Source organism: Phascolarctos cinereus, unplaced genomic scaffold, assembly GCF_003287225.1.
Source record: "Phascolarctos cinereus isolate Bilbo 61053 unplaced genomic scaffold, phaCin_HiC Scaffold_9;HRSCAF=440, whole genome shotgun sequence".
In the NCBI taxonomy this organism is placed as follows: Eukaryota; Metazoa; Chordata; class Mammalia; order Diprotodontia; family Phascolarctidae; genus Phascolarctos; species Phascolarctos cinereus.
The window spans coordinates 251847997-251992175 of NW_027556402.1; the positions used below are offsets into that span (position 1 = coordinate 251847997).

General features: G+C 39.5%; 2 protein-coding genes across 2 annotated transcripts; both read left to right on the forward strand.

The window, feature by feature from the left end:
* The first annotated feature begins 6739 nt into the window (after positions 1 to 6739).
* LOC110200737 (vomeronasal type-2 receptor 26-like) lies at positions 6740 to 77227 on the forward strand. Its single transcript, XM_020976151.2, is given in 8 exon segments — positions 6740 to 6984; positions 13316 to 13376; positions 34250 to 34512; positions 41985 to 42276; positions 59368 to 60168; positions 70768 to 70968; positions 72085 to 72208; positions 76168 to 77227. Coding segments are annotated over 8 exon segments (2901 nt in total). The 3' UTR covers positions 77082 to 77227.
* Positions 77228 to 112635: 35408 nt separating this feature from the next.
* LOC110200709 (membrane-spanning 4-domains subfamily A member 14-like) lies at positions 112636 to 127791 on the forward strand. The gene is made up of 6 exons (XM_020976122.2): positions 112636 to 112926; positions 115390 to 115524; positions 116488 to 116541; positions 122408 to 122560; positions 125350 to 125451; positions 126453 to 127791. The coding sequence occupies exons 1-6, from the start codon at positions 112783 to 112785 to the stop codon at positions 126594 to 126596; spliced, it is 732 nt and encodes a 243-aa protein (XP_020831781.1). The 5' UTR covers positions 112636 to 112782; the 3' UTR covers positions 126597 to 127791.
* Positions 127792 to 144179: the final 16388 nt, after the last annotated feature.

Below are 144179 nucleotides of genomic sequence, written 5' to 3' on the forward strand. Positions count from 1 at the left end.
TCCCTCTCCACATCCCACCATGAATATCTTTTCCCTGGCCCTTTCCCCCTTTTTCTGTATAAAAGTATCATTCTCACTACCATTAAAGTCAGATTCTTAGAATCTCACCCACATAATCAGCGTTATAATAAAACCTTGCCACTCTGAAAGAAGGCTTGAGTAGTCGAATTCTTTTGAGGCAGACCTGCCCTATCCTCTTACATTTTAGGGTTCCTAGAACCCTTAGACTGCATCAAGTGTGGAGGGAGGGAGAAAATTTGGAACTGAGAATGAAAGAAAATTTAATAATATAATAATTAAAAAAGAAAGGTTTAGTGACTTATCCAGAGTTTGTCTGAAGTGGGATGAGAACCTAAGTCTTCTGGCTCTGACTACTCTATACACTATACCATCTCTACTGAAAAAATGAAAATGTATTTTATCATATGTTACATAAGATAAAAATGTGTCAATGCAATTTTTAAAAATAAATGAGAAATGTTCTGGATTAGTGTTAAATTTATTTTAAAATGCTTTTGGCAGACTGGTGCTTCAAATAAAAAATAAGGGATTTCTGCTTTTCATTGACAATGGATTAACAGTGAAGGTAAGATAAGTCCGCTAATATATTAGCAAGAAGAAAGAGAAAGAGAGGGTTGTCAGACAGGAAGAATTGAGACTGGGGGAAGAAAAAAGGATCTCCACCAATTGAAGGGAGAGGGTCTCAATGAAGAACACTCATGAGGTAAATGTCTGGCTGGAGATCTAAAGATTGATTTAATCCAGAAGGAATACAAGAAGCCTCCAGGGATACAACTGCTTCAGGAAAAGGGAAATAAGAGCTCCTGGGGTGGGGGGAATGGCATCCAGAACTGTGGGAGGACCTAAACCCTGAGAGGAGTCTAGCAATCACATGGCAAATGAGAATAACCAAGGGGTACAATTAGCACAATCTGGGACACAGTGATTTTTATCATGGAGGCAATGCTTCGAAGCTCATCAGTTCCCTCATGAATTGATATTTCCAAAAGTGAAACACCACAGGAAGAAAAAGAGAGAGGGGGGGGAGGGAGAGAGAGGCAGAGAGAGAGAGGCAGAGAGAGAGAGAGAGAGAGAGGAGAGAGAGAGAGAGAGAGAGAGAGAGAAGAGAGAGATTGGGCAAGGGAACTCACATTGGACATTTTAGAAGCTGTAACTACAAGGAATATGAAAACATTAAAGAAGGAATAATAAAGTATAAAGGTCATAAATCATAAAATAAAAATCAAGAATAGACAGAAAGGAAAAAATTAATAAAGGGGGCTGTGATGGGAAGTACAGAAATCTTTCTTAGAAAAAAGCCTGGGGTACAGGGAGGAATACTAATTGATTTTTTAAAGTTGGAGGGGACAAATAGAGAGGATTTTTAACTAACTGAGAGGGGGAGAAAGGGAAAGAACTAGACAAGTAAAGAAAAGAAAGAAAGAAAAATAAATAATGTAAGTAAAACCACAAAACTAGGGAAGCCATTTGGAAATGGGAAAGGAAGGGCAATGAGGAAAGTGAGACTGCAGTAATGAGGGTTGCATCAAAGTAGATTAAGTAAAACTAGTGGGGAGTAGCAGGGGGAGTACCGATTGAAAAGAGAAAAGAGAACCAAAAAAAATCCTTTAAGAAATACACCAAAGCAATGCAGATGTAACTCATAATTTTAAATGAGAATGCATTGAACCATCAATAAAATGAAGGAGAATAGCAGAACAGATAAGAAAACAACCCTCCATGATGTTTCTCCATTTTTAATATCTGGGAGGAAAACCATTGTCAAATATCAAAGGTGTTATATCCAAGATAAAAAAAAAATAAGAGAACTATATGAAGGCAACTAGGTGGTCCAGTGCATAGGGCACTGGGCTTGGCAGCAGTAAGACTCATGATACTGAGTTCACATTCAGCCTCAGACATTTACTAAATTGTGTGATCTTAGACCAGTCACTTAAACTCTGTTTGCCGGTTTCCTCCTCTTTTGTGGAAATGGAATGGCTAACGACTTTACTAACCACCTTAATTTGCTTGAGCTCCTTTCATATCCAGAGAGGTCAGACTGACCTGGGAATCAGAATTAGCCAATCAGGAGGCAAACTGAACATCTCCTAAGCTTGAAATAACAGAAAGCACTTTGTACACTTTTAAGAGCTAACCAATGCTGGCTCTTATTGTCCCCCCTCCAGAGGTGCTTTGCAATGGTCCCTTGCTGAACCTGGAACTCCTGGTTCACACCAGACCTAAAGGACAGAATTAGCACAAGCATCATAGTCCCAGGGCCTGGGAGACTTTTCACTCTGACCCTCTTACTCCTTCCAAGTACCCTGGAGTGCTTTGTGACTTCTATGAAACAACCCCTTCCATGGAATATCAAACCCCCAGTACCTGATTGGGCCAGGACGCGGCCCAATCTCTTCCTCCTCTCACCATTCTTATTCTAAGTGGCAGCAGGTTGCCATAGAAATCACAAGGGCATCAGAAGCAGGAGCCCTCCGGTCAAATTGGAGCTTCAGTATTTAATAGCTTAGTGACCATGGGAAAATCATTTCAAGTTTAGGCTGCCATACTGCTTGGTGACTGTCCTCCAAGTCTCTGTGTTCATTCCCAACTTGGCTCCTATGGGCAATCAATTGACAAGTATTTATTTTATTTTATTTTATTTATTTTTAAATTTTCAATTATTTTGAATTATCCACAGTCACTTTGGAAAAACACAACTTCTGGGAGCCAAGATGTAGGAGTAAAAAGTAAGTTGCTTTCACTCTCCCCTATGAACCTCTGAAAGCCTAGAAAATATTGCCCAAGGAAAAACCATAGAACAGCTGATACTGGAAGAAAGATAGGGTGCAGCAGTCCAGTAGCCCAGGCAGCTTAAGGGATTGACATGAAAGGCCCCTCTTGCCCTGAGGGAAGGGGAGCCATACTGAACAGGAAGAGTCCCAGCAAGCTAGCAGAAAGCCCAACCTCAGCATACCAGGGGGAGATCCTAAAACCCAGGTGGTGGAGCAGGCAAACAGCAGTGAGGGTGATGGAACCGATGGAAACCAGCTCAGAAAACCAGCTCAGAAAACCACCGGGTGCCTTGGTATTCTACAGCAGTCTCCCAATACCTCACCAAAAATCTGTGAAGTGCTCCAAGGGGCCCCAGGTGGATAAATATCTTGCAACATCCATCTGAAAGAGGCTGAAGAAAGTGAAAGTAAAGGAAAAGCAGGCAACCTCCAAGGGGACTGCTCTCACCCCTACCCCTAGAGCTGCAATGTTGCTGATTTCCAGCCCAACACCAGGTAAGCTGCCAGAACCCTACAGCCTCCAACTGCCAGCATCAGAGGCCCCCGTACATAAAGCCAGTGATCAGGCCCTAGTCTCCCAACACAAGAAGCTTGGATAAGTGCCCTTTACTCCCCAGCAGGAGAGCTCAATATCTTTAAAGGCCAGAAAATGAGAGACATATAAAGGTAAACAGGACAAAAAGATACAACATGTTGTTAATAAGGGCAAATTGTTTACATACCTACAAAGAAAGATGACACTTGTAACTCTTGAGAACTGTGTTGTTATTACACCATGTTAAAGCGGTATGCATAAAGGGGGTGGATATAAGTTGACTTTGATGTAATGATTAAAAAAAAATCTAAGCAAGTGGGTTAAATGGATCCAATAAGTGTATTTAATCTGATCTAAGAAAATGTACTGAGAGAAAAAGGAAAGGAGGAGGCAGACAAGGATAAATTACATCTTTTTCTACTTATAATTACATGTAATTACATTACAGGAAAAGACACAAAAACCTATTACAGCACAGGGAAAGAAGGGAGAGACATGAGCATTGTTTGAATCTTATTCTCATCAGATTTTGCTCAAGAAGGGAATAACATAATCACTTAGGTATAGAAATCTAACCTGCCTTATAGGCAGAAGGAGGGAAAAGGGGAAAGAAAAGGGAGGGGGGATAGAAGGGAGGGAAGAAGCAGTAAGGGTAAATGGGAAGAAAAGGGAAGGGTCTAATAGAAGGGAGGTGATGGTCGAAAGTAAAACACTGGGGAAAAGTAGAAAGGAGAAAGAAAAGCATAAGGGGGGGAAGGATGGAGAGAAAGACAAAGATAGTAATCATAAATGGAATGGGAATGGGATGAACTCTCTCATAAAATGGAAGCAGATAGCAGAATGGATTAAAAATCATAATCCTACAATATGTTGTTTGCAAGAAACACGTATGAAAAAGAGCAACACACAGTGTAAAAGTAAAAGGCTGGAGCAGAATATATTTTGCTTCAGCTGAGGTAAAAAAAAAAAAGCAGGGGTAGCAGTCCTGATCTCAGGCAAAGCAAAAACAAAAATAGATATTATTAAAAGAGATAAGGAAGGAAACTACATCCTGCTAAAAGGCCATCTTAGACAACAAAGTAACATCATTACTAAACATATATGTAACAAATGGTATAACATCCAAATTCTTAGAGGAGAAGTTCAGAGAGTTACAGGAAGAAATAGAAAATAATACTATGCTAGTGGGGGACCTCAACCTCCACCTCTCTGAACTAGATAAATCTAACCACAAAATAAACAAGAAAGAAGTTAAGGAGGTGAATAGAATATTAGAAAAGCTAGATATGATAGACCTCTGGGGAAAAAAAATGAACAGGGATAGAAAGGAATATACTTTTTTTTTTCTTCTCAGAGGTACATGGCAGATACACAAAAACTGACCATGTACTAGGGCATAAAAACATCACAGTCCAATGCAGAAAGGCAGAAATATTAAATGCATTCTTTTCAAATCATGATGTAATAAAAATTATATGTAATAAAGAGCCATGGAAAGATAGACTAAAAAGTAATTGGAAACTAAATAATCTAATCCTAAAAAATGATTGGATCAAACAACAAATCATAGAAACAATCAATAACTTCATTCAAGAGAATGACGATAATGAGACAACACACAAAACTTATGGGAATCAGTGAAAGCAGATCTTAGGGGAAGCTTTATATCTCTAAATGCTTACATAAATAAAATAGAAAAAGAGGAGATCAATGAATTGGGCATACAACTAAAAAAAAAACTAGAAAAAGAACAAATTAAAAATCCTGAATTAAACACCAAATTAGAAATATTGAAAACCAAAGGAAAAATTAAGAAAATTGAAATTAAGAAAATTATTGAACTAGTAAATAAAACTAAGAGCTGGTTTTATGAAAAAAAAATAGATAAACCTTTGGTTAATTTAATTTAAAAAAGAAAGAAGAAAACCAAATTACCAGTATCAAGAATAAAAAGAGTGAATCTACCACCAAAGAAAGGGAAAATAGACTTCTGCTTCTGGGAGCCAAGATGGTGGAGTAAAAAGGTAGTAGCTCTCAGCCTCCCCTATCCACCTCTGAAAGCCCAGAAAATATCATTCCAGAAAAAACCCTGGAACAGCGGAACCAGAAGAAAGATGGGGAGCAGCAGTGCAGTAGCCCAGGTAAGCTGCCAGAACCCTACAGCCTCCAACTGCCAACCGGGAGGAGATCCTGAAGACCGGTGGTGATCTTGAAACCCAGGTGGTGATTTTGAAGCCCAGGTGGTAGAGCAGGCAAACACCAACACCTGGATCTCGGAGTGCCTCAGTGAAGGCAGAGGAACCTGTGGAAACCAGCTCAGAAAACCACCAGGAGCCTCGGCATTCTGCAGCAAAGGAGTCTCCCAGTGCCTCAGCAAAACTAAGGGAGGCTGCACTGCAAGGGGCCCCAGGCAAATAAATGTCCACAGCACCCAGCTAAAAGGAGCTTAAGAAAGCTAAAGGAAAGGAAAAGCAGGCAACCTAGAATTGCCCAAAAGTTCTGGCCTTGCTGGAATAAACTAATTACTCAGAAACTCTGTCTCTCCAGCTCTTCATTCATCTCACTTTCTACAATCCTTCTCAATTGGCTGTGGGAGGTAATTGCCCTACTGAGCTCATGGTTTCCACTAGTGAGATAACAGGCAGCCTTATGAGGAATGTGATTTATCAACCTAAAAACATTGTTGAGAATTCTATTTTTTATTATGATTATTCATTCATTCAGCAGTGGTTTAGGGTGTGCTTCCAAAGCACTGTGGTTAATATTATCAAGGCAAGACAAATATAAAATTCATCTCATTCTGGAAAATTGTGGGCCTGGGCCTCATCACTATCATTCACAATTTCTGCCCTTGTCAGGTCACACTGTCCTCTGACTGGTAATTTTGAGTCACTGAAGAGATTTGGCTTGGGGAGAATGGAAGCAGTATTCTGGAAGGCCCAAGAAACCTAGCTTGAGAGAGATCAGAGAACATATTTTTTATGCTTAAGTTTTTTAAGTTTCCAAGATGAAGGAAGCAGGTGCAGAGTTTCTGGGCAGGTCAGTCCCAAGAGACCCTCACTCTCAGACTCTGGTCTGCATGTTTGTTTAACTTGAACTCAAGAGGCATGAAACTGGTCCTCCTTTCCTAATTCATCCACAGGGAACACAAAGAATAATGTCCAGGAGGCAAAACTGCCCCATAAACATGCCCTGCTCTTACTAGTTTTTGCCTTTGTCTTAAACACAGGCCTACTGTATGTCTCACATTCTGTATTTCCAAGGGAGAAGGACTGTTCAAAGTTTGAATATCCATTAGGAAAGAAAAATCTTTAGCAACAGAGAATGTGCCTATAGTTGCATGAACAATGATCCCTAGTCATCTTACAGTGCCTACTCCCTGGCTCTTTAGAGATCTGGGATATTGACCATGGGCTTGGGGAAACTGGGACTCTTGTTCTCAAGGTTGTTTGTGATCCTGCTTTTGCAGTTTTCTCGTTTTGAGTACCGCATGCAGAAGAGTCCTTGTCACATAGAAAGAGCTTACAGTCCCACCTATAGAAAAGAAGGGGACTTAGTCATAGGGGGCTTCTTCTCCTTGTATCTAAAGTTTGTGCAACTAAATGACAAGGCTTTCTTCCAAAGTCCTCACCTCTGGACTGCTCCAGGCCAATAGTAAGTGGTTATTTTTATTTTTCTGATTGATGAAATAGTCATCCATATTTCTGACTGAGTGGTTTGTTGTTTTTTGGTTGTGTTTTCTTTACCCTCACAGCATTTTTAAAGCAAATACCTGGGTTGGACAATGTTTAGAAGCCTGGTCCTCAGGATGCTGATAAATTAAAGGTTTCATTAGTGTTCAGTGCACCAAGCAGAGAAATAGGGACTATCCATACACACCCTCTACAGCATTTTAAACAGTCAGAAATTCATCTGACAGATGAAAAATCTCACCCACCACAAGGATGAGAGAGACACATCAGGGAGGAAATACACTCAAAGTTGGGGTTCAGGTGGCAAAATTCACTTTCCTAAGAATGGACTGGTTGACAACCGGTTATTGGTACCAAATATGGGAGCAAATATTCCCTATTGGACCCATATGTGAGGAGGAAGCTCTGAAGGTCACTTATGACTGCTAGGCTTGGGTAGAGGGAGTTTCTGCATCTTTATGCCACAAACTGGAGGAAGGATTTAGCGTTAACTATCTCAGGCACCAGAAAAGAGAATGAATTCAAAATACTCAGGTCAGTTCACAGTTTCATCCAATCCTAAACATCAAACTTCATTTGCCTGACAGAGAGTTACCAGGGTAAAAGCAAAATGCTTATCTTTGCTTATAAACTTTGATGGGCTTCAGGACCACATGATCTAAGTGACTCTATATTGGAGTTCTATCAGCATAAGTATAAAATTAAAATATATCTAAAACATTGAATAATATAAAGTTTACAATGACCATGAGTGTCATAATGATCAGACAATTGATAAGTTTCTTTAATTGCACTGAGTTTTCAATCCTATGTCTATGTAATATAAACTATAGGGCAATTTCTCTCAAAGATGCAAGCAGAACACCATGTACAGTCCACGAGCCACAGAATTAATGAATTAAAAATGACCCTGGCATCAAGAATTACTTTATCTCCTATCATTGCAACATTGCCTATATTTGAGATAATGATTTGTGCAAATAATTCCTCCACTGAGTAATGAGACTGTTCCTTTTGAATGTTTAGAGTCTGGGATTCAATACAATCCTTTCAATAGTCATTATTATTCCAAATACTTTTGCTTCACTTTCTTTCCTTTCCTTTCCTACTATTTCTTAAATATGGTTTTGAAATTTTAGAGGGGTATGTAGCGATTGGACCTGGACTGGAGTGGGGCTTAGGAGGGCATTACAATGAGGTCAATGATAGTGGCAGTGGACTCTCTTTTAGGATAACTCCTAAATGAGGTGTGTGAAGGGCACACTATTTCTAGTTCCTTCTGTGTGTCTCATGTACCCAGTAGGTGGAGTTTTGCTAAGACCTGGGCATTGGAAATCTCTGATAACTATTTCCCTTACTCTCATTTAATTCTTTTCCATTTTGCATGCCAGTTTATTCTTCCCTCAAAGTTTTCCTTCTCAGTCCTTCCTCTAATAAATACTCTGGGTTATTTCCTTCTTTTCTGCCAGAATTTCTTCATCTTGTCTTTATTTTGATCATACATCTACTCTGTGAATGGAGAAGATACTGCAGCAATCACATGAGGAAAGTTTACCTTAAAAATATTAATTGTTGTGATTTTCCTTTTTCAAAAGCCAAAAAAAAGTTTGTTACTGGTCAATTTTCTGTATATACTGGGAAAAACCCAAGTCACTGACTCAAGGATTATGGACTTGGTGAAGGACAAGAGCGGAGTTTAGCAAATTTACAGATGACACAAGTGTGGGAGGGTTTGATAAAATATGGCGAAATTCAGGACACCACACAAGCTTAGAAGGCTCAAACATGGCACTGAGCCCAGTCAAGAGAATCTTAATAATGAAAAGTGCACTCTTCATTCCGCCTTCAAAATCAAGAACATAAGAATACCAGTCCTGAGGTGTGGTTACTATCACAAAAATAGTTTGAGGATTGTAGTGGACTATGAAGGGATAAAATCGTCATTTTTCTGGTGCTCGATTCATTAACAATTGTTTGATACCTGGGTCATCCCTTTTCGCTGGCCATTAGAGACCTAAACATCTGCTCTCGTTACTTGCTCGTTGTGAGTTCTAAAGCTGACTGGTGCTCTTCACACACAGAGGCAGACTGAGAATGACAGAGAGAGAAAGAAAAGGAAAGACAGAGAGAGAGAGAGGGACAGAGAAAAAGACAGACTGACAGAAGGATAGACAGAGAGACAGGCAGCCTTATATTGAAGGGCCATTCTCCCTTGGCAATAGCTTTGGATATATGGGAAGAGGGATAGAAAAGAACATAGTATCCCTCTAAGTTTGGGAGCCTGAGGGCATTGGAGAACAATCTTACAGTCTACAGTAATAGGGAGAGAGTTTAGGGGCAAAAAGACAATGTTTCTATATTGGATATACTGAATTTAAGATGTCCACTAGACATGTAATTCAAGATATCTGATAAGCAGTTGGTGATATGTGATGTGAGTTTGGGCCAGGATAGGAAAATCTGAGAACCATCAGCATAAAGGAGCTGATAAGATAACCAAGTGAAGAGTGGATTCGAGATGGATCCCTGAGGGACACTTACAGTCAGTGTGATCTGAAGAGGATCCAGCAAAGGAGACTGAGAAGGAGCAATAAGAAAAGGAGGAGCAGAACAGGAGAAAATTGTTCTCTAAAACCTAGAGAGAAGAGAGTACCAAGGAGTGATCAACAGTGTCAAAGGATGCAGAGATGACAAGGAGAATGAGGAAGAGAAGTTACATAAATGCTCAAGAATGGCACTCACAATGAGCAGAAACTGAAATGATTAACAAGTGATTTCAATCAGCCTACAAGCATTTATGAGGCCTCTGCTAGAGTTCAGGCATTCACAAGTAGGTTTAGAGACAAAAATTAAAAAAAAATACCTGTTTTCAAAGAGGTTACATTCTAGTCAGCAGAAAAAATACGTCCACATAGTAAGCACTACATTAAGTTAGAGAGAAAGGTGATAAAATATTGTTTCTGGGAAGGCACTAACAGCTCACGGAGAGCAAAAAAGGCGTCATGTCAAATGACTTGAAATTGAAATGAAAAGTAGTCTGTTCTCATGCAGCATGAGTAAGTCAATAAACAGTTATCAAAAAGGTCTAGGCACTATTCTGACAACAGGAAATATGAAAAAGGAGTGGGGGGAACAGTCGGTTCAATCAGGGAACACACTGTCCTCTAGATGAGCTGTTCTATAATGGTTCAACTTTGTTGGTTTTGAACGAAGTAAAAATCTCCCCGACTAAGGATCGCTACTAGTTCATCTTTTATGTTTGAATAGAACTCTGAAGACTTCAGATGGAAGAAAGATTTCTCATTTCTTCATCTCAGAAAATTTCCAGGGAAAGGGCTCTGTTCCTCTTCATTTACAAATTGATTCGTGTATTTTCCCTAAAAGGATGAACCTCTAGTCCCTTCCTTTAGCAGTCTAGGCAAACATGAATCATCCAAATCTGTGTTTAGAGTGGTCTTCCAATTTGGGCTGAGGACTGGCTTCTTTCCTGAATCTGGGCCTGATTTGCCAAATATATGATGTATTTCTTCAGATCAGCAATACTTTATATTTTGAATTTAAGTTATTTCTAAGAAATAATTTTTATCAAGTGAATATAAATAGCATTTTTTACTGTTTTGGCCAGAAACTCTGAGAGTCTTCCCCTCCTAGATCTATTTATTTTTTCTAGGTAAAGAGACCGTTTTCTGCCTCATTTCTTACTTAGCCTTAATCACTGAATGGGTATTTCCTTATCAAACTGAGACCTTATCTTAAAAAAGGCCAAGGTTCCCCACTGCATCTCTAGTGGTCTTGATCTATATCTCTCCACTGGACCCAGATGGCTCTGGAAAAGAAAATGAAGCTGGTAACTACACCATCCTCCCTCACTTAAATCCGATTCACTTGCATGCCATGGCAACATCTCCCTGATGTCATGGTCCTCTTCAATAAGGAAGGACAAACAACAACAACAGTGCAGTGGTACCCACTGAGCATGCAGATATATTTGCTACAAGTGCAATTCCTGACCTCAAAAGGCTTATGTCCTATAATGGGGGGATAACATATCAAAGAAGGCTTCAATGTGGGGATGTGGCATAAAATGTAAGTACTTGTGTGGGGAATGGTGAAGAAGAATTCCAGAAAGTTAGATTGTAAGAGGCTCTAGGAGGAACTGAGCAATTAATCAGTGGAAGTGATTACAGAGCAAGACTGACCTTCCAGGATGAGAAGGCTCTTTAGTTATAGTGGGAAGTCCCTTGTGTAGGTAGGTCCACAGGGTATCAAGCTGGCAGGATAAAGAAGACAGATCTTATAAGTTCACTAGTGTTCTTCCCAACATGCCAGGACTGGCTGAGAGGGAAATATTGGTTCCTGGTATGAAACACTTCCTAGGAAGTTCTGAATCATCAAGGCCTAAAGTTCTTCCAAAGTTTATTAGTTTGAAATGTTGGCAGGCAGAGAAAGTCTCCTCGTGCTTGATGGGCCTGGTCCTATTGGCCATTCCCCTTCACTCTCCATGAAACTCAGACATGCAATGAAACCACTTCTCAGAACACAGACGCGGAACGAAATCACTTCTTGAAATTGTTGTGCTCTAATATGAGAACAAGAAGCATGTCTTGAACTTAGTTCTCAATCCTTCACATACCTAAACATATTGTGCTTCTTTCTTTGGATTTTCTTCCCTTTCTTTAGCATTTGTCAATAAGTATCTAGACGTAGAATACAATAATTTTTGAACTTTTAAGTACTGGAAGGTTGAATGTTTCATCATTGTTCCCTTTGCCACCTTGAGTTTGTAGCACAGACAATAGTGGTAACCAAACGACGTCATGGACCTAATCCAATTTTAGTTTGACCTGTTAACCAAGAAGATACCTACTTCCAAGAGTTAGCTGATCTAAGTAAAGGAATTGTCAGTCCAAAAGTGTTTCATATCCAAAAATATTCTTTTTCTCATCTCTTTAGAAGATTTTCTCACCTTAAAGTTGCCTTTTTTATCCTGAAATTTCCTACAACCCTTAGAGTTCTCTTGGCCATTTGAGTGTTCCTGACAGACCCTCACTTTGAGAAAGGTCTCCAGGTCTTCCGAATCTCTGGATTTCCACATTATGTCCAACACTCAAAAGGACCTTCTCCATTCTCCTCTCCTCATTTTTAGGGGGTTGTCTTCCTCCATTATATGATAAGCTACTTAAAGGCATTGATTCTATTTTTCTGTTTCTTGTACTTGTGTCCCAAGCTCTTGGCACATTAGCAGGCACAAAATGAGCATTTAACAAATATCTCTTGACTTTTTTAACAAATGTACAGATTAAAATCTGGTTGTTTGAAGGAGAAATTGTAGTTCTTTATGTGAGTCCCATTTCTTATGCTCTCATACAACAAGATGGCTTAATGCTACACACACCAAAAAAAAAAATGTTACAGTTGCCTTTATGTAGTGTGATATTGTGGGGAAAGGGCTGTTCATACACTGCTTGACTTCTAATAATCCAACACTTGGAACTCTGGGAATGGACAGGGTGATTTATTCATTCTTCCAAAGGAAGGACTGAGGAGACAGAAGTAATTATGCAAACAGAAGGTTTGGTATGGAATCACTCCCTGTCTCATCTGGGCTGGCTCTTTGCAGGAGTTGGTGTTTAGATCCGTGGGTCAATTTTCTGCTTATTTGTATCAAGTGACTTTCTGCTTCTCTAAATTCTGTAAAGTCTTGAATCTTTTTGTTTTTTCCATAGTGGAACCAGGTAGTCTCCCTTGTTCCTCACTTTAACTCCTATCTTCAAGCTTTCATTTGTAGCCAGAGCATCAATATCAGTGTCATTGAGGTTTTCATTATGTCAATCATCCCAATTTGGAAAAAAATGGTCTTGAAGAAGTGGTGTCACATTTTATTGTTTCACAACATAGGACTCATTCTGGATTCCAAATAACTATGCCTGTACCCACCTCTTGCACTCACCATAGTCTTTTTGCCTAAGGCCATAATGGCCCATCTCCACTCCTTTTTTCCCTTTCTACTCTCTCAACAATCATAGTCTTTACTCAGTGTTGGCTGTCCCTTGGAACTCATGTTCCAAGGTATGTAGCTGATGCTGTCTTTGTTGATGGAGCTGTACCTCAGAGAAAAGGACTTCTGCTGCAGTAAACTCAAGGTCACATCCTTGGCTCTCACTGCAGTTACACAATCCTCCTCCATAATTATGCTCTTTATCAACCTCTCCCATTTCCAACTCCAATGGGCTTTGCTGTTTGGTATCCTGGTTCTAGTATGTCTTCTCTAGTAATTTTGTCTTCTTATGTAGCAACCCTCTTGCCAAGAGATTACAGGACTTACCATCCTGCTACTCCATAGTCACGTTCCTGGTAACACTGTATGTCCCCCTTTTCTCTGTCTTCCATTTCCATTCTTCTTATACGTGAAATTTCTCACTCTGCTTTTCTATGTCACAAAATAGTTTTCCTTTTCCTTTCACATCCTTTCTGGTTTAGGTAACAGCTCAATGTTTGTGCAATAAATGGAATTTGATAGTGTCCCTTTATTGCCTATTTTCCCAAATATTTTCTTTTTATAAGTATTAGAAATAATTGTCCTTCAAATAGTAGAATTAACTTATGAATCAATTTTGCCCTGGAATTTTTTTTTCTTAGAGAGTTCATTAATGTCTTATTTGATATAGATAGATAGATAGATAGATAGATAGATAGATATAGATATATAGATATATGCACAATTATAAAGGTACAGTTATTTAAATATTCTATTTCCTCTTTTTTAATTGGAAAATTTTACATTTTTGTAAGTATTTATCTATGTCAGCCAGCTTGTCATATTTTTTGGCACATATTTTGGCCAAATTAGTTTCTAATAATTGCTTTAATTTTCACTTATTTTGTGTTGGTTTCACTCTCTTCATTTTTGATGCCAGTAATTTGGTTTCCTTTTTTTAAAAATCAAATCAACCAAATACTCATGTATTTTATTGGGTTTTTTTACACAAATTACTTCCCTTTTTATTTATTAATTTAATAATTTTATTATTCTCCCTTTATTTTTCAGGATGTCCAATTTGGTGTTTAATTGGTCATTTTCAATTTGTTGTTTTTTCTATTTTCTTTTTAGTTGCATGCCCAATTCATTGATCTGCTCTTTCTATATCATATTGATGAAATTATTTAGAGAGAAAAATTTTCCTCTAAGTGCTCTTTTGGTGCTCTCCCATAACTTTTGGGTTATTTTATCATAATTATCATTCTTTTTAATCAAATTATTGATTGTTTCTATGATTTGTTCTTTCACCCACTTATTCATCCATATTAAGTAATTTAGTTTCCAATTATTTTTTAATCTATCTTTATATGGCTCTTTATTGAATGTATTTTTTATTGCATTATGATCTGAAAAGGTTGCATTTATTATTTCTACTTTCCTGCTTTTGATTGTGAGGTTTTTATCCTCTAATACATGGTCAATTTTTTTGTAGGTGGCACTGAGAAAAATGCATGTATTTTTTTCTCTATTGGCACTTAGTTTCCCCAGACATCCATCACGTTCATTGTCTCATTAATTCTTAATCAAGCAGGGTTGATTTTCAACTGGTAAGAAAGCCAAATCTTTCAAGAATATACAAGAATTGAGAGGATTCCATGAGTTTTCTTTGGTTTATAAGAGAAAGGCAAGAGACCATCATTGTATTAATTATCTTTTAGACATAATTACTAAAATTGATTATTAATTAGCCAGAAATTATGTCTCTTGGACTATTCCTATATTACAACTGCCATTTCCTTGACCTGGCAGCTCTGGAATTTTGCTATAATATTCCCGGGGGTTTTCACTTTGGGATCCCTTTTAGGAAGTTACTATTGGATTCTTTGAATTTCTATTTTATCCTTTGTTTCTAGGATTCAGGGTAGTTTTCTTTGATAATTTCTTGAAATATTATGTCTAAGCTCTCTTTTTTTCATGACTTTCAGGTAGTCCAGTAACTCTTAAATTATCACTCCTGGATCTATTTCACAGGTCAATTATTTTTAAATTGAGATATTTTTCATTTTCTTCTATTTTTATATATTTTTGAACGTGTTTTATTGTTCCTTGATGTCTCATGACCTTATTCTAATTATTAATTAATTATTTTCTTCAGTGAGCTTTTATACCTCCTTTTCCATTTTGACAATTGTAATTTTTAAAGGAGTTTTCTATGTTGAATTTTGTAAATTATTTTCCATTTTTTGTGCTCTTTTCCCCCAACTTTCCTCTTTGTTCATGAATCTCTTGCCTCAATCTGATTTCTTTTTTCTACATTTTTTTCCCTTTCTCTCTTATTTGATTTTTAAAAGCCTTTTTGAGTTCTTCAAGGAATTCTTTTTGGGCCTGAAACCAATTCATTTTCTTTGAAGCTTCAAATCTAGCTGTTTTGATATTATTTGCGTTTTTGTTTCAATCTTCTCTGTCACCATCGAAACTATCTATAGTCAGCTTCTCTTTTTTTAGTTATGGTTTGTATTAATTTTTCATCCTACTTTCTTTTACCTTTATGTTAAAGTCAGATACTGTTTTGGGGGTGGAAGGTCATTGTCCCAAGCTTCTTGTGCTAGGGCTATAAGGGATTTGGGCCTTGCTGCTCTCTTGCTGGTGTACAAACTGCTACTGGCATGCCTGTAAACCACCTAGGCTTGTGTATAATTCACCTTTACCTTCATAACACAGATGTTTCTTGCTGACTTTCTAAGTTGTCTTTGGCTGGAAAATTATTTGACCTTATCTTATTGTTGTTTTTGTCACCCACAATTTCATTTTGAGATATTATTTCAGAGTTTCTCTTAGGAGAATTTGGGAGACATTAGTTCTTGCCTTACTCTGTCACCTTAGCTCTATTTTGCAACAATAAAAAAAAAAACCTTAAAGTGTCAATCATGACCAAGATTTATTTCTCATCTTGAATTTAAACTACTTTTGTCTCTAATTTTACTGTCATTTTATTTTTGTTATTAGTTGATTTCAAAGAAACATTAAGCCCAATTATGGTTGACTTTGAGGCGAATACCAGACACAACATTTCATACCATGGGAGAATACTCACATGAGGTTAGGGAAACCATGTCAGTTTGAAATACATTTATACAGCATAATCTGGAGAAAGTAACAAAGGTAGCTTCAACTTTTATTGAAACATTTTAAAGAAAAATGACATAAAACCTCCAAATGCATTGTAGAAGTGAAAGAGACCTTAGTATTCCTAGGCTGAGGAATACAAGAGCAGTTTCAGGGGGAAAAAAAGTGGGCCATGACAGGAGGTCAGTAGAATCTCAAGAAACATTGACGATTACCTCATCAGTGATTCATAGCAGCAGTGGACAATGTGGATTTGCAATGAGTCCAAGTGACTCAGCAAATGTTTCAGCAAACAATTTTCCAGCTCAAGACAACTTGGATGGTGTAAAAGGTCATTCTCATTAAAATGGTCAGGGTGGAGCACAGTACAGACTGCTTAGGTGCCAGTAGCAGGCTTTGTAGGCAGCTGCATCCTTGGCTGTAGCAGCATTATGAGCTTCAGCCCACAGATTGTTGGGAGATCATTGACAGAAAACTGATTGGAAGGAGATTCCAGAGTACCCTTTGTAGGCGCTGGGTTCAGGACATGGTTGCATTGCCCCTTAACATTTCCCAGTCTTAGGCTTAAAAGGGGAAAAAAACATGCTTTTGCTGGCTAGCAGGGGTTGTGTTCCAAGTTCAAGCATGGAGAGGAATGCTTGTGGTCAGTCATGTTAGAGTATGGTCCCTGGCCTCAATTTCAAGATGTAGAGGATAACTGGCACTTATAGGTACAAGACAGCAGGGGCCAGTTCACAGTCCAAGGGCCAGGAGGAGTGCTAGCATCGGCAGGTAAAGGGGAACAAGGACCTCAATCTTCCTTTCTCAGAACTAGATAGACCTAGTCATAAAATAGAAAAGAAAGAAATTAAGGAGATAAGTAGAATTTTAGGAAAGTTGAATATGATTGTTGTTTGGGGAAAATTTATTGAGAATGAAAAGTAGTATACCTCTTCTCATGTGTACATGGCATCATCATAAAAATTAACTATGTATTAGGGCATAACAACTATAAGTCCAAATGCAGAAAACCAAATTATTAAGTGCATCCTTTTTATAACATAAACCAGTAAAATTATATTTAATAAAGGTCTGTTGGAAAATGGATTATAGTTAGTAGGAAATTACATAATTTGATCAAACTAGAAGGAGAAAAAATAAGAAATGTCCAACTAAGCACCAAAGAAGAGATTAATACAATTGAATATAACCATTTAACTTAGATATTAGACTGAATTGGTTTTATGAAAAAAAAAGCTATGAACAAGATGAACCATAGGTCCATTCGATTAAAAAATAAAAAAGAGGAAAACCAAATTACCAGTATCAAATGTAAAAAGGCAAACTCAGCTTAAATGAAGATGAAATTGAAGCAATTATTAGGAGCTGCTTGGATCAATTATATTTTAATAAATTTGAAATCTAGGTAAAATGTCTGATCTAACCATTCTACAGAGTAACTCAGAACTATATCACAATGGGTATACAACTGTTCCTAGCCTTTGACCCAGCAATACTCCTACAAGTCTATCTCCCAAAGACATCAAGAAGCACCTGTATGTGCAAAAATATGTATAGTAGCTCTTCTAAGATTGGCATAGAATTGGAAATTTAAGGGATGCCCTTCAATTAAGCAATAATCAAACAAGTTGTGTTATATGATTGTGATGAAATATTATTTTGCTGTAAGAGGAATGATCAGGTGGATGCTTTCAGAAAAACCTGGGAAGATACACATGAACTGAGGAAAAGTGAAATGAGCAATATCAGGAGAACATTTTATACAGTAACAGCCACAATGCACAATGATTCACTGTGAATGACATAGCTACTCTTAGCAATGTTATGACAGAAGATAATTCTGAAAGACTTTTGATGAATGCTATCAATCTCCAGTAAGTGAAGTAATAGTGTCTAAATGCAGATTGAAACATACTTTCCCCCCCTACTTTATTATTCTTGGGATTTGTTTTGTTTTGTTTTGTTTTTGGCCTGAATTTTCTTTTGAAATGTGGCTAATACGAAAATGTTTTGCATGACTGCCCATGTGTATAATCCATATGAAATTTCTTTTGATCTCAAGGCAGAAAGCAGGGAGTCAGATAATTTGGGAAAAATACTAAAAAGTAAATGTTAACAAGTTTTATATATACACACACACACACACATATATATGTATATATGTATGTATATATATGTATACATGTATGTATATATATATATATGTATATATGTATGTATATGTGTGTGTGTGTGTGTGTATATATACATATATATATGTATATAAAATCTAGAAAAATGAAATAAAAATTAAATGCAACTCCCAGACCCCCAAAACAAACCAAGATGAATTGAATTAATCCAGTGGAAATACCACTTCAGGATAATGCTTCAGATATAGAAATTCTTTATGGATAGATAATTCCCTCAGAACACAGAGGGATGACTACCCAGCAAGGTCTCTTACCAGGGCAGATTTAGATCTTAAAGAGTATCTTTGTGAGGAGCATTAAGATAATTCTATATCGTTGTCTAGCTCAGGTATAGGGACACAAAAAATCTGCATGTCACAGGAAGGTTAGAATTTTCTGCCCAGTTTTTAGTCTAACTTATGATGTACAAGGTAATGTGTGCTTTTTGTATAACTGAATAAATTAATAAACCATACATATTGAAAGAATCTTTAATTTTAATGCTGTATTTGCTTTTTATTGGCATTATACCTGTTTTGTAGTACCTTTTCTAAATCCTGCTTATTTTGTTATATGTCCTATTATGTGGTTTAGTAGGTTTTCCATAGTTGTTATTTCTATCCTTATTTGCTTTTATTTAGTGTATTTTCACGTGCCACTGAGAAATGTGCATGTGGTACATGCTGTCAGTTTTTTGGATTCTAAGTCATTGACACAATCTATTAAGAGTGGCTTGGTTTTGCATTATTTTTGTTGAAAGATTTGTTTTGATCTATTGTCTTTCTTGAACACACATTTCCTTCATTTAATATTATTTCTCATAAACATCTGATGCTTTTCCTGTCTTCTATTGTATGGTGTTCCCTTGTTTGTAGTATAGGTTATCAGATCATTTCAGGAACCCACACAGGAGAGGACATATTTTATTTTTTTCAAAAACTTAATGATTTATTTGTTACATATTGAGTTCCAAGTAGTATCTCACTCTTCCGCCCTGGTCTTCATTCCAGAAGGCCAACATTCAAGATAGATTTAAATCTGGAACAATACAATAAATGCTTCCATATATCAGTTCTTTTTCTGAAGATGGATAGCATTTTCCCTCATAAGTCTTTCTCTTTTTTTAAGATTCATTAATTTATTTTTTGATTTCAACATTCACTTCCACAAGATTTTGAGTTTCAAATTTTCTCCCCCTCTCATCCCTCCCCAACCACAAGACAATATTCATTCTGAATACTCTTTCCCCTAATCTGCCCCCCCTTTTATCCCCCCCACCTTCTCTTACCCCTTCCTCTTGTATTTTCCTGTAGGGCAGGATAGATTTCTATAGCCCATTGCCTGTCTTATTTCACAGTTGCATGGGAAAACAATTTTTTAACATTTGTTTTTAAAGCTTTGGGTTCTAAATTTTCTCCCTTCCTCCCTCCCCACCCAACTTCATTGAGAAGGCAAGCAACTTAATACAGGTTATACATGTGTAGTCACGCAAAATACTCCAATGGTAGTCATGCTGTGGGAAAATAACCATATTTCTCTTCATCCTATCTTGCCCCCCATTTATTCTATTCTCTCTTTTGACCCTGTCCCTTCTCAGAAGTGTTTGCTTCTGATTAACACCTCCCCCAACCTACCCACCCCTCTATCATCCTCCTGCTTTCTTGTCCACTTCTCCAACTTTCCTGTAGGGTAAGAGAGATTTCCATACCCAATTGAGTGTGTATGTTGTTCCCTCCTTAAGTAAAATCCTATGAGAATAAGATTCAGTCATTTCCTCTCACCTTCCCCCACTTCCCCTCTACTGTAAAAGCCTTTTCTTGTCTGTTTTATGTGAGATAATTTACCCCATTCTACCTCTTCCTTTCTCCTTCTCCCAGTATAATCATCTCTCACCCCTTAATTTTATTCTCAAGGTATCACCCATTCATCTTCAACTCACCCTGTGCTCTCTATCTATCAATATATCTATACATATAATTTCCCCCCCCCCCAACTACCTTAATACTGACAAAGGTCTCATGACTTACAAAAATCATCTTTCCATGTAGGAATGTAAACAGTTCAACCTTAATAAGTCCCTTATGATTTCTCTTTCCTGTTTGCCTCTTTATGCTTCTCTTGAGTCATGTATTTGAAAGTCAAATTTGCTATTCAGCTCTGGTCTTTTCATCAAGAATGCTTGAAAGTCCCCTATTTCACTGAATGTCTTTTTTTTTTCCACTGAAGGATTATACTCAGTTTTTCTGGGTAAGTGATTCTTGGCTGTAATCCTATCTCTTTTCAACACTTGAATATTATATTCCAAGCCCTATGGTCCCTTAATGTAGGAGTTGCTAAATCCTGTGTTATCCTGATTGTGTTTCCACAATACTTGAATTATTTCTTTCTTGCTGCTTGCAATATTTTCTCCTTGACCTGGGAACTCTGGAATTTGGCTATAATATTCCTAGGAATTTTCCATTGTGGATATCTTTCAGGAGATGATTGGTGAATTCTTTCAATTTCTATTTTGCCCTCTGGTTCTAAAATATCAGGGCAGTTTTCCTTGATAATTTCTTGAAAGATGATGTCTAGGCTCTTTTTTTGATCATGGCTTTTCAGATAGTCCAATAATTTTTAAATTATTTCTCCTGGATCTATTTTCCAGGTTACTTGTTTTTTCTAATATTTCACATTGTTTTCTATTTTTTCATTCTTTTGATTTTGTTTTACAGTGTCTTGATTTGTCATAAAGTCACTAGCTTCCAATTGCTCCATTCTAATTTTTAAGGAAGTATTTTCTTCAGTGATCTTTTGGACTTCCTTTTCCATCTGACAAATTTTGCTTTTTAACGCATTCTTCTCCTCATTGGCTTTTTGGACCTCTTTTGCCATTTGGGTTAGGCTATTTTTTAAGGTATTATTTTCATCAGTATTTTGGGGGACTCTGTTTTAACAAGCTGTTGACTTGTTTTTCATGATTTTCTTGCATCACTCTCATTTCTCTTCCCAGTTTTTCCTCTACTTCTATTATTTGCCTTTCAAAATCCTTTTTGAGCTCTTCCATGGCCTGTGACTGATTCATATTTTTCTTGGAGGCTTTGGATGTTGGAGCTTTAACTTTGTTGTCTTATTGTGTTTGTATATTTTGATCATCTTTGTCACCAAAGAAGGGTTCTATGGTCTGACTTTTTTTTTGCACTGTTTGCTGATGATCCTGGCCAGTTACTTGAGTTTTAAACTCTTTGTTAAGGTAGGGGTCTTATTCCAGTGTGGAGAATGTACTTTTGCAAGCTTCAGGGGTTTTGTGCAGCTGTTTTCAAAGATACTTCTAGGGACCTTTAAGTTTTCAGTTCTTCCAAGGTGATATGATTAAGGGTGAGATCTTTACTCCTTTCCTGGCCTGTGCTCTGGTCTATGATTGACCACAAGCACTCTTTTCTGCCTTGGAGCTGTCAGGAGGATTCTCTCTGTACCACAACTGCAAGCTCCACCATGCCAGTGCTCCTCCTCACCCCAGGATCACTACCTAGAACTAAGCCCCAGATTCAAGCACAGGCAAAGCAAGAGAATCCTGCCTCAGCTCCAGCAAAGAGATCCCTGCAATGCCCCTCTGATCAGCTACTCAATTCCCCCTCAGTTGGTGGGCCAGAAGCTCTGGAAACAGCTGCCACCCTGGGATTTAGCCAGGACTATGGCTTGGACTGAACTTCTCTCTCACCACAGCACAAATTTTTCCTACTGACCTTCTAAGCTGTCTTTGGCATTTATGGGTTAAGAAGTCTGGAAAGTGGCACAGCTGCCTTGGATTCAGTCCTCTGAGGCCTGATCCAGGTTCACTGAGGCCTGGTCTTTGCCTACTCATGCACCCATGCTGAACTGCATTTCTCTCCCAGGCTGGAGTGATGGACCTTTCTAATCAACCATCCAGGTTTTCTTGGGCTGGAAATTTGCTTCACTGTCTTTTGCGGGTTCTGCTGCTCTAGAATTTGTTTAGAGCCATTTTTTACAGGTATTTTTAAGGGGTTTGGGGGAGAGCTTAAGCAAGTCACTGCTTTTACTCCACCATCTTGGCTCCTCCCCTCTCCATCATAAGTCTTTCATAATAGATTTCAATGTTTATAGTACTCAGAACATCTTAGTCATTCAGAGATAGTATTTGAATCATATCCCTGGTATTGTGTTCAGTGTTCTCTTGGTTTTGTTCATTTCACAATACATGATTTTATGTGAATTTTCCATGCTTTTCTACAATCAACCTGTTTTTCACTTCTTATACCACAATAGTATTCCATTACAATTGTATATCACAAATTATTTAGCCATTCCTCAGTTGATGGACATCCACTCAATTTCAACTCTTTGCAATCCCTAAAAGAGCTGCTATAAATATTTAAGAAAAGATTTGTTTCTTTTTCCTCTGAGTACTTGGCAACTAGACCTAATAGTGGTATTGGGGTCAAATAGTACAGATATGTTTATAGCCCTTTGAGTGTAATTCTGAATTACTCTTCAAAATGGTTGGAGTAGTTCACAATTCCACCAAAAATATAATAATATTCCAATTTTTCCACACCCACTTTCACATTTGTCCTTTCCTCATTTTCTTTTTTCAGTCAATTTGATTTATATGGGGTAGTATCTTATAGTTCTTTTAAATTGTATTTACCTAATCAATAAATGAGGGGGTACTTTTTTTTTAGCATATGACAGTAGAATAGCACCCAACTCCTTGAAAAATATATTTGCTGTCTAACAAGGGGTATAAGAGTGAGCTACTTCATAATTACTCTTCTGAGGGCAAAATTCCCATGACTGTGAGCCATATTTTATACATTTTTTTTTGCCATATACCCAAGCCTAAGAATAAATAGACTTCATTCCATGTCATGATATGGGAAAGCACAATTGTTCTAGGTTCTTGCCTTCCCTCTTAAAGGGATGAAAGACTTGAGAATGATAGTATATACTTCCAAACACCTGGTCATAGCATGTTTAGCTCACAAAGAGATGAGTTTGTGAATCTGGATCAGGATATTTTTGTTATTGGGTTACGGGGGACCTGATTAAAATTAGTGTTTAGGACTAGTTCTTTTATCTCATTCTCAGAAAATTGGGGATGCAGGATACAACAAAGACACTCTGCATATGAAAATTTCTCTTACCTCCAGGACAAACCTGATGCCTGAAAGGCTTATATTAGTGGATTATTTTGTTAGATATCAGGCATCTGGGTGCTCAAATGTTATTGAGAAGTGAATTATTATTTATCTCATGGACTTCTTTCTAATAAAGAAGGTGTGCAATGCCCACCTTGGCAGTAGGTTTCAGTGTGAGGAGGTCTCCATGTCTTGTCTCTCATTGGGTTGGGGCTAGAGACCTCTTCTTTTTGAATAAGCTCTAGGGTATAATTTTTGGTATCAGGGACACGCCGTTCTCCCTGGGATAAATAAAGGAGTATTATGCATGACCCAGAATGGCCTGGGAAAGGAATTGTTAATATTTGTGTTGTTGAAGAAATGAGAAGAATGAGAGAGGACATGTAACTATGTTCAAATATTTAAATAACAGGTTCATGCAGGAGACACTAAAAATATTCTACTTGAATCAACATGAGATAGGACCAATGAATCAATGCTTCAAAGAGTCTGATTTATTGACAAAGTTAAGAAAAATGGTTCTAAAAGTTGTCTAAAAGCAGAATGATCTTTTTGGAGGAAACTGAATTTTCCCTCATTGGAAAGTTTCATGCAAAGACTTGGTTATTGCTCGATGGAGACAGTGGAGAAATGATTCCTGACCAGGTGAATTTCTAGAATTTCCTTCACACAGTTACATTCTATAGGAGTGTAATTTTGTGACCTGAAACTATAATTTTTTTTAATTTTAATTTATTTATTTTTGTTTTCAATATTCACTTCCATAAGATTTTGAGTTTTAAATTTTCTCCCCCTCCCAATTCTCCCCTTCCCCTTGAGAAGGCACACAATCTCATTTTACATATACATTTCATGTTAAGCATATTTTCTTATTAGTCATGCTGTAAAGAACAAATGGAACTAATGGAAGGAACCATGACAATGAAGCAATAAAAGAAAACAACAAAGGAAAAGGAGAACAGATAGCATGCTTCCATCTGTATTCAGACTTCATATTTCTTTCTCTGGGTGTGGATAACAATTTCTATCATTAACTTATTAGAATCACCTTAAATTCTAGTGTTGCTGTGAAAAACCAAGTCTGTCAAAGACAGTCATCCCATAGCGTGGCTTTTACTGTGTACAATGTTCTCCTGGTTCTATTCATTTCATTATGCATCAGTTCATATATGTCTTTCCAAGTTTTTTTGAAGTTTGCCTAATCAACATTTCTTATAGCACAACAGTATTCCATTATGTGCATATACCACAAATTGTTCAGCCATTCCCCAACTGATGGGCTTCCCCTCAGTTTCCAATTCTTTGCCACCACAAAAAGAGTTGCTATAAATATTTTTGTACATGTGGGTTCTTTTCCCATTTTTATGATTTATTTGGGATACAGACCTAGAAGTGGTATTGCTAGGCCAAAGGGTATGCACAACTTTATAACCCTTTGGGGATAGTTCCACATTGCTCTCCACAATGGTTGGATCATTTCACAACTCCAACATCAATGTATTAGTGTTCCATTTTTCCCACATCTCCAACATTTGTCATTGTCCTATTTTGTGATGTTAGCCAATATGATAGGCCTGATGTGGTACCTCAGAGTCGTTTTGATTTGTATTTCTCTAATTATTAGTGATTTAGAAATTTTTTCATATGACTATAAATAGCTTTAATTTCTTCCTCTGAGAACTGCTCGTTCATATCCTTCGACCATTTATCAATTGGGGAATGAGTTGCATTCTCATAAATTTGACTCAGTTTTCTATATATTTTAGAAATGAGGCCTTTATTAGAGACACTGCTTGTAAAAATTGTTTCCCAGCTTTCTACTTCCCTTCCAATCTTGGCTGCATTGGCTTTGTTTGTGAAAAAAGTTTTAAATTTAATGTGATCAAAATTGTCCATTTTGCATTTCATAATGTTCCCTATCTCTTGTTTGGTCATAAATTCTTCCCTTCTCCATAGATCTGAAAGGTAAACCTCTCCTAGTTTGCTTGTAATATCAGTTTTTTTTACCTAACTCGTGTATCCATTTTGACTTTATCTTCGTATAGGGAGTGAGATGTTCATCTATGCCCAGTTTCTGCCACACATTTTTCCAGTTTTCCCAGTAGTTTTTGCTGAATAGTGATTTCTTATCCCAGAAGCTGTAATCTTTGGAATAGTAGATTATTATAATCACTGACCATTGTGTCCTGCATACCTAACCCATTCCACTGATCCACCACTCTATTTCTTAGCCAGTACCAAGTAGTTTTGATGACTGCTGCTTTAAAATGCAGTTTGCAATCAGGTACTGCTAGATCACCTTAGTTTTCATTTCTTTTCATTAGTTCCTTTGATATTCTGAACCATTTGTTCTTCCAGATGAATTATGTTATTTTTTTAGCTCTATAAATTAATTTTGGTAGTTTGATTGGCATCGCATTGAATAAGTAATTTAATTATATCCTGCAACTTTGCTAAATTTGTTTATTATTTCAAGTATTTTTTTTTACTTGATTCTCTAGGATTCTCTAAGTATACCATCATATCATCTGCAAAGAGTGATATCTTTGTTTCTTCTTTGCCTATTTTAATTCCTTCATTTTTTTTTCTTCTCTCATTGCTACACCCAACATTTCTGGCACAATATTGAATAACAGTGGTGATAATGGACATCCTTGTTTCACCCCCAATCTTATTGCAAATCCCCAATTCACCCCAATTGCATATAATGCTTGCTGATGGTTTTTGATAGATGCTATCTACCATTTTAAATTAGGCTCCATTTATTCCTATGCTTTTTAGTGTTTTTAATAGGAATGGGTGTTGTATTTTGTCAAATGCTTTTTCCGCATCTATTGAAATAATCATATGATTTCGATTACTTTTGTTGTTGATATGGTCAATTATGCTGACAGCTTTTCTAACACTGAACTAGCCTTGCATTTCTAGTGTAATTCCTACCTGGTCATAGTGTACTATCCCCGAGATAAATTGTTGCAATCTCTTTGCTAATATTTTATTTAAAATTTTCGCATCCATATTCATTAGGGAAATTGGTCTATAATTTTCTTTCTCTGTTTGGCTCTTCCTGGTTTAGGTATCAGCACCATATTTGTATCATAAAAAGAAGTTGGTAGGACTCATCCTTCACCTATTTTTCCAAATAGTTTATATTGTATTGAAATTAATTGTTCTTTAAGCGTTTGATAGAATTCACTTATATGTCCATCTGGCTGTGGTTTGTTTAAGTATATTATTTCCTCTTCCATTAATCTGGGCAATTTGCAGTTCTCAAGGAGCTCACAGTCTAATGGGGAGACAACTCTGTACAAACAAGCTCCATAAGGGATAAATAGGAAGTACAAGAGGAGAGCACTGGAATGGAGAGGGGGGCTGGGAAAGGCTTCCTGGAGGAGCTGGGACTTGAAGGAAACCAGGAGGTGGAGATGAGGAGAGAGGGTGCTCTAGGCATGGAGGCAGTCAGAGAAGATGCCCAGGGGGAGAGATGGAGGGTCTTGTTCATGAAACAACAGCCTGGAGCTTGGTGATGGGAATAAGGTGTAGGAAGACTGCAAAGGGACAAGGAGACAGGCATGAAGGCTTTGAAGGCCAAACAGCATTTTGTATCCGATCCTGCAGGCCATTGGGAGCCACCAGAGTTTATCTGAGTAGCAGGGGTGACTGGGTCTGAGCAGCACTTCAGGAATGTCTCTTCTTAGGGTACGTGATTGTTCTCCATAATTTTGAAATATTCATTTTCAATTGAGACAAAGTCTACCCCAGCACAAGCAAAGCTTAATATTGCAAAATCCTAAGGAACAAATATGAGAGAGACGTGAAAATATGCCTCTGTTCACTTTCTCTGAAGAGGTTGGCACCCATAGGTGGGGAATATTGCATATGATACCATATAACATTGGTTGGTTTTGCTGACTTTTTTCTCTTCCTTTTCTATTTTTTTTTCAATAAAGCATAGCTCATTTGGAGGAGATAGGGAAGAAATCAGGGAAATCTAGTGAATATAAAAGCGAAAGCTAACAGTAAAAATTAATTAAAAAAAAAAAGTCCTAACCTTGCTTTCCAAATTGGCTGGCTTGCAAGCAGCTCTACTTAGTAGGTCAGGAAAAGGGGCTACATTTGGAATCAGAGGACCTGGGTTCCAATTCTGACGGCAGTTTCCTCACCTGTAAAATGAAAGTGTTAGACTGGATGGATTCCTGGGTCTCTTCTGACTCTCACACTATGATCCTATGAGATCCGTCATCCCATGACCATAATTCAGGAATAGTGGCAAAGACCATGTGATAGTGAGCTTGGAGGAGAGGCTTTAGGAGAAGGTTGAGGGAGAGAGTCAGGGTCTGGGGAGGTTGGTGAGAACAGCTCCAAATCTTCTCTAAGCCCCACTGAGACTGAGAATTCCAGAAAGCCTTACTCTGACACTTGTAAGTCTGAGAATACAAGCACCTGGGGGGGCAGGAATTGATTCATTTATTTTGTCTTTGTTTCAAAGTGTCTAGTACATATTCACCATGCAATGAATGTTTGTGAAATTTATTTGAAATAAATTGGCCCCAATTTAATGAGACTGGCCTTTGGGGCTGGGGAAGGTCAGATGATCCTGGGAGGGTCCTACCTTCCCTTATCCCGAGCAGATATTTCCCCCCTCTCCCCAACATTCTTCCCCTGCTTAATCTGATAGAGCTCTGGGATCATTAGATTTAGAGGCAGAAGAGACCTTCGAGGTCACGTGATTCAACACCATCATTTTAGAAAGTAAGGTACCGAGCAACAGAAGTTAAGTGACTGCTCCAGGGTCATGTGGGATACTAAATGGTAGAACCAGTCTCATGCTTTCTTCAGCTTTCATGGCTGTTTGGTGTTCAAAGCCCTCCCTAACCCAGCCCCTCCTGCCCTTCCAGTCTTTTCACTCCTTCCTCCCAGGATGTACTCTAATCCAGTGACACTGGCCTCCCTGCTGTTCCACCTAAAAGATACTCCACCTCTTGGCTCCAGGCATTCTCTCTGGCTGTCCTCGTGCCTGGAATGCTCTCTCTCCTCTGCTCCAACTACTGACATAACAACTACTGGCTTCCTCTAAGTTCCAACTAAAATACCACCTTCCACAGGAAGCTGTTCCCACCCCCTCTTAATTTCAGTGCCTTCCCTCTGTTAATTATTTCTTATTTATCCTGTATATAGCTTGCCTTCTACATATATATATATATATATATATATATATATATATATATATATATATATATATATATATATATATATATATATATATATATATGTATATGTATGTATATTGTATATATGTTTGCACATTTTCTGCCTTATTAGAAGGTAAGCTCCTTGAGGGCAAGATTGTAAACTCCATGTCTTTTGCCTCTTTTTGTAACCCCAGTGTTTAGCACAGGGCCTGGCACCTAGTAGGAGCTTAACAAATGTTTACTGAAGTGAATTAAAAATTACACTGCTGTCTCAGTCCATAAGCATTTATTAACTCCATCAGTTTGTTGGACTTTGGTTGAAATACAGGCTCTGCCTATTACCCTGTGGTGGACCTCGGGCAACGGTCAATCAAGAAGGGAGTACAAGACATGATCAAAGGTGAGAAGGATTTTTTAAGGAAAGATTACGTGCCAGGCGCTGTGCTAAACAGCAGGGCTCAAATAAAGACAAGCAGAGAAAACTAGCTCCTGCTCTTAAGGAAATCCTGGTCTGGCTGGTGAGAAACTAAGCTCATTGCCAGTCAAACGGACTCATTGCAGCTGAATACATTTCCCGATTACACAGAAAATCATGTATCTCATCAACACTGGCACTGTATACCGATCACATCTAAAAACTCACATGAAGTTATCAAATATGAAGCAGTTACATCTAATTAAAGAAATAATAACAACAGTTAATGCATTAATATAGAATTTTCCCTATGCCAAGCACTGGGCTAAGCACTGTACAAGTGTGATCCCCAAGAAGACCCGAGGATGTGTTATTGTTATCCTGTTACAGAATAGCAAACTGCAGTAAACAGACATAAGGCATCTTGCTTGGGGTCAGAGAGCTAATAAATTTCTTAGTACCTAATAGCAAATATCTTTTATATTAGGTTCTGATTTACCATAATTATCCTGATAGGAGAAGACAGAGACCACATTCTGATTCCCTTTAACAGATTTTGACTTAAATGAAATCTGAATTTATAATCGCTGATTGTGACATTTAGACCTCCAAAGCCCCAGCTACTGTTAACTCAAAAGAAAAAATATTGTCATCCATAAATCCACATATATGTGAATATAGGTACATATATATGTACATTTATATATGTATGTGTATGTGTGTGTGTGTAAAGATATGTGGTGACATTTCCCAGCTCCATCTAATTGTTTCCTCTACTTTTTTGAAGAGCTAGATCAATTCTCAATTTTCTGCCTCCTTTACCTATCTTTTAGACTTCTCCAGTTAAGAAGCTGGCCTAGCTATTTACCTTCATTTCTCAATATAGACATATACTTAGAAATATACATATACATATATATGTGTGTGTGTGTGTGTGTGTGTGTATGTGTGTATATAAATACATATATATAAATATATATATATATATACACATATATATACATATATATGTATGTATATATATACATATATACATATATAAAGTTTTACAAACAATTTGAATTTCCATGTGTTATCAGTAGGCTAAGTGTTTTTAAGGAGTTCTAATGATTTTAAAAATTGAATGACAGTGATCATGGGGGAAATGCAGAAATAAATGTGAACTACAGAAAAAGTTGTTAGAGAATTTTCAGCTCAGAATAAGAAGTACAAAACTTTAGTCAACTGAGAAAAAAATTTTTCAAAAATACAATACAAAGAAAAAATTACTTCCATGAGACAAGAAGATATGCAGTCCAAACAGGAATTACTTTACACATTAACAACAGCTTAAAAAATTCTATAAAAATTTCAGCTTATGCTATTGATGTTCATTTTAACCTGCTGCAGCTGTAACAATATGGCATAGTGGATATAGGTATACAATTTTTATTTTTTAAAAATGTCGCATAACACATTTACATGTTGGTACAAAAAAAATATAAAGCAAGTAATGTAACTTCTACAGTTTTGACTGTAAATTGAGGCAATCAGGTGAAAAAATGGTATGAAGATGTTTATTTAAAAAATTAAACTATGTTACTGATTTCGCATGAGTTAGGTCATTCAGTACTCAGGTTTGGGCAAAGCAAGGAATTTCTGTTTCAGAAAGGAGGAATACATATGTGCAATATTTTAAACTGATCATTGTTCTCCTGGCCAAAGCTCTGAATTGGGTTTGGGTCTGAAAAGCAAACTTGTGGCCTTGCCCCAAGCTGGAGTTCCAGTAGATTGCTGTTGGATTCAGACTGTGTACAGAAGCTTAATTTTATCCCTTAATTTTATTCTCCAGATATGACCCCTTAATCTTCAACTCACCCTGTGCCCTCTATCATCTATCTATCTATCTATCTATCTATCTATCTATCTATCTATCTATCTATCTATCTATCTATCTATTTATCTATCTATCTATCTATCTATCTATCTATCTATCTATCTATCTATCTATCTATAATTTTTCCCCCTCCAACTATCCTAATACTGACAAAGGTCTCATGAGTTCTAAATATCATCTTTACGTACAGGAATGTAAACATTTCAACCTCAATAACTCTCTTATGGTTTCTCTTTCCTGTTTATTTCTTCATGTTTCACTTGAGTCCTGTATTTGAAAGTCAAATTTTCTATTCAGCTCTGGTCTTTTCATCAAGAATGTTTGAAAGTCCTCTATTTCACTGAATGATCATTCTTCCCCTGAGGGATTATACTCAGTTTTGCTGGGTAGGTGATTCTTGGTTGTAATGCTATCTTCTTTACCCTCTGGAATATTACATTCCATGCTCTGTGGTCCTTTAATACAGAAGCTGCTAAATCTTGTGTTATCCTGATTGTGTTTCCACAATACTTGAATTGTTTCTTTCTGGAAGCTTGTAATATTGTCTCCTTGACCTGGGAGCTCTGGAATTTGGCTACAATATTCCTAGGAGTTTTCCTTTGGGGATCTCTTTCAGGAGGAGATTGGTGTATTCTTTCAATTTCTATTTTGCCCTCTGGTTCTAAAATATCAGGGCAGTTTTCCTTGATAGTTTCTTGAAAGATGATGTCTAGGCTCTTTTTTTGATCATGGCTTTCAGACAGTCCAATAATTTTTAAATTCTCTCTCCTGGATCTACTTTCCAGGTCAGTTGTTTTTCCAATGAGATATTTCACATTGTCTTCTTTTTTTTCATTCTTTTGGGTTTGTTTTACAGTGTCTTGATTTCTTATAAAGTCATTAGCTTCCAATTGCTCTATTCTAATTTTTAAGGAAGTATTTTCTTCAGTAAGCTTTTGGACTTCCTTTTCCATTTGGTCAATTTTTCTTTTTAGGGAATTCTTCTCCTCATTGGCTTTTTGGACCTCTTTTTAATAGATTTCTTAATTCCAGACAGTAAATGTCTTTTATATTAGGTTCTGATTTACCATAATCATCCTAATAGGAGAAGACACAGACCACATTCTGATTTCCTTCAGGACAGATTTTGATATAAATCAAATCTGGATTTATAATCTGAATTTATAATCCCTAACTATAATACTTAAACCTCCAAGGCCCTAGCTACTATTAACAAGTCAAAAGAAAAAAGATTACCTTCTATAAATCCATCTATAGGTATAGTTGTGTATTTTTGCATGTGTATATATGGGCATGTGAGGGTTGTCACGACACTCTACGTAGGGAAAGTCTGCAATGAGGAGACCATTTACTGAAGTGGTGTCAGCCTAGTCTTTAGTGCCAGCATAATGCTTGGCGCAGTATCAGGACATGATGAATGCTTATTACAGATAAATTACCTAACCCTGATGTTGGTTTAGTGAGGATGAGAGTGAAGAGTCTGACTTGACCCCAATTCAGGCATGACAGCTGCGGTATGAGAAAAGTGATTACTTCTCTATTATATTAATTGTTTGGTTGCTTGTTGTCGTTAGTTCTTAAAGAAGACTAAAATATCCACCATATGCTAGGGTTCAGTTTCACTGTGGCTGATTGTGGTTGATCAGACCAATATGAGCTCACGAAATCCTACCACAGGTCTGACACAAATAGTCCTTGTGAACATTTGGGGTGGATTCTCCAAATTTGCACATTTTGCACTTATTCTGAACTATTTCAGTTCTACTTTGCTCATAGAGCACAGCACCTTCTCTCCTGTGGGCCTGCCATACTGATGGTTATTATATTGTTAACCAACTATTAACTTTAGGATCCAGTTTTTTCTTTTTTTTTTAATTGCTTTATTCATGACCCACATCACTTCCCTGTCTACTGTTTATAAGGTTGCCCCAAATCTTCCCCACCCATGAAGAAGACCTCATTTCTGTTTAGAGTGGAAACAGAATTTAATTAAAAAGAATTTCAGTCATAAAGCAGAAGGCTTATGCTTTTGGAATCTCCCCATTGGAGTTAAGGGCAACTCAGCTCATGAAGGAGAATCTACATAGAGTGTTCTGGGCAGGGATGGATTCCATTGTCCAGATTGCTCGAGGTGGCTGAGCCTCATGATCAAACCACATCCTCAGCAGGAGGGGATGAGAGTTTTTAGCTCACCTCCTCATTTGAAAAAGTCTCCCCCTCATTGACTGTTAACCAATCGGGGTTGATTTTCAACTGTCAGGGGCACCACCTTTTCCAAAGATATATAAGCATTCAGTGATCTCCATGGTTTTATCTTTGGTCTGAGAAAGACTATTGATCTTCAATTTATAGATTGATTGCTAGGCTAATTAATAAATTGGTTATTAATTACTCAGAAACGCTGTCTCTCTGGGTTTTCATTCATCTCAGGAATGACACACTTTCAACTTCTATAATCTTTCTCAATTGCCTCTGGGAGGTAACTTCCCTACTGAGCCCATGGTTCCCACTACTGAAGTAACAGGCAGACTTGTGAAAAATGTGATTTATCAATCTAAAAACATTATTGACAATTCTATTATTATTATGATTTTTCGTTCATTCAGCAATGATGTAATGTTTACTTCCAATGGCCAAAGCACTGACGTCAGTGTTATCAAGGCAAGACAAATGTAAAATTCTTCTCAGTCTGGGAACTTTTGGACCTAGGCCTTGTCACTATCATTCACACTTTCTGCCCTTGTCATGTCACACTGTCCTCTGACTGGTGCAATAACAAGAGATTTGGCTTAGGGAGAATGGAAGTAGTTCTCTGGAAAGCCCAAGAAACTTAGCTTGAGAGAGATCAGAGCATCTCAGAACCCATGGAAGCTGTGATGGCTCCAGGGACTGAAGACAGTTAAGGAGATTCACAAACACCATTTTTTTTTATGCTTAAGTTTTTAAAGTTTTCAAGATGAAGGAAGCAGGTGCAGAGTTTCTGGGCAGGATGGTCCTGAGAGACTTTCACTCTCAGACTCTGGTCAACATATTTGCTTGACTTGGACCCAAGAGGCATGAAGACAGTCCTTTCCTAATCCATCCACAGGGAACACAGAGAATAATATCCAGGAGGCAAAAGTGCCCCATGAATATGCCCTGCTCTTTCTCGCTTTTGCCTTTGTTATAAACAGAGGCCTGCTCCATGTCTCACGTTCTTCCATTCCAAATGAGAGGGACTGTTCCAAGCTTGAGCATCTTCAGAAAAGAAAAATTTTAGCAACAGAGAAGGACCCTATAAATGCATGAACAACAACTCCTAGTCACTTTACAGTGTCTTGGCTCTCTAGAGATCTGGGATGTTGGCCACTGGCCTCGGAAAACTAGGGCTCTTGTTCTCAAGGTTATTTGTGGTCTTGTTTTTGCAGTTTTCTCTTTTTGAATTGCATATGGAGAAGAGTCCTTGTCACATAGAAAGAGCTTACAGTCCCACATATAGAAAAGAAGGGGACTTAGTCATAGGGGGCTTCTTCTCCTTGTTTCCAAAAAGAGAGTATCACATCAATAGCTTTTTCTTCAGAGATCCTCCCATCTGGCTTCCTGCAGAGTCAAGGTAAGTGGTTATTTTTTTCTGATTGATGAAATACTTATCCCTATGTCTGACTTACTGGTTTGTTGGTGGAGTTGTCTTTTATTTATCCTCACAGCTTTGTTTGAAACAAAGCCTTGGGTTTGAAAATTTCTAGAAACCTGGTATCAGGAAGCTGATAAATTAAAGGTTTTATTAATGTGCAGTGCAGCAAGCAGGGAAATGGAAACTATCCATACCCACCCTGCATGGCATTATAAACAGTCAGAGATTGCTGCCCACAGATGAAAAAACTCACCCAGTACAGGCATGAGGGAGACACATCAGGGAGGAAATACATTCCACATTTAGGTTCAGGGGGCAAAACAATATTCTCTCATATTGGGCTTGATTGACAACCAGTTATTGGTGCCAAATATGCGAGGAAATATTCCTTATTGGACCCATACATGACAAAGAAGTTCTTGAGGTCACTTGTCAGTGGTAGGCTTGGGTGAGGTGTGGGTAGGGTCTCTGCATCTTTATATAACAAACTAGCAGAAGGGTGTAATATTAACTATCTTAGGCACTAGAAAAGAGAATAAATACAGAATACTCCAGTCAGTCCAGGGTTTCATTCAATACAAAGCTTCAAGCCTTATCTGCCTGACCCCAGTGGAAAAGACAAAACCTTTTCTTATAAATGGTGATGAGCTTCAGGACAACTTGATCTATTTCACTCCAAATTGGAGTTCTGTCATTATATGTATAACATTCAAATACATCTAAAACACCAAATAATATAAAGTTTACAATGACCACAAGTGCCCTATATGTCAGACCATCCGCAAGGTTCATTAATTGCACTGAGTTTTCAATCCTTTTTATGTCTAAGAAATATAACCTGCAGGGCAATTTCTCTCAAATATATAATCAGAACTCCATGTGCATGCCATTAATAAATGAAAAATGATCCTGGCATTAAGAATTTTTCTATTTACTATCATTCCAATGTTGCCTATATTTGAGATGATCATTTGTGCAAATAATTCCTCCTCTGAGTAATGAGACTGCTCCTTTTGAAGGTTTAGAGCCCTGGATTCAATACAATCCTTTCAGTCTTCATTATTATGCCCAGTCCTTTTACTTTGCTTTCTTTCCTTTCCTTTCCTACTATTTCTTAAGCCTCTGATGGTTGTGAAATCTTAGGAGGGGACATAGTGATTGGACCTGGTTTGGGAATTGTCCTTAAGAAGTCATTATAATGAGGTCACTGATAACAGCATAGGGCTCTCTTCTAGGACATCTCCTAAATGAGGTGTGTGAAATGCACAATATTTCTACTTCCTTCTGTGTGTCTTATGTACCCAACAGGTGGAGTTTTGCTAAGCCATGACAACTATTTCCCTAACTCTCATTCAATTCTTTTCCATTTTGCATGTCAAATTATTCTTCCCTCAAAGTTTGCCTCCTCAATCCTTTGTCTAATTACATGTCCATGGTCAATTTCTTCATTTCTGCCAGAATTTCTCCATTTTGTCATTATTCTGATCATACATCTACTCTGCAAATGGAGAAGTTACTGCAGCAATCGCATGAGTAAAGTACATCTTGAAAGTGTTAACTGTTAGGATTTTCCTTTTTTAAAATCCAAAAATGTTTGTTACTGATGAATTTTCTGCATACACTGGGAAGAACTTCAGTTATTTTAAGTGAAATGACTCGAGCATTATCTTTTCCAAGAACTTGGTGAAAGAGAAGACAGCAGTTTATCAAATTTGCAGATGACATAGATCTAAGCCATAACACCATCAGTACACTACACAATCTTGGAAGGCTCAAGGATTGAAATCAAATTACGAAAAACTTAATAGTGCTGAATGCACTCTTCATTCTGCCTTCACAATCACCAACATAAGAATACTGAGGTGTGGTCATGATCAGAAGAATTATTTCAGGCTTGTGATAAACTATTGAGTGATTCATTTTTTTAACTTAATAGTATTTTTTTCAATTACATGGAAAGATAGCTTTCAACATTCGTTTTTGTAAGATTTTGAGTTCCAAATTTTTCTCCCTCCCTCCCTTTCCTCTACCCTCCCCAAGACAGCATACAATCTTATATAGTGATACATGTACAATCATGTTAAACATTTCCACATTAGTCATGTTATGAATAAGGAATCAGAAAAAAAGGAAAAAACCATGAGAAAGAAAAAACAACTTGAAATAGTACGCTTCAATCAGCAGTCAGAAAGGGCAAAACCATGAGAAAGAAAAAACACATTGAAATAGTACACTTCAATCAGCATTCAGACTCCATAGCTCTTTCTCTGGATGTGGATAGCATTTTCCACCATGAGTGTTCTGGAACTGTCTTAGATCATTGCATAGCTGAGAACAGCTAAGTCTATTAAAGTTAGCCATCATACAATGTGGCTGTTACTGTGTACAATGTTCTCCTGGTTCTGCTCATGTCACTCACCATCAATATATACAAGTCATTCCAGGTATTTCTGAAGTCATCCTGCTCATCATTTCTTATACCATAATAGTATGCCATTACATTTATAAACCACTGTTTGTTCAGCCATTCCCCAATTGATGGGCATCTCCTCAATTTCCAATTCTTAGATACCACAGAAAAAGCCACTATAAATATTTTTGTACATGTGGGTCTTTTTCCCATTTGTATGATCTCTTTGGGATACAGACCTAGAAGTACTACAGAAGAAGTCAAAGGGTATGCACATTTTTGTAGCCCTTTGGGCATAGTTCCAAACTGCTCTCCAAAATGGTTGGATCAGTGCACAACTCCACTAACAATGCATTAGTGTTACAATTTTCCCACATTTTCTCCAACATTTATCATTTTCCTGTTTTGTCTTGTTAGCCAATCTGTTAGGTACGATGTGGTACCTCATAGTCATTTTGATTTCCATTTCTCTAATCAATAGTGATTTAGAGCATTTTTTCATATGACTATAGATAGCTTTACTTTCTTCCTCTGAAAACTGCCTGTTCATATCCTTTGACCATTTTTCAACTGGGGAATGATATGTATTCTTACGAATTTGACTCAGTTCTCTATATACTTTAGAAATGAGGCCTTTATCAGAAACCTAGTTGTAAAACTTCTTTCTGAATATTCTGCTTCCCTCCTAATATTGGTTGCAATGGTTTTGTTTCTGCAAAAACTTTTCAACTTAATGTAATCAAAATTATCCATTTTGCGTCTCATAATGTTCCCTGTCTCTTGTTTGTTCATAAATTCTTTGGTGCTCCATAAATCTGACAGGTAAGCTATTCCTTGCTCTCTCAATTTCCTTATAGTATCAGTCTTCATATCTAAAACATATAACTCTTTTTACTTTATCTTAGTATACAGTGTACGATGTTGCTATGCCTAGTTTCTGCCATACTCTATTCCAGTTTTCCCAGGAGTTTTTGTCAAAGATTTATGTCTTATCCCAGAAGCTGGGAGTCTTTGGATTTATCAAACAGCAGATTACTATAGTCATTGACTACTGTGTTTTGTTTATCTATCTTATTCCACTGATCCACCATTCTATTTCTTACCCAGTACCAAGTAGTTTTGATGATTGCTGCTCTATAATACAATATAAGATTTAGTATGGCTAGGCTGCCTTCCCTAGCATTTCTTTTCATTAGTTCCCTTGATATTCTGGAACTTTTGTTCTTCCAGATGAATTTTGTTATCATTTTTTGTACTCTACAAAATATTTTTGGTAGTTTGATTGGTATAGTATTGAATAAGTAAATTAATTTAGGTATAATTGTCATTTTTATTATATTAATTCAGATTTCTAATGAGCAACTGATGTTTTTTCCAATTATTTAGATCTGACTTTTTTTTTGTGAAAAGTGTTTTGTAATTATGCTTATAAACATCCTGGGTTTGTTTTGCCAGGTAGATTCCCAAATATTTTATAATATGTGCAATAACTTTAACTTGAATTTATCTTCCTATATCTTGACGTTGGGCTTTGTTAGTAATATATAGAAATGTTGATGACTTATGGGGATGTATTTTGTATCCTGTAATTTTGCTTAAGTTGTTTATTATTTCAAGTAGTTTTCTACTTGATTCTCTAGGATTCTCTAAGAATATCATCATATTATCTGCAAAGTGTGATGACTTTTTTCTTCTTTGCCTGTTCTAATATCTTCAATTTCTTTTGCTTCTCTTATTGCTAAAGCTAACATTTCCAATACCAGATCTTATTGGAGAAGGTTCTAGATTATCCCCATTACATATCATGCTTCCTGAAGGTTTTAGGTAGATGCTACTTGTCATTTTCAGGAAGACTCCATTTATTTCTATGCTCTCTCATGGTTTTAATAGGAATGGGTGTTGTACTTTGGAAAAAGCTTTTTCTGCATCTTTTGAAACAATCATGTGTTTTCTGATTGTTTTGTTGTTGATTTGATTAATTATGCTGATAATTTTGCTAATATTGAACCAGCCCTGCATTCCTGGTATAAAATCCTATCTAGTCATAGTGTATTATTCTCATAATAAGTTGCAGTACTCTTTTTGCTAATATTTTACTTAAAATTTTTGCATCTATATTCATTACAGAAATTGGCCTATAACTTTCTTTCTCTGTTTTGGTTTTTCTCAGTTTAGGTATCAGCATCATATCTGTATCATAAAAAGAATTTGGTAAGCCTCCTTCTTTGCCTCTTTTCCCAAATAGTTTTTATACTACTGGAATTAATTACTGTGTAAATGTTTAACAGAATTCACCTGTAAATTCATCTGGCCTTGGAGATTTTTTCCTAGGGAGTTCATTAATGGCTTGCTCAAACTCTTTTTTCCGAAATGGGATTATTTAAGTATTTTACCTCCTCTTCTGCCTCTTCTGGGAAATTTATATTTTTGTAAATATTCACCCATTTCACTAAGATTGTCAAACTTACTGGTATACAGTTAAGCAAAACAGGTCCTAATTATTGTTTGGATTTCCTCTTCATTGGGGTTGAATTCACCTTTTTCAGTTTTGGTACTGGTTATTTGATTTTCTTCCTTTTTTAATTAAATTAACCAAAGGTTTATCTATTTTATTGGGGTTTTCATAAAATCACCTCTTATTTATTAATTCAATAGTTTTCTTAATTTCAATATAATTACTTTCTCCTTTGTTTTTCAGTATTTCTAATTTGGTGTTTAATTGGGGATTTTTAATTTGTTCTTTTTCTAGTTGTTTTACTTGCATGCCCAATTCATTGATCTCTTCTTTCTCTATTTTATTCATTAAGCATTTAGAGATATAAAACTTCTCCTAAGAACCTCTTTCCTGCATCCCACGTGTTTTGATATAGTGTCTCATTATTGTCATTCTCTTGTATGAAGTTACTGTTTCTATGATTTGTTATTTGACCCTTTTGTTTTTTAGGGTTTGATTATTTAGTTTCCAATTAATTTTTAGTCTATCTTTCCATGGCCCTTTATTAGAGGTAGTTTTTATTGCATCATGATCTGAAAAGGATGCATTTAATAATTTCTGCCTTTCTGCATTGGACTGTGAGGTTTTGATGCCCTAGTGTACATGGTCAATTTTTTAAGGCAATTGGGTTTAAGAGACTTGCCGAGGGTCACATAGCTAGTAAGTGTTAAGTGTTTGGCTTGAGACTGGATTTGAACTCAGGTCCTCCTGACTTCAGGGCCAGTGCTCTATCCACTGTGTCACCTAGCTGCCCCTCATGGTCAATTTTTGTGTAGGTGCCATATACCACTGAGAAAAAGGTATATTCCTTTCTATCCCCATTCAATTTTCTCCACAGGTCTACCATACCTAACTTTTCTAATATTCTATTTACCTCCTTAAACTTCCTTCTTGTTTATTTTGTGGTTAGCTTTACCTAGTTAGGAGAGGGTGAGGTTCAAAGGCCCCCACTAGTATGGTTTTCTATCTATTTCTTCCTATAACTCCCTGATCTTCTCTTCTAAGAATTTGGATGCTATACCACTTGCATATATGTTTAATAATGATGTTGCTTCATCATCTGTACTGCCTTTTAGCAAGATGTATTTTCCTTCCTTATCTCTTTTAATAAGATCTTGTTTTGCTTTTTCTTTGTCTGAGATCAGAATTGCTGTGTCTGCTTTTTTTTTACATCAACTGCAGCATAATATATTCTACTCCAGCCTTTTACCTTTACTCTGTGTGTATCCCTGCTTCAAATATTTCTTGTTAACAACATATTATCAGATTATGGTTTTTAATAGATTCGCCTATCCACTTCTGTTTTATGGGAGACACCAAATGCCTTTTAGGTAAAAGACCAGTGAACAGCTTAACTCTTTTGACCCTAAAATCTCACCCTCTTACTTTCCCTATCACTGTCATGGGCAAAACCATCCTCTTATGCCCTCTGGCTGCCAGCTTTGGAGGGAGTCTATATTCTTCTGTATCCTTCTCCCCACATATCCAAGCTGTTCCCAAGAGCTGCCAATTTCAGCTTGGCATTGTCCCTTAAATATATAGCTCCCTACCTCTCTGTATGTTTGTCTGTTCCTTTCCCTTTCTCTCTCTGTCGCTGTCTTACTTTATATTTCTCTGTCTATCTCTTTCTATCTCTCTCTGCCTTTCTATTTGCATGCTTTCTTTCCCATTAAGATGTGATCTCCTTAAAGACAGGAATTTTTTGTTGTTTTTTGCATCCTTACTATTTAACACAGTACCTAGAACATAGTAGGTGGTTTAGTAAGTATTGATTTATTGATTCCCTGGTTCTCTGTCATACAGCTTCTAAGAGAGCAATATTGTCACCTTACTTGAATAGGACAGGAGGAGGAACTGCAGTGCCAATAAATATGCCTTGAAATTCTAAATTTTGAGAATATGCCTGCTTTACCTCAGGTAGTTATTTCAGCAAGGATGAGATCAATACTTTTTGAATCTTTCAATGTTACCCATTACATTTTCATGAAAATCCTACCTTTGAAATACAGGTATTCCATTTTCACCCCAACATAGAATCTTAAAAATCTTTACAACATATCTAGAATCTATTTTCCCAATATATTTCTCTATTCCTAGATAATATATTTTGAATGGCCAAGGGGGCCATTAACTATATCTCCAAATTGCAAGTTCAGAATTAGAAGCTCGTCTTTCTACATTTGCATAAGATAGAAAATCAGATTGTGGGGTTTGTTCAGTTCCATCTCAAGAATACACACATTCCAATGTCTAAAACACATCATTATTTCTTTGTGTGTGTGCGTGTTGTGTGTGTGTGTGTGTGTGTGTGTGTGTGTGTGTGTTCTTGAAAGGATTTTGGAAGATATTTAGTTAAAATCTCTAATTTTGCAGATGTGGATATTGACATTCATGTATGTGATATAATTTGCCCAGGGCCACACTGTTAAGGGCAAGACTTAACACAGGAGTTCCTGACTCCATGTCCAACAGTCCATCTGCTATGACATCTTCTTCTTTCTGCACACTAGAGTTTACCTTGCTCTTTATATTTTTCTCTCACTTTAGAACATTGCGCAAATATTACCAACATATCCTCGCTTTCCAGTTTGCTGTGGATGAAATCATCAAGAACCCTGATTTGCTGCCAAACATAACCTTGGGATACCAGTTGCTCAATAACTTCCATCTAAATAGTCTAGCTGTGGAGAGCTCCTTGATATGGCTGTCAGGGAGGGGTCCAACTGTCCCTAACTATAGCTGTGGCAGGTAGCCCAATTCAGTGGCTGTCATTGGAGGGATGTCATCCACATTGTCCATGGCCATGGCCACCATTCTCAAACTTTATAAAGTTCCACAGGTAAGGGAGCCCAGTGCTGTCACTCATTTTCATGCAATATGTTCTTTGTATCTAAACAGCAAATCCTTTCTAATCTCTTCTGGTGCAGTGTCAGTGAGTCAATGAACAAGTATCAAGAAGTTCTAATGCACTGTTGCAACCAAAGACGACGCGAAAAAAGACAAAACAGTCCCTTCTACCAAAGAACTCAGTCTGTCCTGTAGGTGAGATGGCAATGTATTGGTTTAATTCTGATGGTTTTGAACCAAGTAAAAACCTGCCCAACTGATGGTCACTATACCCCCTACTAGGAGTTTATACTTGTATGGAACTCAGAAAATTTTAGAGGGAAGGAAAATTTCTCTTTTCCTCACCTCAGAAAATTCCCAGTGAAAGACCTGACTTTAAAAAGATTAATCTCTAGTCCTTTCCTTTAGCAGTCAGTGTTAACAAGCATCATCTAATTCTGTGTTTAGAGTAATCTTCCATTTTGGGCTGATAATTTGCCACCTGCCTGCATCTGTGTCTGATTTGCAAAATATATGATATATCCCTTCAGAACAGAAATAAATTATATGTTCAATTGAAGTTATTGCTGAGAAATAATTTTTTATCAAGTGAATGTAAATAGCAATTATTTCTATTTTGGCCAGAAACCCTCATGGTCTTCCCCTCCTAGATCTATTTTTATTTTTAACTAGGTAAAGAGGCCATTCTCTGCCTCATTTGTTACTAGGCTTTAAGAACAGGCATTGCCCCAGGAAAACTGAAACCTATTATGTATCCTAGCTTTAAAAGGCTAAGGTCCCTCACTGCATCCAGGGCAGATCTAGTCTTCCTGATCTACATCTCACCACTGCACCCAGATAGCTATAGAGGAGAAAGTGAGACTGGTTACTATGCACAGCTGCAATAACTTAAATCCAATTCACTTCCATGTCAGGGAATCACCTCCCTGATATCATGGTCCTCTTTGAAAATGAATAAACCAATAATAGCAGCACTGTGGTGCACACTGGGCATATGGATATATTTACTGTAACTGCAGTTCTTGACCTCACAAACCTTATGCTCCGGTTATCCCAGAGACAACACATCAAAGAAGGCTTAAATGCAGGGTTTTAACATATAGGTACTTGTGAGGAGAATGATGGAGAAGAATTCTGGAAAGTTATGTGTTAGAGGTTCTAGGAGGAACTGACCCATCAGTGGAAGTGGTGACAGAGGCAAACTGACCTTCCAGAATGAGGTGTCTCTTTAGTAGGAGGTCTCCTGTTTAGGTCCACAGAGTATTCAGTTGGAGGAAAAAGAGGACAGCTACTATGAGTTCAGTAGGGTTCTTGCCAAAATGCCAGGAAAGGCTGAGAGAAATAATGGTCCTTGGTATGAATCACTTCTTTGAAGTTCTGAATCACCCAGCCCAAAGTGTCTTCCAAAGTTTCACAGGCTGAAATGGTAGAGGGCAGAAAAAGTCTCCTCATGCTTGATGGACCTAGTTTCATTGGCCACTCCCCTTCACCTTCCGTTAAATTCAGGCATACAATGAAATCAATTCTTGAACTTCTTGTGTTCTCAAAGGAGAAGAAGGAAGCCTGTCTTCTACTTAGTTCACAGTTCTTCATGTACTTAAACATATTTCTTCTTTCTTTTGTTTTTCTTTCTTTAACATTTGTGAATAAGTATCTAGATAGAGCATAGAATAGTTTTGAAGTTTTAAGTATTGAAAAGTTAAAAGTTTCATCATTGGTCCCTTTATCCCCTACAGTTGGTATTAGAGACAATAGCAGTAGCCAAGCCACATCTTGGAGCTAATCCAGCAGTGCTTTAATCTGTTAACCAAGAAGACACCCACTTCAAAGAGTTAGCTGATCTAAGTAAGGGAGTCATCAGTCCAAAAGTGTTTTGTACCCAAAAATATTCTTTCTCCTCATTCCTTTAGATGATTGCTTCTCACCACAAAGTGGCCTTTGTAGCCTGGAACTTCATACAATCCTTAGAGTCCTGTTGGCCTTTGGAGAGTTCCTGCCAGATTCTCATTTTGAGAAAGGTCTCCAGGTCAACCATCCTTCATTACCTCAGCCCTGCTTCTGAATCTCTGGATTTGCACATTATGCCCAGCACCCAGGAGGACCTTTTCTCTGCTCCTCTCCTCACTTTTCTGTGCTTTTGTAGGGGTTATCTATTCCCCATTATAAGATCAGCTACCTAAGGGCATTGACTCTTTTTCTTTCTTTCTTTTTTTTTTTTTTTGTAGTTGTCCCAAATTCTTGGCACAGTGCCAGGCAAAAAGCAAGCCTTTTAACAAATGTGGGTTGACTTTTTAGCAAGTCTACAGGTTGATATCTGATTGTTTCCACCAGGAATTTTAGTTCTTCATCTAAGTTCCCTTTCTTATGCTCTCATGCAGCAAGATGACAAATGCTAGGCAAAAGTCCATTGTAGTTGCCTTTATATAATGTGATGTTGTGGGGAGAGGGCTGTTCAGACACGGTCTGCCTTCTTACAATCCAACACTTGGAACTATGGAAATAAACATGGTGATTTTTTTTACTCTCCTAAAGGAAAGACTGAGGAGATGGAAGTGATACTGTAAACAGAAGGTTTGTCAAGGAGTCACTCCCTGGCTCCAGGAGTTGGTGTTCTGATTCATGGGTCAATTTTCTGTTTATTTGGTTCAGGCAGTTTGCTGGCCTCATGTTCTTGAGCTATGTCAGAATCAGCTACTTTGGCTCTGGACTTTGGTGTTCTCTTTCATAGACTGTATTCCCACAGGACCTCTAAGGATTTGTCTAATTATTTGAATCTCATCATGTTGTAAGTTGTTCAATTACATTTCTACATCCTCATTCACTGAAGATCAGAGTAACTTCAGGTACCATATGCTCAGAGACACATGGCAGTATACGGGGTGAGGCAGGGGAGAACAGTCACTTCTTCTTCCTCATGCCTTTGGTCTCTCAGCACTTCTTTCCTAAATCAGTATCTGGGATGGAAAAAAAAATCCAAATGGTCAATATAAGGGTGCTATGCATCTTATTGTTTAATCTTATTATGTAATACCTGCCTTTGACTCCTATCATCAAGCTTCCATTTACATTCAGAACGTCAGTATCAATGCTATAGAGGTTTTCATTGAGTCAAGCATTATGATTTAAAAAGAAAATCCTGAGGAAAAAACAAATGTTGCATTTTACTATGCCACATGATAGGAATCAACCTGGGTCTCAAATAATGATGCCTGTCCCGACCTCTTGTATTCACCATAAATAATCTTTTTCCCTGAGGCCACATTGGCCCATCTCTAGTCCTTTTTTCCTTCTCTACTATCTCAATACCCATAGTTGTTACTCAGTACTGGCTATCCCTTGGAATTCACATATTCCTTTACCAGGTATGTCGCAGATATTGTCTGTTGATGGAACTGTACCTCAGAGAAAGGGACACTGCTGCATTAAACCCCTGGTCACATCCTTGGCTCTCACGGCAGCTGCCCAATCCTCCTCCATGATTATGTTCTTTGTCAACTTCTCTCATGTCCAGATCTGATTGACTTTGCTCTCTGGTGTCCTGATTCTCGTATTTCTTCTTCAGTGATTCTACCTTCTTCTGAAGCCACTCTCTTGACAAGAAATTATAGCAGTTATCATCCTCTTCCTGGTAAGAGTATCTCCCACTTTTCTCTGTCTTCCATCTGCATTCTCCTTATACATAAAACCTGTCACTCTGCTATTTTCTATCACAAATTAGTTTTCCTTTTCTCTTTGAACTCTTTTTGGTTTAGGTATCAGCACAATATTTGTGCAATAAATAGAATTTGATAGTCCCCTCTGCCTATTTTTCCAAACATTTTATAACATATTGGAATTAATTGTTTTTCAGATAATTGATAGTAACTCACTTATGAATCCCTCTTGCCCTGGCAATTTGTTCTTAGGAAGTTCATTGATCCTTATTCCATATATTTTTAAATATTTGGCTATTTAAGTATTCTGTTTCCCCTTTTTTAATCAGGGAATTCATATTTCGTAATTAGTCATCCATTTTACCTAGATTGCCAGATTTTTTTGGCAAATGTTTTGGGAAAATTAGCTTTGAAAATTGGTCTAATTTTCAGTTATTTGCTGTTGAATTCACACTTTTAATTTTTGATACAGATAATTTGCTTTTCTTTTTTTAATCAGATTAACCAATGGTTAATGTATTTTACTGTTTCTTCTAATAAAACTAGTCTTTTGTTTTATATATTAATTTAATGGTTTTCTTAATTTCAGTTTTATTAATATATCCTTTCACAGGATTTCCAATTTGGTACTTCATTGGTCATTTTGAATTTGTTGTTTTTCTTGGGTTTTTGTTGTTGTTGTTGTTGTTGTTTTAGCTTCATGTCCAGGTCATTGATCTGCTCTTTCTCTGTTATATTAATGAAAGTATTTAGAGACAAAACATTTCCTCTAAGTACTGATTTGACTGCATCCCATAAATTTTGGTTTGTTTTCTCATTATTGTCATTATTTTTAATCAAATTATTTATTGTTTCTATGATTTGCTTTTTGAGCCACTCATTCTTTAGTATTAGATAAATTAGCTTCCAATTAATTTTTAACCTATCTTTTTATGGCCCTTTGTTGAATGTGATTTTTATTTCATTATGATCTGAAAAGGACACTCTCAATATTTCTGCTTTTCTCCATTTGATTAGGAGTTGTTTTATGTTTTTTTTCACATGGTCACTTTTTGTGTAGCTTCTACTGAGAAAAAACGTATTTTCCTGTCTACTGACATTCAGTTTTCTCCAGACAGCTATCATGTTTAATTTTTTGCTAAAATTCTATTCACCTTCTTTCATGTTTATTTTGTGGTTAGATTTATCTAATTTTGAAAGCAGAAAGTTGGGGGCTCCCACCAGTATAGTTTTATTGTCTTTGTACTCCTGAAACTCATATAAGATTTTCTTTAAATATTTGGATGCTATATCATTTGGTGCATATATGTTTAGAATTCATATTACTTCTTTATCTATGCTACCTTTTAGCAAGATGTATTTTCCTTCCATATGTCCTTTAATTGGATTTATTTTTGCTTTTGCTTTGTCTAAAATCATGATTTCTCCCCCTGCTTATTTTTTTTCTTCATGCTGAAGCATGAAAGATTCTGCTTCATCTATTTACCTTTACTCTTTGTCTGTCTCTCTGCTTCAGATGAGTTTCTTGTAATCAATATATTGTAGGATTCTGTTTTTTAATCCTTTCTGCTTTCCATTTCTCTTTTATGAGTTCATCTCATTTACATTCCCAGTTATGATTATTGTGTCTTTCCCTACATTCTATTTTCCCCTGTTGATACTTTTCCCTCTTTTTTGGCTATGTCCCTCTTCAAAAGTCTGTTTTGCTTCTGACTACTGCCTCTCTTAAAATGCCCTCCCTTCTTTCACCCCTCTCTTTTTCTCTTATCCACTTCCCATCCTATTTCCTCACAGAGTAGGTTAGATTTCTATACCAAGTTGAGTGTTTATGGCATTCCCTCTTTGAGCCAACTGAAAAGAGAATACATTTCAAGTGTTTTCTGATCCTGCTATCCATTTTCCCTCCACTGTAATAGGTCTTTTGCACCTCTTACTATGAGGGAATTTACCCTATTCTACATTTCCCTTCCTTCTATTTCCAGTTTAATCCTCTTGGTCATAGATATATATATATGTGTGTGTGTGTGTGTGTGTGTGTGTGTGTATATATATATATATATATATATATATATATATATAGTATGTATTATGCATGTATGCATTTTGTATATATATTATGTGTATATATATATGTATATTATATATAATATACGTATATATATTTGAATATAATCCCATCATCTTCTGCTTTCTATGTATACTTCTTTTGACTTCCTTAGTAGAGATGAAGTTCTTAAGAGTACAAGCAACATGTTCACACTTGGGAACGTGCACAGCTTAACCTTACTGAATCCTTGTGTTTTCTGTTTCCTGTTTGCCTTTTTTGCTTCTTTTAATTCTTTCATTTGAAAATCAATTGTTCCATTGAGCTCTGGTCTTTTTATCAGCATTGTATGAAAGCCCTCTATTTCACTGAATCCATTTTTCCCCCGAATGATTGTATTTAGTTTCATCTATTACATGATTTTTGTTTATATTCATAGATCTTTTGTCTTTCAGAATATCCTGTTCAAAGCCTTTGATCCTTTCAGGTCAAAGCTTCTTAATCCTGGGTAATCCTGCCTAGAGCTCCACAATATTCAAATTGTTTTCTTTCTGACTGCTTACAGTCAGAGAAATGGTTATTTCTCTCCTATACTAATAACCAATTAATATATGGCCGAGTGGGAGAGATGCAGGTTTTTTTCTTTTCGATTCCCTTATTCAAAGCCAAATCTTTCCAAGGCATTTCTGACTCTGCTCAAAAAATTCACCGTACTGATACCATCTCACCCAGGTGGAATTTTTACCCCACATTTTTCATTGTTTATTGACTAGGTAGATACTTTTGTATAGCTTGCCCAAGGCAGGAGTGGTGTAGCTCAAGATGACATGAGACACACGATCAAGTTCATGTCTCCAGTTCCTCTCAGTATAATATTCAAGCCCACCTCTCAGTATAATATTCACTCTCTCATTTTTTTTTGGGGGGGGAGCTAGGCAATCGGGTTTAAGTGACTTGCCTAGGGTCACATAACTAGTAAGTGTCAAGTGTCTGAGGCCAGATTTGAACTCAGGTCCTCCTGACTTACAGGCCAGAGCTCTATCCACTGTGCCACCTAGCTGCCCCTTTATCACTAATTCTTAATCAACTATAGCTTATTTCCACCTGATGGGAACATCCACTCTTTCATGGCCATATAAGCATTGAGAGGCTTCGATGAGTTGTCTTAGGTTTACAACAGAAAGCCAAGTGATAATCAAATTAATTATGATTTATCAACTATTTGATTATAATTATTTGATTATTAACATAATTAAAAATTGATTATTAATTATCCAACAATTAGGTCTCTTGCACTTTTCCTATGTTACAGCAGCCTTCTGCTTTATCTGGGAAGTCTGGAATTGTGCTGTAATATGCCTAGGGATTTTCACTTTGGGATCTCTTTTAGGAAATAATTCTTGGATTCTTTCAGTTACTATTTTATGCTCTGTTTCTAGAATTCATGGCAGTTTTCCTTGATAATTTCTTGGAATATTATTTCCATGTTATTTTTTTATCATGGCTTTCACATTGCCTAATAATTTTTAAATTATCATTCCTGGCTCTGTTTTGTAGCCCACTTTTTTTACAGTGAGCTATCTTTCATTTTCTTCTTTTTTTTTGTTTTGAATTTGTTTTATTGTTTCTTGAAGTCTCATGAAGTCATTAGCTTTCACCTGAACAATTCTAATTATTAAGGAATTATTTTCTTAAGTGAGCTTCTGTACTTCCTTTTCCATTTTGCCAGCACTACTCTTTAAGGAACTGTTTTCTTTGATGAATTTTTGTAAATCTTTTTCCATTTCTTGTGCTCCTTTTGCCTACTGTCTCAAGCTTCTTATACTAGGGCTGTAGGATGTCACTGTAGGCCTGTCCTGGGGTTTGGGCCTTCCTGCTTTCTTGCTTCTGTGCAGGCTTCTGCTGGCTTGCCTGGATGAGACAGACCTTTCTTGCAGACTTTCTAAGTTGGCAAGGCTGGAAAATTATTTGACCCCATCCCATTGTTGGTTCTGCAACTCCTGAGTTCATTTTGAGGCATTATTCTTTAGTTTCTTTTGGAAGAATTTGGGAGACTAAAGGCAAGCTATTGTCTTACTCTGTCATCTTAGCTCTATTTTACAATATTTTAAAAGAACTTAAATTATCAAAACTTACCAGGGTTTATTTCTCATCTTGATTTTAAAATAATTTTGTCTCTAACTTTAATATCATTCTATTTGTGTTATTCTTTGATTTTAAAGAAATATTAAACCCAATCATGGTTGGCTTTGAGGAGAATACCAGGCGAAACATTGCACACCTTGGGAAAATACTCAAATGAGGTGAGGGAGACCATAACAGTTTGAAATACACACACACACACACACACACATATATATATATATATATATATATATATATATATATATATATATCATCATCATCATCATCTAGAGAAGGTAGAAAAGGTAGATTTGACTTGTATTAAAAGTATTGAAAGAAGGAAGATACAAAAATTCTAAATGCACTCTAGAAGTGAAAGTGACCTTGGCATTTCATAGGATGAGGACTACAAGAGCAGTTTCAAGGAAAAAACAGTGAGGCCAAGAAAGGAGGTCACTAGAATCTGAATAAATATTGACAATTGCCTCATCAGTGATTCATAGCAGTAGTCAACATGGTGGATTGAAAGGACTTCATATATAAGTGACTAAAAAGTGACAATATGGATTTCATTTCTGTCCTGGATTGTGTTCCTTTGTCCAAGTGACCGTGATGATCCACTCGTTATATTGGATATATTTGAAGAAAATATCCATATAGACTGTTGTAGGTTTTGGCTTTAAAGTACTATGTGACAAACATTCTTTATATTTAGGGTACATTGTTGTGAGCTTAGAATTGCTTCAATATTTTGCTGCTGCAAATGAAGTAATAGACATTTAGATCCCTTTTTATACTTAGCCTTTATATGTCAATAGAATCTCAACTCTAATTGGAGTCAAAATGAGCCTGGTAGAATATTGCTTTCAAAAATACGGAATTCAATATCTGCATGTTTGATCACTTCTGCAACTTGGAACGAGAATTACGCCAGCACAGATTTAAGTAGTGAGTGTGATGCTTTTAAGAGCCTGCTTCACTTCAACCAATTTATTATCCCCTGATATATTTTGTTTTAGGATATCTAACTGGCTAGGTGATGAGAAAGAGAAGTCTAGGCAGAATCTCAGGAAGAAGACTGATATGTCCTTACAGCCACGATGGTGATATGGCATGTGTGCAAAGAGAAGTCCATACAATCCAGCTTTGTGAATCATGGCCAATATGTTGCTCAGGTTGAGGGAGAAGTTGAAAAAAAAAACTTAGTATCTGACTTCATCATCATACAAGAAAAATAAGAAAAGAAATTAATGTTATTCTAATTTTCTTTCCTGTCAATATGTTTCACAAGGTGACAGAGTCATGAAAACAAATCTAGATGATTATTGAATAGGGGAGTTAGCAGATCAACGGGAAACTACTTTGCACCTAGATGTAGACTAACACGGCATCATGTTCCAGGCAGGTAAAGATTTTATCATTCAGACAAAAGTCTATGAACACATATATCATATGAAGAAGATGCTAGTTACTATGTGCCAACAACCAATTAAAACAACGGGAGTTAGTGTCAACATAGTACAATAAACAAGCGCTCAGCTACGCTCACCCAACTTCCCCTCCAGTCAACTCTAAAATGACACTTGAAATCAAATTCTAGAGTGGCAGAACCAACAAATGTTTCAACAAACAATTTTCCAGCTCAGAACAATTTAGGAGGTCTGTAAGAAAGGTCATTTTAACAAGTCAGTAGCAAATTGATAAATGGTCAAATGATATGAACAGGCAGTTGTCAGATGAAGAAATTAAAGCTATCTATAGTCAAATGAATAAATGCTTGAAATCATCATTGATTACAACATCCCTAAAGTATCATATCACACATGTCAAATTGGCTAACATAACATAATAGGAATATGCTAAATGTTGGAGAAGATGTGGGAAAATTGGAAAACTAGTGCATTGTTTGTGGAGTTATAAACTGATCCAACCATTCTGGAGAGTAATTTGGAGCTATGCCAAAAGGGCAACCAAAATGTGCATACCCTTTGATCCAGAAATACCACTACTAGGTCAGCATCCCAAAGAAATCATTAAAAAAAAAAAAAGGAAAATGACTCATACGTACAAAAATATTTGTACCAGCTTTTTTTGTAGTGGCAAAGAATTGGAAATTGAGGGGATGTCCATAACTTGGGGAATGCCTGAACAAGTTGTGGCTATAAATGTAATGGAATACTATTGTTCTATAAGAAATGATGAGGCGGAGGTGAGGGGGCCAGCTAGGTGGTGCAGTAGGGACAGCTAGGTGGCACAGTGAATAAAGCTCTGGCCTTGGAGTCATGAGGATTTGAGTTCAAATCCAGCCTCAGACACTTTCTAACTGTGTGATCCTGGGCAAGTTACTTAACCCCACTGCCTCACAAAAAAAAAAAAAAATAGAAAGGGAAGTACTTTACAAAATCATGTAAGCATTAAATAAACATTGAAAAAAATGATGAGGCTGAGTCAGAATAGCAAAGTAAAAGCAAAGATTCGCTTGAGCTCAACCCCAAACCCTTCCAAATACCTTTTAAAAATTTCTAAACAAATTCTAGAGCAGCAGAACACACAAAAAGGGATAGTGACACAAATTTCCATCCTAAGACAACCCTGATAGTAGGGGGAAAGGTCTGTTATGCCATGCCAGGAGAGGAGCACAGTTCAGTGTGGTTCACCTCGAGAATGACAGGACCCACCATGCCCAGAGTAGGTCTCAGGACTAAATTATGGGGAGCAGTGGCAGTTTCCCGATGTTACTACCCACAAACACCAAACATAACTTAGAAGGTCATTTGGATAATTTTGTCAGACCTGGGTTAGAGAGGAGTGCACTGCAGCCCTGGTGTGGCAGCTACAGCAGCAGCACCTGCTTTCAGAGTCCTCAGCCTACAGACAGGCAGGGTATCGAACAACTGATCAGAAAGAGATTACAGGGCTCTCTTTACTGGCACTGAGGGAAGATTCTGTTGCCTTGTCCATACTTGGATGAGGGTTGCAGTCCTGGGTGGCAGTCGGGGTGATGAGGAGCACTGGCATAGAAGAGCTTGTGGCAGTAGTGAAGAGAGAACCCTCCTCACAGTTCCAGGGCAGAAAAGAGTGCTTGTGGTCACTCACAGACCAGAGCACAGGCCACGAGAAGAGTAAACACCTCTCCTTTGAGCACATCACCTTGGAAGACCTGAAAACTTGCAGGTCCTCAGAAGTATCTCTGAAAGAGTTGCATAAAACCCCTGAAGGTTGGGACAGTACACCTTCCATATTGGAAGCACACCTTGCTTAACAAAGACTTAAAAAGTCAAGTACTTCTCTGGGAAGATTACCAAACAGTAAAAAAAAAACAACCTGAAACTTTGGTGACAAGGAAGTTCAAAATATACAATCAGAAGACAACAAAGTCAAAGATCCTACATCCAAAGGCTCCAAGAAAAAATATGAATTGGTCGCAGATGATGGAAGAGCTCAAAAAGGATTTTGAGAATCAACTAAGAGAAGTAGAGGAAAAATTGGGAAGAGAAATTAGAGTGATGCAAGAAAATCAAGAAAAACGAGTCAATAGCCTGATAAAGGAGACCCCCCAAAAAACTGAAGTAAATAACATCTTAAAAAACAGACTACACCAAAAGCCAGAAGAGGTCCAAAAGCAGAATCAGAGAAATAGAAAAGGAAGCCAAAGCTCACTGATGAAAACAACTCCTTAGAAATTAGAGTGGAGCAAATGGAAGCTAATGACTTTATGAGAAATCAAGAAATTATAAAACAAAACCAAAAGAATGAAAAAATAGAAGTCAATGTCAAATATCTCATTGGAAAAACAACAGCATGAATATAGATTCAGGAGAGATAAACTAAAAATTGTTGGACTATCTGAAAGCCATGATAAAAAAAAAAAAGAACCTAGACATCATTTTTCAAGAAATTATAAAGGAAAACTGCCTTAATATTCTAGAACCAGAGGGTAAAATAGAAATGGAAAGAATACACTAATCACCTCCTGAAAGAAATTCCCAAAAGAAAACTCCTAGGAATATTATAGCCAAATTTCAGATTTCACAGGTCAATGAGAAAATATTGCAAGCAAGCAAAAAGAAACAATTCAAGTACTGTGGAAACACAATCAGGACACAAAAAGATTTAACAGCTTCTCCATTTAGAGACCAGAGGGTTTGGAATATGATATTCTAGAGGTCAAATGAGCTAGGATTAAAGCCAAGAATCCCCCACTCAGCAAAACAGAGTGTAATCAATGAGGGAGAAAAATTGACATTCAATGACATAGAGGAAATTAATGCATTCTGGAAAAGCCAGAGCTAAATAAAAATTTTGATTTTCAAATACAAGCCTCATGAGAATCATGAAAAGTTAAGCAGTAAAGATAAATCATAACAGACTTATTAAAGATGAGTTGTTTACATTCCTACATGGAAAGATGATATTTCTAACTCATGAGACCTTTCTCATTGCGAGGGTAGAAAGAGGGAGTATATACAGATATAGAGATATAGATACAGAAATAGACAAAGGGCACAGGGTGAGTGGAATATGAAGAGATGATGTCTAAAAAATAAAATTAAGGGGTGACAGAGGAATAGACTAGAAGACGGAGAAAGGGAGAGATAGAATGCAGTAAATTATCTCACATAAAAGAGGCAAGAAAAAGTTTTAACAGTGGAGGGGAAGAGGGGGAAGGTGAGAGGCAAAGATTGAATTTTACTGTCATTGGATTTGACTTAAGGAGAGAATAGTATACACACTCAATCGGGTATGGAAATCTATCTTACCCTACAAGAAAGTAGGGGAAGGGGGATAAAAGACAGAGGGGCAAGGAAGAGAATAGGATAAATAGAGGGCGGGATAAAGATGGAGGGAAATATATTTATTCTTTCACAACATGACTATTATGGATGTGTTTTGCATGACTACACATGTACAACCTATATCGAATTGCTTGCCTTCTTAATGAGGGTGGGTGGGAAGGAAGGAAGGGAGAGAATTTAGAACTTAAAATTTTAAAAATGAATGTTAAAAATTTTGTCTCCCATGTCATACAATCAATTCCAAAGTTCTTAAGAGAGACATTGAGCATGACCTCATATCACTTCTTCTCACCTTCATGTGAATGTTTGCCCTGTGTGAGTTCTCCATAAAATAATCTTTTTGGCAAGCAGATACTTGGCATTCAAACCATGTGGCCAGCACATCACAGTTGTACTCACTACAGTAGAGTTTGAGTGCTTGGCAGTTTAGTTTGAGAAAGGACTTCAGTGTCTGGTATCTTATCCTGCCAGGTGATCTTCAGAATCTTTCTAAGACAATTCAAATAAAAGTGATTCAGTTGGCTGGCATGGAGTGGGTATACTGTCCAGATTTCACAGGCATACAACAATGAGGTCAACACATCAGCTTTGCAGATCTTCAGTTTGGTAGTCAGTCTAATAATTCTTCTCTCCCACACTTTCATTCAGAGCCTCCCAAACATTGAGGTAGCTCTGGTAATGCGTTTGTCAACCTCATCATCAATATGTGCGTCCCTAAAATGTATACTGCCAAGTTAAGTGAACTTATCCAAAGCATTCAAGTCTTCTCTATTTGCTCTAACTGATGGTTCCATGTATGGATGCTGTGGTGCTGGCTCATGGAGCACCTGTGTTTTCTTGGTGTTAATTGTCCAAAATTAGCATAAGCAACAGAGAACAGATCCATACTTGGCTGCATTTCATCTCCAGAGGCCGCATTAAGTGCACAATCATCTCAGAACAAAACATCACGCACCAACACTGTGACTACAACTCCCGGTGTGTCTGCACCTGCTGCTTCATCATTTGCCTGTCACCACAGGGCTTTGAGATAGGAAAAATGGTAAAATGGCATGGGTGATGTCCTTTGATTCATATGTAAATTGCATTTAAGTGACAGAGCTGCATGAATTTGTCACTTCTCTTCCTCACTGTTGCTTCCAGAGACATCACAGTCCAGTGGCAGGGCAGAGTCAAGACAACTGGTGATGGATTGAGATGAGTGGATGACCTTGGCATCTTCAATGTCTAACCAAGCTCTAAGCACTCCACAATGATTACTTCAGCTGCCTTCATGGCTGTTGGAATAAATCATTCTCATCTGTCCATTCCATCAGGGGAAGTCTTCATAAACTTGGGGGAGACAACCCCCTAATTCATTGATGGGTTTGAAGAAATTTGTCATTTTTTGCAGCACAGTAGCATTACATTACAAATATATACCACAACTTATTCAGCCATTCCCCTACCAATGGAGATGCACTCAGTTTCAATTCTTTGCCAACCCTAAGAAAGCTGATATAAATATTTTAGAAAATATACATTTGTTTCCTTTTCCCTGATTACCCTGGGAAATAGACATAATGGTGGTCAAATTGTGCAGGTAGTTTTGTAGCTCTTTGAGTGAAATTCCAAACTTTTTCCAAAATGGTTGAATCACTCCACAATTACACCAACAATATATTAGTATCCCAATATTTCCATACCCCCTCCTACATTTTTCCTTTCCACCTTCTCTTCTTTCTGCCAATTTCAAAGATTCTTTTCATTTGCATTGCCCTAATCAATAAGAAAGAGGATACTTTATTAGCATATGGCAGGTAGAACAGCTCCTAACTCACTGAAAAAGGGATCTGGTTTCTAACTGGGGGTATAAGAGACAGCCATTTCATAATTACTCTTTTTCTTTTGTTACTCCTTTTTAGATTTTTTTTATTTTATTAATTTATTTTGATTTATCAACAATCACTTCCATATTCTTTTGAGTTGAAAATATTTCTCCCCCCTTCTCCCCCTCCCCCTCCCCAAGACTAGCACAATCTGATATAGGCTTTACATTTACATTCCTATTAAATATATTTTCACATTAGTGAAGTTAAAAGTAAAAATTAAAATCAACAGAAGGAACCATCAGAAAAATGAAACAAAACTCAACAGAAGGTAAAAATAAGTGATAGCGATTCGACTTCCATAGTTCTTTCTTTGGATGTTGGCAGCATTTTCCATCACGAGGCCTCTGGAGATGTTTTACATCCTTGTAATGCTGAAAAGGGTTCAGTTTAACAACATTAATCATTGCATGACGTGGCTGTAGTTGTGTACAAAGTCCTCTTGGTTCTGCTCACTTTACTCAGCATCAGACCATATAAGTCTTTCCAGGTTTTTCTGAAGTCAGCCTGCTCATCATTTCTTATAGCACAATAGTATTCCATTACATTCATATACCACAACTTGCTCAGTCATTCCCCCATTGAGGGGCATCCTCTCAATGTCCAATTCTTTGCCACCCCAAAAAGAGATCCTATGAATATTTGTATACATGTGGGTCCTTTTCCCATTAGTTTGATCTCTTTGGGATATAGCCCTAGAACTGCTATTGCTGGATCAAAGGGTATGCACACTTTTGTAGCCCTTTGGGCATAGTTTCAAATTGTTCTCCAAAATGGTTGGATCATTTCACAACTCCACCAACAATGTATTAGTGTTCCAATTTTCCCACATCTTCTCCAACATTTATCATTTTCCTGTTTTGCCATGTGGGCCAATCTGATAGATGCGATGTGGTACCTCAGAGTTGTTTTGATTTGCATTTCTCTAATCAGTAACGATTTAGAGCATTTTTTCATATAGATGGCTTTAATTTCTTCATCTGAGAACCGTCTGTTCATATCCTTTGACCATTTATCAATTGGGGAATGGCTTGTATTCTTATAAATTTGTCTTAATTCTCTATATATTTTAGAAATGAGGCCTTTATCAGAGAGACTGGTTGTAAAAATTCTTTCCCAATTTTCTACCTTCCATCTAATCTTAGTTGCATTGGCTTTGTTTGTGCAAAAACTTTTCAATTTAATGTAATCAGAATTATCCATTTTGCTTTTCATAATGTTCTCTATCTCCTGTTTGGTCATGAATTCTTCTGTTCTCCATAGATCTGATAGGTAAACTATTCCTTGTTCTCCCAGTTTACTTATAGTATCAGCCTTTATATTTTTATATCTAGCCGTTTCATAATTACTCTTCTGAGGGCAAAAGTCTCATGATTGTGGGCCATATTGTATACATTTTTACCATAAATCTGAGCCTAAGAATAACCTGATGTTAATACTTGTCACTGCATAGAACAGTCCAAATGTCCTGGGTTCTTGTCTTTCAATTAATGAGAAGACAGATATTAGAATGAGACTATATTCTCCCAAACAATTGGCCATAGGGAGTTCAGCTCACATAGATATCAGTTTGGGAATCTGACACAGGATATCCTTGCTGACTGGATTACCTAGATCTGATTTAAATCAGAATTCAGTACTAATTAATTTATCTCATTCTTAGAAAATTCAGGACAAATATACCACAACGTCAATCTGCATATGAAACTTTCTCTTGCCTTCAGGACAAACCTGATGACTGAAGGTCTGATGTTCATGGATTTTTTCTCTAGAGATTAGGCATTTGAGTGCTCAAAGTATATGAAGAAGACAATCATTGCTTCTCTCGCAGAGTTCTTACTAATAGGGTATGGCTAATGTGCAATGCCAACATTGTCAGTCAATTTCCGTGTAAAGAGGTCTCCATTTCTCATCTCAGATTGGGTTTGGAGTACAGAACTTTTCCTCCTAGAACAAGCCCTGAGGCACAATTCTTGGCATAAAAGAAATACCATTCTCCCTGGAATCATGAAAGGAGTATGATGCATGCCATAGAAAAGCTTGGTAAAAGAATTGTTGATGTTTGGGTTGAAGAAGAGGTGAGATGAATTAGAGAGGACATGTAACTATGCTCGAATTTTTAAATAACAACTTCATGCAGGAAACACTAAGAATGTTCTACTTAAATCAACATGAAAGAAGTAGGACCAGTGAATCAATGTTCCAAAGAGGCTGACTCAGTTACAAAGTTAAGATAAAAGATTTAATTGGTTTATTTGTCTAAAAGAGGAATGGTCTTTTGGGAGGGACCTGAGTTGTCCCTCCTTGGAAATTTTCAAGCAGAGACTTAGTAATTGCTTTATAGAGATATTGGAGAAAAGATTCTTGATCAGCTTCAGTTTTAGAATTTCATTCACATTTGTTACATTCCATAATGAGGAATTTTGTGACCTAAAATTTTACATTGAAATAATAAGCATTTATCATTTATTATTTATTTATTAAACCTGCTTTGTGTAAGCCATTTATAGTTGCTTCATATATAAATATATTGGAGGATAAATTCCTAGTCTGAAGGAACTTGAATCACCATTTCAGTGTTCTTTCTTTTTCATTTAGATCACCTATGGCCTATTTGATGTTTTCCTGACTGATAAGATTCAGTATCCATACATCTACCAGATGGGCAGCAGAGAATCCTCTCTTTACCTTGCATTCATCAAACTGGTGCTCCATTTTGGCTGGACTTGGGTGGGACTGGTTCTTTCGGATAATGAGAGAGGTGAAAATTTCTTCAGTGTTCTGAAAGAGGAGATGGTCAGGAATGGTCTGTGTGTAGCCTTTAAGGAAAGAGTATCCCCAAAACTTGCATATGATGAGCATTATAATATCGCTTCTAGGATCATTGCATCATCATCAAATGTGATTTTCATCTATGGAGATACAGACTCCCTTCAAGAACTTGTTTTTGTATTTGTTAGTTATGTACCTTATGGGAAGATGTTGGTCGCCACCACTTCTTGGGATTTTTCTTTTGATTCTAATATTGAAACTCTTACCCATTTTCATGGTATACTACTGTTTTCTCATTCCCAGTCAAAGATTCCTGGTTTCACAGATTTTATAAGAAGCCTGAAAACCAGTCAGAACTTGGAGGACATTTTCCTAAAGGCCTTCTTAGAGTCAGCCTTTAAGTGCAGATTTTCAGACAAAAGTCATATAGAAATGTTGCAGTCTATTTGCCCAGAAAGTGTTTCCTTGACAGATTTACATGATATGAAATTTGACACAATCATTATGGAACTGAGTTCTCATGTTTACAATGCAGTACATTTAGTGGCCTATGCTCTCCATCAAATGCTCCAGACAGAGGCAAAAGATACATCAGAACTTCAAAGTAACCCAGAACCTTCTTAGAAGGTAACATTTCTCCTCCATTCTTGGGCTTAGCACAGGGTACTTATAATATTCATTCATTAGTTATCTGTTCATAGATGATGCAGCAATGAGCTGAGTCAACAGTACTACCTCATATTCCCCAACATTTTCTCCTGTCTTTTTTTCATTTGCCTTACATTGAATTTTGGGTGAAAACAATGAAATTACCTCACATGACAGGCATTTATTTCACCTCTGCTATAGCAGCCTTGGTGAAGGTGTTGGTGTTCTTCCTTCTACACATCTCTCTGGGTATGAGTCTATGGGGCAAGAGAGTTTCACTAAATCAGTTCCAATTTCATACCTTTACAGTGATCTGGGTCATGACATTGCAAATGCCAAGGTGTTTTGTGGGATTTCTGATTGATCAATTTTAACTTCTATCAATAGCTATGGCTGAGCAGCATAACTACTATTTGTACTTGGGTATACTTGCTTCAATGATGCATTCATTTTTAAATGTAAAGGAATCTTACTGGCAACTATATCCTAAACATGATTCTTACTGCCTCAAGGAAGTGGTTCCTATAGCACAAATGTTGGGAAACTGGGCACATAGGTAGTAAACATAGCATAGTAGAGTTTATAATATGAGTGGACATCTGGATACAGAATGAACAGCAGTCTAGATTTGGAGAGAGCATATTTGAAACATCTCAGTGAGAAAATATCTGTGGTCTGAAGTTCTATGACATGAGTCATCTCAGGATAAATAGGAAGTTCTAAGACAGTAATTCAGTAGTCAAAAGAGAAATAATTTCAACAAGGCAGAAAAAGAGGCTTTGTTTGTATACAGCAACAATGAGGTGCCAAAAGTTCAACTACCAATTCAGATGTATACATCACATATACAGGAGAAGGAAGAATGGGCATGTAACCGATTATTGAAACAAACATGAAATAGTCCTGTAAGGATAGTTCTAAGGAAACCAGAGATCAAAATTATATGAGTGTGCTGAAAAATGAGGTTAATAGGAAAAATGATTATTTTTACTTCTTGCAGATTTTAGATTGTTTGAAGAAAGAGTAATTGAAAAATAGATGAGAACATAGCTCTGGGTGGTTGGAAACACAATCAATGACAATAGGAAAATGGCTGCTCAATTATTATTTCCTCATTTTATGTTGGAATCAGAATGAGTTTCATAATAGAATAAAAAAGTAAAACACTTGATAGGAAATTGTTTGGTCTGTGTATGAATAAGATAATGAGATCCCTGTAGCCAATATCTCAGCAAAATGAGCTAAATAAATGGACCAGTGGAAGATAGTCAGAACAGGGCAAATATTGATGTAGCCCTAGACCAAGAATTGGATCAATTAAATACAGCTTCTGAGGGCATTTTAAGCTTTGGATCTGTACTCATAAATCAAAGCAAGCCACTTGAGCCTTTTGTGAACTAGCTGTTTTATTGTTTTAATGAAGTTTCTTGTTTGTTTTTCACTTTTTAGAACCAGACAACTCTGATAATTGACATAGTGATGGGTCTAGAGTCAAGAAGACCTCAATTAAAATTCGGCCTCACATATTTAATACCTGTGTGATCTTAGGCAAGACAATTACCCTCTATTTGTAAAAAAAAAAAACCCAGTAATTATTCATATCATAATTATCATCTATAAAATAATTACTAACGGCATAATGTCATGTTATTGTATAACATCTGTAATGTAAAATACATCATAAAATGTACAATTATATAATAATACAAATAGTACTTTCTACTACTTCTATTTCTACTGTTACTTCTACTATTATTACTAGTAGTAGTAGTAATAATATTACCACCACTACTACCACTATTACTACTATAACCATCAAGGCAATTACTACAAGTACTACCATGAAAGCTACAACCAATATTAACCGTAAGATAGCACACTTCCCTTTGAATTCTGGCACAGTTCTAGAATAGATTCTTTTATTTTTTTCTAGAAATCAAAGCTTGATGTATTTTGTTGATCATCGACAAAGAAATAAGATTGTGTAGAGACAAAGTGATGGTTTAAAAAAAGGTAATAATGCAGATTAATCATAGGACAGTGTCATGAGTATTGACTTTTTGGGAAGAGCTACTGGCTTGTGCAGGGATAGCTTTTCTGCACTGCCCTCCACTCCCGATCCAGTGAGACAGACATTTCCTGCAAATCTTTTAAATTGTCTTGGGCTGGAAAATTGTTTCACTCCCTCTTTTTGTTGGTTCTGCCACTCCAGAATTTGTTTTGAGGCATTATTTTTGTTGGGTATTTTAGGGGAATTTGGGAGAGGTCATAAAATCCTATGCTTTATTCTCTCCTCTTGGTTCTGCTCCTCATTCTATTTTTTGAGGTGATATTTCCTTTATTATATTTTGTGTCTCTTTTATTAAGTTGTTTTTCTTGTATCACACTCATTTTTAGCCAAGTTTTTACCTACCACTCACCTCTTCTTCAATTTTTTCAGGAATTCTTGTTATGATTGTGTCTAATTTGAATTTTCATTTATGGTTTTGCTTGTCACTGTTTTAACTCTATTCTCTTCTTTTGATTTGGGGTCTTGATCTTTTTTGCCACCAGAGGAGCATTTTTATAGTCAGATTCTTTTTTGTCATTTGCTCATTTTCCCAGACTATTTCTTGATTTTGAACCTTAACTTAAAGTTGGGCTGTGGGCTTAGGGTGGGTGTGGTGGGCACTGTCTTAAGTGTTAGGCCTTTTTATGCAGTTCTATTAAGAGCTACTTGTGCTGGTCTACATATTATTGGTGCTTCTGAGGTGTTGTTCTCCAGGGAGAAGTGTAGTGACTACATTCTTTGGGATCTGGTCTTTACTGAGGAAGCAAGTCTGTTCGTCTGTAATTGCAAGTAGAAACACTACCCTCTGGCTTTCAACTGTGACCAGGTCTGCTGCTCCCCTACAGCCTTAAGGCCTCATGCCCCTCTCTGCCATGGAAAGTCTCTGGGCTGAGTTCCTTAAGCTGTTGCAGCTGCTGTTACAGCTACCTCCAATGCCCACTGCTATTATTTCTAAAGTGTCTCATCCGGTTTAGGCCCCAATGAGATGTCACAGACCTCTCCTTCCAACCTTGTAAGTTGTTTTGGGCTGAGAAAATGCCTCATCATGACCTTTTATTGGCTATGCTGCTCCAGAATTTGATATGATGTGTGTTTGGAGGGGAATGTTGAGAGAATTCAGCTGGGTTGCTGCCTCTAGTCTGCCCTCCTGGCTCTGCCTCATAAGTAATTTTTAATGAGCTAATTTAAATGACCTTCTTTTATTTAGACAGGAGAATTAAAGATCATTTACTCTCCCTCTTCCCCCATTTTCTTCATTATCTTGAACTTTATGTGAGACACTCATTATAGGACACACTAAATATTCCCAGCCATGCTTCCTTCATTCCTGTCCAAAGTTCTTTTTATTCCTTCCTGTCAGATATACTGATCAATTCTCTGTTGTTGTCTCTTTATATGTCTCTGGTACCTTAAAGGGAACATAATAATTTCCCCCCTATGACTGACTTTTTAATTCTTTGATTATCCACCTTCAAGAAATTTACTAAGGACACTTTGTCTTAGAAATGCCCAAGTTTTTGGAAGCTTTGCCCCATTTCTGGAATTTCTGGAATTCTCAAGGTTTATATACTTACATATATATGTATACACACAAACATAAACACAAAAGTGTACACAAATACAATTACATATAATAGTTTGACTAGATAGAGAATTTGGTACTGAAAGCTTAGTTTATCTGATTTTTTTCTGTATTATATTTTGTTTGCTTTTCTTATTTATAGTTCTGGATTAGAGAATTTGTATGACATAAGTTTGCTTTCTTACATGTATTCCTTCTTGATTTTGTACCACAATTCCAAACTTGCCTGTTATACTAATTCTCTTTTGATTTCCTACTTTAGTCTTCCTATCACCTATGATGAATGTCACATCTTTGTGTGTGTGCCTGTGTGTGTCTGTGTGTGTCTGTGTGTTATTTGTAGATGTTGCAGGTCTTCATAGAACTGATTAACTTTCACCTCTTTGGCAACATTGTTATGTTGAGCCGTTTGCCTTGGATTCCAATAGATATCATTTCATCATATTTGAGATGATATCCTAATATTATTTTTCTCATCCTTTTATTTACTACAAGGGCCACTCCATTTCCTCTAAGGGATTGTTACCCACAGTAGTATATGTGAAGATTACTTGAATTAAACTTTGTTAACAAAGGTCTGTGTAGTCAAAGCTATGGTTTTAGATAGATGCTACCTATCATTTTAAGGAAGATTCCATTTATTCCTCTGCTCTCTAGTATTTTATAGGAATTGGTGTTGTATTTTGTCAAAAGCATTTTCTGCATCTATTGAGATAATCACATGATTTCTGTTCTTTTAGTTATTGATATGGTCAACTATACTGATAGTCTTCCTAATATTGAACCAGCTATGCATTCCTGGTATAAATTCTACCTGGTCCTAGCGTATTATCCTTGAGATAAGTTGCTGTGATCTCTTTTCTAATATTTTATTTAAATTTTTTGCATCAATATTCATTAGGGAAATTTATCTATAATTTTCTTTCTCCCTTTTGGCTCTTCCCAGTTTACATATCAGCACCATATCTGTATAACAAAAAGAATTTTGTAGAACTCCATCTATTCTTCCAAATAGTTTATATAGCATTGAAATTACTTATTTTTAGAATAGTTGATAGAATTCACTTGTAAATCCATCTGGCCCTGTAGATTTTTTCTTAGGCAGTTCATTGATGGCCTGTTTAATTCCTTTTTCTGAAATTGGGTTATTTAAGTATTTTATTTCCTCTTATGCTGATCTGGCCAATTTATATATTTGTAAATATTCATCTATTTCAGTAAGATTGTCACATTTATTGACATACATTTGGGCAAAATAGCTCCTAATTTTTGTTTAGATTTCCTCTTCATTGCTAGTGAATTCATCCTTCTCATTTTTTGATACTGGCAATTTGGTTTTCTTCTTTCTTTTTTAAATCAAATTAACCAAAGGTTTATGTATTTTATTGTTTTCTTCATAAAACCAGCCTTTAATTTTATTTATTAGTTCAATAGCTTTCTTAATTTCAATTTTATTAATCTCTCCTTTGATTTTCAGAATTTCTAATATGGTATTTAATTGGTGATTTTTAATTTGTTCTTTTTCTTGCTTTTTTATTGCATGCCCAATTCATTGATCCCCTCTTTCTCTATTTTATTCATGTGAGCATTGAGACATATAAAACTTCCCTGAAGAACTGCTTTCACTGCATCCCATAAGTTTTAGTATGTTGTCTTCTTATTGTCATTCTCTTCTATGAAGTTATTGATTGTTTCTATGATTTCTTGTTTGACCCAGTCATTCTTTACTATTAGATCATTTAGTTTCCAATGATTTTTTACTCTGCCTTTCCATGGCCCTGTGTTACAGGTAATTTTTATTACATCATGATCTGAAAAAGATGCATTTAATATTTCTGCCTTTTTGCATTGGATTGTGAGGTTTTTATTCCATAATAGATGGTCAGTTTGTGTGTAGGTGCCATGTACTGCCATGAAAAAGGTGCATTCCTTTCTATCCTAATTCAATGTTCTCTATATGTCAACCATATTTCTAACTTCTTTAAAATTCTATTCATCTCCTTAACTTTTTTTGTTTATTTTGTGGTTGGATTAATCTAGGTCTGAAAGGGGGAGGTTGAGGTCCCCTACTAGTATATGTTCTGTTACCTATTTCTTTCTGTAACTCCCTGAACTTCTCCTGTAAGAATTTGGATGCTATACTACTTGGTGCATATTCAGTAATGATATTACTTCATTTTCTATGGCACAATTTAGCAAGATGTAGTTTCTTTCCTTATCTCTTTTAATTAGATCAGTTTTTGCTTCTTCCTGGTCTCACATCAGGATTGCTATCATTTCTTCTTCATCTTTTTTTTTTTTTGCTTCAGCTGGCACATAATATATTCTCCTCCAGCCTTTTACCTTTACTCTGTGTGCATCCCTATGCTTCCAATGTGTTTCTTCGGGGGTGGTGGGGGGAACATATTTTAGGATTATTGTTTTTCATCCACTTTGCTATCCACTTCTCTATGATGGAAGAGTTGATCCAATTCACATTCACACTTATGATTACTATCAGTGTCTTTCTCTCCCTATTCCCCCTCCCCCATTTATGCTTTTCTCTCTCCTTTCTCCCTTTATCTGCTCACTAGAGTTTTGCTTTTGATCACTGCCTCCCTCAGTCTGCCTTCCCTTCTATCAGGCCCCTCTCTTTTCTTCCCCCTTTACCCTTAGTGCTTCTTCCTTCCCGTCTATCTACTCCTTCTCTTTCCTTTCCCTTTTCCCCTACCACTTCCTATAGGGTAAGTCAGATTCCTATACCTAACTGATTATGTTATCACCTCTTTGAGCCAAATTTAGTGAGAGTAAGGTTCAAATAATGTTCATCTCCCTCCCTCCTTTATCTCTACTGCAATAGGTTTTTCTGTCTTTTCATGTGATACAATTTACCCTGGTCTGCCTCCTCCTTTCCTTTCTCTCTGTACAATCACTTTTCACCACTTATTAGATTTTTATCATCACATCAAAGTCAAATTATACCCATGCCCTCTGTCTATGTATACTCCTCATAATAGCATAATGACAATACCATTCTCAAGAGTTACGAGTGTCATCTTCCCTTGTAGAGACATAAACATTTTGACCTTATTAATTAATTAATGTTGTTGTTGTTTTCTTTCCTGTTCACCTTTTTATGTCTCTCCTGGGTCTTCAATTTGAAAATCAAATTTTCTCTTGAGCTCTGGTCTTTTCATCAGGAAGGTTTGAAAGTTCCCTATTTGGTTGAATGTCCATCTCCTCCCTGAAAGATTATGCTCAGTTTTGCTGGGTAGTTGATCCTTGGTTCTAATCCAAGCTCCTTTGCCTTATGGAATACTGTATTCCATGCCCTCTGATCTTTTAATGTTAAAGCTGAAAGGTCCTGCATAATCCTGACTATGCTTCCATGATATGTAAATTGTTTCTTTCTTGCTGCTTGCAATATTTTCTCTTTGACTTCATAATTTTGGAATTTGGCTACAATATTCCTTGGAGTTTTCAATTTGGGGTCTCCTTCAGGAGGTGATTGGTGGATTCTTTCAATGACTATTTTACCTTCTGGTTCTAGGACCTCAGGGCAGTTTTCCTTGATGATTTGCTGAAAGATACTGTTCAGGCTCTTTTTGTTTTCATCATGATTTTCATGTAGACCAATAATTTTTAAATTGTCTCTCCTGAATCTATTTTCCAGGTCAGTTGTTTTGCAAATGAGATATTTTATATTTTCTTCTACTTTTTCATTCTTTTCTTTCTGTTTGACTGATTCTTGATCTCTCACAGAGACAGTACTTTCCACTTGCCCAATTCTAATTTTTAATACATTATTTTCTTCTATTACATTTTGTGCCTTCTTTTCCACTTTACCCATTTTACTTTGAAAAGAGTTCTTTTCAGTGATTTTTTGTGCCTCCTTTTCCATTTGGCCAGTTCTACTTTTCAAGGACTTTCTTTCCACAGTCAATTTTTGTCCTGCCTTTTCCAAGCCATTGAGTGTCTCTCACATACTTCTCATTTCTTTTCCTAATTTTTCTTTTACCTCTCTTATTTGATATTTAAAATCCTTCTTAAGCTATTCCAAGAAGACTTTTTGGGTTTGAAACCAGTTCATATTCTCCTTTCAGGTTCAGATGTGAATATAATGACAATGTTGTCCTCTTATGAATTTGTGCCTTGATCTTCCCTGTTCCCATAATAAGAATCTGTGGTCATTGTCCATTTGTGCTTTTTGCTCATGGTGTTTGCCTAAGTCCTGGCTTTTAGAGTTGATCTCTCTTGCTGGAGCACTGTGGGAAAGACCCAAGCTTCTTGTGCTAGGAGTCTGGGACCTGGACACTGGCTTTGTGTGATGCAGCCTCAGGCTCTGGCAGCTGGAAGATGTAGGGGTCTGGTAGCTTACCTGGTGCTGAGCTAGGGTCAGCAACACTGGAGCTCTCAGGATAGGGGTGAGGAGTCTGGGTCCTGGGAGATGTCTGCTCACTTCGGCCTTACACTCAAATGTTTAGCTGCTGGAGGATGTCTGCCAGCCTGGAACTGTGCCTCCTGGAGTTGTGCTTCCTGGAGTTGTACTGAAGCACTGGGAGATTTGGCTGGTGGAGAATGATGGAACATGTGGTGATTTTCCCAGCTTCTGTCCATCCTTTACCCTGCCTCTACTGAGGCACTCAGGGGTTCCTCATGTTGGTGCTTGCCTGCTCCACAACTGTGGGGTTCAAGATCTCCCCTTGGTTTGCTGAGGTGGGGCTTGCTGCTGGCTTGCTGGGACGCCTACCGTCCTATACTACTCCCCCTCCACCAGAGCTGGATGGACCTTTCTCGTTAATCCCCCAAGCTTCCTGAGATAGAAAACTGCTGCACTCCATCCTTTTGCTTTCTCAGCTATTTCAGGGTTTTTCCTGAGGCACTATTTTCTGGGCTTTCAGAGGTCAGTAGCGGAAGGTCAGAGTAACTTACTTTTTCACACTACCATCTTGGCTCCTGGATGTACTCCCATTTTCATTTGGCCAATTCTACCTATAAAGGGCTTGTTTTCTTCAGTGGATTTTCCCCAATTTGGCCAATTCTATTTTTAAGTATTTGTTTCTGTCAGTCAATCGTTGTACTTCCTTTTCCAAGCTGTTGACTCTTTTTTCATAATTCTTCTGCATAACTCTCATTTCTTTTCCAAAATTTTCTTCCATCATTCTTACTTGATTTTTAAGATCCTTTTTGAACTCTTCCAAGCAGACTTTTTGGTCTTGAGACCAATTCATATTCCCCTTTCAGGATTCATATGTAGGCCTTTTCACATTGTTGTACTCTTATGAGTTAATGTTTTGATCTTCCCTGTCACCATAGAGGTTTTCTATGGCTCGGGCTCTTTTTGGCTTCTTACTCATTTTTCAACCTATTTTTTGACTTTTAAAGTTGAGTTCTGCTCCTGCGGCACACAGGACACTATCCTAAACTTCTTATGCTGGAGGCCAGGGCCCTGATGACTGGCTTTCTGCTACAGGGCCACAGGTGTTGGTAGCCTGCCCACTGCACTGGAGTGGAGGCCTCACTGATCTGTGCTGTGACTAAGAGCATTTAGCTGGCTTGCCCAGACACTATCTGTTCTGGCCTGGACTCCTCTTTTACCCAAGTGAGACAGACCTTTCCCGAATTCCTTCTAAGGTATCTTAAGTTAGAAATTCTTTCACTCTGCGTTTTTGAGGATTCTGTCACTCCAGAATATTTAGAGGCTTGATTTAACATTGTTTCTAAGAGAAACTGAAGACAGCTCAGGCAATTTCCTGGCTTATTTCTGCCATCTTGGCTCCTCCAAATATTTTCCATTGAACCATGACAATCCAAAAGGATTTTTTAGCTTTTATTGAAACCTCTGCTTGTCAAAGCTTTCTCAGATTATATTGTTTCATTTTCTTACAGTTCATCATTATGCAATTTCTTTCATAATTTCATTTGAAATTATTCTCCTTTCTACTTATTTTGTATCACTGAACTTTCAAAATTAGTCTCTTAATCATTTTTAATTGCTATTGTTTCTTTACCTTGAATTACATCTCTATTAACGTCAAATTGTCCTTTATTCCTAAGTTTACCTTATTTTTTTGAGGCAATTGTGATAAGTGACTTGCCCAGTAAGTGTCAAGTACCTGGTCTGAGACTGGATTTGAACTTAGGTCCTCCTGACTCCAGGACTGGTGTTCTAGCCACTGCATCACCTTGCTGCTACCCTAAGTTTTCCTTAACAACTGCTATAGAGACTTCCACTGGACTTTTTTTTTTAATTAAGGAGACTTTTGTAGAAGATGTAAGATTACCCCTAAAAATCACGCCATGAGTAAACATTTTTTTTTCCTTTTAGGCAATTGGGGTTAAGTGACTTGCCCAGGGTCACACAGCTAGTAAGTGTCAAGTGTTTTGTCTGAGGCCGGATTTGAACTCAGGTCCTCCTGATTTCAGGGCCGGTGCTCTATCCACTGCGCCACCTAGCTGCCCCCTGAGTACACATTTCTTAAGCACCCACTATGTACTAAGTTCAGGGAATCAAATAAAGGTAAAGAAAGTCCCTGTTTTTGAGGACCTCAACATCAAATGAGGAGGAAATGGTCAGATTCCATTCATGGAAGGTACTGAGTTCTCTGTGACCACAGGTTTTAGAAAAGAACTTGTAATGAATGACATCAGAGATATTTGGGAGAAATTCCTAATTTGGTGAAAGGCTTTTGAAGATGAAATGGTGTTTGAAGTCAGTTCAATATCTATAACATGTAATTGTTTACTGGATTTATTATTCTTCCATCGTCCATGGTTTGCTGTGGAAAAGGAGAAAAGAATGCAAAGCTCTAAGAGGAGCACAAGAAGAAGAATTTCAAGAAAAGAGAGAATGACACCTTTGGAAGCTCCAAATTCAGAGCCTATTTTGTGTTGATGGTCAAGTCTGGGGCATGGGCATGAGTCCTTCTTTCCCCATGGAGTAATAAATTCTTGTCCTTGCCTTCAGCTCCATCACTTCCTGAAGTGCACTAGTGCCAGTGATGAGTCATGTGGAGATGGAGCCAAGACTGAGACATGTGATATCCTGAATTTTGACTACTTCCCTGGTCAGATGGCGACACTGGTGAAAGTGGGTGAAGTGACCCCTCATGATCAGGGATTCAGCATTAATGAAGAATACATAGAATGGCCAGAAGATTTCCTTCAGGTATGGGGCCAAGGAATGAGGTGAGCTTTATCACTTTGCCTGTTTAGAGTCCTGGACACTGTTGTTCCTTCGATAGGACAATGAATTTCCCCAAAGACACTGGAAATGACTATGGCAGGGCTCTAGCATCCACTTACTATTCTTTCTTGCTCTGAGTGAGACAGAGCTCTGATTTCCTTTTTTTTTTAAATCTTACTTTCAAATTCTTTCCAGCTAAGTTACATAATGATATGAATTGCTCATACTAAGAGAAACTTGAAATATCCCAAATCAAGTAGTCAAGTTTCAAGAATAACAGGGTAGAGAGTGGAGAAAACTTTTTTCCCCAGAGGGACCTACAGCATCAAAGACTATCCAATATGTACAATCCAATAGCTATATAAACAATTTCTCCTCAGTTTGTGTCCCCATGAAGGACAATGGCTTTTAGAGATTCTTAATTTAAATCTTATGGTTACATCAGTCATGTATATGTATCTATGCAGTTTAATTTGTTTTGGGGGCTTGATAAATTCCACCCCACCCTTCTCAGTGGTCCCCAGAGAAGGCTTCAATGTCAGCCCAAGAATCCAGATCAGTCAATCAAATCCTTTCATTCTTACATAGATTCAATGAAGAAGAACTCTTAAATTAGTTCCTTATGGTATATACTCTCTAAAATTATGATTCCCTGAAATATTCAGGATACTTTATGAAAATACAGAAGATAGGTCTTTGATGGAAGATATTAAATAAATTATTTCCACCTATGTGGTTGATAAATTATTTCAGCATTACCTATTCAAATATGGAGTACAGTTTAGAGATATATTAATACTTTGGGGGAAAAAATGTGCCACCAAGATATTATAGTTTAAAAAAATTAAGTAACTTGTTTATTCCTACTGAAGAATCAGTATAGGTTCATTCGGGAAAAGATGATCTGCAGTGGAAGATGGAAATACAGGAAGAAAGTCTTCATTGAGAATTAGATATCCTTGCCCTGTAGAATTCCAAACACTTTATTCTAAATGCCTTCCATAGTAGACGTCTGAAATCATCATCACCTCAGTGCATCTATCTTTCATCAGTCATTCTTACAATGACATTTTCTCCCTTTCTATGGCGGAAACACAGACTCCAACCTCCACGTGCAGTCTGAGCTGTGGCCCTGGATTCAAGAAGACAGTCTGTGAAGGCCAGCCCATCTGCTGCTTTGATTGCACCCTATGCCCTGAAGGGCAGATTTCCAACCAGACAGGTGGGTTCCTAAGGATGAACAGTCCTTCTCCCAAAGTAATAGAAATTGTAGTTTGTGGAGTCTTAACCTGCAGGGACGTTTACCTACCAAAATAATATTTTCTAAATTAAAATATACTGCACTTATTCAATATCTTTCATCAATATGATTTTTGGTCATTGTGGTGACTATCAGAAGCAGACTTTGGTTCATGATACCAAGGAGAATCCAACAGTATTTTACTACTACTGGAATCCTAAATGCTTCCCCACCCTTAATACTTAATTGTAAAGTTTCTCATTTCTGTGGGAAAATTTAATCTAAAACATAATCTTTAAGTTCCTATTCTTTTGGGAAATTTTAACATCCAGAACATAAAATCTAAACATTGCCTAAGTATATAGATGAATTCAGATTGAGAATAAGTGTCTAGCCTCTGAAAGTAATCTGCATGAAAACATGCCTTGGTGTTAACCAAGATTAACCAGAGTACTCCAGGGAGTTTGTTTTTTTTTTTTTGAAAGGCCATTTTCCTAGGGGTTGGAGTCTTACTCAACCAAATTTGGCTCACAAAATACTGTATAAAGATCTGATATTGACACACCTCAAGTGTATTTGAGGTCTAGCACCAAAGCTGAGAAAGTCTGCTTCTGATTTGCTATGTAATTGGCATGCATTGCTCAGTAAATCATTATGTTCCAAAGCTTGAAACTGTTTTCTCAGTAACTTCATTATCCACTGAACACAATGTCCTGTTTCTTCTTGTTAGTGGTCCTCCATTCTTGTATTGCAAATACTCCTTACTTCTTCCTCTTGGAATCCCTAGACTTTTATTTTCACTTTTATTATATTGTTATGGTCAAGCCATGACTATAGACTATTTCTTGTTATTTTAGTTATTTATTTCTCTAAGGACCTCTCATAACTGAATATAAGGATTTTTAATAGTTCCATAGATATTCTGATATTTTATGTACTTTGCAGTTATTTGGAGCAGGCTCTTATAACCTCTTGAATTTTCCATTATGTAAAAATGTAGAGTTTTACAGGGTTTATTATGTAGTTTACTTGATGATTCTATTAATTTTCCCAGCTAATATCTTCACTGATTCCCTAGGATTCTCTAGGTAAACCATCATGTCATTCAAAAACAGGGATAGTTTTACCTTTTCTTTTCCTACCTTTATGCTTTAATTTCCCTCACCTTAATATTCTTAATAATATTTCTGGTAGTATTCCAATGAATAAGGAGGAGATTTCTCATCACTTTATTCTTCTACTTATTGAATAAAATACTAGTACAGATCTGCACACATTTTTGCTGTTTAAAGATGCATTATTATGATATAAAAGTCTCTCTTTAAATTTTTCTTTCTGTAGTGTTTTCAAAATAAGTATTTATTTTACTTTGTTAAAGGATTTTTCAGCATGTGACAGAATGTTTTTTTGCTTTTGAATACATTACATTTAACATAATTTTTTCTAATGTACTATTCTTGCATCTTTAATATAAGTTTAACTTGCACAGAAGTAATTACATCTTGGAGGAATCACTGGTGACTACTTGACAGGAATTCATTTAAAATTTTTGAATAAAATTTTAATATTAATCATAGTAAAATACAGATCCTGTGTTTTTACACTTCTCCAGTTTCGGTATTGGGCTTTATTTGCCTAATAAAATTTATTAGGTATACCCTGTGTAAATTCTTGAGAATAATGATTATAGTTTCATACTAATTTTTTTGAGAGTTTATATAATTCCACTGTTTTGTTTTGTTTGTTTTTTTTCCTTAGGCAGTTGGGGTTAAGTGACTTGCCCAAGGTCACGCAGCTAGTAAGTGTCAAGTGTTTGGTCTGAGGCTGGATTTGAACTTAGGTCCTCTTGACTTCAGGGCCAGCGCTTTATCCACTACACCACCTAGCTGCTCCCATATAATTCTGCTGTTAAACCATTAGAAGCAAGAGTTATCCTCTCCTTGATGGTTCCTTTACAATTAGTTCATTCTCTTCATCTGATATTGGATTCTTTAAGATATTTATTTGGTCTTCTGGTAGTCTCCTGATGAAGACATTCACTTCACATTTCACAAGTTCTATGTAACTGTGTAACTCCTGGCTATGGCTACAATCTTCCTTCTGTCTTAGACTCTATAATAGACCAAATTGCTCTCAATTCATCAAATCCATTAAATCTTTTAATATAAAAAATAAACTTTTGGGATATCTTCCCATTTAGTTTCATATTTCCTTTTTTCATGTTTCAAAAATCAAGAATTTCTATATTTATATCATTCAGGTCTTCCTGCAGTATATGAACTTATTGGACACAAGATCAGGTTTTCACATTAGGAATACAGAGAGAATCAAAAATTACTCAGTATCTACAACTGATATATAAACCATTTGGTTCACAGAAACCTATATCCCTCTTCCACAATTCTGCTATTTATGAAGCATGTTTTGATTTTAACTTGAAAAGGCCAAGGATCCCCACTAAATCTTGGGCCACCTCCAGATCTCTATTTAACCACTGGACCCAGATGGCTCCAGAGGTGAAACTGAGGCTGGGGACTCTGCAAAGCCCTCCCTCACTTATATCCAATTCAACTGCATGTCACGACATGAACTTCCTCATGTCATGGTCCCTTTCGAGAACAAAGGATAAACAGCAACCTCTAAGTAGAGTATAGAGGATTCAATACTGTATTTGAAGGTGCTTGCTTTTCATAGGTTTTTTCTTCATTCAGTGCCACAGTTGAATAAAATATTCAGGGACTTACGTGATGAAAATCCAGGGCTGCCTTCATTCTCTGGTGGGATCATAGGAGTATGATTACATAAAATTTTATGGTGCTAACATACAAATGAAATGAGGATAGGGAGTGGACTATCACAGGGAAAGACTGTGTGAATTGACTGGTCACCCTTCTTTCTACCTTCTACTGATTAATTTTACTCATATATTCTTATCCCAACATCTGTTGGAAGGTATTTTTCTCCTAATATTTCTACTTTTATAATTAAATTTGTTGACTAATGAATAATCTCTAAGCTATCTTACTATTTGATTAATTGCTATTATTTAAATGACTCAGAGAAACATCAATTTCCATATGCTTTCATTTGTATCTCTCTATGTTTCTCTCCTTGGTCCAATTTCATACATATAATAACCTAAAAGTTAATAATTATATAATTTATTAAAAGTTCACCAAACAACAAAAGAAATATATGTGTATGAATACTATGTAAGAGATAGGCCCTGTCACAGTAGCTGTCCCTCAGGATGGAGTAATGTATACATATCCAACAAAATTATAACACCGATGAATAGAAAATATGTGGTGACAGGTATAAAATCCTCATTTATTAAACTGTAGAAACTAGGGAATTATTGTTATAGGTGCACAATATATTTTCTGATTTTAAAAAATCAAAAGTTTCATAGAAATTACTTTATTTGAAGAATGTTTCATTTGCAATAAGCAGAATCATGTGCTATAAGTACACAGATGATTTGGAATTATGACTTTTCATTAAAAGAAACACATTAAAAAAGTTATTTTTCTTCTAAACTAACCTGTGGCCTTTGTCTATGAAAAAATGACAGAAGAAATGGTTTCAATATCTCATTTCTATTATGAAAATATAGGATTATCCATAAAGTGACAACGTAGGGCCCATTGTAGGTGTTTTAATATTGGAATGGATTATACACTGCTTAAATTTTTACTTCACAGACCTATGATAGGGAATCAATAATTCCAGCACATTATTCTATCCATATATGGATATATGAAGATACTGAAATATGTGTTTATCTGACTCAGCCTCTAGAATTTTTGTCCTTTTGACTTAGAAGGAGGAATACAAAATGAGCCTCATCTCAGTGTGGAATGACTCAAATTGTGCTTTATTGGAGACACAAAACGATGATCTACGTGGTCTATACTGAGCTTCTTTTTGTTGGTTACCAGATGCAGAGCAGTGTCTGCAGTGCCCTGAAGATGAGTACCCAAGTAGCGAGAGAGATCGATGCCTCCCCAAGGCTCTGACCTTCCTGGCCTATGAAGAACCTCTTGGAATGACCCTGGCCGGTGCAGCTCTCTGCTTCTCCCTCCTCACTGCTCTGGTCCTTGCAGTCTTTGTAAAACACAGAGACACCCCCATAGTCAAAGCCAATAACCGCAGTCTCAGCTACACTGTTCTGGTCTCCCTCAGCCTCTGCTTCCTCTGCTCCTTGCTCTTCATTGGCTGTCCTAACACAGCCACTTGTCTCCTGAGACAAACCACATTTGCTGTTGTGTTTACACTGGCCATTGCCTCCATTTTAGCTAAAACTATCACTGTGGTTCTGGCCTTCAAGGCCACAAAGCCAGGCAGCCAGCTCAGGAAGTGGCTGGGCTCCATAGCATCTTATTCTCTCATTTTGATCTGTACTGTAATACAGATGTGTCTCTGTGGCATCTGGCTTGGGACCTATCCCCCATTCCTGGAGATGGACGTACATACTGAGCCTGGCTTCACTGTCATTCAGTGCAATGAGGGCTCCATCCTTACCTTCTACTGTGTCCTGGGCTACATGGCCTTGCTGGCCTTGGGCAGCTTCATGGTGGCTTTCTTGGCCAGGAATCTGCCAGACACTTTCAATGAAGCCAAGTTCCTGACGTTCAGCATGCTTGTATTCTGCAGTGTCTGGGTAGCCTTCCTGCCCACATATCAGAGCACCAAGGGCAAGGCCATGGTGGCCGTGGAGGTCTTCTCCATCTTGACCTCTAGTGCTGGGATTCTCACTTGCATCTTTGCTCCCAAATGCTATGTGATCCTTCTGAGGTCAGACAGAAATACCCTGGAGATACTGAAAAACAAAGCCAATCCCTGGGCAGCTTAGTCTTTTGAAGCTCTTCCTTACCAATCATAGGGAGGTAGCTCCTGGGCTCCTATAATCCTAATGTCTGAAAGGGATTTAGATCATGTGTCTTCTATTTTCTGTTATAATCATCTCTTTGTTGTTAGTTGCATCTAACAGCTTTTTGACTGGAGCCATATTGCCTGACTTCTGAATAAATGTAGAATCAAACCAGTTGTTATGCTGAAGTATCTTACATACGGCAAGCATTTATCATATGAATGATGATTTAAAATCATAGTGGAAAAAATCTATGAATTTAAAGATATGAGTGCATGATTTCCAATTTCAACCGTACAGCCTCCAAAGGCCAGCATCTGAAGACCCAGGGCACAAAGCCAGTGACCAGGTCCTGGACACCCAGCACAAGAAGCTTGAGTCAGTGCCCTCTGCTCCCCATCAGAAGAGTTCACTTTTTTTTTTAATGCCAGTAAGTAAGCAAACACCACCAGCAAAAAAGAAATATACCACAGATTCTTTTCATGGGCACAGTGAAGATCAAGGCAGAAATTCTGAAGAGGACAACATTGTCAACACACCCACATCTGAAACTCAAAAGGGAATATGAAATGGTCTGTAGCCCAAAAGGCCTTGCTGGAAGAGCTCAGTAAGGATGTTGAAAGTCAAATAAGAAAAGCAGAAGAAAAATTGGGAAAAGAAATGAGAGATATACAAGAGAGAGTCAATAGCTTAGAAAAGGAAGGACAAAAATTAATTGCAGAAAACAAGTCCTGAAAAAATGCAAGAAGGAGAGTACAAAATGAGCCTGAGCTCAGTGTGGAATGACTGAAACTGTGCTCTACTGGAAGACAGAAAAGGATGATCTACATGGTCTATAGTGAGCTTCTTTTTATTGGTTCACAGAAGCAGAGCAGTGTCTGCAGTGCCCTGAAGATCAGTACCTAAGCAGGGAGAGATCAATGCCACTGAAGGTCATGACCTTCCTAGCCTATGAAGAACCTCTTGGAATGACTCTGGCCTTTGCAGCTCTCTGCTTCTCCCTCCTCACTGCTCTGGTCTTTGCAGTCTTTGTGAAGCACAGAGATACCCCCATAGTCAAAGCCAATAAACGCAGTCTCTGCTATACTCTCCTGGGCTCCCTCAGCCTCTGCTTCCTCTGCTCCTTGCTCTTCGTTGGCTGTCCTAACACAGCCACTTGTCTGCTGTGACAAACCACATCTGCTGTTGTGTTTACAGTGGCCATTACCTCCATTTTAGCTAAACCATCACTGTGGTTCTGGCCTTCAAGGCCACAAAGCCAGGGAGCAAGCTCAGGAGGTGACTGGGCTCCACAGCATCTTTATTCTCTCATTTTCATCTGTACTCTAATCCAAATGTGTCTCTGTGGCATCTGGCTTGGGACCTATTCCCCATTCCTGCAGATAGACATACATGCTGAGACTGGCTTCACTGTCATTCAGTGCAATGAGGGCTCCATCGTTACCTTCTACTGTGTCCTGAGCTACATGGCCTTGCTGGCCTTGGGCAGCTTCACCATGGCTTTCTTGGCCAGGAATATGCCACATACTTTCAATGAAGCCAAGTTCCTAACATTCAGCATGCTTGTATTCTGCAGTGTCTGGAGATCCTTCCTGCCCACATATTAGAGCAACAAGGGCAAGGCCATGGTGGCCGTGGAGGTCTTCTCCATCTTGACCCTTAGTGCTGGGAATCTCATTGCATCTTTGCTTCCAAGTGCTATGTGATCCTTCTGAGGTCAGACAGAAATACCCTGGAGATAATGAAAATTAAAGCTAATCTTTGAAGAGCCAGGACTTTTCAAACTATTCATTACCAATCACAGTGAGGTAGCTCCTGGTCTCCTATAGTCTTAATAAAATATCTTAAATGGATCTAGCAAATGTGCCTTCAGTTTTTGTTAACATCATCTCTTTGTTGAATTTGAGTCTAACAGCATTTTAACTGGAGTCATATTGCCTGATTTCTGAATAGATGTAGAATTAGATTAGTTGTGTTGAAGGATCTTACATATGGTAGGCATTTAGTATATAAATGAGGATTTAAAATAATAGTGCGAAAAAAACTATGAATTTAAAGATATGAGTGCCTGGTGTCCAATTCTAAGCTTTGATAAGTCCCTCCAGCCTTCTGAATCAGTGATTTCTTCTTTACCAAATTCAAACTATCATCTTTCCCCAGTTTGTGTATCTCAGTTATATCAGTTATTATATTTATCAAATATTATTGGATGAACTGGACATTACTTTGAGAGACTTGTTGGAACATAGAAAAGGCCCAATCAATTTGCTAAGATGATTTGTCACCAATGAATATGTGCCAAGAGTTATTATGTCTTTCATTCCTTTCCAAAAATGATGCAACTGTAAATTCATGGTCTGTAGAAGAAAACTTTTGTCAAAACCTCATTGTTCTCTTCTACTACTTTTCAGAATGATACTGTGTAAATATCAATAGTTGATTATCATAAGACATAAAAAAAATAAGAAAGTAGTCCTGTATCAGTAGATATTTTCTGTTTTTTCTTTTAGGAATCTACTTCCTTTGCGATATTTTTGTGCTGTTATTATTTATTCATCCAATCCCATTCTCCTTGTTGGGCAGCATCCTACCATCTGCTTGTTTTTGTGACGTTTTTGGATATTTCTCTGGGCTCATATACTTTGATTTCTGATTCATATAATTCTGAGACCTCCTCTAAGGAATAAACAGGGTACTGGAAGTTTTTTTTTTTTTTGAGGATGCCTAATGTCTTTGCAAGAAATAAGAGAACAAAAATAACCCAGCCCATGTGTCTGATGTTTTTTTTTTCAAGACTTTCAGACTTGAGACAACAAGTAGAGGACAGTAGCAATGCTTTAAGGACAGCTCTCTTCTAGAACAACTAATATAAAGGTTAGGTAAAAAAACCAAATACAAGAAAGACAAAAATTCAAGAAGTGGCCACTAGGTAATTCTTAGATATAATGTATCTGAAGCTAATGTCACCAACCTGTCACTCCAGACATTCTCACAAATACTGATTTCCCCCTGCTCTCACAGTGCATCCACACATATGCCAGGAGCCTGCAACTCTTTGGCTTCTACAAATTTAGAAACCTTGGAGCTCAGTTCTTTGCAATTTCTTTGGCAGAGTCTGAGTGTGTGGCGACAAAATCAAAACTATCCAGGGAATTAATGGAAAAAAATTGAGAGGAGGAGGTTTTGCCACAGCAGATTGGAACCTGTATGACAAAGTGGTATGGGCTAAAATATAAAGTAGTGGGAAGCCAAGATGGCGAAGTAAGAAGTAATTCACTCTCACCCTCCCTTATTAACCTCTGAAAGCCCAGAAAATATTGCCCCAGAAAAAAAACTGGAACAGCTGAACCAGCTTAAAGGTCAGGCTGCAGCAGTCCTGTAGACTAGGATGATTGAGCGATTTACAGGAAAGGCCCCTCTTGCCCTGGGGGAGGGGGAGCAGTAAAGAACAGGAGATGTCTCAACACGGAAGTGGAAAGACCCACCACAGCATACCAGGAGGAGACCCTGAGCCACAGGTGGTGGAGCAGGCAAGCACCAACACCAGGACCAACACCTCAGTACAGGCAGGGGAACCAGCAGAAATCAACTCAGAAAACCACCACATGCCACAGTGTTTGCTGGGAGGCAAGTCTCCCCGTGCCTCAGCAACACTCTGGAAAGCACAGCTCCAAGAGGGAAAGCTCCAGTTGGAGAAACATCCTGCAGCAGGGAAACATCTGTCTGCAAGAAGCCAAAGAAAGTGAATGGCCTGTGTAAGCAGGTAACCTTCCAGAGCCAGACCACCCACCCCTACCCCTACAGCTCCACTGTTGCTGATTCCAGCCTGACACCAGGTAAGCTGCCAGAACCCTACAGCCTCCAACTGCCAGCATCTGAGGCCCTAGCACACAAAGCCAGTGACCAGGTCCTGGACTCCCAGCACAAGAAGCTTGGATCAGTGCCCTCTGCTCCCTAGCAGGAGAGTTCAATCTCTTTAAAGGCCAGGAAATAAGTAAACACCATGAGCAAAAAGAAACTTACAATAGATTCTTATTATGGGAACAGTAAAGATCAAGGCAGAAATTCTGAAGAGGCAACACTGCAAACAAACCCACATCTGGAACCTTAAAAGGGAATATGAACTTGTCTGAAGCCCAAAAAGCCTTCTTAAAGAGATCAAGAAGGGTTTTAAAAGTCAAATGACAGAGGCAGGAGAAAAAATGGGAAGATAAATGAGAGGTATGCAATAGAGAGTCAATAACTTGGAAAAGGAAGGACAAAAATTAATTGTAGAAAACAAGTCCTTAAAAAATACAATTGGCCAAATGGAAAAAAGTACAATGAAGAAAATCAGTCCCAAAAATAAAAAACTGGCCAACTGGAAAAAAGTCACAATAAAGAAAACTCCTTAAAAAGTAGAATTGACCAAATAGAAAAGGAGACACAAAAATTCACTGAGAAGAACTCCTTAAAAAATAAAATAGGCCAAATGAGGGGGAGGTACAAAATCTAATAGAAGAAAACAGTTCATGAAAAATTAGAATTGGGCAAGTGGAAGCTAATGACTCTACGAGATATCAAATATTAGTCAAGCAGAAACAAAAGAATGGAAAAAACACAGGAAAATGTAAAACAACTCATTGGTAAAACAACTGACCTGGAAAGCAGATCCAGGAAAGACAATTAAAAAATTACTGGTCTACCCTAAAATCATGATGAAAAAAAGGCCTGGACAGCATTTTTTAAGAAATCATCAAGGAAAATTGCCCTAAGGTCCTAGAACCAGACAGTGAAATAGCCATAGAAAGAATCCACCCATCATCTGAAAGAGATCTCAAATTGAAAAGTACAAGGAACGTAGCAGCCAAATGTCATAAATAAGGTAGTTCTTCAGTGGAATTAAGTACACAGTACACAGTGAGTGATAGATGACAACAATCCAGGTTTGATAAACCCAGAAACCCCAGCTGTTTGGGGTAAGAACTCACCATTTGACAAAACTGTTGGCAAAACAGCAAAGGAGTTTGGCAGAAATGAGGCATAGATCAACGTCGCACATTGACTACTAAGATAAAGTGAAAAAAGGTAAATAATTTACACGTTAAGGGTGATATCATACATAAGTTGGAGGAGCACGGGAAAATGGACGTTATCGAATCTATGGATAAAGGAAAAGTTCATGACCAACAAGAGATAGGAAGGATCAGAGGAAGTAAAATGAATAACTTTGCATGAAATAAAAAAATGTTTGGGCTAAACAAAATTAATGGGACCAAAACTGGAAGGAAAGCAGGAAATTTTTTTTTCCTTGTTACAACAAATGTCGTTGATAAACATCTCACTTCACAAATACATGGGGAACTGAGCCAAATTTAGAAAAATACAAGCTATTCCACAATTTATAAATTGTCTAAGGCTATGAACAGCAATTTTCTGAAGAAATTACAGTCATCAACAGTCACCTGAAAAAAATGCTCTAATCACCATGGATTTGAGAATTATATATTAAGAGAACTCTGAGATACGCCTCACAGCTATCAGATTGGCTAATGACAGAAAAGGAAAATGACAAACACTTGATGGGATGTGAAAAATTCCGGAAATGAACACAGTGATCATTGGGCAGCCAGTTGGCACAGTGTATAGATTGCTGAGCCCCGATTAAGGAAAAATCATCTTTGTGAGGGCAAACACCATCTCACATATACCAAAGAAGGGGACCTAGTCCTATGGGGCTTCTTCTCCTTGTTTCTGATGGTAGAACCACAAACTGACGAGGCATCCTTCAAACACTGTCCTATCTAGAGTGGTGCAGAACCAACAAAATGCCCCCAGCACAAGGATGACAGAGACATATCCGGGAGGAAATCCACTCAAACTTGGGGTTCAGGTGGCAACACTATGTTCCCTAATTAAGAACGCTACTAGGCTTGGGAGAGATTTGGACAGAGGGAGTTTCTGCATTTTTCTAAATAAGTTCACTGCAGGCTCATAAAGAATTTAACAGGCACTCAAGACACTGGGCTGCATTTGGTTGTTTTGTGTGTTTGTGTTCCAAAGTCAATTGAAACTACAATTCAAACACTCACATCATTCTTTATATATTCATTGGCTAAACACCAAAATTCTTCCTATTAGAACCCTGTTAAAACCCTTCATGTAGAAGCTGCTAAATCTCATGTTATCCTGATTGTGTTTCCACAACACTTGAATTGTTTCTTTCTCAATAATTCCAATATTGTCTCCTTGACCTGAGAACTCTGGAATTTGGCTACAATATTCCTAGGAGTTTTCCTCTGGGGATCTCTTTCAGGTGGTGATCAGTGTGGATTCTTTCCATTTCTATTTTACCCTCTGCTTCTAGAATGTCAGGGCAGCTTTCCTTCATAATTTCTCCTACAGTAAGGGACCAGAGGGCTTGGAATATAATATTCTGGAGAGCAAAGGAGATAGGATTCAACCAAGAATTACCTACCTGCAAAACTGAGTGTACTCCTTCAGGGGGAAAAATAGTCATTCAGTGAAATAGGGGACGTTCCAGCATTCTTGATGAAAAGACTAGAGCTGAAGAGAAAATCTGACTTTCAAATACAAGACTCAAGAGAAACATGAAAAGGTAAACAGGAAAGAGAAATCATAAGGGACTTATTAAGATTGAACTGTTTACATTCCTGCACGGAAAGATATTTGTAACTCATGAGAACTTTGTCAATATTAGGGTAGATGGAATGGAAAAAACTTATATGGATGTGTGTAGGTAGATAGATACGTAGATAGACAGAGGGCACAGGGTGAGTTGAACATCAAGGAGTGATATCCCGAGAATAAAATTAAGGGGTGAGAGGATTATTCTGGGAGGAGAAAGGAAGAGGTAGAATGGGGTAAATTATCTCACATAAAACAGACAAGAAAACACTTTTACAATGGAGGGGAAACAGGGGAAGGTGAGAGGGAATGAGTGAATCTTCTTCTCATCGGATTTGGCTTAAGGAGGGAAGAGCATACCCACTTATTTGGGTATGGAAATCTGTCTTACCCTACAGGAAAATAGAAGGAGAGTGGACAAGAGAGCAGGGAGACTACAGAGGGGAGGACAGCTTGGGGGAGGGGTAATCAGAAGCAAACACTTCTAAGGAAGGACAGGGGCAAAAGAGAGAATAGAATAAATGGAGGGTGGGATAGGATGAAGGGAAATATACCTAGTTTTTCACAACATAACTCCTATGGAAGTGTTTTACATGACCACCTATGTATAACCTGCATTGAGTTGCTTGCCTTTTCAATGAGGGTGGGAAGGGAGAGAGGAAAGGAGAAAATTTGGAACCCAAAGTTTTAAAAATAAATGTCAAAAAAAATTTGTTTTCACAGGCATCTGGGAAATAAGATATTCAGGAAATGAGGTATAGAAATCCATCCTGCCCTACAGGAAAATTGAAGGAGATAATAGAAGGGGAGTGAGGATAGAAGGGATAGCTGATGAGGGGAAGGAGAATTCAGAATACACACCATCTTGGGGTAGGGGAGGGGTGAAATGGGGAGAAAATTTGGAACTCAAAATCTTGTGGAAGTGAATGTTGAAAACTAAAAATAAATATATTAATTTTAAAAAAGGCACACGAATATTAGATCCCTCAATCAGTGCATCAGATAGGGGGCTCCACTTCAAAGACATGAATGTTTTAGTGTCTTCAGGCTGAATGCGTCAAAGAACAGGGAGGGGAGGGGCCCCCAGAGGATGGCGCCAGGCCTTGGGCGCAGAACACTGCGGCGCCCCCCAGAGGATGGGGGCAGACAGGCTGCAGCTGCAGCCGGCAGGAAGCTGATCATCCGGACTTCAGACACATGTCCCCGGGGATGCACGTGGTGTGCACTGAGCCGTGCTTCCAGGCCCACGGCGGAAGGCCCGCGTGTGGTCTGGGGGCCGTGGAAGCACCGGACACGCCGAGGTATCCCCCGGCTCCCCGAGTTCTGCAGAACCGCTTCGTGCCTACTAAGCACCCCCCGTGGCCAGGGAACACAAGGGAGGAGCCGAGGCCTGGAGCCTGGGGCCTGTCGGCTGCCGGAGCGAGGACGGAGCGGGGCACGGGCCGGGCCCTCGGAGGAAGGAAGCTCAGCCAGAGGGTCAGGCCGGGCCCGGGAAGGCCGCTGGGGGCCCCCGCCCGAGAGTGACCCTCCTGGGCCCCAACCGGGTCCGGCCGAAGGAAAGCCTGGGGCCGTGAGCGGGCGGCGTTTGTCCCAGGGAGGGAACTGTAGCCGCTGTCCCTCCATGGCCACCTTAGGAAGTCCCCCTCCCCCGAGTCTCCCCCCCTACCCTACCCCCCCCCCCCGCTGCGCTTCTCCGCCTCTGCGTCCCTCCCCCACCCCCAGCCTCCAGTGCCTGGGGAAGGGTCTGACTTTCCCTTCCTGGGGCCCAGTTGTAGCCTCCTTTAAGGAGGGGGAGGAAGGTACAAATAAAGGGAAAAGGGCACTCAGAGAAGGAAGGAAACCTACAAGGAGGCAAAGAAAAGCTGGGCCGCTTTGAAGTCAATATCCGCTGTGATTATATAGGTTTCCTTGAAATGGACACTTACTGTTTTATAACGAATGCTCTATTAGGTTCTGCTGTGTACATAGCAATTTTTTCCCTCATTTTGTATTTAAGCTTAAAATAAATTATTATAAAAAATTTAAAACCCCACAAATTGTGTATTTGCATTTGCCAGCTTCCAATATCACCTCATTCTCCACATCCTGAGCAGAGGATATTCCTTTAAAATATAGTGATAAAACAGAAGCCATCAGTTTCATCAGCTCCTTCTCTTTGCTCTATATTCAATGTACTTTCACAATAGTCCATTCTCTTTTCATTTAATCCATTGCCTGATAAAGATATGTATCCAATCCTTTGTACACTCACGGTGCCTACCAACCCACAATCTTTTAGACTTGTAGCCCTTTTTCCCCTCGATGACTTCCTTTAAAGAACTGGTCACCTCTTCTTTGGAGCACTGAAATGGCCCCTAGTGGCTCCCTTGTCACACATCTCTTCTGACTTTTGCTGGTCTCCCCACAGCTGTCCAATGGATTTTCATGAAGTAGAACACTTGGCATGACACTTCCCTAGGTACTAAATTTGAATGACCTTCTTGAACCTCTCCGGTCAAATGTAAATTTCACAAGCACTTCAGCTCTTCATACCTTGGTCCCCACCTAAATATCTGCATTCATTATCCTTCACCACCTTTCATGACCTTTTTAATATAAGCCAAGGAGACTGCACCATTCTTAGTGCTCCACATTCCATCTCTCATTTTCATGCTTTTCTGAATGCTGTTTCCCATTACAGGAATGCAATATCTCCTCACTTCCAGGTCTCAGACTTCTTACTTTCATTTAAATTTCAACTCATTTAAATTTAACATGAAGCCTTTTCTGCTCTCCAGAGGTGCTAGGAACTTCCTCCAAATCATATTTTGTCACCTTTCTCTCTAAATATACTACAATATACACATGTTGTCTATTCTAGATTGTAAGCTCTTGGAGGGCAGGATTTTTAAAAATGTTATCTCTACATCTCCATGATTTGCCAATGCCTGAACTCCAGTAGGGGCCTCATACATGCTTGTAAGCTAATTGAAATCACTTGTTAATCATTTCAGTCTATGCTCATTGGAAACTCCTGTTTCTGACTTTTCAGTTTACTGCACTGTGACTTTGAGAGCATCTATTTAACTCTCTTCCTTAATCTCCTTGTCCTCTGTGCAGCCTTTGACACTGTTGATCACTCTGTCCTCCTGGGTGTTCTCTTCTCTTTGGATTTAGGGACTCAGTTTCCCTGTTCTACTTTTCTTACTGTTCCTTCTGTCTCTTTTGCTGAAACTTCTTCAGATCACACTGTCTGCAGCAGGTGTCCCTCATAGATCTGTCTCTAACCTGTCATACTACTTTACTTGGTTATCTTCTCAGTTCCCATGATGTACATAGCATTTCTATCCTGATGATTCTCAGAATTACCTGTCCTGGCCCAAACTCTCTGCTGACTTCAAATCTCATATTACCAACTGCCCTTCAGAGATCTTGAACCAAAAGTCCAGAGGACAGCTTAAGTTCTGTATATCCAAAATGGAAATCATTATCTTTTGTCTCTAAACTCTCGCTCCTCCTACTTTCTCTATTACTGTGGAGGGCAGTACCATGCTCTGACGCCCTCTGGCTCCCGACCTTGGAGTGATCCTAAACTCTTCTCTGTCTCTCACCACACCTATCCAAGCTCTTATCAAGGCCTTTCAATTTCACTTTGGCAATGTCTCTTCAATACATCCCTTCACTCCTCTGACACTGCTATCACCATAGTGAGGGACTTCATCACCTCATTCCTTCATCCTACGTGTCCTCCATTCAATGTCTTGGTGAGTGAGTCTTCTTGCCTTCAATCTCTGCCCACTTGAATCCATCCTCTATTCAGTCACTAAGGTGATTTTCCTAAACACAGCTCTCACCATGTCCTTTCCCTATTCAATAAACCCTAGTGGCTTCCTGTTGCATCCAGCATCACATGCAAATCCTCTGTTTCCCATACAACATCCTTCCTCACCTAGCCCCTCCTAAATTTCCAGTCTCAGTAAATGTTACTTTGTCTACTACCATTTATTCTTTGATACAGTGTCCCAGTCCTTCTGGAGGTTTCATGAACCAGAACCTCCATCTCTAGGATGTGGGCATTTGCTCTGACTTTGTTCCTCCTTCCTGGAATTCCTTCCCTCTTCTGTGAGAGCTATTGACCCCACTGCTTCTTTGAAGTCCCAGCTAAAATCTCACTTTTCACAAAGCGCTCCCCAGTCCTTTGTCTCTGCATGCTGTCTTTCCCACAGAAGTGAAATCTTCCTGAGAACAGTACTTTCTTTTGTTGCTTTTTGTATCCTTATTGCTTAGCGCAGTACGGGCCACGTAAGAGGTACATGGTGAATGAGATAGATGAAGTTTCCTCTGTACTAAAACTCATAAATTCCCTTTGTACCCCCAAAAGCAGTCAAACATTTGCTGTGCATTAAGCAAGAGCTAACCTGTGCTGCAATTCCTCTAGCAAGGTAAAAATTGCAAAAGACTGCTAGCTTAACTGCCAGGGGCTTCCTGCTTATCTATCTCTAGGCAAAACTTCTAAACCATTATTGAAAGTCTTCCTGATCCTTTGTCATGGATAAAGACAGGGATAGTAATCAAACTGTGAATTTGAAAGGGATGAACTCTCCTATAAAACAGAAGCCGACAGCAAACCATAATCCTACAGTATGTTGTTTACAAGAAACGCATTTGGGGGCAGCTAGGTGTCACAGTGGATGGAGCATCTGCCCTGGATATAGAAGGACCTGAGTTCAAATCCAGCCTCAGACATATAACACTTACTAGCTGTACGTTATAAAAAAAAAACACAAGGACCCTGGGCAAGTCACTTAGCCCCATTGCCCCTCCCCACAAAAAAGAAACACATTTGAAGCAGAGGGATACACACAGAGAAAAGGTAAAAGGCTAGGCAGAATATATTATACTGAAGTAAAGAAAAAGCAGGGGTAGCAATCCTGATTTCAGACAAAGCAAAATTAAAAATAGATCTCATTTAAAGAGGTAAGGAAATAAACTACAGCATCCTAAAAGGCACCCTAGACAATTAAGCAATATCATTACTAAACATATATGTGCCAAGTAGTATAGCATTCAGATTCTTAGAGGAGAAGTTAAGGGAGTTACAGGAAGAAATAGACAACAAAACTATACTAGGGGGGACTTCAATCTGCTCCTCTCTGAACAAGATAAATCTAACCACAAAATAAACAAGAAAGAAGTTAAGGAAGTAGAATTTTAGAAAATTAATATGACTGACTTCTGGGGAAAACTGAATGGAGACAGAAAGGAACATACCTTTTGCTAGGTGGTACATGGCACCTACACAAAAATTGACAATGCATGAGGGCATACAACCTCACAATCGAATTCAGAAAGGCAGAACTATTACATGCATCCTTTTCAGATCATGATGCAATAAAAATTACATATAATGAAGGGCCATGGAAAGATAGATTAAAAGTTAATTGGAAACTAATCTAACCCTAAAGAATTAGTGGGTCAAACAACATACAGATATAACCAATAACTTCATCCAAGAGAATGACAATAATTAGATAACATACCAAAACGTATGGGATGCAGTGAAAGTTGTTTTTAACTGAAGTTTTTTTTTTGGTAGTTCTAAAAGCTTACATGAATAAAATAGAGAAAGAAGAGATCAATGAATTGAGCATGCAACTAAACAAGCTAGAAAAAAAATCCCCAATTAAATCCCAAATTAGAAATTCTGAAAACTGAAGGAGAGATTAATAAAATTGAAATTAAGAAAACTATTGAACTAATAAATAAAATTCAGACCTGGTTTTATGAAAAAACTAATAAGAGAGATAACTTTTGGCTATTTGATTTTAAAAAAAAGAAAACCAAACAACAGTGTCAAAAATGAAAAGGGTGAATTCACTACCAAGGAAGAGGAAATCAAAACAATATTTAGGAGCTATTTGCCCAACTGTATGCCAATAAATTTGACAATCTTAGTAAAATGGATGAATATTTACAAAAATATAAATTGTCCAGATTAACAAAAAGGAAATAAAATACTTAAATAAACCCATTTCAGAAAAAGAAATTGAACAAGCCATCAATGAACTCCCTAAGACAAAAATCTACAAGGTCAGCTGGATTTGGAAGTGAATTCTATCAAACATTTAAAGAATAATTAATTCCAATATTATATAGAGTATTTGGGAAATAGGCAATGAAGGGGTCCTACAAAATTCTTTTTATGATACAAATATGTTGCTGATATCTAAACCAGGAAGAACCAAAACAAATAAAGAAAATTATAGACCAATTTCCCTAATGAATATAGATACAAAAATTTAAATAAAATATTAGCAATGAGATTAAAGAAACTTATCTTGAAGATAATACACCATGACCAAGTAGGATTTATACCAGGAATGCAGGACTGGTTCAATATTAGGAACACTATGGGCATCATTTACCATATTAACAATAAAACTAACAGCAATCATATGATTATCTCAATAGAGGCAGAAAAAGCATTTGACAAAATAAAACATCCATAACTTTAAAAAAAACACAAGAGAGCATAGAAATTAACATGATAAGGATTAACACCCTTAAAATGATAGGTAGCAGCTATCTAAAACCATCAGCAAGCATTATGTGTAATGGGGATAAGCTAGATGCATTTCCAATAAGATCAGGGGTGAAACAAGGAGGTCCATTGTTCCCACTATTATTCAATATGGTACTAGAAATGTTAATTTTAGCAATAAGAAAAGAAAAATAAATTTAAGGAATTAGAATAGGCAAAGAAGAAACAAAGCCATCATTCTTTGCATATGATAAGATGGTATACTTAGAGAGTACTAGAGAATCAAATAAAAAATTACTTGAAATAAAAAACAAGTTTAGCAAAGTTGCAGGATATAAAAAAAACCAACAGATCATTGGCATTTCTACATATAACTAACAAAACCCAACAGCAACAGATAGAAAGAGAAATTCCATTTAAAGTTACTGTGGACATTATAAAATATTTGACAGTCTACCAACACAAATTGAGGAACTATACGAACACAACTACAAAACACATTTCACAGAAGTAAAGTCATATTTGAATAACTGGAAAATACCAGTTCCTCATGAGTAGCCTGAGCTAATATAACAAAAATGAAAATTCTGCTTGAGTTAATTTACTTCTTCAGTGCCACACAAATCAAACTGTGAAAAAAAATTTATCGAACTAGAAAAAAAAAGTTACAAAATTCACCTGGAAGAACAAAAGGTCCAGAATATCAAGGAAATTAATGCAAAGAAATGCAAAGGAAGGTGGCCTAGACATATCAAATCTTAAATTGTATTACAGAGCAGCAATCATCAAAACAACTTGGTACTGGCTGAGAAGTAGATTGGTGGATCAGTGGAATAGGTTAGGTATGTAGGACACAGTAGTCAATGACTACAGTAATCTACTATTTGATAAATCCAAAGACTCCATTTTCTGGGATAAGAACTCACTATTTATCAAAACCTGCTGGGAATACTGGAAAATAATGTAGCAGAAACTAGGTACAGACCAACATGTTACACCCCATACCAAGATAAAGTGAAAATGAATACATGATTTAGATATAAAGACTGATACTACAAGCATATTAGGAAAGCAATGAATAGTTTCCCTGCAATTTCTATGGAGAAGGGAAAAATTTATGACCAAACGAAAGAGAGAACATTATGAAATGCAAAGTGAGTGATTTTTATTACACCAAATTGTTTTTGCACAAACAAAGCAAATGCAACCAGAATTAGAAGGGAATCAGAAAGCTGGAAAACAATTTTTGCAACCAGTATTTTTAATAAAGACCTCATTTCTAAAATGTACACAGACGAGCAGCTAGGTGGCATAGTGGACAGAGCACTGGCTCTGCAGTCAGGAGGACCTGTATTCAAATCTGGCTTCGGACACTTGACATTTATTAGTTCTGTGACCCTGAGCAAATCACTTAACCCCATTGCCTAGCCAAAGAACAAACAAACAAAGAAACTAAAATATAGAGAACTGAGCTGAATTTATAAGAATATAAGTAATTAATTCCCCAATTAATAAATAGTCAAAGACATCAACAAGCAGTTTTCAGATAAAGACGTTAAAGCCATCTATAGTCACATGAAAAACTGCTTAAAATCACTCCTGATTAGAAAAGTGCAAATGGAAACTATTCTGAGGCAACACATGACGCCTATCAGATCAGCTAACACGGACAAAACAGGAAAATGATAACTGCTGGAGAAGAGGTGGGAAAACTGGAGCACTAATGCACTGTTGGTGAAGTTGTGAACTGATGCAACCACTCTGGAGAGCAACTGGAACTATGCCCAAATGGCTATAAAACTGTGCATACCCTTTGACCCAGCAATACAGATGGTATGTCTGTATCCCAAAGAGATTATAAAAATGGGGAAAGGATCCACATGTAAAAAAATATTTATAGCAGCTGTTTTTTGGTCACAAGGAATTGGAAAATTGAGGGAATATCCATCAATTGGGAAGGTTTGAACAAATTGTAGTCTGTGAATATAGAGGAATAATAGCAGGCAGAACTCAGGAAGACCTGGAAAGATGTATATGAACTGATGCTGAGTGAAATGAGGAGAGTCAGGAGGACCTTGTACATAGTAACATCCACACTGTGCAGTGACTGACTTTGATAGACTTATCTCATCTCAGCATTGCCAGGATTCAACACAGCTCCAAAAGACTCATGACAGAAAATGCTGTCCACATCCAGAGAAAGAACATTGCAGTCTGAATGCAGATGGAATCATGCTATTTGCTCTCCTTTTCTTTCGATGTTTTGTTTTGTTTCTTCTTTCTTGTGGTTCCTCATATTAGTTCCAATTGTTGTTTACATCATGAATAGTGTGAAAATATGTTTAATATGAATGTATAAGTAGAGCCTATATCAGATTGCATGCTGTCTCGGAGATGAGGGAGGAGAGGGATGGGGAGAAAATTTAAAACCCCAAATCATATGCAAGTGAAGGTGGAAAACTAAAAATAATTAATTATATAACAATGCCCCATGAAACATTTAGGTGTTAGCGCAAACAACACAAAGCAAGTAATAGAACTTTTGGAAAATGGGTATATATGACTGCAATTTTGCAAAGTTGAGACAATCAGGGGAAAATGTGGTATGAAGGTGCTTATTTAAAAAATGAAACTATTTTATTGATTTTGCATGAATTAGGTCCTTCCATACTCATGTTTGAGCAAAGCAAAGGGCTACTGCTTGTATTTTAGAAAGGAGGAATATATATATGCAATATTTAGAGTTGATCATTTTCCTCCAGGCCAGAGCTTTGCAAGTTCCTGAATTTGGTTTGAGTCTGAACAGCAAACTTGTAGCCTTGCCCCAAGTTGGAGTTCCAGTAGACTGCTGCTGGATTCAGACTGTGGACAGCAGCTATAAAACTCTACAGATTCAGTGTAACAGAAATGTAGGATAACCTGTGGACTCCCTTCCATACTCTGGTTTTCACACTGTAGTTTTCAGAATGGCCTGGGGTCTAGAAATCAGAACCTGCCCAATTCCTGAGGCCAGAGCTATACAGTTAATTCTGGTGTCAGAACTAGCTCCCTACTCATTACTTAGCCTAAGGTTTAAGACTATGGCTTCCTCTACAAGGGCAAGCTTAGACAAAGGTCTGTCAGTTAGTCCACCCTGAAAGGAAAATTAGCGATAGAAAACAGGGCAGTAAGCAGCAAGGCTGTCAGTTGGTGTAAGTTCCTTCTTAATTGCCAAAGCTGAATGCTTCATGTGCGTTGGGGCCCCTCCTTGCTCCGGTAGACAGCCTGAGTCCTTTCTAAGTTGCTGGGCTGAATGTTCCCCGTGGCATGACCAGTGGTGCAGCCCCAATTCTAGGAGCCATGGACCCTTCCATTTATCTTGTCCATAAATCTAATTTTTTTCTATCTTGTTCTAACCTCCTTGGTTGGAAATGTATCTGACTGTGATTTCCTGAAGATGTGTTGATTGGCACAAGATTTGTTGCCTTTCCCGAATATTTCAGTGAGAGACTTTAGGCTGCAGTTCTTCCTGCTACTTTTCCCGTTTTACTGTATCTACTCCTCACACAAAGGCTCTGTCCACATGTTCTTGTATTCCACACATTGAAAAGTCTTGTATTCCAGGTGCTGCCACACTGCCTCGGTCCAGAGTTTGTTAAACTAAGCAATGGGGCAAACTTGTCTTGCTGCCAGTTTTGTATACAGGTGATAAGCTCAGAATGGCTTTTATGTTTCAAAGTTGTATTTTATTAAAAAACCTAAAAACTATTAGCCAAAATGACGCAAAAAATAAGATGGAGGACAGTACCTTCCGCATAGGCACATATCTGGAGTCATGCTCTTAAGAGCGCTCAGGCAGCGTTTGCTGGTCAAGTATCGTGTTCAGAGCACTCAGTGGTGTGCCCCGTTCCAACGTGTCGCCCTAGCCAATCCGAGGGTCTGATGGAAATTCATGAGAACTCGCTCATTCACATAAACGGACAAGGTAACATTAAAAGGTGAAACTCCAACTACTTAATAAGAAGGGGGAGATGATTAAAAACATCTTCTTTTCAAATAGGCGTTTCGAGATGTGAGTACGTTATAATAAAGGCATCAGGAAGAAAAATCAGCCAAAAGATCATCATTCATTCAATGCATGGGTAAACCATAAAGCGCACAATCACAGGGGAGCAGTGGTGACAACTGATGAAGTGCTGGTGTGCTCCACTGATATATTTGTGATGCTGAGAGAAATGAGGGGAGAGCTGCACAATGAGGGTTGGTCCCCAGTGGAAAAGCGATGGGAAGTCAGAGACAAGAGTCCCCCAGGATGGGCATCTGCGGGTTGTGATCACAGTCACTGGAGGGAAAGCCTGCAATGAAGAGGCCACTGATTTACTCAGGTGTTGTCAGTCTTATCTTTAGGGCCAGCATAATGCTTGTCACAGTATCAGAACACGATGAACGTTTATTACGGAAAAATTATTTAACCATGATGTTGGTTTAGTGAGGATGAGAGTGAAGTCTGACTTTACCCCATTTCAAGCACAGCAGTGGTAGTATCACAAAAGTGATTGTTCTTCCATTATATCAATAACCAATTATTAATTTGGGATCTAGTTTTTTTCTCCTTTATTTCTTTCTTCATGGCCCACCCCTCCCCCCACTGTTTGACAAGATTGCTCCAAATCCTCCCCATTAATGTAAAGAGCTCATTTCTGTTTAGAATGTAAACAGAATTTAATATAGGTGAATTCCAGCTCTAAAGTACTAAGGTTATACCCTTGCAATCCCACCCCAACCTCTCATTAGATGAAGGAGGAAAACTACCCAGAGTGTTCTGGGTTGAGATGTATTCCATTGTCCAGATTGCTGGAGGTGGCTGAGCCTCATGATCAAACCACATTCTCAGCAGGAGCGACTGAGGGCTTTTAGCTCACCTCCTCATTTGAAAAAGTCCTTCCTTCATTAACTGTTAACCAATTAGGGTTGATTTTCACCTGTTAGGGGCACACCCTTTTCCAAAGATATTTAAGCATCTGGTGATCTCCATTGTTTTGCCTTTGGTTGCCAAGAAAGACTACTGATCTTCAATTTATTGATTACTTGCTAGCCTAATTAATAAATTGGATTTTAAGTACTCAGAACCTCTGTCTCCCTGGCTTTTCATTCATCTCAGGTGTGACACACTTCCACCTGCTACAATCCTTCTCCACTGCCTGTGGGAGGTAATTACCCTCCTGAGCTCATAGTGTCCACTACTGAAGTAACAAGCGGAATTGACAGGAATGTGATTTACCAACCTGAAAACATTATTGAGAATTTTGTTGTTACTGTGATTATTCACTCATTCACCAATGATCTAGTGTGTACTTCCAATGGCCAAAACACTGTGTTTAATGTTACCAAGGCAAGACAAATGTTAAATTCATGTCAGTCTGGGAACATGCAGACCTAGTCCTTGTCACTATCATTCACACTTTCTGCCCTTGGCATGTCTCACTATCCTCTGACTGATGCAACATCTGATCATTTTGAGTAACTGCAGAGATTTGGCTTAGGGAGAATGGAAGTAGTTCTCTGGAAGGCCTGTGAAACCTAGCTTGCCAAAGACCAGCAAGGCCTTGGACATCTTAGAACCCATGGAAGCTGTGAAGGCTCCAGAGACTGAAGGCAGGGAAGGACATTCCAAAACATCTTTTTTTTCATGCTTAAATTTTGGAAGTTTCTAAGATGAAGGACACAGGTGCAGAGTTTCTGGCCAGGATGGTCCTGAGAGACCCTCACTCTCAGACTCTGGTCAACATATTTGTTTGACTGGCACCCAAGAGGTATGAAAAGAGCTCTCCTTTCCTAATCCATCCACAGGGAACACAGAGAATAATATCCAGGAGGCAAAAATGTCCCATAAATATGCCCTGCTCTTTCTAGCTTTTGCCTTTGTCCTAAACACATCACATTCTGCTTATACATGGGAGAAGAACTGTTCAAAGTTTGAGCAGCTATGAAGAAAGAAAAATCGTTATATAGTTTATACATGTATAATCACCTTAAAATATTTCCATATTAGTCATGCAGTAAATGAAAAATCAAAAGAAAAGGGCAAAACCATGAGAAAGAAAAAACAAACTGAAAACAGTATGCTTCCATCGACATCCAGATTCCAATGTTTTTTTCTCTGGATGTGGATACCATTTTCTATCACGAGTTTTTGCAATTGTCTTGGATCATTGTATTGCTGAGAAGAGGTAAATCTGTCAATGTTGGTACAATGTTCTCCTGGTTCTGCTCACTTCACTCAGCATGAGTTCATGTTTCTTATAGCACAATAAGAATCCGTTGCATTCACAGACCACCGCTTGTTCAGCCATTCCCCAACAGATGGGCATCCCCCCAATTTCCAATTCTTTGTCACCACAAAATGAGCTGCTCTAAACATGTTTGTACATATGGGTCCATTTCCCTTTTTTATGATCTCTTTCTTTTTTCCCATTAATTATTTATTTTTAGTTCTCAACCTTTATTTCCACTCCATGCATTCTAAATACCCCTTTCCCCTAATCTGCCCTCCCTTTGATCTCTCCTCCCCCTCTTCTCTTATCCCCTTCTCCTCCTATTTTCTTGTAGGGCAGGATAGATTTCTATACCCCATTGTCTGTATATCTTATTTCCCAATTGCATGTAAAAACAATTTTTTAACATTTCTTTTTAAAGCTTTGGGTTCCAATTTTCTCTCTTCCTCCCTCCCTACCCACCCTCATTGAGATGGCAAGCAACTCGATACAGGTTCCAAAGTTACCAGGTCATGCAAAACACTTCCATAGTAGTCATGTTGTGAAAAACTAGCTATACTTCCCTTCACCCAAACCTATCCACTATTTATTCTATGCTCTTTATTGACGCTGTCCCTCCTCAAAAGTGTTTGTTTCTGATTACTCCCTTCCCCAATCTGCCCTCCCTTCTATCATCCTCTCCTCTCTTCCCCAGTAAGATATATTTCCATACCCAACTGAGTGTGTATGGTATTCCCTCCTTAAGCCAAATCTTATGAAAAAATATTCATTCATTCCCTCTCACCTTCTCCCATTTCCCCTCCACTATAAAAGCTTTTTCTTGTCTGTTTTATGTGACAGAATTTATCCTATTCTACCTCCCCCTTTCTCCTTCTCCCAATATAATCCTCTCACCCCTTAATTTTATTTTTAGATATCACCCCTTCATCTTCAACCTACCCTGAGCCCTCTATCTATTTATCTATCTATCTATCTATCTATCTATCTATCTATCTATCTATCTATCTACCTACATATTTTTTTCCCTCTAACAACCCTACAACTGATAAAGGTTTCATGAGTTGTAAATACCATCTTTCCATGTAGGAATGGAAACAGTTCAACTTTTAAAAGTCTCTTAAGGTTTCTCTTTCCTATTTACCTTTTCATGCTTCTCTTCAGTCTTGTATTTAAAATTTAAATTTTCTATTCAATTCTGGTCTTTTCATCAAGAATGCTTGAAAGTCCCCTATTTCACTGAATGACCAGTTCCCCCCCCCAGAGGATTATACTCAGTTTTGCTGGGTAGGTGATTCTTGGTTGTAATCCTGTCTCCTTTGCCCTCCAGAATGTTATACTCCATGCCCTCTGGTTCCTTAATGAAGAAGCTGCTAAATCTTGTGTTATCCTGATTGTGTTTCCACAATACTTGAATTGTTTCTTTCTGGCTGTTTACAATATTTTCCCTTGACCTGGTAAATTTGGAATTTTGCTATAATGTTCCTAGGAGTTTTTCTTTTGGGATGTCTTTAAGGAAGTGATCAGTGGATTCTTTCAATTTATATTTTACCCTTTGGTTCTAGAATATCAGTTCAGTTTTCCTTGATAATTTCTTGAAAGATGATGTCTAGGCTCTTTTTTGATCATGGCTTTCAGAGAGTTCAATATTTTTAAAATTATCTCTCCTGGATCTATTTTCCAGGTCAGTTGTTTTTCCAACGAGATAGTTCATATTGTCTTCCATTTTTTCATTCTTTTGGTTTTGTTTTACAATCTCTAGATTTCTCATAAAGCAATTAGCTTCCATTTGCTCCATTCATATTTTTAAAGAAGTATTTTCTTCAGTGAGCTTTTGGACTTCCTTTTCCATTCGGCCAATTCTGCTTTTGAACACATGTTACTCCTCATTGGCTTTTTGGACCTCTTTTGCCATTTGAGGTAGGCTATTTTTTAAGATGTTATTTTCTTCAGGTTTTTTTTTTTTTTGGTATCCCCAGCTCATAGCACAAGGCCTGGCAGGTAACAGATGCTTAATAAATGTTGATTCATAATAATGTGGTTGTTTTAATTTTCCCTTTCTCTAACTTTACCAATTAACAACTGTTGACTTATTTTTCTTGCATCACTCTCATTCTCTACCCAGTTTTTTCTCTACTTCTCTTACTTGCTTCTCAAAATCCTTTTTGAGCTCTTCCATAGCCTGGGACTGATTCATATTTTTCTTGAAGACTTTGGGTGTAGGAACTTTGACTTTGTTGTCTTCTTCTGGTTGCATGTTTTGATCTTCTTTGTCACCAAAGAAAGATTCTATGGTCTGACTTTTTTTTACACTTTTTGTTCATTTTCCCAGCCAATTACTTGAGGTTTTTTTTTTTTTTTGGCTAAGCAATGGGGTTAAGTGACTTGGCAGGGTCACACGGCTAGTAAGTGTTATGAGTCTGAGGCCAGATTTGAACTCAGGTCCTCCTGAATCCAGGGCCGGTGTTCTATCCACTGCGCCACCTAGCTGCCCCCAATTACTTGAGTTTTAAACTTTTTGTTAAGGTCTGCTTAGAGTGTGGAGAATGTACTGTTCCAGATACCAGGGAGGGGCGGAGCCAAGATGGCTGAGTGAAAGCAGTGACTTGCTTGAGCTCTCCCCCAAACCCCTACAAATACCTATAAAAAATGGCTTCAAACAAATTCTAAAGCAGCACAACCTACAAAAAGAGTGAAACAAATTTCCAGCCCAAGACAACCTGGATGATTGATTAGAAAGGTATGTTGCTATGGGCTGGTAGAAGAGCACAGTGCGGCGTGGGCATGCATGCCTCAGTGAACCTGGAATAGGCCTCAGAGGACTGAGCCGCAGGCAGCTATGGCAGTTTACAGACTCCTAAATCCATGAATCCCAAAGACAACTTAGAAGGTCAGTAGGAAAAGTCTGTTTCTGCGGTGCTGAGAGAGGAACGTGGGGTCTCAGATCCAGTTCCCCAAGAGGGCGCCCTGGGGAGGCAGCTGCCTCCTGAGCTTCTGGCCCACAGACTGAGGGAAAATTCAGTGGCTGATCAGAGAGGGATTGTAGGGATCTCTTTGCCAGTGCTGAGGCAGGAATCTCTTGCTTTGCCCGTGCTTGGATCTGGGTCACAGTTCTGGGTGGCGGTCCTGGGATGAGGAGGAGCACTGGTGTGGTGGAGCTTCTAGTGGCTGTAGAGAGGAAACCCTCCTCACACTTACAGGACTGAAAGCAGTACTTATGATCCCTAATACACCAGAGCACAGACCAGGAAAGGAGTAAACACCTCGCTGCTTCTCATACCACCTTGGAAGAACTGAAAATTCACAGGTCCCTACAAGTATCTCTGAAAACAGCTGCACGACACACATATACACAGCAACGTACACATGCACACCACATACCAGCCTACAGCAATGCAACACATCTGTAACACAATGTGCTTAAGATAGCCTATCTATACACAAAACACATCATATGCACCCTACCACAAACACACATGTACACAACACATAAACAGTGCGCACACGAACACAGAAACATACATACAGAACATTCAACATGTATATACAACATGTGTACAACCCAACACATACACAAAAAATACAAACAGCACATGTAACACAATACGCATATAATATACACAATAGATACAATCCCCAATATACACAACACATAAACACACAACACACCTACACACAAAACGTACACAATATAAGACACATGAGACGTAAACAACAAACATGTGCGCGCACACACACGCGCGCGCACACACACACACACGCTAAGTCCCCTGTCAAAGGCCTCTCTGAAGGCTCCACCCAGGGGCACTTCACAAAAGCGCAGTCAAAGCGTTTCCGGGCTCCCTCTCTCCACTGTCCAACAGCTCCTTCTGGCCAGGGCCTATCTTGCCTTTCCGTGGATCTCTGCCGCGTAGCGCAGTGCCTGGCACATAGCGGGTGCTTAGTAAATGTTTATGGACTTGACTCGGTACGGCTCTGACAGCACATTTGCAGGGTCCCCACCCGGGATCACAAAGAGCTGAAAAGGCCTAAGAAGAAGACGTGGCTGGTGCCAGCACCGAGGGCAATGCGCCCCTGGCAGCCTGGCCTGCGTGGCCTGAGGAGAGGCAGTGGGTGGTCTGGTCCTCACACTCGTGGAGGCCGGAAAGAAAGACAGGCCTAGGAGAAGTGCTCCACGGTGAGGAGACCCTGGGGATGGCTGTCGTCCAGGGCCAGCTAGCAAAAGACCAAGAGCGGCAGCCCTGGCTTGCTCCCCTTTCACCAATTCACCAGTAAACATTTATAAATTTCCTACTATATGCCAGGCTCTAGGGGCACAACAGCAAAGAATAAAATGATTTTTGCTTGTCAAGAGCTTACATCCTACGAGGGTAGATAAGTACAATTCTAATTAGACATAGAATAAATGCACCAAAATACAAAGCAGTTTGGGAAGGCAGGCACTAGCTGCTTCAGGGATCAGAAAGAGCTTATCGTAGAAAGCGGTGTCTGAGCAGGAGTGGAAGACCAAGAAGAGGGGAAGCAGAAGGGAAGGGGCCATGCTTGCTAGCTAAGGGGGACAGCCAGTGCAAAGGATGGAAAAGAGAAAAGGAGATGGAGTGCCATGTTGTGGTTGTATGGTTTGTCCTTCGTTCTCAAAGAAGACCATGACATCTGGGAGATGACGACGTGACTTGCAAGCGACTTTGTTTTGAGTGATGGAGGGCTGTGCGAGGTCACCAGCCTCACTTTCTCCTCCAGAGCCATTTGGGTCCAGTAGCTAGATATTCATCAGGATGACTGACGATGGCCCAGGATGCAGTGGGAGACCTTGGCCCTTTTAAACTAAGGTCTTTTCAGGTTCTCATTTTGAGAGAGGCAACCCCCATTCAGTGAATAGGGCTCTTTAAGAAGTGAGCCAAGGGATGGCCCCTTTAATTAAAAAAAAAAAATCAAACTAGGAGGGGAAGATCCTCAAGGTTGCTAGCCAAAAGAGAAACAGTTACTATTTACATTCACTATGATCCTGTGGGGCCTAAAATATAACCATTAAGTGGTGCTCGGGCCAATTACTGTCCAATCCAGGAGATCCAGAGTGAATCGGGTTTAAGGCCTGGTCTTTGAGAAAGTAATGTAGCCAGTAAAACCCAACTTAATAGGTAGCTTTTGGATATCAAAATGTAAGGAGCAAAGAGAAAGTCCCTTGGGACAGATTACAGAGTGTTGGAGGGGGTCTTTCAAAGCTCAGTAGGAGTTCATATTCAATTTCATAGGGTAATAAGGGGCTGCTAGCGTTAAGTGGGAGAGGAACACGGTGACAGCTCTGCATCAGGAAAATCAATCACTCAGGCAGCCAGGTGGAGAATGAAAACACTGAAGTCAGGGAGAACCATTTAGGCCAGTGAGATGTGAGAAGAACTGGAACCAAGGCGGTATCTGTGTGAGTCAAGAGTGAAGAGGTCAGATCCAAAGCCTAGCAGACCACATCTCAAACTATACAACAAAGCGGTCATCATCAAAACAATATGGGACTAGACAAGAAATGGAATGGTTGATCACTGGAACGGAACAGGCATACAACATACAGAAGCAGATGAGCACAGTAACCTAATATTTGACAAACACAAAGATCCCAGCTACTAAAGGAAAAACTCCCCATTTGGGGAGAAAAAACTGCTGGGAAGACTGGAAAGCAGTCCAGCAGAAAGCAGATATGGACCAACATCTCACACTACATACCAACTTAAGCTCAAAATGGGTGCTTGATTTAGACATAAAGAGTGATATAAACAAATTAGTGGAAGGAGAGAAATTACCTGTTAGATCTATGGATAGGGGAAGAGTTCATGACTAGGCAAAGAGATATACAGGTTCATGGAAGGTAAAATGGATAATTCTGGTCACATAAAATTCAAGTTTTCAGACAAACAAGACCAATGCAGCAAGTTTCTCCGATAAAGACCTCATTTCTCAAATATATAGGGAATTAAGTCAAATGTATAAGAACAGGATCCACTCCCCAAATGATAAATGGTCAAGAGATATATAACGATTTTCACAGGAAAAAATCAAAGCAATCAATAGCCATCTCAAAAATTGCACTAAATCAATTAGAGAACTGCAATTCAAAACAACTTTGAGGTACCACCTCATACTATCAGATTGGCTAAGAAAATGCAGAAAAGGAAAATAACAAATGCTGGTGGAGATGTGGGAAAATAGGGACACTATTGCACTGCTGGTAGAGTTATGAACCGATCAAACCAATGTGGGGAGCAATTCAGAACTACGCCCAGAAAGCTATAAATAGATACCCTTTGACCCAGCAATATTGCTGTCAGGGAGGGGCAGAGCCAAGATGTCAGAGTAAAAGCAGTGACTTGCATGAGCTCTCCCCCAAATCCATCCAAATACCTGTAAAAAAAAATGGATCTTCTAGAGTAGCAGAACCCACAAAAAGACAAAATGAAACAAATCTCCAGCCCAAGGCAACCTGCATGGTTGATTGGAAAGGTCTATTGCACCAGGCTGTGAGAGGAGCGCAGTTCAGCATGGGGCTGCAGGCAAAGACCAGGCCTCAGCTAACCTGTAGCAAGCCTGAATCACAGGCAGCTGTGGTAGTTTCTAGACTTCTCAACCCACAAATGCCAAAGACAACTTAGAAGGTCAGTAGGAAAGGTCTGTGACCATGGTAAGAGAGAAGCTCTGACCCAGCCCCAGTCCTGGCACAGCCCCAGGACAGTGGCTGCTTCCAGAGCTCTTGGCCCACAGACTGAGGGGGAATTGAGTGGCTGATCAGAAGAGGATTGCAGGGATCTCTTTGCTGGTGCTGAGGCAGGAATCTCTTGCTTTGTCAGAGCTTGGATCTAGGTTACAGTTCTGGGTGACGATCCTAGGAAGAGAAGGAGCTTGTAGCAGAGATAAAGAGAGAATCTTCCTCACAGTTCCAAGGCAGAAAAGAGTGCTTGTGGTCACTCACAGACCACAGCACAGGCCAGGAAAGGAGTAAACACCTCATGCTTGATTGTACCACCTTGGAAGAACTGAAAATTTCCAGGTCCCTAGTAGTATCTCTGAAAACAGCTGCACAAAACCCCCTAAGCTTGGGACAGTATATTCTCCACACTGGAAGCAGACCCCTACCTTAACATAGAGTTTAAAACTCAAGTAATTGGCTAGGAACATGAGCACACTGTGCAAAAAAAGTCAGACCACAGAATCTTTCTTTGGTGACAAAGAAGATCAAAACATACAACCAGAAGAAGGCAACAAAGTCAAAGCTCCTCCATCTAAAGCCCCCAAGAAAATTATGAATCAGTCCCCGGCCATGGAAGAGCTCAAAAAGGAGTTTGAGAAGCAAGTAAGAGAGGTAGAGGAAGAGAAATGAGAGTGATGCAAGAAAATCATGAAAAACAAGTCAACAGCTTGCTAAAGGAGACCCAAAAAAGTACTGAAGAAAATAACACCTTAAAAAATAGCCTACCCCAAATGGCCAAAGAGGTCCAAAAAGCCAGTAAGAAAAGCCTGGGGAGACTTGTACGAATTGACGTAGAGGGAAGTAACAGAATCAGAACACCTTATACAGTAACAGTAATACTGTAGAGGTATGAAAGTCTTAGCCACTTTGATCAATATGATGATCCATCATAATTACAAAGGACTCACAATGAAAAGTGCTGTCCACCTCTAGAAGGAGAACTGATGGACTCAAAGTGTAGGCCGAAGCATCTTCCTTTCTTGGAATATGGCTAATGTGGAAATGCTTTTCACCACTTTATATACATAACTGGTATTGTATTTCTTATCTTTTCAATGTGGGATGGAGGGAAGGAGAGAATTTAGGACTGAAGACAAAATAACATTTCAAAAGAAACATCAAGGTCTGGCAACTGGCTGGAAATGAGGGTTGATGGGAGGGTGAGGAGTTGAGGACAACAAAGAAGTTTGTTGGCTGGCTGTAGTCCTTGTGATCAAAGACCAAAATGACATTACTATGTTGGAGTCAATGTACAGTATGCCCAGCTATGTCTAATCAGACCAATATGAACTCAGCATGCTCTACCACAGATTGAGCACAAATAGTTCCTATCAGCCTAGAAGAGACTTAGGAGAGAGAGGCTCTGGGGCTACTGGGAGACTAGAAGGTGGTACCTTAGACAGAAATAAGGACATTTGTAAGACAAATGCCTGGTGGAGGGATAAGTTTTGCACAGCAGATGCCAGCACCACGGGGAAAAGCTCAGCTCACCCTGTCCTAATTAATACTCTGTGCCTTAGGGAAAGTCATCAGGAGGAGTGTGAAAGGAACCCTCAAAGATGCAGAAGAGCCCGGAGTCAGGAATCCTGAGCATTTTCAAAGTGCGTTATTCTTCTCTTTCAGGTCCAAAGCAGTGTGGTCATGAATATCCTATCAGCCCCAGTGGCCCTGACTGGAATCATCCTCATCTCCACAAGCTTCTTAATTAATGAACAACTGCCTCATTTGTTCAATAAGAATTGTGGGGGCAGCTAGGTGGCACAGTGGATAGAACACCGGCCCTGCATTCAGGACCTGAGTTCAAATCCAGCCTCAACACATAACACTGTGTGACCCTGGGCAAGTCACTTAACCCCATTGACTAGCCAAAAAAAAAAAAAAAGAATTGTGTATAATGGTCTCAGAACATATTGAGGTAAGTTGTTTAGGTCTGTGTGTTGCTCAAAAGCCTACAGTGATGTTTGCATTCAGAATCCTCTAGTGGAGGAGACTGAAATAGAGAGGGTCTTCTCCCTGATCTGCGCCAGCTTGGACCTTCAGGCTTGGGATATGGACAGCAGATTCTCACCAAGTCACACCAAATCAGGAGAGCTTCTCTTTGAAGGATAAACTTGTGTTTTCAGCTAGACCCAGTTCCTTTCTCTGTGGAAAGCCAAATAATGTGACTTTTCAACAATTTCAACCCCGTGGCAAGCTGTGTCTAACTCTAAGCTATAAATAAGGTTGATCTTGGCCAGATTGTGATGTTAGCCTTAATCTGGTCTTCATCTCCCTACTCTATCTTTCCCTTCTTTGTTTTGACTTCATTATTATTATCTGGTACCTGATATACCCTCCTGGGCTAGTCAACCCCAATGCCAATACCCCAGAGCCTATCTCTGCCTTGCAGTCCAGGCCTCTTGCCGGTCATTTATCTCAACCCATCTTGGTCTCCTGCCTTCCAAAGTGAGAATGTCTGACCAACATCAGCTAGGTGGCACAGCGGATAGAGCTCTGGCCCTGGAGCCAGGACGACTTGAGTTCAAATCCGGCCTCAAACACTTGACATTTACTAGTCTTCTTTTGTTGTCACAATCAGAAGAGATAACAGAAGAAGAAACCTCACTGGACCTGTGCCTTCAGAGGAGTCCTTTCTACAACATGCTCTGCTAAGTGACTCTCCTGCCTCTATTTGTTTTTTTGTTTGTTTGTTTGTTTTTGTTTTTGTTTTTTACTTTTAGGCAATTGGGGTTAAGTGACTTGCCCAGGGTCACACAGCTAGGAAGTGTCAAGTGTTTGGTCTGAGGCCGGATTTGAACTCAGGTCCTCCTGACTTCAGGGCCGGTGCTCTATCCACTGCGCCACCTAGCTGCCCCTCTCCTGCCTCTATTTGCAGAACTCTCATGGTGCAGACTCCACTGCTTCCAGGGGAAGGCCACTCCCTGAGCTTTGTACAGTTAATGAGTTTCCTTATTTTGAGCCGATGTTCTCACTAGTCCAGTCCCCTGGACTATTTTGTCAGTGTCCTTCCTAAAACACGGAGCCTAGGACCCAATGCAGCACCACTCACTCCAGAGCTAGCACAATACTGGCCACAAATTCAGAACCAGATGCCAGCAGAGAGGTGACAAAAATAGACAGATGCACAGAGAAGGCAGCACTGAGTTGGAAGGATTGGAGGAAAGAGACAGTGGAGTTAGGAAGATAAGCTGAGAAGCTACTACAATAGTCCAGTAGTGTGGTAATGAGCAGAATCAACAAGACTTGGTGACCGACAAGATACAAGAGGTGAGGGAGATGGCGGATACCTGGGTGAGTTATCAGTACCTGAAAGGTCTGTTGGCCCATGCATACGGGCGTCGCTCACTTCTTGAACGCACAGACATTTGTGCTGCTTATTTTCTCCTATAATATAGGGCATTTTATCAGTGATGCTCATCTTCACCATGACTGAATTCTGCATTGTTGTGCTAGTCATATGTATTGGATACAAAGCCATCAATAGTAAGCATCTGGTGAGTTAGTTTTCGAGCATGAGTATGTGTTAGGAGGAGTTTGGGAGACAGTCGCTGAATCCCATAGAGGTCAGGAATTTCAGAGGGCTATGTTTTATTCCCATTCTTACCAGACCAATGTCTCCAACATGTGGTTATCTAGCCTAGAGGAGAAGATCAACAAAGCGGAGTAATTCACTACTCCCTGAGGTGAATCCCTGCATATTTTGAACAGCTCTAATTATTAAGGAGCCTATCCTTACACTGAGACAAAACCTGCCTCTTGTAACCTCTGCTTACAGTTCTTGGTTCCACCCTTTGGAATCAGGCACAGCGAGTTCAAATTCCTTTCTACATGTCATCCCTTCAGATACCTGAAGTCACCTATCATGTGCCCCATCCCTCATATCTTCTCACTTCCAAGGTTAATATCCCCAGTTCCATCACTCTATCATCATTAAATGGCATCTTGTCAAATGAAATTCTTTAATATGAGTAAACTCCCATTATTCTAGGAACCAGGGACACTCTTTCAATCAGCCTGCTTCAGGGCAACCCTTCCATCAATACACTTCCTTAAATATGGACCTCAAAACAGATCACAATATTCTAGATGTGATGTAGCCAAGACATACAGTACAGAGGACATATCACTTCCTACCTTTTGGAAGCCATAAATCTACACGTAGCTAGGCTAAAACAACATTTGGATTCTAGGCACAACCTTGACAAGTTGAAATGAAGAGTTTGATATAATAGATGCTTCCCAACAAATAACTCCCACACAAAGTACGTTTCCCCCAAATAATTGAGTAAAAAAGCTTCTTAGAATGCTTTGAACTTACAGTAGCTAAATATATCATCACAGAAAAGAGAGGCCCACCAAGATACCTAGGACGCCGTTTAATGTTCATGGCGGAACTCTATTACAAATTTGGTTCTCTATCAAAGCTATTACCCAGAAAGGGATACTTTACAGAATTAGAAAAAAAAATAATTAACACAATTTTAATAGAGAGGGGGAAATGGTCAAGAGCTTTCAAGAAAATCCTTAAAAGAGCAGGAATGAAGATGACCTGGCAATATCAGATCTCATGACAAGTCTTTCCCTTCTTGGATTGTCAGAATCCTTGGGATCCTCATCTGCTAAACTGAAAGGGGGAAGGGAGGAATAGAATGGAATTTCCAGGATTCCTTCCCGTTCTAATACCTATGTCCTAATTACAAAATCCAAATTAATAATAAGGAGGAAGAAATGCTAGACTACCGGATGTCACTCCCCCTTGGAGAAGCAGAGTCTTCTTTCCTGTTGTGGTCCCTGGTTCCAATGAGATGAGGCTCCAGGCTTGTAATATTCATACTCAGATACATGTGGCCCCCTAGGTCCTCAGGTGCAGCCTTTTGACTGAGTGCAGGTTTTAAGAACAAACCCTTTTATTAAGGGGATTTGTTCTGTGAAGTTTGGATTCAGTCAAAGGGCTGCACTTAAGGACCTAGAGGGCCACATTCGACCTTGAGGCTGCAGGTTCCCCACCCCTGTATCTGGACCATGTAAAAATAGCCAGTGTGGCCATGAAGAGGTATAAACGTGCTCTTTGGACGCCATCTGTACTGAAGGGTCAAATATAGTGAAGAGGGAAGGGAAGGCATTCCTATTAAGGAAGGGGATTCTAGAGATAACCCTGATAAGGAACCACATGGAAAGATGATAAAGAGGAGATTGGGGTGCTATTCATTGATGTTACTCTGTTTGGTTTACATATTGTGGCAATGATGGTTTCAAATCCCCAAGTACCAGAAACAGTTCATCTACAAAATCCACACGATAAGGTTGCTGACAAATCTAACACATACTGGGTGTCAAATTTTTAGAAAGAAGACTCTTCTACCAGGAGCATCTAAGAAGACAAAAGGCAATTCTCTTCATATCAGGATTGTTGCATTCTTTCACCTGAATACCTCAGAGCTCAACAATCAATCTTTTTTGAGCCTCTCTGCTTCCTTTCTGCTCCTTCCATCATTCTCTGGAGTGGAGCACAAGCCGTATGGGACATTAAGGACTTTTCACAGATGGGAGCCAGGGAGAACCATATATGGCTGTGTTGGTGGCAGTCAGGAAGACACATGTCTGCCCAGCATACTGGTTTGTGATTAGATGGGAATTTCCAAAGGGAAATGAACCATGGAGACCAATTCAAGATCCCTTTTTCTGGAATGAAAGCAAAGAAAGGATTTGAGATGAAGGAAAAGTTTCTGCGACATGAAAAGAAATCTTTTCTACCCTGCCCCCAGCCCCATAACGCCCAGCAACTCATCCAGAACAACACAAACTAATGAGAAAACAACAGGATATAAAATCTCCCTATAAATTTATTATATTTTAAGTGCTACTTTATCTCAATCCATACTTGCTTATAAAATAAAGTTAACTAAATCTAAGGTTAATTATACCTAATTTGTACACCTTTCCATTCAGAATCATTTTATTTGGTGGGGAGAACAGATAAAAACTCATTTACTGATTGCAAGTTAGGACAAAAGAAGAATTACAAGGGAGAAGTAGGGTAGAGAATTTCATTAGAGAAAAGTGAGAGTGAAGAAAGAAACAAGCCACTAGGCAGATGGAGAGTGAAGGACAAACAATGAGCATCCCACGTGCTCCAGGGAAGACACCAAGTTTGTGATGGACCGTCAGACACACGGATGGCAGATTTGAACCTTACCGAGGGTAGCATATGTCTTCTTCCAGCTCTCACTGCCAGATGAAGGAGTTGGACAAAAAAGAGCTGGCTCCCATTCACATAGTACTTTACATCCTGGAGGGAAAAAGCACTAAAAACATAATCAGACTCCCTGTAGAGAAGAAGAAACTCAGAGAAACAATGAGGACTCAGAAACTTGGGCTTTATCTCATGTCACCAAAATTTACAGGACACTGGGTGCTCTCACACTCCTTGACAAATTTAAAAATAACTGAGCTTAGCAGTTAGCAAGATTTAATTACCATTGAAAGTATCATCCTCATTTTATAGATGGGGAACCTCAGGTTTCGAGAGGTTGAATATCTTGCCCATGATCACATAGCCAGTAAGAGTCAAGAGTGGTGCTTGAAGCCAGGCCCTTTAAAAAATTACGTCAGACTGCTGGAGGCAGCTTCCTCTCCTCAATGACCCACCCCAGGTGAACTTTCATGCCTCATTCTTCCCTGCTCACTTCCTTCCTAAGCAGCAGTTTTCTCAGCAGGGGCCTTGTGGGGTCCTCCCCCCACAATCCTTGGTTCAACTGAATTTGTCTTGGAAAAGTTACCTGAGACCACATTTCTTCCTGTTTACCCTGAATGCCAAAGAACTTGAGGTTCAGAGAGATTTTTGTTCAGTCAGAGTTAGGCAACTAATAAGTAAGAGAGCAATGGCTTAAAGCCAGACTTTTTGACTGCAGGTCTGGTGTTCCTTTCATACTATGTTGTCCCTCCAGGAGGACCCTAAGGTCTCTCTCCATTCTTGACATGCCACAGTCTATCATTCTCATAGCACAGAAAATCCTTCTGATTAGCAAAGGGGAAGGTTACGGTCCACCTGCTTCCCTAATATTCTGCTTCTCCATTTTTTTGTCTCTTGCTCCCCAAGGAGTCAGAGAGTCTGCATTGCTGCTGTGTTTAAAGTCTGACGGAATTACAAGATATATTCAGCTCAGAGAAATTTCAGATGATAAATCTTGGAGTAAAAAGAGCATCAGCACAAAACTTGAATGGGAAAAGACTAAAGAGATGGATTAACAGAAAAGGAGCCTAAGTTGACCCACAGTTAAACAATACCATCAGTGCAGTGCGAAGGGGGCTTCCTCTTTCAGAATCTTTTGTGAAGGACCCCAGACATCGTTCAGTCCAACCCCCCTCATTTTACAGGTCTGGAATGGTTCAAGATCCAAGGTCAAACAGGCAGCAAATGCCACAAAATAGGTTGAAAGGGACCTTTTTGGCCTTTTAGTTTACCCTGTCACTGAAAAGGAATCACTTTTACAACACACCTGACAGGTAACCACAGAGCTTTTGCTTGTGAAGTTCTCAAAAAGGTAAGCCCTACTATCTCCACCCCTCTCCACCATGGAACAGATGAAGGCTACCCAGGGCATCTGCTCCTGAGTCATTGATCTCTTTAACATACCAATTAGAACCCTGCTGGTATACTGTAAGCTGTATGAGTTATGCTTTTTAAGATATCTGGAGAAACCAGATGGTTAAGAGAAAGAACCAGAGTCAAAGAGGATGGACACTGGGGGCAGAGCCAAGAAGTAGTATAGTTGCCCCCCCTCAAAAAGTCCCCAAACATTCCTATAAAATGCATTAGGTCTAATCCTATTTGGAAAATCCAAGACAAAAACCACTGCCGTTTTTCCAGCCAAGGTTGGCATAAGGAGATAGAGAGGTCTGCAAGTCCTAGGGGGGGAAGTCTGGTCAGGAGCATGCCCTGTGGAGCATTCCAGCACCCAGGGACTGTACCAAGGGCATGATGAGGTTCCAGACCCATAGTAGGGCACAACTTCACACACAGGTGCCAGATGGCAGCTTTGTCACCCATTACCCAGTTCTGGGCTACAGATCCAGGGTAGATTGAGGAAGGGACCTGTGCTCAGGGCTGAGGAGCAGTGGCCGGCTCTGGCCTGTGACCAAGAAAGAAAAAAGTTCAGAAGCAAGCCACAGTTGTGTGGCTCTGAGCCCAGGAGCACAGCAGGTCTTGACTGCAGCTTCTAGCCCAACCTGAAGCCTGCAGAAGAATGGCTGGAGCAGGATTCCCGGACCAAAAGTCTACAGGTCTGTCATTCTGAACTAACAGAGCTTTCTGGCTGGCTCAAAGGGGCTGACTCCAGCCTGTGTCCCAGTTCCCACGGGGCAGAGCTAGCAAAGTGGGCAAGAGACCTACATGAGCTGAAGGGCAGGGAAACAGAGTCCAGGCCAAGACCAAGGCTGAAGTGGGTGGACAGGAGACTATGCGGATGTGAACCAGCTCTCCTCCACCCACAGTTCCTACCAAACCAGATTTATAATAAATACGGTGCTTTGTCTTGGAAAAGACCAGAAGTTTGCTTGTGGAAGTGGGTGCCTTAAGAATTGCAGCTTAAGAGGAAAGTGGTATCATTTTGTGTAGTTTTACTGTGAAGAGGTATAGTTTTGTTGTCATTGTTTCTCATGGAGGAAACTGAGTATTAGCAAAACAAATTCTAGTTGTGCACTAATTGTTCTCTAACATATCAATCATGTTGGAACAAGTACATGTTTTCAAAACAAACACTATATCAGAACTGACAATGGGTATGTATGTCCATATATGTAATATATATATATATATGTATATATATATATATGTATATGTATATGTATATAATCTATTTCTTTTAGATATGGCCATTGTAGAAATTTATTTTGCATGACTTTCCTGTTTGTAACAGGGGTTTTGTTTTTATTTCATTGCCACTGGGCAGTAGGGGAGAAAGGTGGATTTTTTCTATTTGAAAAAGACAATTTTGAAAAAAAGGAAGAGACAAGATAATGAAAAGAATGGAAAACAAGCCTTCTAATGTAAATTTAAGATAAATGAAGTTTCTTTGCCTAGAAGAGAAAATTAAGGCGGCACCAAATACAGTATCTAGAGGGGTTTATGAGTGTGATATGAAAGTAATATTTTCCATGTCTACAAAATAACAGAGAAGAGAGGTTGGCTTAAAGTGAAAAAGAGAGATATACTTCACATGCTTCTTAACCATGAGACTACAGACTCAGGAGAGTGGAGAAGTCCTTAACCCCAAAGACAAGGTTCCTGGATGTCCAAGTTCCTCACCTGCTTGGACACGGGGAGCCAGATGAAAGCTCTCAAGGTTCCTAGCAGCTCCATGATTCTATGACACTGGAGTTCCAGAACTATGACTCCATGGCCCTGTGACTCTATGATTCTAATACCTAGTCCAGGAGCAGTCAAGCTACCCAGGTGACCTGGGCAGAGGAGCAGAGCATGATCTTGGCTGTGATGTTGGCCAGCCTGTTCATTTAGCATATTCCTATCAAATAATCCATTTCCTTACCATGCCACCAAAGTCTAGGGTAGTGGAGACCCAGGAACTTCCCAGGGATCCTCTCCAAACAGAACAGATAGTCATTACTGCATTTCCCTACAAGCCTTCTAAGACCCTACTGAACTTCCTGAAGGGGGAGCCGAAGATGATGGGGGTAAGTCAGATTGCCTCCAAAGTGAGGGTCAGGGGGAGAAATCATTTCTCTCTGCCTGGGCCATTTCACTTGTACATTCATTTAACAAGCATTTGCTAAGCACTTACTATGTAGCAAGACCTGTGTTTGGTGCTGGGGACACAGATAGAAGGAGATTATATTTTATTTCTTTCTTTCTTGACTTATTTCTGTGTAAATGCAGTAGTGGATAGAGTGCCTGGCCTCAGATACTTACTAGCTGTGTGACCCTGGACAAGTCATTTAACTGTTTGCCTCAGTTTCTTTATCGGTAAAACGAGCTGGAGATGGAAATGGGAAACCACTCCAGTATCTTTGTTAAGAAAATCCCAAATGAGGTCAGGAAGAGTCAGACACTACTGAAAAATGACTCAACAACAATCTTTCAACTGCTGGTCAGAGAACTGGGAAAGTGAGAGATAGGATGCCATATTTGAAAAGCCTCCTGGCTTAACTGCTCCTGAGTCACTCTGCTCTAATTACAGGCAGATGATGCCAAGGTTGACCTGCTTTCTAGATCCACACTTTTACCAGGATAAAGCAGGTGACAGTTTATAGACAAAAAGTAGTCTTGTGACCTGGAAATGCTTATTGGGATGATTCCCGTTCTTGAGAATAACTATCAAAGTGCATTGAAGAAAAAGGAAAAAAAGAAAAACATAATTGAATTTTTAAAAATTCAAAGCTCTTTGTGCCAGTTCCTGTGCTAAGTGCTGGTAATATAAATACAAGCAGTATTTGTTTTTGTTTTTTAATAGCTGGATAACTATATTTCTTTTTTAAATTTATTTTATTTTTAATTTATGGAACAAAGCAAGCATTTCTATGACTATAATAAAAAAAGACGATTGCAATGAAATTGCAAATGTACTATGCACAACTTGCTATTCCTTTCAAATATACAACAAAATTATCATGTAAGTTTCTTTTTTTCCTTTTTTTCTTCCCTACCTCCTCCAACAGTATTTGTAAGAAAGACAGGTCTGCCTACCCTCAAGAAGCTTACATTCCAAAGGGAGAAAACAACACAAAGGAGGAAACTGAGAAGGGGTGGGCACAGGGGACTTGGTAAACAAAGTCCAGAGAGTCATGAGTACAGTCTAGAGAGGAATAAAGATGCAATTGGTCTGGGGGTGTCCTCCTTAAAATGGAGGTTCTGGGAGGAACCAGCCAATCAGAGGGAGAAGCCACAGGAATGGAGGGTCCTTCCAATGTGGGAAGTCCAGGAGTGAGGTCTAGAGAGTCAGGAGTGTAGCCTTGAGAGGAAAAACGAGAAATGCTAACTAGAATGGGCTGCCAAGAGCCAGCAACTGATGACCTTGGGTAATTCATGTTGCCTTGCCCAAAGCAGCATTCAATAAATGTCTGTTTGAATAAGCAAGAGGTAAAAGCCAGGTATGGGCAATGGCTCCCCAAAGCCCCATCAGTACTTGATGCATGTGACGTGACTCATTAAAAACATAAATGTTCAAATATAATGGACGGAATAATTTAATGGAATTAAAACCCTGCATTGATAAGACATGAAAATTTCCCTGTCCTCTTTGTCATTAATGCCTTTCTCTTCAGAGATGCTACCTAAAAGATTTAGTTTGGAATCCTTCTAATGTACTTGACAGGGTCTGGTAGTTCCTTGGATTGGAATCTGAAACCCTCACTTAACTGTAAGGACCTTCTCTACCTCCACTTTGTAACCCCTCTCCCCAGTACTGCTCTTCCCACAATAGGTACTTGTAATCGAATGGATGAAAATAATCATATCATGATGTATCATTTGTTTCCTCCTTCTCCTCCCCCTCAAACTACTGCCCACTGACCTCAAAAGACCCTTCACAGATGCAGCACTGAGTCACAGTTAGGACCAATGCAGACATTCACTCAAGTCTTCCCCAATCCATCCTTGCCTGACATGGGCAGAACATAATTCTGCCATGACGATATCACCCAAAGGATGAGCTGAGACAAAGCCTGAAAGTAAAGGGGGGGTGGAGGTAGGGCACAGAGCTGGCCACAGGGCACAGACAGTGACCAGCCAGGGGCAGAGAGATCGTCATCTCGAGGTAGGCCTCACCTCTCTATTTGAGAAGGCTTATCCTTCTGAAGTCAGGCTGCTGGGTCTTTCTCATCTCTAGCCAAGTGAAGACCTATCAGTCAGTCAGTAAACATTAAGCCCCTACTATGTGCCAGACACTGTGCCTAGATGCTGAGGATACAAAAAGAAGCAAAAGTCAGTCCCTGCCTTCCAGAAGCTCACAATCAAACAGGCTACTATATGGGGAAGAGAAAATCACCTTGAGGGGCTCACATAGAGCATTCAGCATCCTCCCCTCACCTGGGCCAGGGGAGCCCTTCCTGAACTCCCAAAGAAAGTTTAGGCTGAATTTCTTCAAAAGCAGCCCATTTTTAAACTAACCTCCTCATCTTGACCCATTTCTCTTTACACAGGTTTTCCAGATTTTCCTGGGTCTTATTATCACTGCCATGGGGTACATTTTATGGCACAGTGTCAACAGACTTCATCTTCAAAATAACCAGCCTATTATCTTTCTCACGGGGTATCCATTCTGGGCAGGAGCATGTGTGAGTATAGTAAACAATGTAGAAGCAAGATGGAGGATTTATTCTGAAACTCCTGGCAGTTTCCATGAGTCTGAACACAGAATACGGGTGAGAGGCTGGGCTTGTAGAGGACCAGGGATAAAAGGCATATCCCATGGCATCCATGGGCCAGAGCGCAGCAGAATCTGCCTCCATTCCATCGCATGCCCCTGGTGCTTGGTGCCCCCTTGCCACGCTCTAGGCACTCACCTGTCAGCATGACATCAGTCTCTCTGAAACCATAATCTTCTGTGGTTCAAGACAGACACTTGGTTGCTAGAGAGGGTGGGCCCAGCTTCTCTTCTCCTGTGATGAAGGGAACCCCAAGCTGTGGGCTTCTATGAAAAAGGCTAACAATCTCCCTGGGAGGTACCGGTTTGTTTCCATCTCCATTGCACAAATTACATTTTAATGAGACTGGACTCCTGTCACTCTGAAGAACCTAGCCTTACAAAGGCGTAACTGCTAAAGATGGCGAAAGGGGAAGAGAGGAACGGTAGAATGGTTCCTGCCACCTAGCTGCCTCTCAGATCAGAGTTGAGATTGGACAGCTCCACAAAGAAGCCTTTGTTTCATAAGCCACTGTCGCCAACACTCCAATGGCAAGACTTCCCCCGGTTATCAAACTTCCCTGGGCATCCATTTTCTCATCTGTAAAATGAGGGGCTGGGTTGGGTGATCTTGGAGGTCCCTGGAGATCTAGACCCAGTACCCTGTAAAAAGCTCTGATGGGTGCTGAGCATACAGCTGACCCAGAGCCCACTTATATTCCACCATGGTGTTTATCATCCCCCCGGGGATCCTTGACTCCATCCTGAAGCTATGGTGACTGGTTGCGGAGGGGATGTCAGTCAGTCAACAAATCTTCCTTAAGCATATGAAGATATACATGGGTCACTTTTGAGGTCTACTTAGGGTTCACTAACCAATGTATTCTCTCAACAGTACGTTATTACAGGATACTTCACAATTCTTAATGAAGTAAAATATCCTCGCTGGGTAAGAACATCCTCTTGACATTTCAAAATTTCCATGCAGTTGAATAGCTCCTGATTAAAAGCTTTCAGAAATCACCAGACCCGTAGTGATTTTCTATGGCCTGTCCACATGGAAACCATTCTATTTGTTAATGCATCAACCCCCTACATTATTCTATAACTCCCACATGTTTGGGTTTAAAAAAAAATAAGTTAAAACATCAATCTCCAAATAACTGCCATGGTGAGCCTTAAAAACCAAAATTCCCATGAAAAGTTCTCAAAAGGAGAAGTGGTCCATAGTCCCTGACTCATAGACTCCCAACAATGAAGAAGTCACCAATACCCATATAATCATAATGATTAACAATAATAAGAGCTAGTATTTACGTAAGGTTTGCAAAGTGCTTTGCAAATATCTCATTTGATTCTCACAACAGCACGGGGTTACATTTTACAGTTGAAGCAACTTAGAAACAGAGCAGTTCAGTGACTTGCCCAGGGTCACATAGCCACTAAGTGTCTGAGGCTGGATTTGAACTCAGGTCTTCCCGACCACAGGTCCAGTGCTCCATCCATTGAGCCACCTGGCTACGCTACCATCCAGCCCTCACAGTATTAGAGCTGAGGGAACAAATGGCCAAGGAAATGGTCATCTAGTCTCTGCTTGCACGTCTCCAGTGAGAAGGAATCGGGATATTTCTAATTCTTAGGACGTTTTCCCTGACATCAGAACTCATCTCCTTCTGTTCCCCTGGACCCCGACCCCTCATTTCCCTGTTATCCCAGTTCTGTTCTCTGGGACTGGGCACTTGCCCACGAGCCCACTTCCAGCCACAGACCTGAACACCCTCACCGTGAGCCTCTGGAGGCTCGACATTCAGACTTCCTTCCAACACTTCTCCTGTGGCATGAAAGGAGGACCTTCGCCACTGGGGCTGTGCTCCCAACGGCCTCCCTAAACGGCCTCATCTCACTGAACAGCTTGCAGATGGGGTCCAACCGGGACAGAGCAGAGGGAGCCAATGTAGTCTGCTGTGGCTCTCTCGGCTGCCAAGCCCCAGTGTTGATTTATATTGGGATTACACGCCACTAAAACCCTTAGAGCTTCTTCACAGAATTTGGTTTTCAGTCATCCCATCTTGTAACTGTCATGTTAATTCTTTGGATCTCTGTGTAAGTCTTTGTGGTTGACCTTGAAAAAGACAAGCATGGAGTAGTGGATAGAGAACTGGCCTTAAATCTTGGGTTCAAGCCCCACCTTTGAGGCAAACTGGAAGTATGACCTTGGGCAAGTCACTTACCTCACTGATCTTGCAGAGGAGGTTCCAGCCTGCATTGGTAGAGGGGGGTCACCTCATGTGGGAGTTTGCTTTATCAATGGAATCAGAAGTCCAGACCCTATCCTTACATATCATCATAATCTATTCAGGACAATGTTCTAGTCTTTAAATATCCTATTTAATCCTGGCTCGGCCATCTGATGTGTCAGCTATCCATTCTAGCTTTGTGTCATTTCCAAAATACATATCCATGTTTTCATCCAAGTTATTAATAAACACATTATACACAGAGCAAAGCCTAAATCTCTGAGATTCTCCAAAGGAGATCAACTTCCAAGTTGACATCAAATAAATAATGATGATTCTAGCTTTAGCCATCCCACCAGTTCTGAATCCAGTTAATTACAGCATCACCTAGACCGTATCTGTCCACCTTTTTAAACAAGGACAGTATGACTTTCTCAAACGCTTTTCTAAAGTCAAATTAAAGCATATCTACAACATTCCAATACAGATTTTAAAAACAAAACAAAACCTCTCTTTGCCATCCTCCATTTTGTCGCCAGTCTCATTTCCTTTTAAGTTTTGCCATTCTCACCACCAGACCTTTTAATTTTGCATTGACAAGTCTGACTGGTGACCTAAAGACATTCCTAGTTTCTTCTCTAAGCATAGTTTTATTTCTCTTTCGAATCATTCTGGAATTTCTTGCTATTGTTCCATAATCTCTGGGGAATCTCACTTCTTATCAGGTCATATTTCTTAGTCACATTTCTGATTCAAAATGTTTTGGTTTGTTTTTAAGATTACACTCATTCTTCCTTCCGATTTTATGACCCCCTATGCTGGTTTAGGGATTCTGAGCCAGGGTTTGTTGCTGTTGTTTTAATTCAGGTTTTCTTTCCTGCTCTTTAGTTCTTCAGTTTTTCTTTTTTATCCCTTGTCACTAGTCTGAGCTTTCCTAGCTCATGGCTTCTTCCCCACCCTCCACAGCTGCACAGACCACAGGCTGGCAAAGGATTGCCCCGCATGGCATGCCCTCATCAAAGAGGGCTTCATTAGCAAAGAAGAATGGAAGTAGCTCAAAAGAAACACGAGATGCGCAAATTTAGAGAATCCACCCCAAATGCTTACCTGGACTATTTGTGCCCAACCTACCGCAGAGCCTTCTGAGCTCATGTTGGTCTGATCAGCCATAGCTGGACACACTGTAACTTGATTCTAACACAGTGATGTCATCTGTTCTTGAAGAGGACCAAGATGCCAACAACCACCATTCTATCTCTTTTAAATAAGGTATTAATTCTATGGGCACAGTTCAATGATGAGTCTAATCAAGACTCAGAAATACTATTTGGTCAAATTTACCTCCTGGCATCAGAACTGTGTTTATTATCTACATTATCTGCATTGAGAATAAACATCAAAGACATAACAAAGCTTTCATTCCTGTTTCTCTTCTTGAATTTTGTCTCCAATAAACTCCTGGGCACCTTGGCTGTACTATATTTCAAAGTGCTGGCCCTGGAGTCAGGAAGGCTTGCATTGGGACCCTGCTTTAGATCCTGCCTGGGGCAGGTATTCGCACAATAAATAGAATGCCAGGCCTGGAGTCAGGAAGACTCACCTTCAGGAGTTCAAATCTGGCCTTAGATGCTTAATAGCTATGAGGCCCCGGTGGGTATACGTTAGCCATTTCTCCCCTTTCTTTTTAGTTAAAACACCTTTTTATTAGATTTGCAAGAATCGAGGCAAATAAATCTGTTACAGCCGATGCTAGGTATACTCTGTCTTCAGCCAGGAGTCTGACCTTCCTCCATTTTAAGGGAGAGTACAGAGATCTGAATCTGATTCTCAGATCTCTTTGATCCCTATATTTACATCCCCCCAATATTATTTTCTCTTATTTCTGGCTTTTGATGGGTAACAGTGATTAAAACAAAACCTGTGCCCTCAAAGGTCTCCTATTTCTTGCTCAAAATTTCCTAATCTTTGGCATTCATTCCTCTGAGCATCAATTGTGCCCACATAGATCAAAAGCAGGCAGGAGTTATCTATTTTAACAATTCTCAGTTGAATTCCTTCCTGCCATGCATTGGACATGTGAGCAGGAAAGGCAACAGAACTCTGTTGTGGTTAACTAGGTAACAGGCAGGGAGCTCTATCAATATTCCCAAACTGGACTCACTAAGGCTCCTGCTCATGTCTTTCTCTTCCGATCCTTCTGGGATTGTCTCTCAGCTGATAGTACCTAGGGGACTAATTTATCATTCCTAGAAGGACAGATGGCTGCTCTTTTCCAATCTAAACAGCCTCCGTTCCTTCACTCGGTCCTTACGGGAGATCATCTCAAGTCCTTTTACATTAGGCTTGAGTCAGCAGACCTGGCTCTTGTGTCAGAGCTCCCCTTTGGGAAGAAGTTCCAAGGTATTTGGTTTATTTTGGTTTTACCTCTAGGTGTCCTTCCTCATGCCTATGGCATTTTTCCACCCACCAACTTCCTTTTATACGTTGAGACTGACCTTGAATTCAGGGAACCGTTTTCAGTTTGCTTGTTTTCTCACCCTAATGCTCTTCTGGGTTTTTTGTGTTTGCTTTGGCTTGCTTTGCTCGGTTTTGTTTGTTTGTTTTAGAAACACATAATTGTCTCTGATACCCTAGAAAATGGAAAACAGTTGCTCTAGACCCTTCACTTCTTCAAGGAGAGGGATCAGCCTGAACTTTTGAGTGCAGAAGGCAAGTACTCAGCCATGGAGGACTTACAAACATGACATCCAAAGTGGGCTATGGCAAAGTCTTCATTGCTTTCACGTCGACTACAGATGAGACCCTCAGTCTGTTTGCTAGCGTTCCCCTACAGAACTGCCTATGGAACTGCAAGAAGACAAGAGTCTTTCCTCTCTGCAGCACCCCTTCCCACCTTTGAGTGCCACACTCAAATGGTTCCTCTCACTAACTTCTGCCATTTATTAGGATTGGGTAGTTTTGGCCACACTTTATTGACATGTTGAAACAACTCTTTTCTCCTCAAGCCCAGATCCTTCTGCTGCCCCTCTCTCTTCTTCTCCTCAAGTCTTAAGCTTCTCTTCTACCATCCCTTCCTCCTTGAGCTCATTTCTTTGGGGTCTTTGCCTGGCTTCTATTATGAAAAAAGCCCAAGGGGAACTCAGAGATCATCTGGCAGAACTCCCTCAGTTTACAGATAAGGAGCATGAGGCTAGGAGAGAGTAAGGGGTTTAGCAAAGATCATCCCCACGTCCTACAGCTGAGTTTGGTTTCAAAGCCACATCTGCTGACTCATGACTGAGGTAAAAGCACTTGAGATGATCTCCCATGAGGACGGGCTGAAGGAACTGGGGCTGCTCAGATCGAAAAAGAAAAGATGCCAGAGACACACCAGAGTTGTCTCAAGTTGTCTCTATCTGGAAGGCAATCAAATGGAAAAGAGACTTTCTTTTTTTCTGTTGGCCCAGAGTGCAGAGGTAGTAGTAATGCGTGGCAGATTTAGGCTTGCTGCCACAAAAAGAAAAACATCTTAATAACGGGTGCTATCCATAAGTAGAAGTCAATTCTTCCTTAACGTAAATCTTTAAGCCGAAGTTGGATGACCACTCTTCGGGTATGTGGGAGAGAAGCATTCAGGTGCAGGCTAAATGGCTTCTGAAGGCCCTTCCAGTCTTGGGACTCTCAGACTCTGCGTCTTGCCCTACAAAAACTCAAAGGCAGCCATCATGGCCTATCCTCCCTCCCCCAGGCCCCAGTCGTCCATCTTCCAGGCTAAATCTAAGATTCTTCAACCAAACTGTGCCTTGATCTCTTCTTCAGGACCTCTGACTGAAGGCAAATAGTTTATGTCAGAACCATTTAGCTGCTTAACAACCAGCTCTCTGGGTGGAAAAAAAATGGACACACTTTTAAGTGACTTCCTGAAGTCTGAGAGTCATCCTTGTGAGTTCTAATCTAGCTTCAGACACTTACCAGCTATATGACCCTAAGCAAGTCCCTTAACCCTGCTTGCCTCAGTTTCCTCATCTGTAAAACGAGCTGGAGAAGGAAATGACAAACCACTCCAGTATCTCTGCCAAGAAAACCCCAAACGGGGTCACAGAGAGTGGGACAGGATGAACACCTTCATTAACACTTTATCCACCGCGTTAGAAGACAATCAACAAAAGAGCAAATCGAGCCCTGATTTGTATCATTTGCTGATTTCTGAGCTGTGAATAAACGCTCACACTGAACATTTAACAATCAACTCTCAGTAACCAGTCTGAGCTGGCTCCAGCATGCCCCTGACTTCAAACCTGTTTTCAGAGTCCAATGCTGAATTCTTCTAAGGGAGAAGCGTAGGCCCTGCAGGGGGGTCTGTCCCTTTCCACACTGGAATTAACATGGGAGTCGAGCACCCCTCATTTTGGGTCCTTACCCTGACCCCGCCCTCCCACACACCCCTCCATCTGTCTCACTTAGTCTGTGGGCTTCTTCCTCCCTCTGCCAGATCAGGATCCAGCCACCCGGGGATCTTGTCCAGATGGACATTGTCCTGCTGGGGGGGGGGGGGGCGCGGTGCTAAGCGTCCCATCCTGAGTGCTCCTTCTCTTACAGATGCACTTCAGTCTATACTTGGGCGTGGTGACCACCCTAGTGGCTGCAGCAGGGATTGCTATCATTCTTTACAGCTTCCATGAAGACAACTATTTCCATTGCCGGACTCCCACCAAGTCTGGCATATGTGCTATTGGGAGAACACTCTTTCTAGTAAGTGGTTCTGTTCTATATGTCAAAATCCCACCATGCTAGACCAATTACATGGAATAGTTAGGCCTCATTCACTCAGACCCCATTTCCTTCTGATTTCAATTCATTTCAACAGTCATTTGAAGACCACAAGGTAGAGTGTGGTGTAATAGATAGCTGACCTGAAGCCAGGAAGATCTGGGTTCCAATTTTGCCTCTGCACACACTTGGTCATGTGACTCTAGGCAAATCACCTTCCTTGTCAGTGCTCCAGGCAACTGTCAAGACTCAACATGGCACAGACGGTGCTGACGTGCCTTGGAAGAGGAAGTTCCTACCCCCGAGAATTCTCTATACCAATGAAATCACAGGCCATGTCCCTATCCTTATCCCTCTCTATAGTCCAGGGTGGGGATATAAACAAAAAAAAATGACACAATTCCTGCCTGAAAGAGTTTTTCATTCTCTTGGAGGAAAAGGACAAGCAGACAAGTAACTTAGTACCAAAAAAATGGGAGAGAATACTCATAACTATATTTGGAGGTGGAGGGATGATCAGGAAAGCCTTATGTAGTGGGTAGCCCAGCAATTCCATGGCAGAAAATGAGGAAGAAGTGGATTACCAATATGTAAAACCACTTGCCAATATAATCTCAACCAAAATATCTCTAACAGACTTGGACACCAAAAGAGAATTAAAACATAAGTTACCATTGGCTGGGGGGCCTAAGACATAGAGTTGGAAGGGTCTCTCAAGCAGCCAGTGCTGTTGAGAGGTTAGGAGTAGCTCACCCAAGGTCACAAAGATCAAGTCCCATAGCCAGGTCTTCTGACACTAAGTCTAGACTTTGTACACTCCTGCACTCACAGGCATGGGGCACAGCCAGGACAAAAATATGGTGGTGGGAGATAGAGCATCATGTGTGAGGAACAGCAAACCATAGAGATGGGGACCATCGAGAAGAGGTAGGCCATCCATTATCACTATCCTCTAATATTTGAAAGGAACACAGCACTGCATGAGGCAGAATCAGAATAAATGGATGAAAGCCACTGGCCTCCCCCACCATTTCACTTGCATTTATTTTGTATAAATGGAGGATATGTTAATATACATACATGGTGTCTTTTCTGATAAATGCAAAGTCTTTTATGGGAGGTATTGTGTCTTTGTTGTCTTCATGTACCCCTGGCAAAGAGCCCAGCACAATGATTGATTGCTAGACCGAGAAAAAGGGTAAGGTATACCAATAACAATAGATAGGAGTACACGTTTGAGAGAGTAAAAATTGAAAAGGGATCACTAATAAAACCTGAATCTATGATCAAAAATTTATGAATTCTTGAATGATCCAGATGAGACAAAAATAGAATTTCCCCAAATATTGAAATAAATACTAGGATTTGGAGGGAACCATTAAATCCTAAGAAAAGTAAGCTTGCACAGAGTAAATAGCAAGCTTGCAAAACACATTCCAGGTGAAAAAAAAAATAGACTGGAAGCTATTTTGATAAAGTAATGGATGCCAGAGCCAGTGAGTCAGTAAAGGCAAGGAGAGTTTGGGTCATGCCCCATAACCTTTTTGTGTAACATCAGAGGCTGGAAGAACCTTCCTCAATAAATGCTTTGGTGCAAGACTAGATGTACCCCAGAGGTCTGATCTGGACACTCTTGGAAATATTAGCCAAATGTATAGTATTATGGCTTTTAGATTTTCCAGAAACTTGCTAGGTACTATCTCATTTGATGCTAACAACAGCCCTATAAGGCAGGAACTATTATTATCCCCTTTTCACAATGAGGAAACTGAGATTCAGAGAAGTCCCCACAGTGAGGGAATGCATTGGCCCCCACAGGGCCAATGCATTCAGGAATCACCCATCTTCATTCTGATATGTGTCAGAAAAAAAAAAAATCCCAGGAGAGACTTTGAGGGACAAGTCTTATCTGCACCACTGCAAAGTGCAGACATGCTCCAGTGAATAGAGCTTTGGCTGACAGAATGAGAGTTACAGAACTAGAAGGACCTCAGACACTCTCTCAGCCACCTTCCCCCTCATTTTACAGTGAGGAAGCTGAGGGCCATCGAACTTCAGGGGCTTGGCTAAGGTCACCCAGAAATTAGTGCTGGAGGAGGGATTTGAACCCACATTCTCTGATCAGAAACACTTTCCACTGCACAGGAAGAAATCATGGTGATTGTTACTGGGTTTGTGATTCTTATACGAGTCTCTTACTGACAGATGCTCCAAGTTCAGGTGGCTGTAGTCTACTAACTCTTCCCTAGCTACACCAGGAGCCCCTTCAACTTGATTTGATGTGCTACCTTCATGAAAACCCACCACAACCTAAAGACAGGCTTCTGAGTCAGAACACAGCACTGCTACCATCCATCTCATCCCTTTTCCAAACCTAGGTTGGCAGGGAGCCCAGTACCAGGACATGCAGGGTATTCCAAAGGCCAAGGAACAGTGGAGGGTGGGGGAGGGGTACACAGAAAGTGCCCAAGCTATGGTGTGCCCTCGGGGCAAAGAAGCCTCCCTCTTCCTCCAGTAGCCAAAGCTGCCAAGGTATCTTACAGCTATTTGGAAGTAAGATCTGAACACTTAAACTGTGGGGAATGTCTTAATGCTATGTTACAGGTAATACAAGAAGAGAGCTAAAAGGGGTCCAGACAGTACGGTGTCACCCCACATGTTCTCTAATTGATGTCTGCTTTATTTTAGACACGACTTTGTCTGGCAACTCTGAGGAAGCCCTCCTCCTTCTTGACTACTAATTGCCCTTTGTTCTTTGTCTTGTTTCATAGGGAGTGCTGGCTCTGATACTTTTCCTCACTATTGCTGAACTGTGCATCACGGTGACAGTCTTAGCCTTTAAAAGAAATGTGATATGGAGAAACGCCAAAGAGGTGGGAGAAAGAGAAGCTCCAAGTTGTGTGGTTGTGACTATCATAGGTGATGACTAGCTTTAGGAATTGCTAATAATAATAACAAATAGCTAACATTTATATAGTGCCTATGACGGGCCAGGCACTGTTCTAAGTACTCTATAAATATTGTCTCATTCGATTCTCAAAACAACCCTGGGAGGTAGGTGCTATTATTATTCTCATTTTGCAGTTGAGAAAACTGAGGCACTCAAGTGCTAAGGACTTGCCCAGGTAGCTAGAAAGTGTCTGAGGCCAGATAGAGACTCAGGTCTTCCTGAATCCAGGTCCAGTGTTCTAAACACTGTGCCACCTAGCTGCCTATTGGTTACACCGAAGAGAGTCAGGTACAAGTTGGGTTAGATGTCTTCTGATGACACTTCCAATTCTGTGATTCTCTGATATTAATCTGAACCTGCATTAGACAGACATGGCCATATGATATCCAGCTTTTTCTTACAGATGACCAACCAGAGTATAAGCTTTTTGAGGGTACGAGCTAAGTCTCCAATTTCCATTCTTCTCAGCACCTTAGCTCAGTTCTGGGCAAGAACCTTTCTGTTTAACCCAATAAGAAAGACAGTGAAATGTCAGAAATGAGAAAGGTGGCTAGTGATAACAGCTTGAGAAGAGAAACAGAGAATGGAGAATCACCAGATCACAGATTTAGAGTCAAAGGGGCCCTTGAGGCCATCAACTCCCACTCTGTCCTCTCATGGCACAGGTAATGCAGGGAAGGCCCAGAATGGTGAGGGGTCTTGGCCAACACCACACCAATAGTTAAGTAGATCACTAGAATCAACACACAGGTCCTCTAACCCTACACCCCATCATCTTTCTGCTGAGGCAACTGAGGAGCAGGGAGGGAAGGCAGTCACTGGAAAGATGTAGGAAGCATCTGAGGTTCAGTGGGAGGAAGATGAGACATGCAGGAAAGGGACTGGGGTGAGTTTAATGGGTCTTGTTTCTGGCTGGCTTTATAGGTTGTATTTTTCCTGCCTTCTGAAAGCAAGGACCTTGAACATCATGAAGATGAAAGAAAGTTCCAGTTCCAGATTCAGGCAAACCCTGCTGGCCAAAATGAGAAGGAGTTCTCTGTCTCCTTAATTGGGGATTATACTTACTAAAGCCCTGTAGCCCTTCTGCCCTTCCCTTTTATACTTCCCCTGTCTCATTCTCCTCTTTCTCCTTTCTTTTTTCCTCCTCCCCCTGCCCCAAATTAGAGGAAGAATCCAGAGAAAGTCTCTTTCTACAAATTAAATTCACTTGGAGAATTTACAAAAGTTCCCCCTTCCTACAACAGAAATTCACCCACAGAATCCATTCTAAGTCACCTTTCTTCAGGTCAATTTCAACAAGATGATGCACATGTATTCCCTGTTTCTTTGTTCCAAAATCACTGAAAGAATGTAATATGAAGTTCTACCACCTTCTGGCCCAAATTCACCAAGAGAATTCTTCTGAGGTCTCACTTTTCTCCAGTTCAAAGAGAGAAGCTTTTCCAATTCCAGCTTTCTCCAGGTCAAGGAGAGAATCCTTAGATTTCTTCCTTAGGTTCTTCCAACTCAAGGTCATTGAGAGTATTCACTAATGTCCTTCTCTCCCTACCTTTCCTCTTAACCAAGTTCATGGATAGAACACTCAAGTTCCTCCAGCATTATACTCTAAAGACACCAAGCCACACAGCATAGAAAAATATATTTTAACCATTTCAGTTTGATGTCATTCACAGCAATACCCAGATTTAGGGACTAGGTGAAAAAATCATAAACCAAAAGCTAAAGGATATGGAGACTCCTGCCCTGAAAAAATTGGGTCACATTTTCTGTTGTTGGCCCAGCTTCCAATGAATGAAAAACCGGGGCATTGTCTACATATACCTAAGTGCTATCAAAGTGATGAGGGTGGGCCTGGGTCCTTCCTGTGATGAAAGGTCAACCCTGGCAATAGAGAAAGGAAAGTCTTACTCCGTGTTTATAAGAGATGATTCCAAGGAGAAATGGAATAGAAGGAGGACATAGAAGAGGGTTCTGGTATTTTGGGTGGGTTTTTATAAGCCATCAGTATTTTTGTTTTGTTTTGTTTTTCTGCTTTCAAATCCCCAAGCACCAGAAATGGGCCAGCATAAAAATCAGTCTGAAAAGCTTAAGGAGTCACCCGATGCATTGAAAGAATTAGCCCTTCAGAGAGGAGAACCTTCTATGAGTAATACACAAAGAGGAAAATTAAACCAAGCCAAATGAGGCTTCTCTGTTCTGAGAGGAATGTTTTTCCTCCCAGAGTGCTTCTAACAACTCTGAAGGCCTCTTCTATTCCCCAGCACTCCTGGAATGAGTCCCTGATTTTGAATAATTACTTTTGCAAATACATCTTTTGTCTTAAACTCTGTCTCCTAACCTTCTAATTTGAAATTCTACGTGGAAAGAGGACACCAATTCAATCCAAGGAGCACTACTGAATACCTTCTATATGTTAGGCATAGGGAATACACAGCCAAAACCAGGCTATGCCCTCAGAGAGCCTTTAATCTATACTGGTGAGTAAAGGGAACCACACAGAAAGAAACACATACAGAACATAAAGTAATTTTGGGAAAATCGTTGACTTACTGGGGGAGGGTGTTAAGGAAATAATTTCTATGGGTGGTGGTAGCACTTAAGCCTTGAAAGGAGCTGGAATTCGAGGAGGGGAAGGTGAAGAGGAGGTACATAACAGGCAGGGGAGGCCACACTTAAAGCCCCGGAGGTCAAAGCCCAGCACAGTGCCTTTCTCAGGCTGAAGGGGAGAAAAGAAAATAAGGTCAAAATTCTGCATGGTGGGTCCACCAGCTTCTGATCCAGACCTCTTCACCTTCAAATCCCCAGTGTGTCATCATCTTAGTTCTCTCCTAATGGAACAGTGGCCAGGCGGGTGGTGCAGTGGATAGAGCCGTGGGCTTGGAGTCAGAAAGGCTCATCAGACAGCAGCTGCGTGACTGTGGGCAAGTCACTTCACCCTGTCTGCCTCAGTTTCCTCATCTGTGAAATGAGCTGGAAAAGCAAATGGCAAACTCTCCAGTATTTCCACCAAGAAATCCTTAAGCGGAGTCACGGAGAGTTTGGAGATGACTGCAACGACTGAAAAGCAGAACAGAATACCATCTACTATGCAGATGAGTGAGGCCATCAGATGAAAGTTTTCTTAATGACAACTTCAAAGTCTGTGCATTCATTCCTCCTCTTGCACGTTCTTAGGGAATCAGGAAGCTCTCCTCCTCACCAAAGCTTGCGCTTCAACGGGCGCCTTCAGTTCCACCACTTCCCCAAATCTCCAGGGCCTCCCACTTGTACGTCACAGTCTCTGTCCCAGTGTCTCAGAACAATTCAAGCATTTATTAAGCACTTGGTACGTGTGAGGCACTGAACTAGGAGCAGGAACGTACAGACACCTTGACACAGTCCCTGCCCTACAGGAGCTTCCATTCCACTGGGAACACACCCAGGATACCATAAAGATTCCTGACTGGGATTAAATGGAGCTTCACCAAAAATCTGAAAAGCTGAAATATGGCCTTTGATTTGGCCTGCTTAAGGAAAGACCTAACCTTCAAGGCCACTGTGACTCAGCTGGAAACACCCTGGGTAGGGGGCAGAAAAACCCGAGGAAGGGGATACTGAACTCTGCACCCAAGGCTCCCCTGGACATCTGCCTCCTCACATGTAAAGGGAGGGGAGACAATCAGAGCACGTTTAAGGTCCTTTCCACTTCTAAACCTGACAAAACTGCCATCGGTATATAAGTATTCATCACCTAATACGTGTCTGGCTCTGTGCTTAACTTCAGAGGCTAAAATGATGAAACTGCGACGGTCACTGGCCTCAGGGAGCTGAGATTCGAATGATCAGTCCTAGGCAGGAGAGCCAAGATTAGAGCTCAGGCTTCCTGTTCCCTATACAGCTTCCAGGCTGTACATGGATGTTCCTCTCCTCTTCCCCACCCATCCCAATCCTTTAGGACACATCACGTCTTCTTCTATGGTCCTGCGCTCTCCACAGGATTTCTCCATGTATTTCCATGGCCGCCATCACTGGTGAGGGGACTGCTAGGTAGCTGCATAGGCTTACTCCTCTCCACCCTCCAAGGGACCCTAATCCGATTTCCGGGCGGCAGCCCTCTCACAGCTCTCCTAGTTTGGGTCTTCGGCATAACACTCTCCAGTTCTACAATCTCTGGCAGATCTTCTCTTCCCTTTCAAAAGCTCCAGCACAAGGTCAGGATTAGACCTCTAATCCCCATAACTCAATTAAACCATCCCTAGATCATCAGGGCTCTGCCACTTGTCCTAAATGATGTGTAAATCAATCAACAAGTAAAAAGTCCAAAGGCACTCCCCTATACAATATCCAGATTTTTTTTTTTTGGCTAGGCAATGGGGTTAAGTGACTTGCCCAGGGTCACACAGCTAGTAAGTGTTATGTGTTGAGGCTGGATTTGAACTCAGGTCCTCCTGAATTCAGGGCCAGTGCTCAGATGTTTTCTACCATCTCAAATGCGGTCTTAAGGGGACTCTTCATCCCTTTCCAGGGAGGTTTTCAGAAACAAAACAAAGCCCTCACCCATGAATCTCACCAAACCTCACTAAGCTATCCTACTGGTTATATTCTCTCCAGTCTCTTTAAATCTTCCCTTTCCATTTACTCTTCCATCAGAATCAGTTACAGCTGTATAAACAGACCAACATCCTCAGAAGGTTCCCCACCTCTCCAAAACAAGTGAGCCAACTGACTGACCAATGAATCAATCGCAAGCATTTATTAAGTGCCTCCAGAGTCCAAAACCCAAGACAAAACAAGTGTGATGGGTGAAATAATCCCTGCTTAGGGAAGCTGGGCTGTGCAGTGGATAGAGCACCAGCCCTAGAGTCAGGAGGATCTGAGTTCAAATCCAGCCTCACACACTTGACACTGGCTGTGTGACTCTGGGCAAGTCACTTAACCCTAATTGCCTCACCAAAAAAAAAAAAAAAGAAAGAAAGAAAGAAAGAAAGTGAAAAAATTAAAAAAGAAATAATCTCTGCTCCTGAGGAGTTTACATCCAAATGGGAAAGACCTCAAGGACATAATAATATAGTAATAGCCAGCAGATGTGGAGGCTTTGAGATTTGCAAAGCTCTTTACATATAGTACTTCATCTGTTCTTATGTAAGTATATACAAAAATACATATAAAGAGGAGAGATGCAAGGTCATTTGGGGGAAGGCAGCAGTGGTTGGAAGCATAAGGAAAGGCTTCATGTAAAAGATGATACTTTCAGCTGTATCTTAAAGGAACATAGAGAAGAAAAGGAAAAAAAAACAGAAGGGGCATCAACTGAAAGGGGGCTGTGGGGGAGACGGGTCAATGGATGGAGCAAGCTCCTGGAGGGAAGCCAGCAGGAAGGGCTGGGGCTGAGCAGGCCCAGGCTGGGGGCAGCTCTAACCTGCTTGTGAGAGCCTGACTGGAATTTTCAGTGGGAGCATTTGCCCTGAAGAAATCAGCAATCTCACACAACAGAGACTTGGGTTACTGTTTTGTTGATTGTATAGACTTAAGAAAGTGTTAATAAATGTGGATTTAACTTAAAAGTGTACAGGCATACAATTTTTTTTTCTGAACAGCCCAGTGGTTGAACCTTTACTAGTATTGCCTTGTAATACGCTATAAGCATTCCTTGGGCTCAGCAGGAAAGAAAGGCTCAAAGAATGAAGGTATCACCAGAATGGAGGCCTAGTGGCTGTAGGTTAGTATTACCCTCATCATAATTGTTATTGTTATTATTATTAGTGGCATTTATATAGCGCTTTAAGCCAAGTTCTTTTGAGGGTTAAATGAGATGATGGATATAATTCACTTTGTGAACACTACATCAGTCTTCCCTATCTTACACTTAGGAAATTCATTTTTTTGATATCCAAGTGCATGACTTCACAGTTGTCCCTGACTAGATTCAGCCCAAAGCTCTAGCTTGTCAAGGCACTTTGGGATCCTGGTGCTTTCAGCTAACGTATTAGCATTCTCTCCCAGCTTTTTGGATGAGTATACTACCTGTCTTTATCCAAGTCATTGACAGAAATATACAATGGTTCAGAGCCAAGCACAGATCCCTGCGAACTCTACTGGAGACCTCTTCACACACTGATATTGAAGATGAAGACTGAGAAAAGGCCACTAACTTTGAGAAATAAGGGATCACTAGTCACGTTGGAGAGAACATTTTCAGTTGAATGATGGAGCCAGAAGCCAGTCTGTAGAGTTAAGGAGAAGGTGAGAGGAAAGGGATAGTGGATTTCTCAAGCAGTTCAGCCACAAAAGGAACTAGAAATACGGGACAACAGTCTTGACAGTCTGAAGTCTAGACCACCAGCAAAGCAACCTTGAGTTTCAACTGATCTGACTTCATTATTGTTTAATTCTTATCTCTCAGTCTTCTCTACAAGTATACCATGAAATACTTTATCAAAAGCTTTTTTAAAATTTAGGTAAACTATATCCACAATATTCTCTTCATCTACACATATCTCTCAAGGTAAAAAATCATGAGAATCAGGGTCAAAATTACGGTTCCTCTGGTTGTGTCCTCCATCAACTGAAAGAAGAAATTATAAGCAAGGCATAAGACTTCATTAACTGCTCTATTTTTTTTTCTCAGAGAGATTGGCAGAAAAGAGCTAGGTAGTGGATTTATCCTATTTCTGGGTCAGCACTGTTGTGTCTCTCAAGACATGTCACGTCTTGAATTCCTCCAGTAGTTCTTGAGAGAAATTATTATTAACAGCCAATGATTTGGGGAAATTCAGATTTCCCCCTTTTTCTTCCTCATTTCAAGACCTCAGTCTCTGAAGGTTGAGCTAAGCTCCTTCTCTAGCCACAACCCCATCCAGGTGGGGCAGCCATTGTACTCTGCTCAGGTTTGGGTGGGGATAAATTCTTTAAATATGTTGCCCAAGGCTGGGGCTAACCTAAGAAATAAATTATATAATCAGAGTCCAGGTCCAGCCCCTCACTGTAATATTCATTGTCTCATTAACTGTTAACTAATCAGAGTTGAATGCCCTCAGAAACACTACTCTCCCAAAAGGGCATATAAACTGTGAGCTCCACCACCATAATTGTTTTTTGATCTAAGAGACAGATGGCCAAACAACCATCCTTTTATTAAATTGCTGGCATTATAATAAAATGATTAAATACTCAGAAATTCTGTCTCTCAAACCTTTTTAAATGCCACATCTGTGAGCCCATGGGGCTAATCTATTTCTTATTCCACTGATCCTCACTCAAACACTACCCATACAGCCCTGATAGCAATTGTCCCACATTTCTCCTTCCTTCTGTGGCTATTGAGAAGGCCGCTATTCCCTTTCCTCTCACCTTTTTCTTAACTCTACAGATTGGTTTCTGACCTCATCATTCAACTGAAGCTGTTCTCTCCAAAGTAACCAGTGATCTCTTAATTCTCAAATCTGGTGGCCTTTTCTCAATCTTTATCTTTCTTGACCTCTCTGCCACCTTTGACACTACTGATCAGGCTCTTCTCCTGCATGTTTCTCTTCTCTCCAGGTTTTTATAACACAGCTCTCCCTTAGTTAACTTTAATAAGCACTTTAAAAAGTATGGAGTCATATATGCCAGAAACTCATGAGTTCACATTCAATCCTGTTTAGTGTTCATTTTATAGAGAAGCATTCATGTTTTTGCCAAATTTGTAAGACAAAAATAAAAATTAAAAAATAAGCAACTGTCAAGAAATGAAGCCTCGAGGTCCTTGCCAAGCCCATGGCTCTATGACTCTGGAGTTCCATGACACTATGACTCCAGGATTCCATGATTTTAGGATTCCAATAGAAAGCAGAGGGCTAGTTGAGCAGGCCAGAGGAGAAGCAGAATGTGATGTGGGAGGCAAGGCAAGGCTGCTTAGATTCTGAGCAGATATCTGCCCCAGAATGAATTCCAACATCGTGGAGGCAAAGCCAAGAGCCAAAGAAAAGATGAAGAACTTTCTAAATCCTTGCCGTAAAGGAAAGCTAAAAATGACTGCAGCTCCTTATATATGTCAAGATTTTGTGCCAGGTTTGCTTAAAGGGAAGCCAAAGATAATAGGGGTAAGTCAGATCTGTTCCTCATATTAAAGAAAAGGCTGATCATTCCTTTTGGTCTTTTAGATCTGTATGACTGCAGATTGGGGATTCAGTCTGGTGGGCAGCAGGATCACCGAGAAGGAACTAAGTATACCAATTTTAAAAGTTTCCTTGTAGACAATCCATGAGACACTCAAACCCTAATCTTCTATTTTCTAACCTTAATTTCATTTTCTAACAGGCAGGTCACTGATTTAAAAAAATAGCCAGTGTTGTTGACATACAAGATGATTAAAAACAAAAAGTTAAAGGTAAAAAAAAAACCCAAAACAAAAACCCCTGCCCTGAATTTGAAGTTCATTTCTTGAATGCGGAAAACCCTATAGTCAGATGGGAGCTCTAATGGAAAAAGATGACTGTTTCTCTGTACACATAGGCATTGGAATGTAGTGGGTACCCAACCTTACTCTTTAACCTACTATGTACCAGACAAATGTGCTAAGCTCTGAGAACACAAAAACAAAAGTTTCTCTCTTCAAAGCACTTAAAAATGAAAGGGAGACATAACATACATCTCTAAATATTTACAGAATACATGATCTCTGGGAGATGGAGAGCTCTAGCAGCTTGGGAAAGTGGGATCCATTGCTCAGGTAAAAGGTTGTATTTTATCTGAGTTTTAAAGGAACCAGGGACTCCACAGGGTAGAGACAAAGTGGGAGAACATTTTAAGAAGAGGAAGAACCAAAGAAACAAATAGAAGACAGAATGCCATGTGTGGTAGACCAGTGTGCCTGGATCATACAATGCATGGGGGAGAAAAATATCTAGCAAGACTGTCAAAGAAAGAAGGGGGACATGTTGAGAGTATTTTAATTTAAAAAAAAACAATTCATATTTGACCCAAAGGGGTTCACTCACATTTATTAGGCAGGAAGTGATATGATCAGACCTTCAATTTACAAAATCACTTTGGCAGCTAAGTGAAGGAAAATAAGATGGAGGGAATTCAGGAGAGATTTAAAGTAGGATGACTCAAAAGGAGATCATTGAAATGGTCCAGGTGAGATGTGAGAGGGCCTGAACCAAAGTGGGGACTGCGTGAGCAGAGAGGAGAGAGAATATATGAGACATGCCATGAGGATACAAATGACAAGATTTGGCCACCAACTGGATGATATGTAAAAATAAGGATGCTCTTCAGAACTGTCAGAGAATGTGCTACAAGCGGGGGCAGATGGAGGGGTGGGGGGAATCCTAGTGGGAATTAAGTCAATCCACAATGGTAGACCAACCCTAATCAGAGGATGCCAAACAGAACACTCCACTGTTTCACAAGGAACATTTGGCCTCTTAGAAATGGTATTTTAAATGTTTAACCTAGGGAATACATGAGTATACTCTCACCAACCTTACCCAGAGGGAAGAATCAGATGGTCCTACCCCTATGCTATGCTCCCTTCCTCTCCCTCCCCCACCATCTTCTCTGTTGTTACATGGAACACAACCCCTCCAAGTTTCTATAACCTGAGCCTTGAAATACGATGTCTATGAAAGGCAGAAGGATCCAATCATCCACCAAGTACTGTCATGTCTTCATTCATCAATCATTTAGGTTCCTTCTACACAAAGCACCCCTACACAAACTCAGATCCTCATCATGTTTTTTCTAGATGACTTTTTTATTTTTGTATTTTTGGTGCCTACTATTCATTCTTTTTTTTTTTACATTTTATTTATCATTTATTTATTTTTAACATTCTTTTCTCTTTAAATTTTGAGTTCCAAATTCTCTCCCTCCTCCCCTCCACCATCCACTGAGAAGGCAAGCAATGATATCAATTATGAAATGTGAAATATATTTCTATATCAGGCATCTTTCAAAAAAAAGCAAGAAAATTAAAGTGAGGAAGTTATACTCCAATTTGCACTCAGAGTTCATCAGTTCTCTCTCTGGAGGTAGATAGCATTTTTTCATCATAGGTACTCTGAAATTGTCTTAGATCATTCTATTGATTACAGTAGCCAAATCTTTCACAGTTGATCATCATTAAAATTGCTATTACTGTTACTGTGCACAGTGATTTCTCAGTTCTCGCTTCACTTTGGATCAGTTCATATAGATCTTGACATGATTTTTTCTGAAACCATATGAAACCTCATCATTTCTTACAGCACAATAGTACTCCATCTGAACCATATGCTACAACTTGTTCAGCTATTCCCCCAACTGACTGCCATCCCTTCAATTTCCAATTCCTTACAAACACAGAAAGATTTGCTAGAAATATTTTTGTACATCTAGGTCCTTTTCCCCTTTCTTTGATATCTTTGGGATATAGACCTACTAGTGGTATTGCTGGGTATAGTCCTTTGGGCCTAGTTCCAAATTGTTCTCCAGAATGGTTGGATCAGTTCATTAGTCCACTAGGAGTTCATTAGTAGGCCTATTTTTCCTTCATCTCCTCCAGCATTTGTCATTTCTGATAAGTATGAGGCAGTACCTCAGAGTTGTTTTATTTTGCATTTTACTGATCAATATTAATTATTTTTAATATGACTATAGATAGCTTTGATTTCTTCTTTTGAAAACTGCCTGTTTATATCCTATGATCATTTGTCAATTGGGGAATAGCTCTTTTTTTTTTTATAAATTTGACTCAGTTCTATAATCAGTATATACTTGAGAAATGAGAGCTTAATTAGAGAAACTTGCTGTAAAATTTTTTTGATATTACTTTTTTATACTGACTGTGGCTCCATGATATCTGAATTTTTTGTTTCTGGCTGTTTGAAGCATTTTTTTCTGTGACCTGGGAGCTCTGAAATTTGGCTATAATATTCCTGAGAGTTTTCATTTGAGAACTCTTTCAGGAGGTGATCAGTGAATTCTTCCAATTTCTATTTTACTCTCTAGATTTAAGATGTCAGGGAAATTTTCCTTGGTAACTTCTTGAAATACGATGTCTGTGTTCTTTCTTTGATCATGATTTTCAGATAGTCCCATAATTCTTAAATTATCTCTCCTTGTTCTACTTTCTAGGTCAGTTATTTTTATGATAAAATATTTTACTTTTTTCTTTTTTTTTTCATTCTTTTGACTTTGTTTTATTGTTTCTTGATGTCCATGTCATGGACTCATTAGCTTCTATTTGCCCAATTCTAATTTTTGAGGAATTATTTTCTTCAGTGAGTTTTTGTACCTCTTTTTTCCTTTTGGGCAATTCTATTTTTTAAGGCATTCTTTTCTTCAGTGGATTTTTGTACCTCCTTTCCCATTTGGCCTATCCTACCTTTTAAAGAGTTCTTCTCTTTTTGTGTCTCTTTTACCACCTGGCCAATTCTGTTTTTAAGGTATTATTTTCTTTAGGGTTTTTGGACCTTTTACCAAATCATTAATTCTCTTTTAATAATTTTCTTGCATCACTCTTATTTCTTTTCCCAATTCTTCCTCTACCACTCATCTCTTTCTTTAGTGCTCTGGGAATTCTTGTTGTATTTGGATCTAGTTAGCATTTTTCTTTGAGGCTTTGTTTCTAGCTGTTTTCACATTGTTATCTTCTTCTGAGTTTGTCTTGAGGGGCAGCTAGGTGGCACAGTAGCGCTCTGCCCTTGGAGTCAGGAGGACCCGAGTTCAAATCCAGTCTCAGACACTTGACACTTACTAGCTGTGTGACCCTGGGCAAGTCACTTAATCCCAACTGCCTCCCAAAAAAAGGGAAAAAAAAGACCAAAAACTGAGTTTGTCTTGATTTTGCCTGCCATCATAGGAGCTTTTTTACGGTCAAATTCTTTGTTGTTTGATTATTTTTTTAGCCTATTTCTTGATTTTGAACTGCATGTTAAAGTTGGGCTCTGCTCCTCTGGGGGGGGGGGCAGGAAGCACTACCCCGAGCTTCAGGCTTTTTTGTGATGCTGTTTTCAGAACCAGTTCTGGGAGTCCACAAGTTTTTGATGCCTCCAAGTTGGTGTGGTCTTGGGTGAGATATGGTCTTTGCTCTCCTGATCTGTACTCTGGTTTTTACTCAGGAAGGGTCCTTGGTCCCCTGCCCCACAAGTGGTATTGCTCTGTTTGCTTTGGAACTGTGAACAGGGCCCCTGCTCCACTGTGACTGACCACTAGAACTCCTTTCCTTCCTGAAACGGTGACCCAGAACTGTGTATAGTTGATACAGTTGTCAATCAGTGCCAGCTATACCCAGTGCCCCTGACAAGTTGTCTGACCTCCTGTCTCTGGGTTAGGAGCTCCTGAAGTTGCTGCTGTGACTATTACTGCAGGCTCTGTCATCAATACTGTACGTGTGGGTTCTGGACAGGCCTCCACCCTGATGCCACAAACTTCTCCTGCTGACCTCCTAAGTCTTCTTTGGCCAGAAAAATGTCTCACCTTGATCTTTTGCTGGCACTGCCAGTCCACAATTTGATTTGGGGCATTGTTTTGAGGGGAATGTTGGGAGCGTTCAGCTGAGTGGCTGCCCCAATCTGCCGTCTTGGCCCTGTGCTATTTCTTTCCTAGCCTGATGGGATGGTATAAGGACGCTGTTTGTTTTACTCTCTGCTTTCCTTCTCTCCTTAATCAAATAATATTGTTAAATAAGTGATGATCAGATGTAATCTTCACCTAGAGATTAACCTTTCCTTTGAGAACAAGGTTCTGAATACTTCACCCCTGCACTCAAAAATCTTCAACGGCTCCTTATTGTCTAATAACGTACAAACTCCTTGGCCTGGGCCTGAACGCCCCTCATGTGGCACGCCCCACACCAGTCTTCCTGTTTGCCTTCCTACACGATTCACCCTTATCAAACGGAACTCCCCTCAGTGCCCTCAGTGCCTCATTCCCTGTCCTGCCTCCACCGCTTAGCACGGGCTGCCCTTGACATCTGGAGTGTGGCCCCTCCTCTCTCACAACTGACTAAAATCCCCAACTCCCTTCAAAGAGCAGCGTAGGCGCCAATTCCTCCCAGAGGTTGTTTCTTGATTCCTTCTCCTCCCAACATTATTCAGGTGCTCCTCTTCTGGAAATCACTATTTCATTAATTCGCATTTCATTTTTAATGTCCGTGTCGAATCCGTCTGTATCCATAGAGAAGGGAAGGGAAGGTAATAAACATCTATTAAGCACCTACTGTGTGACAAGCACTGCACCAAGTGCTTTAAAAATACCATCTCACTTGCTCATCGTGAGAACCTTGGGAGGCAGGTACTCTTATTATCCTCACTTCACAGATGAGGAAACTGAGGCTGAGAGAGTAAGTTATTTGCCCAGGGTCGCCCAGCTCACAAGCGTCTGAAGCTATGTTTGAACTCGGGTGGTCCTGACTCCAGGCCCAGCACTCCGTCCTCCTGCATCACCAGCTGCAGTAGAATACAAACTCCTAGAGGGCAGACAGTTTTCTTGATTTTGTATCCCCAGAATTGAATACAGGACCTTGCACATACTGAGTACTTGGTTTGTTGACTTTCATTGAATAGAAGTGTCACCTCAAGGCAGGCCTCTCTCTCCCATGCTCTTCATCTAGCAGCCTTATCCATTTGAGATCACAGATTTCCATTTGTAATCAGGGTAAGAACTTGATTGAAAAGAGAAGAGAAGATTGGTGGGTAACAAGGTCTTATTTATCACGCCCTCCCTCTCCACTTTTGAAAGCTCTTCCCGAGTTCCCAAACCTAGATCAGGACTCATTTGTTTAGGAATCTACTTGCACCCATGTCCAAATTTTTCATTTTTTTAAACACAGGTTCTCCAGATCCTGATAGGTCTAATCATCACTTCGTTTGGAGCCTTATTATTTTCCAACACCAACAAAGTTGGCCTTCCAAAGTCAAGTATTCCTCATTTCTTTATCACGAAGTATCCATTCTGGACAGGAGCATGTGTGAGTATAGTGAACAGAATAATTTTGGATGCCAGGATGAAAACGCCATTTTGAAATTCCTAGTAGTATCCAGGAACCTGATTCTATCCATGTAAGTAAGACGCTAGGCTTGTCCAATTTTGCAATGAATTGTGAAAGGCTGAGAAAGCCTGCCTGTCTCATCCCATGCTGGGCACCAACAGGACAGAGCCAGTGGGTGGTGCCTGGCTTGTATCCTTTGGCTAGTCACCTACTGCTTTCCCAGCAGTCTTGGAATCTACCATGAATAATAGAAACCTCTCCTAGAACAAGGTATAAACGTGGCTTTATGGGAAACTGTCTGAGGGGCTCTTCGCAGTTCTTCTTCCCCTTAGAAAATTGGGGAAATAATCAAAGTAGTATGGAGGATATGACCACTTGGAAACCAACATTGAAAAGAATGAGACTGGTGGCTGGTAGAGCTCCACATTTTAGGAGGGGCTCCTCTCTGCCTTCTTTTCCCATTTCTAATCCATTCATAGTTTTCCATGTATTGTGTTCTGAAAGCACCACCCTGATCCCTCCCCTACTTTACACAAAGACCTTCATGGTCTTCCCAATGCCTAGCTTATCCTGGTAACCACAGCCCTTCACACTCTGGTTCTTACTCACTCTTTTTTTTTTTTTAACATGTGTTTTTAAGACTTTTGGTTACAAATTTTCTCCCTTCCTCCCTCCCCACCCACTCTCATTGAGAAGGCAAGCATCTCGATACAGGTTATACATGTGTAGTCATGCAAAACACTTCCATAGTAGTCATGTTGTGAAAAACTAAGTATATTTTCCTTCATCCTCTCCTACCCCCCCATTTATTCTATTCTCTCTTTTGACCCTGTCCCTCCTCAGAAGTGTTTGCTTCTGATTATCCCCTCCCCCAATCTGCCCTCCGCTCTACCCCACTGCTCGCTTGTCCCCTTCCCCCTTATTTTTCTGTAGAGTAAGATAGAGTTCCATACCCCTTACTCATTCTTTCTGCCCCAAAGCATGCTGCTTTACATACTCAATCTTTTAAGGCAAGTGGACTACTGGTCTCCATTGTGCCCCCACTGTCACCTGGCCCTTTCACATTTCTGAGGTTTGATCCCTGCCCCTCTCTATACCAGGCCTGGAGTGTCCTCTCCCATCTTTGAGACCTGCTGAAAATCACGAAAACTTTTCTAATTGCCTCAACTGAAAGTGATCTCTCTCAACTGAAATTTCTCCTAGAACTCTGGGTAGATTTCTCTTTTGTCCCGATAATATCGTGACTTATATTGTATGCCCCCTTTGGCCCCACTATAACATCTCTCTGCTGCTTTGTGCTACTCTGCTGACGTCCTGAGGGTTTGGTGATGGTATAAATCAAAAGAGCGCAGCCTCTGGAGACCCCCTGGGACCTACTAACAAATTTACTCTCTTCTTCACAGTACACCATTACAGGAGTCTTTACCATTCTTAATGGTGTGAAATGTGAAAGTCAGGTAAGAACAGATTCTTGATTCAAATTATGTATGGTTTTATCCATATAAAACGTGTACCCTGCTTTGGGAACTCTCTCCCCCTGGGCACTGCAGGCGCTCCAGCTGAGGGGGAAGAAGCAGCATCTGCAGTTATTCTCTTTCAGGACCACGTGAGCCTTTACATGGACATTCTGAGTGCCATGGTCTCTGCATCTGGGATCGGCATCCTCTTCTACAGCTTATCTGTCCACCGGCTTCTTCAATGTGTTCGCCCTTCAGCAAACAGCATGTGTATCATGAGTGAAATCCTTCTTCGTGTAAGTAATTTTATTCCATATGTTGAAATCCCTTAGTGTGACCTGAATTACACCCTAGACATTCGGTCATTTTTCAGTCACATCCTGCTGTTTGTGACCCCATGTGGGGTTTTCTTGGCAAAGATACTGAAATAGTTTGCCATGTCCTTCTCCAGCTCATTTTACAGATGATCAAACTGTGACAAACAGAGTGAAGAGACTTTCCCAGTGTCACACAGCTAAGTGCCTGAGGCTGCTTTGGAAGTCAGGCATATGATTCTGATTCCAGGCCCAGGGTTCTATCCAGCTGCCACCTAGCAGCTCCACACCATAGAATAAAATGTAACTGGACTCACACCCCAGCAGTTCAGAACGTGTGTTCTGAGGCAGCTAGAGGACAACATGGACAGACCGCTGGACCTGGAATCAGGAAGAGCTGCCTCCCGCCGTTACTGGCTGGGTAAGGCCCTGAACTTCAGCTTCGTTATCTGTAAGATGAGGAGACTAATGGCACCTATCTCACAGGGTTGTGATGAGGCGCAAAGGAGACAACACGCAGTTCTGAAATCCTTAAAGTGCTATAGAAATGCTTATAATTATTACCGTTCTTTCTTTCCAAACCAATCTGATAAACACTATGTAGAAGGCACTGGAAAATCAAAGACAAACTAGAAAAGAGTCCCTGTGTTCAAGGCGCTTCTCCTCAGCTGGGAGGAGACAATGTCTAAACAGATATGACCATTGAGGAGGAGAGAGAGAGAAAGAGAGAGAGACGCTAATACCTCTGTGGGAATCAGGGGTGACTTCCCAGAAAAGATGGTCCAGGATTCTAAGAGGTCAGGGTGAGGAGGGGGGGCCAGCCAGGCATGAGAGGCAGCAAAGGTGCAAGTCTGAAAGGTCCAGCTCAGAAAACATGACGTGGGCCAGCTGAGCTGGAATACAAAAATGAATGAAGGGACATCATATGACACAGGGCAGGGAACGTAAGCTGCGGGGAAGGCAGGCTATTTTATCCTTGGCCAGGTAGGTGATGCCATAGCGCACAGAGTACGGAGACTGGAGTCAGGCCAACTCATCTTTTTGAGTTCAGAGCCAGCCTCAGATACTCCCAGCTGTGTGATGCTGGGCAAGTCACCTAACCCCGTTTCCCTTGGTTTTCTCATCTGCAAAATGGGCTGGAGAGGCAAGTGGCAAACCACTGCAGTATCTTTGCCAAGAGAACCCAAATGGGGTCACAGAGTCAAACACGACTGAGAAACAACTGAAGAACAATATTTAATCCTATTTATAAACGGAAGCCATAGAAGGCGCTCGAACAGGGGAGCACTACCATCAAACCTGGGTTTCAGGAAGGTAATTAAGGCAGCTTTGCAGAAGAGGAGCCGGACGGAGGCGTGAGGAGGGAGCTGCTGTAACAGTGCAGGAGAGAGGCAAGGAGAGGAGGTATTCATCAGGAATGGTGGGGGCTGTGTGAGGGCAGAGCAGACGACGGATTTGAGAGATGCCATGTGGGAAGACTGGACTGACGGTGAGCTCAGCAACACCTCTAAAAAATAAAAGGTTTTCCTAAGCAAAATGAGGGAGGCAATGAGATGGTCTAGGTCAGCGAGAAAATCTTGAAGTTACTTCTGAGAATAAACTCTATAAAGACTTTAGAACCTCAATTACTGTAATATAAATGTTGTAGAATCCAAATGAGTATTACCTAATGATTAAGGCAAACTTGGATGTTTCTTGACATCAGAAGAGCCCCGGGCAGCGTTCTGGACTTGGGATACAGAGGCAAGAGGCCTGAATTTCAATTCTGGCTCTGTGACCTTGGTCAGACCCCTTTTTTCTTCTCTGAACCTCAGCTTTTAAGCCTATAAAATGAGGACAACAATATCCCCACTGTTCATATCATAGGACATGTGTGAGAAACAAATTAAAGGATGGATGCATTAGTGCTGTCTGACCATCCCTGTGACTTGGCATATCCCTTCCCATGGCTGGGTCTCATTCTCCTTATTTGTAAAGCTGGAGACTTGGACTACATGGTGTTACCAATACAACTGTGGCTTCCTCACACGGCTACATCTGATCCTCCTGGTGAGCCATGTACAGCAGGTGTCAGCATCATCCCCATTTTACACACAGGACAATGAGATGTGAAGAGGTTAAGTGACTTGCCTGAGGTCCAGAGTGAACAGGTATCTGGGCGGGGCTCAGAGTCAGTCTTCCTGATTGCAAACCTAGCAATGCCTTGATTACACCACACTGCCTCTAAGATGTCTTCTAGCTCGAAAAGCAAGAAACAGTTCACTGTTTCATTCATTCAGAAGTGCCTCCTCCTCCCCACTCTGTCTGCTCCCTAAAAGCCGATGAAGCTTTCTGGGCTTCCAGTCACCGCTGACAAACCTTCATGACTCTGCCCATGGATCTCAGTTCCTCAGACTTAATCTTTCTTGAACTGCAAGGACAGAAACAGAGACAACTCGGTATCTACTGGGAGATGCCAGGAGATGCCAGCTTCCTCCATTCTCCCTGATCCACAGTGTGACTGAAAAAACATTCTTGCTTTTCTCCTTCAAATAATGCATCTAGGACGCAAAGAGTTCTGGGTTACTCAGTCAAATAACTGAACTGATTCCATTCTGTGAATGGTCAAAGCACTAGCTCAGAGGTTACTAGAGGAGAACCAAAGGGACCTCACTTTTATGACTCTTTCTGGGAAACTACTTCTACCCTGCCTTCAGCCCTTCTGTGACTCAGCCTGATTTACACAGAAGGAAGGTGAGGATTTCTAAGGGTAAAAGGCAGGCTCTGAAGCAGGTCTTATTGAATCTAAGCCCCTTATGCTAACCTCTTTGCCTTCCTAAGTATCCTAATGATGCTTCCTAAGTATCATCAAGGTGACCGACCCCAAACACTGATTCTTGGTGGGAAAAGTTATCATGGAACCACCTGGGGATGTCCAATCCAGTGTATATGGAGGGCCCTCTAT

Bases quoted from the DNA above. Each gene is read 5' to 3' on its own strand.
- LOC110200709 (XM_020976122.2), top strand. From the start codon at position 112,783: ATGCCACCAAAGTCTAGGGTAGTGGAGACCCAGGAACTTCCCAGGGAT. The intron at 115,525-116,487 runs GTGAGTATAGTA...TTCTCTCAACAG, and splicing joins CATTCTGGGCAGGAGCATGT to TACGTTATTACAGGATACTT. The intron at 125,452-126,452 runs GTGGGAGAAAGA...CTGGCTTTATAG, and splicing joins TATGGAGAAACGCCAAAGAG to GTTGTATTTTTCCTGCCTTC.